The sequence below is a fragment of the Acipenser ruthenus genome, chromosome 16 (genome assembly GCF_902713425.1).
Source record: "Acipenser ruthenus chromosome 16, fAciRut3.2 maternal haplotype, whole genome shotgun sequence".
NCBI classification, from domain to species: Eukaryota; Metazoa; Chordata; class Actinopteri; order Acipenseriformes; family Acipenseridae; genus Acipenser; species Acipenser ruthenus.
In genome coordinates, this window is record NC_081204.1 from 33838036 (window position 1) to 33982214 (window position 144179).

General features: G+C 38.8%; 1 protein-coding gene across 1 annotated transcript; it reads right to left on the bottom strand.

Annotated features, from left to right (window-relative positions):
• Nucleotides 1-42352: 42352 nt before the first annotated feature.
• LOC117412344 (ephrin-B1-like) lies at nt 42353-108651 on the bottom strand. Its single transcript, XM_034020652.3, has 5 exons — nt 107394-108651; nt 74683-74960; nt 51871-51963; nt 47706-47834; nt 42353-45460 (listed from the first exon to the last, which is right to left on the bottom strand). Exons 1-5 carry the CDS (start codon nt 107510-107512, stop codon nt 45072-45074), a joined length of 1008 nt encoding a protein of 335 aa, XP_033876543.1. The 5' UTR covers nt 107513-108651; the 3' UTR covers nt 42353-45071.
• Between the last annotated feature and the right edge of the window lie 35528 nt (nt 108652-144179).

Sequence of the window (144179 nt, forward strand, 5' to 3'; positions counted from 1 at the left end):
CATTCAAGGGCTCAGGTAGCACCAGGACCTAAGGAAGTGGACTGTGTCCCCCATCGTTAGGCTTTTGTTAAGAGCATTGGAATAATACATTTCAAAATACACATTAGATAAGATCGTTCTTCAATCATAAAGGTTTTGCATGCTGGACAGGACTGGGTGGCATATACCCAATTATTACTTTAATGTGGGATTTTTCAAAAGAATCTTGGTCAGAAAGCTCTTCATGTTGGATTCTAAGTAAATAGTGGGGAATCGTGGCCGTGCAAATTCTTTTGGTAAAATATATATTAATGGTAAAGTTTAAGATACTTAGCAGTCCTCAAAAGAGATTTGAAATGAGTTGACAGCACTCTGAGATGAGCGTATTTCATAATTCATTATCCATGACTATGTTGAGTGCAAATGTTACTATTTAATGAGTCACTCTGCAGTCCTGCCGTGTGAAGCAATATTCTGTCTGAAATCTGCATAAGCATAAAGACCACGAACAAACAAGAAAGCAAATAAAGCTACTTCAAGTAGCACATCATTACCAGATGTGCCTGACTGAATGCCAATACAATTTGTCATTATACTGTTCTACACTATTATACATGTGAGGATTGGCATAATGTATTAACAGAGGGTTACAACATGGTAATGACAAAGCAGGCTCACAAATACAAAGAGAAATAGTCTCATGTTGTTAAATATATATTATATACAGGGATCGGGAAGAAATAAAATGGTAGGGCATCTAATAACCATGAAAAATAGGGACAGCATGAAGGCAGTTTCATGCCACAGCGCTATGGAGATAAATACTGATATGTATGAGCTAGGCATGGAGCACCTAGATCCCATGGTGCAATAACGACGGTTCATTATTATAAATGGCTCCATTGTGTTTCATGTGGCATGTCACCGTTCCAGCAGATCTGGTTCTAATTGCCTGTGCTGCCAACATGTTTCCTGGCAGAAACACTCTGCCACCAAGCAAATTAAAAAGACTTGCAATGAGGCTGCCACCCTCATGCTAAATCTAATTTACCTACTTATACTTCAATATAAACTGCCAAGGTAGCGTTCATAGAACCAAACAACGGTTGTGGACCCGAAAGATGCTTATATAGTGGGTTTTCAGTAAAAAAAATGTCGGCTGTAATTCTAAGTAATTTTGGATTGCTCAAAGTCTGTTCAACAGTTATTATTTTAAGGTGTCCTAGGGAGATGTTGATGGAGCTAATCCATCTGTTCCTCTCCCACTGCCACTGTTTTGTTCTCATGACAAATAGAAAACAATTGATCTGTGTCAGATATGGAAGGCTTCCCTCCCACTGCGTTGTCAAATGTACCCAAGCTTGGGGAAAGCAGATAGACCATGAATGTTCTTTGAGGTCCTCGGTTACTGGAGCTAATGATAAATAATACAGAAACTGGACATGATTCTGTAATGTGATTACAGTGTGTTTCTCTGGTAGCCTTTCAACACATACGGCACACTGAAACTTTTAGATTCATATTTTATTGGTGTGGTGAATCTGTGGCAGACCTCTGGTTGTTAAGATAGATTGGTTTGTTTGTTTTCTTTTTGTAGCATTTTCTAAAAGTCAATACTGGCATTTTCTAACATTTCCCATATTAATTGGAATTATTCATTAATTTTACTTTGAACATATATCTAGCCCATTGCCAGTTAAATTGTTTACTTGACAAGAAGCAGATTTTCAATGTGTATATTGGCAGGGATAGGGTTAAAATTGATCCCTGGCTCCCTCCAGTCCAGCCCTGTGAGAATGTGACAGGAGGAAACTGGGGCCTTTGATTGCCAATACAATTAATCAATTAAAGTTGAATCAATCCACCTGTAAAAGGCAAGTGATTATAAAAGAGCTGTAACCAGCCTAGCAGTTTGTTCAGGGAGTGAGAGCATGCTATAGATGCTAGTATGTTCAAAGACTTTGCTATTAAAGATGATGGTATTTGAAGGAGGAAAAAAGAATATGACCTTTTGTATGGCAGTTTACTGATATGTGAATAACATGATATTTACATGATTTTGTTTTGTATTCTGACCACTGATACTCCACAGAGTAAATTATACCAGCATTGCCATTGTTTCTTCACAGTCCCTCTTGCTCTGAAGTATGAAGGCATTGTGCATCCTTATTCTATAATTCACTAAGGACCCTGAAGTCGAGGTAATCACACAAGATAACAAGTAAATACATACAACTACTGTGCAACAATAATTACTGTGCATCAGTAATGTAAATATCTTGTAATATAACCCCTTTTTTCTTTTTTGTTTTTCGCATCGTTGTAATAAAAGAAAGTAATGAATGGCAAGCTATTTTCAGTTCATTGCAGCTCATTGCCCTCTCCATTGTTTCACCACACAGCTCCGGTTTCCATGGATGCTTTCAGTGAACGCTCCATCCGAAATATCATTATTTGGCTTTGATAGAAGAGAAGAAATTTGAGGACCGTGCATATATGTAAACCGTGCAGTTATTTATAAAAACAGGTACACCAGAGCCAGGGACTCCGCAAGCTAGTTCAACCATGGCCCCATCTGTGCCAAGCTAAGCTGCCTAATACTGTCGGTTTGCGTTCTGCCCACATGAAGCTGACACTGGAAACCCAGGGCTTCTATCTTCACATGTCACTGGCCAAGCATGACAGGCCTGGGAACACTTAACAATTTTTAATTTTTTTTTTTGGTTAGTAGCGTTTTAATCCTTACTGAGAAAAACTGCCTTCTAGCCACGGAAGGGTATCATTCCCCTAAAACAACAAAGCAAATTGAATTTTCTTGCAGAGACCCACAAATCAACTTGTAACAGAAAAAAACTGAAAGAAAAATTACACAGCAAATACAGCAGCCACAGAGTTTTTATTGAATAGAACACGAGAAATAATGCAGGTCTTAAAAGGGATGTTTCTTGTTTTGATTGATGTGAAAGACAGCTGTAACATATGTAATCTGTGAAGTTTAGTTTTATTAAGCCCCTCTCTATTACATTTTTATAAAGACCCTTAACATAACAAACACTGATGCCCATTTTACTTGAAGGATTACTGTAGGGCATATGGACCCCAAAGCAGCTACATGAATGCATGCAGTACTCTGACTATACATAACTGAATCAGCCCAAAGAATGGCGATGGAAGGTGCTGTAACATTGCCATAGGCAGCAACTTTAAGATTAGATTACTGGACTGAGGGAATGTCACTGAATGCAATATGCACCTAATTACTGTATGCACAATTCCTCTTGCCAACTGATCTGAGAAAGCCATTTGTATACTTAATAAAATATGTCTAATATTTCTTTAATTTGTTTAACATTATCTTACTGTGCCAGATTGCAAGGAAGTGATCAGACTTGCAATGGCAGATATTACTGTTTATTTAGTTTCTTCCATGTTTTATTATCAGCTTATTTTTCTTTTTTTTTTTTACATTAACATTTTATTCAATGTGGTTCATATGATTACTTGGATAATTAAAAATGGAGTGATCACGCTCAGTAGTAGTGTGTGAAGAGGAAAGTGGCTATCACACATGAAGAGTTTACATGACTTGGAACTGTTAATCCAGTCATACTATACTAAACATATATGTTTTAGGAAAACTGTGCTTATGTGGCTTTTGACATTGCTGTAATGTGTGTGCAGCTCTACAGAAAAGCAAAACACTGTAGTTTGTTTATCAAGTAAGGCGGATGAGAGTTTCATTGCATCTGGAATGACATAATAAATAAAAGCGGTGTACATCTGGAAGCACTTCTGGGTGAGAGGGAAAAAAAAGTTCAAATGTGAATCCTCTGTATCTAGTACATTTTCTTGTGTAGAAAAGCTATAAAGCAATCTCTGTTAGCAGGATCAGTACAGTGTATGAATACTGGGGTTTCATTGTGTGATGCATTTCCAGATCCCTTGTATTGCTTCACAATTGGTTTATGCTTCCAATATAATTTTATTGCATGATTCAAACATCATTACATGCAATAAGGTATTTTAGCGCTAAGTATGGAACCATGAAGAGGTAACAATAAAAAAGAAATGAGGTTGCATTCCAAACAGCTGTTAATCCTGTGGAGGGTCTCTTTCCCACTGAAGCTAATGAAGCACCCAGAAAGGAAAGGGTCAACAATAGCTCCTCACAATGATGCACTGAATCACTCGACTGGGATGCAGTACAGAAAAACACTCATGTGGTTATCTGTATTTCTTTTGTTCTCTGACACATTAGTATATGCAGGCAGTGTGCCCATATTGGCCAAACGAATGTGCTCATTGGAGAGTGTTGGAACACATGAATAAAATGCAAAACCTAATCGACTGGAGTTGACCCTTATAAATGTTTAACACTGTATTTTGGGGGTTTTTTTGCATGGTAGTTTTGCATTTTTCCCAGTGTGTTTCCTAATGTTTTTCCCATGGTTAGACTTTGCATTTACCATAGTTTAACATGGTTTGCCATGTTTTTGAAATGTGTTTGACCGTACCTCTCTGGGCTTTCCAAAGTTGACCTATGTTTGACCATACTTTGACTGTGCTTTATTACACTTTGATGCACTTTTATTATGGTAAACCTTTATTAGAGGTGGTTTATAGTTGAAAACTGTATTGCATAGTGCAAATATATTGGTAGATAAAAGTGAACTCACAAAAAAAGATAAAATCTTAAAAAATCCATCATGCAAGCAACCTTGTACATGGTATATTTTGCATAACATGTAATAAAATAAAATATGTAGGAGAGACAGGTACATAATTATGTAAAATAATATAGAACCACCTATCAAATGTAAGAAATAAGAAAGTAAATGAACCAATAGTTCAGCACTTTACAAGGAACAGACACATCATGGATGACCTAAAGTTTGTGGTTTTAGAAAAAAATAAAATTAGATACAGTAGATCATTACATCATTAGCTATATAGTGAATGACATCACAAAGACATTAAATTCAAAGAGAAATACATGTGTGGTTACCATGGCTTCAAAAGCCAATAAATACCTCCAGCGTTTGTTTTAAAACACACTTTCCCTTGTTAAACATACCGAAATGTTAGAAGTTGACCATTTGAGTTCAAACTATATAATTGCCCTCTGATGTGGTTTATATATATATATCCAGGAGCTTGATTCATTTCAGACAACTGACAACAGAATCAGTTCTTTGGAATCTACTGTGTAATACATTTAATCTAGCAATTACTGCTGTCATGGAGGGCGAACGTATGGAACTGCCAGCCTGGCTAAGGAAAGGGCTCCATTGGCTCACCTGGTGGAGTCCTAGCTTTGGAGACAGGAGTTTGGAAGTTCAAGTCCCAGGACAGTTCTGAAAGGTAGCAGTAGTTGAACACCTGTACAGTATGTGATTTATAAAAATATATATCATTACAGAATTTATCGTGAAATCTGCAAAGGCCAATTTCACACCTGAAACATCAATATCCCTCAACAATACACCAGGAAGATAAGGCTTAGTCTGCTTGGCTGAGCACCCCAAAGGGTTTTCAGGGCATTTCCGCTCCACCAGACCAGCTTGTGAATTAACCGGTGAAATTCGTTATGTGCAGGCTTTGCTTTGCATGTGTTGCTGGTGGCATTGCCTGGCAGGTATTCAGAGGAAAGAAACGTTTTTGTTTTAAGTTTATGTCAATTAAGCAAGGTTATTTCCCCTGAGCAATAGTTTTACTATTTAAAAAAAAGTCTTTCATCTTTTACATGCTGTGCTGGCTTTCTTTTTCATCTTCTTTTTTTACCACTTTATACATTTCGTGTATATAACTAACGTAACACGCACTTAGCTAATTTTCTCATTTTTAAAAAAAAAATGTTTATAAACTATAAACCAAATGACATTTTTATGTGTAAGTATTGTATTTTATTTTAAATTCCACTATAGTAATGCTACTTATTTGGGTAGGTTTGGTATTATTTGGAACTGTGTTACTCGTTTTAGGTAGCAAACTAAAGGCCTGTCTTTCTTCATCTACAAAGTGACATTAATATACACCGTTCCCTCGTTATTTCACAAATTTGTTTAATTCACATTTAGGCCATGTTGACTGTAAATAAGACCCATACTATAATTTACAGTCAAGGGCATGTTACTAATTTACTTTTTAAGTCTAAGTCAAATAAGTCAGATTTACATGCTCTAAAGATTTGTTTTAATGTGTGCAGTTTCTGTGTTGTGGGTTACTACAGCTTAAAGCTGTGAAATTATTTTTAGGGGTTACAGAAATAAGAACTTAAAATGGTCTCGAAAGGGCTAATAGTATCAGGTTCCCTTGATTTTTCCTTTTAGTTCTGCAGATCCTGCCTCTCCCAGCTAAGAAGAAAAGCCACAGCACAGTGGGGTTTACTGCAAGAATGCAGGCACAGCAGTACATATCCGTCACCTTGGCCTGACTTTCATTACACCAGTGTTATTGAGAGATAGATCCTTTCTGTTCCTCAGCCACCCTCCTCAAACCGGGCTAACACACTCTGACACGTGTCTTGCACTTAATTACTTCGGATTTATTCAAATAGCGTACGTTTCTAGTTTTAAAAAAGTTATCCATATATATATATATATATATATATATATATATATATATATATATATATATAGAGAGAGAGAGAGAGAGAGAGAGAGAGAGAGAGACTATGTACTGTACATCTTCATATCGCAACACTTATTCATATATATATAGCAAGTTAAAATCATCATTTATGTATTGTGTAGCCTCTCCTATTCTTTTTTTAAAGGTAATGTTTAAAGAATATTTTAGTTATCTAACTCCTGTCTACAGTACATGTCAGCATGTATCAGTAAAGCTTGTGTGCACGCTGCTAAAAATGACATTCACTGAAGAGAAAAGTAATATACCCAAGTTACTGTCAGCAAGTTAAAGCTGTGGGGTTTGATTGTCACCGATGTTGGGAAGCAGCACTAAGGTAATTACTACACAGTGGTTGTTCTTGATATTCTTGTCCTGCTACTTCAAAACTTCAATTCTAACCCACACTCAGCCATTTACCACTGTCACTCAATGCATTGTTGATTGTACACCATTCATTTGCTGTGTCCCCTTTTTAATTTTGTCAGCAGCTCAATTAAAACGTGAGACCTATATTGTATTAAATTATTTTTCATCCAAGCTGAAGACATTTTTTTCTTTTTTTAAATGACAAGTTAATTAGCAAAGTCGATTGGCGCAGTTGTTGTATATTGATTTGATTGTGGATGAGCACTGGGTTACCTTTAATAATGGCTAGGGAATGACGACATTTCCTCTCAACTATATCCATTCACAGTGTTTTCGACAAATAACCAAGCAGAGCTGTGAAGGTCAGATTATGAGCAGGACTGAGGGTTCAGATCGTCAGGAGACACAGGGCTGTTGTTTTTCTTCATGATAAAAACTCAAGTTGACCTTTTCTAATTCACATCTTGGTGAATAAGCAGATGTGAGCATCCCTGTGCGACAGCAAGAGCTGTCAGCTTTGGACTGAACTTCAAGTCACAAGAACCACAGTGTTAATCCATTTACATTCCGAAACATATCTTGTACTGTTCACAGCACTGGCAAGTTATTTATATTTACACACACACATACACACTGCAATTACACATTTTCCAATGTTAGTAAAGGTGTTTAATGTAAAAAATGTTTACAATTTTCCAAGGTAAGTAAAGTTATAGTAAATGTACTTTACTAACTGCCTGATCACACCAAGTAAATGTAAGTTTACTCTGAATTATATATATTGCCCAACCTCTACCCTGTTACACAGGTTAGGTCTACAGTATATGGTCTATGTTCTCAAAGCTTGTTTCAAATAGTAAAAACACACGTCATAAAGCTACCAAACCAGTGATGAATTAAAATTAGGCAAAAATGATACTAATGACTTTTGGGGAAATTGCTTTCAGTTTTCCACCAACAAACAAAGGTATAGGCTTACTTAGAGGTATGCTGGTGCAAGATGAGTGTCTGTTTCTGGATATTTAGCACATCCTCTAATCAAACTCTGGATATTGCAGCTTGCAGGTTAAACAGATCAGGGGAATTTCTTCCTGTGCAAATGCCACCTTTGATACATTTGAACTTGCTTTGGCTAGGTAGACAATATTCCTTAGAACACCCCAGTTAATCACTATGCACTTTCCAGCATGCTAACCCTTTATAGATGCACTGATTTGATCTTATATACAGTAGAACCAAACAATACAGCACTTTGTTTGCAAACCCTACTGGAACATTTGAGGGTGTCGAGCTAGTTACGTAGGTTTTTTAGCTGGTTATGATGGGTCAAGAAAAAGATATGGTCAATTGTAACGTAAAGTTCTGTAGCTAATTGATCATGTCTGTCTGCAGGGAAATGTACTGTCAAATGAATCCAATAGTCTTTATTTCAAACAATAAACCAGAAACAAATATGTGTTCGAATTCCTAGCTATTGCTGGTCACCAGGTGTTAGCATTTCCAACAGAGATTCAATTTAACATACATCTTTAATCATTGTCTTTCTTAGATATTGCTTCAACAGACCTCTATTTCAAACACACAAGTGACAGCTGTTTAGAGCAAAAAAAAATGGTCTGCATTCAGGATGATATGTAACAGGCTTTCGAAGTCGTCTGATTGTAGGCTTATTTGAAACTTGTCAGATCTCATCAGTTTGGTAACCACTGAAAGCAACATCCAAAGATACAAAACAGTCAAATGAGGTTCCTAAGGATTGGGTTTTCATTGAAGCCAAAATGATTTGTCCTGTGTTTTGTGTCCAAGGATCTTGACGCAGTTATACTGTGTTAGATACGAAGAATACTTCTTTCAATTTGAGTAGATTTACATAACATATCATAAAGGGCAGCCCTGTCATTTATAAAAGTGATTGGCCTTTCTTGGGTTGCTTTTCACTTTCTTAAAACGATGCCCTCTGCAATATTATTTATTTATTTTTTATTTTTAGATGAAAGACATCCAGAGGAGACCAAGAACACAATATACCGGAGACAGTAATGAAAATCTCTGTTCCTGGCCGTTGTCTAAGTTGTGGTATTTTGTATAACAAGCAGTACCTATGGAATGCTTTCATTTGCTCCACTCTGGAGTGTGTTCTGCATTTCAACACATGCTTTAAAGTTATTTTAATCTTTTAATTAGTCTGAGCTTTCAGATCGGGGTGACCCATTGTAGCCACATCACACTGAACATGTCATTGCTGAACTAATAAAGCAATAATATAGAATCGTATTACAGGCTATTTAAACTTTCGGATCTGGCACTGAATGGAATTCATGCACTGAGAGACTTTTACACTGAAGCTTGCCTAACATATTAGTTAAGAATATGGCACTTAATACATACTGTAAATTAAATATTTAGTGGTGATATGTGGTGGTGGTAGTGGGGGGCGGTATGAAGGTGTGTTTCATTACTTGTTTAATATACAGTTTGTATTGTGGGAGATGCAATGAGCATTTGAAATATTGTGGTTGGCATTTCAGTCACTATTCATTATAAAATGCCAGATGACGTAGCGGTAGTGAATCATTTCTATGCATGCACGGTCTTTAATGAGGAGCCAAGAAGATCGGCAAAGCAATAAGAAAATTGTGAGCCTTCTTTCAAGCATCCAAGCACTTGCAGATGATGAGAATGTTACAAACACAGTCATTTCCATACCATGTATGTCGTTCCTTATAAACAGCCAAACTATAAAGAGCTGGCATGAGCAACAGCGTGTCTAAATGCAGCATGATTAAGGAAGCTGCGACTCACGGGTACAAACAGCCTGGAAGACCCGCCTTCAAACTTACGATATCACTAGCCTGTGCAAGGTTAGAGATGTGTGGACAGATGAAGGGGTTCATTCGATTCTATTCTATACTTTATCCTTATAATACTTGGCAGGTTTTGAGAAATCATCACCCCAGTCACACATTGTGTTAAAAAAAAAAAATAGAACAGACACAGAAGCAGGTAATAGAAAGAAAAACAAAAACCTAAAAGTTAATCCTGGTGTTGAAAAGATCTTCATTTATAAAATAAAAAAAAAGAAAAGAAATTGCACTTTGAAAACAAAACAGTGTAAAATGTCGGCCCAGCTATTGAAAACGCGAAATGTGTTTATTCAGGCTGTCAGTGCGGCCCATATGCCTCTCTTCAGGACACATCCTGTTTGGATTCCTTTCATACCTCGCTGTGCGCTCTACATGAGAGCGAGACTCAGCCCCACAAAGCGGAGGCTACCAGGACTACAGGCCCCAGCTGGCTCTGGCAGCAGAAGGACCGGAGGTTTTGGTGGGAGAGGATGACCCTCTCAATAGAGCTACATGATCAACCTGTGTTTGTTTGAACAGCTTGGCTTGTTAAGGGCTTACATCTTGGCCAAGTCCGGGCCTAAATTACATCCTGGCAGTTCAGACGTGTTGACTGTAACCATGGTGATCGCCCTTGCCAAGGTAAAGGCCTTAACAGATGAACAAGCAATGCACGAGCTCCAGTTGGTCAGTTAGTGGAGCATAAGAAATGCTCGGGAATGGATCCAGGTTAAGATTTACTGATCTTGTGTGTGTTTTTTTTTGTTACTTTTCATGCTACATCAGCTTAAAAATAATGGCCACAGCTTAATAGTTATTCTATTATTGTAGGGCTACAATTAATTTGGACGACTTATATCGTGTCATAGAGGCACCACTAAAGTGAAAATGATTCCTATCTCTCTTTCTTTTGTGTGTGGCATCAAAAGTGTCATTTTTTAAAAAGGCTTATACTGTACAAATGGTTCAAAACTTCCTAAGGGAATTCCAATGGAACATCATCAGTATTCCAGGAATTCTAACGGAATGCAGATAGATTTGCGGCCATTATTATAAAGTGTTTATGTAAACTTTAACGAGAGCAGGGGCGATGCTATTTATGGCTGGGGATGGCTGGGGATTAAGGTTTACTATTGGGCCAACCAGCTGTCCAAAAGGCAGGTTAATCCTTCATGGTTAAAACTAAATCTCCACTGGGACTAATGTTAGCTGCTAGAGAGCTTAACACCACCACCCTGCCAGCAGTTTATCTGTATTTGTACTGGGGCATGTGTGTACAGCATAGCTTCTGAACTTGTAGAGTACAACAAGATGTTACAAAGGATGGTTTGCCATTATTAGTGAGGAAAATGTATGGCAGAGGAATACAGACTAATTTATGTGGATTGGCACCAAAAATAAACACAGTTTTGCACATCAATGGTGCAACATTGTAAAGTGACCCTTTACATTACAGGGAGCATCTCTATCATCACAATAATTACACTGTACTAACACAGTCATTACACATATGGTTGCATAGTTCCTATGTAACAGCACGTTACAAAATGGAAAAAATGTCCAGTTCTGGAATTACACAGTATTTCCACATATGGTTATATATGTACTATGTAATTACCATGTAAACAACCACACACTACTTAATGTGCAGTGTCAACGTTGATTTTATTTTGTGTGTAACTGTATCCTTCTCATTCTTCAGATCAAGGACATTCTCTGAAAGAAATCTGAAACGGGTCCGACAGGCAGGTTGATCACAAAATTATTTTTCTCTTCAAGATTGGTCTTCGATTGCTCTTCATGACAACCACATCCTCTCATTCATCAGACTATCATTCCAGGGGCTCAGGTCATCCTTCAAAGGAATTTAAACTGCCCTGACAGCTGTGCCACCATACAAATTGCCCTGGTTTCATTGAGCTTCGTTATACTGCCAGCGCAACATCTCGTCTCCCTAATCTGAATGTTCATAATGAATCATTTGCATAGAATCCACTGTATACTTAATGGTCATTATTCCGGCATGCCTTTTGCTACCGATTGTAATTGAAAACCTGAACGTCCATCTAGTTACCAGTAAATTCAAAAAGCCCATCTTCCTTCAGAACACAGAAAGGCAGCATCAGCCCTGAATGTTTCTAATTAGGTGTCAGGTTCAGTATATATATGTATCAGTTTGAAGTACGCTGTTAATGCTGTATTTCTTCAATGAGTCTGGATTTCTAATGCAACCATGTGCTGTGTATATTAAAACACAAACACAGAGAACAGTACTGTTTGAAAATGCTGCTGTTACCCACTGTACCACAGCAAAAAGTTGTGAACGTCAGTGTTGTATTTTAAGTGCTGGCAGCACACTGAGGGACGAGTAATGGATTGGTTATTATTGCTACCGGGTGGCGTCATTAGGTGCTAATATAAAGAGGAAATATTACCTATACTTTAATGATTTCCCTATCCCCCAGTGATTTCTGGGAGCTGATTTGTTCTGAGAAAGCGATGCCACTTCACGGTGGCGAGATTACCTCATTATCTGGTCCTTAGTTTTTATCACAGGAACTTGTCTTCTGCATGTTAGGAATAATAAGTTCCTTCCTTGCTTTGTTTTTGCTTTGCATAGAATGTTACAGAACACTTTATTGGTGCAACTAAATGGTTTGGTAAGCTTTTAAATGTGCTAGTATCATGCAGCAATGCTCATTTCCTCTGATGTCCAGATAGGCAGTGAGAATTCAAGGTGAGAAGATGCATGTGAGATTCTCCTGGGGGTGTTTTAAGGGAGGTGTCAAGTTTTTTCAGTGAGGACCATTACACACCAGGTGGTCTACCAAACCCCTGACCTACTCTCAACTATTTAAACCACTATATGATATTTGAATAGGGTCTGGGGCCGTTCTACAAGCATACTGTCTCGTTAAGGATAAAGTACTGTACAGTGCTTGGTTTCTGTAATTTGTGGCCCTTTAAATAGCTATCAGCATTGGTTTGGAGAATCTCCTACTGTAGCTTTGTTTCATTTTGACACAAAACTTGCTATACATACTGTTGATTTGCTGGATTTATGTTTGTGCAACACAACAACACTAACAAAACCCATTCTTCCCGTCAATGACACTGTATAGTGCAATTTCTGAAGCATAACCAGATTTATTTCCATTTCCACAACATGATGCTCCACGATTTGTGATTCATAATTCAGCAGATGTCTACAGTGGCCAGCATTTAATAATGTTAAACGTTTGGTAAAAATCATCACGTTTTACACAGGGCTGGCAACAGATAACAGTACTTCTGCCAACAGACATGATGCATGCACACATGAGCTCATCTTTTTATCCACAGTAACGAGTAGCTAAGCAAGTTATTCAAGCTTCATGATGGCACTCCCAAATAAAAATAAAATGCACATTGGTAAACATGCCCTTGTCCTAATTAGTACCAGCGCAGTGTACTGTGTAACTAATTGTTACTAACATTCATTAAGCCCACTTTAACACACAGACACTGACCAGAGGGTTGTGCTGAAGGCTAGTTAAGTGGACATGTCCGTATGCATGAGATGTGAGAAGGACGGCCTGTGGTTTCTGATGCACTGTTGCTCACACTTGAACTGCAGTGCGTGCCACATTTCACACTTTGTTTTCTCTCTTATTGCCTGGCTTCGAGGACCGGAGGGGTGTTAACAGGAGAAGGTGCAGACAGACTGGCACGAGAGGGGAAGGCAGACTGCAGGACCTGTCTCCACATCATCGTCGACGGGTGCTCTCCACCACCCTGTCCCTTCCTGTATAAACTCAAACTTCCTTTAACAAACACATCGCAGAACTAAACATCCTTTTTATAGGCCTAAACCATAGCGCATGTACTGGCCCACAAAGAAAAAAAAATGAAATTAAAGAAAAAGAAAAAAAGGGCAAATGATTTTGCTTGATGCGTGTTCCTGATTTATTATTATTTTCCATATTGTTTTGTGGCTTTGAAGCAACAGGGAAAATATATACAGAGAACCTCAACATCTTTAATTCTAATCAAGCAATATTATCTGCCACTGTGACAGGATAAGTATCTTTGTTTTGCCGTGTTTTCTTTTTTTTTGCAGAGCAGAAAAATGTTTTCAAACTAAACTGCATGTCACATGAAGTTTATGTAACAGTGAGTAATTGTAAGATTAAAAAAGAAAAACAAAAAAAGCACACTTTACATTCTGTATCTTTTCAATGTCTGCTTTTGTTTGAGCTCATCAAAAGAATATATCTCCCCTCTATTGTATATGTTTTCTGTAAGCTTAATGAAAGGGGAGCCTAACAAAACAGACTCAGTTCTGACTGTTCTATTAGCTCATTGCATCTGCAGGTCCTCTCGCAGTGCAGTAATGCGTGCAAGCAAGAGCCCACAGCCTTCTCAATTGAATTGCAGTAGTTTGTTTTTTGTGTTTGAAATTTTAATGTAAACCTACTTCATGTGACCAGCTCAACGAGCTCTTCATTTCGCAGAGATATCTTATTGAAGTTGTTATTTTGTACAGACTCCATGTAGGGCGAATGGCTGTAAAGTATATGTGCACTGTGCGTGGCAGGGAAGCATAAACCCTACTTTAATCAAGACTTCAGTAAATTATGTATCATGTGAGAAAAGCTTTACAGAGAAGATTGGAGTCCAGCTCTGTTGAGAGAAAAAAAAGTCTTTAAATAGAAAAGAAAAAAAAAATGTGTTCATTCTACCCAAGAGAGATTTAAAGCAAAACTGCCTTTTAATGTCTAAAAAAAAAAAAAAAAAATAGGCTGCATTTCTGTTCATTTCCAAACATAATGTGATTTTTAATATATACCTTTTTCATTGATCTTTTGTAAATCAGTCCCTATTGACCAAAGGAAAAAAAATCCTTAACACAGTGCTTAAAGTTTTGTGAATAGGGCCTATTTCTACGGAGAATAAAGCCACCCCACCCCCCTCAACACTGCTTTTAATAGACTGCAACGATCTCTATTGAAAGAGCCTGAGCTAATAAAAGCCCTTTGTGAGGAAGGGACACCAGATTGTGATAGTCAAAGGTGGACTTTGACAGAGGAAATAGCAATAGAAACCACGAAGGCATCAAGCAGGAGTAGGAAGAAAAGAAAAGGAAGGAATACGCTATCTTGAATCTGGAGATGAGAGGTACCTGTCAAAGAAAAGCTGGTGGTGCTGTACTATTAGCAAGTTTCACATGGGATTTAGATTATTATGCAGTAAAAGTACTGCAATGGAACTGTATACCTTTATACTGTCAGTGGTTCCAATCATTCTATTGAAAGGGGAGGGTGTGAATGAAATGTGCACTAAAGTATGTTTACCTGATGCACTATTTACCTGATTTATATGTACTGTTTATTTTTTTAAATTGAAGTCATTGTATTTACAGAAAGCAGAGGGCAGCTATTCCTAATTTAATGTCATTGTGGTGGGAGTTTGTGCTCCATGGTGATTCCCATTCCAGGTGCTGGAGAGAAAGACCCTAACCAAACATTACAGAGCTGGCCATGAAGGAGGCTATGGACTTTCATGGTATTTTAATTAATAAAAACTTTATGCTCATGGCCGTTGGCCAGGTCTAGAAAACAAAAGCCAGATAACCCACCGGTTCCCATTACAGTTTAATTATATTAACTAGAAATCTGCTTTATCATTTAATATTTCCAATCTTCCTATCCAAATGGCAGTATGTCTTCTGAACAAGGCTGCATTTCCCATTAGATGCAGCTCATGACTGGCCCCATACTGAGTACCATTGACAAGCACTTGAGTTCAGGAGAATTGTGGGGATCGATACAGAATATAGATATGTACAAGAAGATATGGGGCCAACAGTGTTTGTTACAGTCTTTGGATGTCTGAGTTGTTTATTTCTGGTTTTGTGACTTTACTGGGTGTGTTATTATTATTATTACCATTGCATCCTGGTGCAAAAGATCCTGGAATCTCATTTCTCCCCCTGTCTCCTAGCAACTGTATTTCTCCAATTCCAAGGTTGTAAATGTTTAGTGCCTGACATCTGCAGTTGGATTAAGAGATAATACAGGTCATAATTACTGCAGCTCCACTCACTGAATTGTACATTACTGTTGAAAGCAGCTTTTTAATATGTTATGCAGACAATGCTCCAGTCCTTCAATGCTTTTGATGACCTGTACCTGTAAAGCAAATGCAGATAGTTTTCACCACTCACAAACTCCCATTCACTCCACTGTAAGTAAAAGGGTTTTGTCATACCAAAACCTGATGAGTCAGGGAAACCCAGTTACTTCTAGACAGACACATGTCCCCCTACACTTTAGATCTAAGTAATTATGTATATTCTAATAAATGAATGTTTTTAAATCTTATCTAAACAAGCCTCAGAGGAAAGGTAAATATAATAATATCTATTTATTAATTAAAAATGGCTAGATGTCAATAGCGCAAACTAAAATGTTACCAATCCACTGCGGTGACAAAGTTCATAATTGACATGCTCTGATCCCACCGTTATTGTGTCAAGCAACATCTACACAAGGACATTATATCGCACAGTGAAACATGCCACCGCCAGGTAACAGGTCACAGTTCACTGGCCTCTCTGAATGAGCGCTTTGTTTTTAAAAATGACAGTGCTTTTATGCAAAGTAATCACGTGTGTTCAATGATCTGCTACCCAGGCTGGTACTCCAGTTGGAACACAATGTAGCAATGTAGAGAGGAAGCGCCATTGATCCTGAGTGCCTGAGACACGTGAATGAGTCAAATCAAAAGGTCACGGTGTCCATTTGGATCCCAGACCAGATAATAATCTACACGCTTTATTGAGTCAAGGTGTGTGCATTTCATTGAGCACTGCATATTTACCCCACAGCTGGAAAACCATTTGTCCTAACATTTTGAATTCCTCCCAGAAAGCTGGATATGATATAGAAAACAGAAACAGGGCCACCTACAGTAAAGCAGTTCAGACTCCTCCAGTGGCTCTTATCTATCTGCATAATGAACTCCGGCAGCATTATATCATTGGATATGTACTTAGTAAGTGCACCCTGCAGTTCAAGTTATTTTAAAGTTTTGCAATGGGCTTTGCTCTGGAATTGATATTGTACAGAAATAGCAGTAGTATAAAAGGTGTCGGTCCATTGTCTGTTTGGTCTATTTGTATTCACTTGTAGATATTTTTACAGGGTGAATCCACTGAGATGCAACCTCTATTTTTCCAGCATGTCCTATTCCACATGGAATACAGGTAAGGGAATTGAAAGACCTTTGAAATAAATGAGCCAGGACAGGGGGCAGGGGAACTTGTCCTGGACTCAGAGGTCAACAACACAGCTCTTCCTTCAAACAGTGCCATGGAATCTAAGAAGACAGCACCTCAGACTGCGTTAGTACCAAAATAAGCTTTCACACATTCTGTAACTGTGGAAACATTGGACTGCTCAAACTAACATAAATAATAATGCCTTAGAGGGTGTCCGTTGACCAAGGGACATTCACAAATTCCGTAAAAAAAAAAAGACAGATTGACAAGCATCTCTTTATCAACATTAAAATCTTTTGAACATTTCTAAATTGATATTATATAGAAAGTGACTGTAATTGGTGCCTTTAGGGAAGCGCTATGACATCATGCCGCTGCTGTCGCACCAGTTCAGACAAACAATTCAGAACACATGTGAGGCTCAGCGCTTGTGGGAAAAGCTAGACGACCCCCACATTCCTGGAGCCAAAGGGGGATTTCCTCCAATCCCAAACTGGTGCTCCCAGATGCGTGGGAGAGAACACAGAACACCTGCCCCCAACTGAGAGATCAGGAGAGTCACTCGGAAGACCACCAGAACAAGCACTGGAGAGGCAGCTTCCCTTTGACCAGGAGCAAAGACCCCTTCACTTTATTACAGTACTCATTTGAACAGAAAAAGAAAGATAAACTACTGCACTGGGTATTCATTCTCTTTTAATTGAATTAGAAAAGAGGATGTGGACATAGGACAGTGCTCACTTTATGTGTAGAAATATAACACCGCAATACCATCAAATGATCCTAATATAAGTTATTGCATTTTAAGTGGTCATATAACCATATGATATGTTTTAACTGTAACAAGAGATTGCTTTAATACATTGATATTGCAATTTGAATGTATCATAAGTCACATTAAAATGTGAAATCTATTTAAGAGAGACACTAAAAATAAAAAAAATAAAACATCAAACAGAAACATCAGAAGAGTGTCTGGCCCAACTCAGCCCATTTCTGCCCAAAGCTTCAAGCAGCCACACACATCCCTCCTTCCAACAGTCTAGTCCAAAGCTCCTCTCCAGGAGGTACCTGGTTCTCTCTCTATAGAGAGCTGCAAACTCAGGTACCATGCAGATAAATCCTATGTGCTTCCGGGTCACGGCCCCACCCTAAACAAACCTCTCACAAGCTTCTTCCTGTTGCAGAGCATCACTAAACAATTAAACAAGGCTCGGACACTGCAATCGGTTCCTGACTCACGGTTTATGAGGCATCACATCATTGGGCAAATCCCATTACAGTCTCCTCTGTAGAGCCATAAACTCAGTCACTATTCAGGGAACTCAAGAATAAACAGCAAAACGGACCCAATAAAAGGTTTCTATTCCCTTTGCGAGAATAGGACGACAACCAGGAAGGAAAGGAAAGGGTGTGGCATTTCACTGCGTTTAATTTATCAGTTTTACATGCAACAAGGTGTTTAGGTAAACAGGTCTTTATTATCACTGGCCTGCTAATTACCTTCCTCTATCGGAAATGTCAGCTCAGCCTCCAGACAGAGCTGTTTTAAAACTCAATGCCGCTTTCAGTGAGTTGTGATCCACAGCATTGCCTTTTCACTGAATTTCCAAGCAACAGAAACTGGTACAGCAACATGGGGAAGTCTCCCTGTATTGCGTGCCAACTCACAGAAAAATGAACGACTTTTTTAAGGACCGTTTTGTTAAAGACTCTTTTAAGCCAATTTGAATAAAATTAGGTTTGCTGTTCAAGTAGCTTTTTTCAAATGTTATTAATCTCATAACAGTTAAGTAAGCTAAAATACTATACCTGCAATGACTACTCGGAATTATAGAATCAAACAATGCTTATGGGATCCAACTCACCCAGGCATTAATGAGCAGCATCTGACTAAAAAGGGCTCACTTAGCTGTCAATGCCACTGGTAAAGTTCTACTATACAATACTGTACCCTTTTCCTTGCTTTTTCCAAAGGAAAGGCACAGGGTTTCAGCTCAGACAATTTGGCAACAGTGTAATGGACAGATGGCAGCCTGTAGAAACTGAGTGAGGTGTGCCAAACTGGATACAGAGTCCTGTGTTGAGCTGTGACCAGCTTGCTCTGTGAGGGGGAGAGGAGGGGGATACAACAGGAGTGATAACAAATAAACTAACAGAGCTATGAAGAATGGTATTGCAACGGCACACTCGGGCTGCAGAGTTGAATTAGTATCTAAACACTGCATAACATTCTAGCAAGTAATAATGCATAGAGGCACACTGTAAAGCATATCTAAGCATGATTTACTCACTGTAAACTTTTCAATGGAACTACTGCTAACAGAACAAATAATGTGACTATTGGTATATATATATATATATATATATATATATATATATATATATATATATATATATATATATATATATATACAGTATATAAATGTAATTATTTAATCAAAAAACTAATTTGAAAAAATAATTTAAAAAACACCAGCTATACCCTAAAGCAGATGAACATAAACCCTGACAGATAAGCTTCCCCCATTTTCTCTTGGACAGTCCGCCCTCACTGGACTACCAAATGCACATCCATGTCCAAAGTAAATCTTTAACATCCTAGCATTATTGAAAATGCATTTGCTTTGTGAACAGTTACAGTCTTGGGTATACTTAATACTGTGCAGCCGGTCTCGTCTCTTTGAATCCAGCTGTTTCTGGCCAGGACACCAGCAAAGCCCGGCCAAGAGTTAGAAGAACAAAGCCAAAATCCCTCCGTTCACTGTACTGTCTCTGTCCCTGCACAGCTTTAAAGACATGGAGGTAAACATTTGTTAAAAAAGAAATGATTGTATTAACTCTGACATACTGTGGGAATCCTTTTAATTCACCAGCTTTCCCAGAACAAGACCAAGTGCACTTAACTATTCATACACCGAACGAAGCACCCCATCAGTAAACTTAACACAAAACCTGAAAAAAACAAAGGCATGAGAGTGTTTATACTCATGATCCTCTATCTGTAAACCACAGGTTAATGACATAAGACAAGCACAGTGTAGTAGGAAACTTAGCCACTTCTGTGACTGGGACCAGCAGTGTCACATACCCAGTTGTAATCAAGCACATATCTGTGTACATTTTATTTCGCTGTATTGGCTGTGCTAGCGTTTCTTCAGGGGTAGGTGAATGCTAGACAAAGACCTCCATAATCCAATTCCCTTTGACTTGTCTGGATCAGAACAAGCTCTTGCATCACATCTGATCGTTATCGCCTGTCCAAAGTGTAAAGTAAAGCATTGTGCTGCGAGCTAAACCTGTTCTAGGAAGAGATAAGACTTCAGACTCAAGGACTATCAATCTGTCAAAAGTGAGCTGACAGATCGGTTTCTCTCTCCAGGTCGACCCCAGTAAAAGTGTTTTTGGTTGGTTTTTCGCTAGCTCGTTTTATATCACGTCATCCCGGTAGCTTTACAGTGAGTCATTAGGGGTTCATTGTGCCTGAATTTAGGGCCACTCAACTTGGATTGATTAAAGGGTAAGTGTTTTTTTATTGTATTTTTTTTTTTCTTTTCCATTACCTTTTTATGACATGTACAATAGTTTACATGGTTCTCTCATATCCCATTTTAAAGAAGATACATTCTTCAACGTGGTCCCTAGTAGTAGTATGAATCAGGTTGAGACAGGACAGTAGACAGTTTGCATGGTTTAGTTAAAGACAAGCAACCAAGTCAGATTCATTAGGTTCACATAATGCCATATAGACATAGAAAAACTGTTTAAATGTAATATTAAGCAATGTATTATTATTATTTATTATTATTTATTTCTTAGCAGACGCCCTTATCCAGGGCGACTTACAATTGTTACAACATATCACATTATACATTATTTCACATTATACAGATATCACATTATTTTTACATACAATTACCCATTTATACAGTTGGGTTTTTACTGGAGCAATCTAGGTAAAGCACCTTGCTCAAGGGTACAACAGCAGTGTCCCCCACTGGGGATTGAACCCACAACCCTCCGGTCAAGAGTCCAGAGCCCCTAACCACTACTCCACACTGCTGCCCTGATGTAACTGATGTTAAACATCTTATAACCCTTTCAACTTTATTGCTGTATTTTTGTAGTTTTACCATGCTTTTCCCATGGTTATACTATGCATTTACTGTAGTTTATCCTGGTTTGCTATATTTTTAAATAAACTTTACCATACCTCTCCAGACTTTACAATGTTTACCTATGCTTTACCATGCTTTCACTATGCTTTATTACACTTATTACACTTTGCTACGGTTTTACTAAGGGGAACTTTTATAAGGGAAAGTAAGGGAAAAGTAAAACAAAAAGTCTGGTAATGTGAGCAGACAGATTGTGAGATGTTTTGCACTATATAAGCAGAAATGAATGGTAAACCTCTATAATACTGTAACTGCACTCTACTCACACAAAGAAATACAGACCTTAAGGGCTAGTCCCTGATCAAACTCCTCCTTTCACTGTCTCTTTTAGTTCCTGATGTTTAGAATCAAAGTTGGTGGCATTAGTCTTAATACCTACAGACATGAAGTAGATCTGTCTGCAACCTAATTCCTTTTAGTTCTACCTGATCTCTCATACAATGCCCCGCCTTTTAATCTGGACAGCCCTACAATCTCAGGGCCCTTGTTTGTAGCGACAGCTGTAAGCACAAGTATTTTAATGACTGGGCCATTACTGAACAATACAACAAATGGTGAATTGTATAAAGTACTGCAGTAACTCTGCCTTAATCTGAACCCCACCCCCACTCCACATAGCATACAACCACATACCCCAAACCATGTTGTAAAGTTCTTATACTGGAAAACTAAATCAGAGTGGTATTAAAAAGAAAAAGAAAAAAAAAAGATTAAAAACAACTAAAAACAGGCATGCCAAGAAATTACTTCTGGCCCTTGCGGGTAAGTGGATTTAGGAAAACTATGGAAAGCACAACCTGTGATTTTGCTGTGGGCAAGCCTGACATCCAAGCTGGATTGTCAATTTATCTTTCCTGGTACATTGTGAGTGTTCCGCCATGACCTCAGTTCATCCCAGGTGAAAAATTAAATTGCTTGTTTCTCTATCCAATCTACCAGGAGGTACCCCTAGTAGACAAAGTTATTGCACTCCTGCACCCAGGGGCCCCTTCCCCACCAAAACAAAATATCTGAGCCCTTTCCTTATGCATGATTCCAGTTTCAGGCAAGTCTCCACTGGAGAACCCTCACCTCATTTATAGAGAGCCGTGCAATTAAACTTTCACATTCTCTGCCTCTGGTGCCTCTGGGGCTGACCTGGTGAAATAATTGCTTCACCAGACCACTATAGGACCATTTAATAATACCTCCAAGGCATGACTGTGAACTGAGCTGTTTCTATTCACAAATACCAACTGATTCTGGACTTTCTTCCTTTATATTCCAGGTCATAGAAGTCAACAGATACTCTCTATGGTAAAGGAGTCTTGTAAAATATCAGCTAAACTGGGACCTCGTTTTCAGCTGTGCATCTTCTGGCATTGTTCTCTGGCAGGAGTGTGGCGGATCTGCTCAGGAAATGTACAATTATTTCAATATGTTGTCATCTGTTCACTATTCTTGTAACTGTTAATGCTGTGGTCATTTTAGTAGTTTATCCAGAACTACAAAAGCATGCAATAGTGAAATACTTTTACACCAAGAAAGGCTTTTCTCCTTGAAATTTGCAGAATGTATTTTAGTATTTCTATATTTTTGTAACTCGCGTTTGTTTGCTTGCAGTACTGTAATAACATATCGAAGATGAATTACCAGGAAACAAAGCTGGTTGGGAGGTCTAAAAAAATTCACTCCAGCCTCTCCTCTTGGAAACATTTTTATAACACCTCCAGGGGTTTGGAAATATAGAGCAATATTCACAAAGATTTAGGAGCTGTTTTATGGAAATGTTTGTTTAGGAATGTTTTTTGTTTCTTTCATTTTGAATAATTAAATCAAGCTTGCAGTTCATGAAACCCTTTTAAAGTAATTGATTTATTGGTTTAATCTTATTTAACAAGCTATTGTTTAACCTACAATAATGCTTAAAAAACGCTTCAAAAAATCTTTAAAACTGTCCATAAATGTAAACCTTTTTGGTGCTTCACAGCTGCAGCACGCATTACTGCCTTTCTGTTCCTTATCCCACATGCATTTCTGACTGACCTCCTCGTCTTCAGAGTGTTTCTGTATCTGTTTTTTTCAGCAGTCAGATCTTCCCCTAGCCTTTTGTCTTCTCTTTTTCATCTAAGGATTGTGGAAACCTGTCGCTAGTTTATTAATTGCCTTGTAGTTTCCCCTAGTCTGAATTTAAAGATAATCTGGAGAATGCACACGCACACACACACACACACACACACACACACACACACACACACACACACACATATATATATATATATATATATATATATATATATATATATATATATATATATATATATATATATATACAGCAAAGCACATCTATAGTTATATTCAAGTTAACAGCTGGGTGATTGGTACCTGGCAAGGTCAATGGTCATTGTTAAGCGTGAGCAGGGTCTAGTATATGGTTACAATAACATTGCTAATTGGACACTCATTGTTTGGTCTGTAGAATCATAACCACGCCCATCTTTTTCACACTTGTGTCCCGGGTTCATTAAAGGGCAAACAATGGAATTTCTCTTTACTTGCCTACAGTGTTGACAGATAGGTATGTTTCCTTACCTTAATACAGTGTCACTGAAATGGCAATGCAATGGTAATAGAAACTGCAACGTTATGAGTCATTGGTGGAACTGCATCACAGTGGCAACATCTTTATGTTATGACATGCCAGATTGTATCAATCAATACTCACTGGTAGCCTATTCCAGAAAGTACCCTTGTGTTATACATAATATAGGATTTATACCCTCACCGTTACTATGTTTATGGGTAGGGTTTTGGTAGGATAAAGTGCTGTTATTACAATGGTATCCCAATGTTATTCTATTAGGGATAACCACAATGACTGGATTTCTGAAACTGTAAAAAACAAGAAAAAATAGCAATAAAGCACCACCCTCATTCCTTGTAAAAATCACAGTGTTTAAAAAATAGAGATGTACACCCTTAACCCTAAACTAAACCCAGCCCTTCACACACACACACGCACGCACGCACGCATGCACTCACGCACATAAAGTAAAAATAAAGTGCCAAATGAGGTGCAGTGCACATACCAAACATCTGAGTGAACACCTGCAGTTTTTAATGATCGCTTTCCCCTGGGGCCTCATTAGAAGCTTACCAAACAGGGTGTTGATTTAGCTCTTATGGCACGGCTCAAGAGGTCTAGGTTTGATTCGAAAATGACCACTCGTGCACTAGATCTATAGAGTTCACAACAAGTTTCATTATAGCAGACCTCAAGTGAAGTAACTGAGAAGCCCTTGGCTTTAATAATTTTCACAGACTTTTTAATTATTATTATTATTGCTTTATGTTCTTATCTAATATCAAAAGGCTAAATACAAGAGTTGTTTTACATCTAAAGCTAAGTTTTGGAATTTGCAAGCATAACATTTGACAGTGTTTAAAGGATCAAAAGTGTTAATTTTGGCACCACAAAGACACCTTCCCAATGTCTCGCTGCTGGGCTGTTATGAGATGTAGCTGAGGAAATTCCAGACAAATCAATCAAACTTTTTCAAGGTCTGTGATACAGCACAGGCTTGGCACTGCTGCGTTTCAAAGGATTTAGCAAACCATTTTGATAATGCATCTGACAAACTAAATCTACGTAAGGGCAATGAGCAGGCTACTACAATACAACTGCAATTTCACTCTGCAATGACTGCAATGCAGCACACGTAGATGTGTGAAGCCACAAATCAAAACGGTGTTCTGTATGCTGATTGAAAAACTGTCTGTTCAGAATTTAGAAGAACTATGCATGTTGGACAAAGCGTGCTGCATGAAGCATCGTGTATGACTGTTGCTATCATACTCAACTGGGTGTGGGTCTTCCAACCAAACCAAACAGCTCATTGGTTTACTGATGGTTTTCACAACTCTTGTGGACACAAGTTTGTATGGTTTTGGGGATCTGATCTTCATGGTTTAAGCAAAGTGCAACTAGTCTCAAAAATGTATTTAAAACAGGGATTTTAAGATTGTACTTAAATGAGCAGGGCAGCTATAGAGCACACATCTTGTTTTGTTAATCACTGGAATGTACACAAACACATATTACAGATGCATTCCTGCCATTATATATGGTAGCAAAGGCTTTGCTGGGCTTTACATAAGCTGTAATTACACCCCATTTACATTCCTGATTTTCAAAACTTTGTGGATTTTACTCTGCAGTTTGAACAATGGCACATTGAAAATAATTGTAAACCTAAAGGATAAGTTTTAGACTAAAAACAAAGTCAAAGTCTACGAGAAGAAGATACTTATTATAAAAAAGAATGTCATGTTGCTCAAACTCCATTAATTGCTGTTGTTTCTATGGGGTTTCACTTTGAACCAATCATTATGAACCATTATTATTCTATGGCCATTCATTAGAAATATGTCAAATATTTGGGTACAGAAGGTATTGTTAGAAGTGTTCTCTCTAGCACCATATTGAAGGTGAAAACTTTAAGAACACATTTTGCACTGTCCTGGTTGAAGAGGTCAGGGAGGCCGCATGGATGGACTAATAGTTCAGTATATCAAGCCAACAGTGACCTAAAACACTGTGCTAGTGTTTCAGAAGGAATTTGTTAATATTTTGCAAATATTTTTACCCTGGTTCTCGTAAGTTATTTCAGGAAAGGAGACCACAGATTTTTTGTATTTTTTTTCTGCCACTCACTTAGGCCATCACAGAGCATTTCCATCAGCAGGATTAGCTTAATCATAAATCCTGCATAAGTGGTTACTGTAGAGCCGTAGTGACATTTTAAGAGACTATCCTGCTTTATGAGATGTGAGATATTAAAATTCCAGTTCGCAATCGTCGGCTCCCCTCCCAACGCAATGACAATATGTCATAATCCATCCCTTGTCGACTACTTGTTTTGGGGGTGTCCGAAGTTGTAATTGGGGATTCTGTGCTGCTACTTTGTGCTGTCGAAAGTAAACAACTGCTGAAGCAGGACGTCTTATCATGTCGAGACATCTCTCTAGACACTTAACAAAAAAGTCAGCAACACCTCTTCAGACAACACCTGTAAAACTCAACTCTTCCCTTCTGGACAAAATAGCACTCTGTCTTCAATGCACTTTAACTTGCACTTATCTGCTCCCTATTTTACTGTATTTAATCCTGCACTGAACCCAATCTGTAGTATTTTCTATTTCACTTGCACTCATATCTAACCCTGACATAACTATCAACACTGTTATCTGCTCTTGAATTGCCCCGATATCAAATCATCCTGTGTTTTGTATTTGCTGTTATTAGGGCTGAAGTCATTGTATTTTGTATCTTGCTCTTCATTGTACTGTAATTCTTGACATGTATTTTATTTTGTATACAACTGTAAGTCACCCTGGGTAAGGGTGTCTGCTAATAAATAAATAATAATAATAACAACAACAACACCACATTGCACTTCTATAGCGTTACAAAGCCTGTCACCTCATAAAACTACCAGGTCTCAAGAAGAGTCGTGGCACAACTAATGTATCTGGGTGGTCATGGGAAATTGATCTGAAGTGAATTAGTAGTATGAAAGTATACCAGCAGATGCGCTCCATACCGTGCTTCTCCAGCCTTTTTTGAACCAGCCTTTTAAACTGACTCAGCATGCAGTTTGTGCAGAGCAAACCATCTTTATGGGATGTGGAATCTTCATAAAAACTGTGCCATCTCGCTTTTTAATAGCATGCATAAGTAAAATGGCTAAATGTAATTCTCAGTATTTTGTATATTTTACATATTGCGCATGTCCTCTGTGGTTCTTTTCAGACAGTATGGTGCTGTAGTAAACAGGTGGGTCTAATATGGGGTGGAAGTGGTCTAGTACTATATTACTGTTAGCATTTTGAACCTTTCCCTTTAAATCCAGCTCTTTGCCATCCAGTCAGGGATGCTGCAGTCACTGTGGCTTGATCTGCGGTTCCGTCGTTCCTTGTTGTTCTTGGCAGATCCTGCACCCACCAGGACTGTTTATGACTCCTACAGGACCCTCTGGATGAACCCTGGTATTACCAGCCCCCCCAACCCCCGGTTACATGCTGGTTTCTAAACACCACACCATAAAGCTGTCTGCTTTTGTAACATAGGGCTACCACCTAAAGCACAGAGTTGCTTGGCTGCAGGCCATGTTTACACAGCATAATTGCCTCTGTAGAAGGTAAGTCTACCAACTTTCCAGGAAGGCTACTTGAATACTCGCCACAGCTGTATATAAATGGAAACCTATTTTGAACCATGAATATAGACTATGAATGCAGAACATATGGGGATGTTGTGAGACTAGTGCTCTCAGGCCCCACCTAAAACCACTTATCTTGTTGTGGTCTTTGAACACTATGTTCTACAAGGCTTGTATATAAAAACAAGAACACTGGCATCTTTGTAGAACTTGGGCCCAGTCTGGGAAGATGCAGTATGCTGAGACAGTCCTTTAATTACTGGTAATTTTAGTGCTGCCAGCCTACTTCTTAAAACTGTCTGGCCTCTGGGATGAGATTTGAAATCAGCTGCCATGTGGGGTAGTACAGTAGACACTTGACGGCTGTGGTGGGGGAGTGAGATTAGACCGTTCCATCGTTCTGTTTTGCTAATAAGGAGTTGCTCATACAGCACAATGTATGGTTGCTAAAGCAAATGAAAAGAAAAAGAATATAACTGCTTCTTCATTCATCTCTGCATCTGCTTACTGCACAATATTCCATCTGGCGCATCTGTAAAGATTGGAGCTGGATGGAAATTCACAAATGCTTAGAATTCCAGGAATCAGCAGAGAGAGGTAGTGTGTTATAGGTGTGGATAACACTTGATGAGCCTTAAAGCAACAGATAAGCATCTCATCACTGTTTGCTTACTCTTGGGTAACCATTAACTACAGTTATTCAGTTCAGGAGGGCGTAGATGTGAAGAACCAGTTGTAGTCTGGCAACCCTCGGTCTTAACTATAATAATTTCAACTTCTTTCAATGGCTCTGTGTTTGTTTAAGTAACTCTTTCCACTCAACTAAAGCACTGTACACAAGAGTAGAGTGGGTCCAGGTTTTGCAGTTTCCCTTGTATTGTGTATTGGCTTTGTTTGTGCCAACTTTGCACATTAGAACTAGCTTAGACAACTTGAACTAATTTTAAAAAGTACAGTATTTTTATCTTACATCAGTACTGTTATTCCACTGCGTGCTATTCTTTAAAATGCAATCAATGTAACTGTTGTTGTTTTATTAAATAAAGCAGCTTAGGACCGCGTCAAATTAAATTGGAAGACTGCATTGTTTTTAGGTCAGAGAAATGATTTCCCAAGCATTCTTCATGTGTCCACATGTTGGTTTGTTTTTTCTTTTCTCTCAGTTAATACCCGTTTTGGCAGTTAGTATTCAAGCAAAACTGCTGTAAACAAAATCAACCCTCAGGGGATCATGAAAATTGAAAAAAGATCAAAAAAATTTAAAGAAGAAAAAAAAAACATGCAAGCATGTAAGATCCATCTGCCTACAGTACCGCATCCCAGGAAGCACAGCTATTACACTTTTTAATGAAACTGAATCCTAAATTCAAGATGTATTTGTTCACGTATATATGGAGTTTGAAGTATCATCAGAAGCAATCTGATCTTCACCAAGATCCATATGGCCATGTATTGCACATGTATGGATGTATAGCATAGTTGACACTACTTCACTTTGAGAAGTTTGATAGAACTGTATAAGATTGCCTATGTAATATTGAAATTCAAATCTAGATGTAAATGTATTTTTTCAAAACTTTACAGGAAACCCCTTTTCATTTTTGCACTTGGACTACCCAGCGGGGAATGAATCCATGTTTAGACAGTAAAATGGCAGGGGGCAGACAGGCTTATATATTGCCAACCAGATGTCTTTGCATTTACCTTTAAAGGCTAAAGCCACGGCGTTATAAGATCATGTTCAAAACAGCGGGTGACCTTTGATATATGCATTTCCATTAAAATACTGATAAAAGAAATATAAGATTCTGTTTCAAGTGAATGTCAAAGAATATTTAATGGAGTTCAGATGGTAATATGGCAAGATTTCTTAACAACAGGTCTTGTATTCTTTGGCATTTTCATACTATTGTGTTAACCAAAAACACATGGCGCACCAAAGAATTTATAAGTAACTGTAAAGTTTTATACGAAGGGCATAAGCTTCATGGAGGGCAGGGATTATTCTTATTATTGTGGTTTAGCAGTCTAATGAAGGTTCTCTTTTTCGTTTGCTTCTTTTAACTTTTCTGTCCGACCCTAAACATGGATTTATATTTTCCTAAGTGCTGAATTCAATGATGTTGCCTAGGGTCAGTACAAATTCCACAGCAGCCATACTTATAATTGTTACCATTGTCAATAGAGATTTCACAGTCTGTGCTATTTAAACCACTCTTTGGCAAACTATCATAACAGCTGTTAAATTCAAAGAGTTTCAAAGGGTATCAAGTAATGACGTCACACAACTTGTCACCACTCCTCAGAGCGACTGTACTCTTTTTCAAGCAAGGCAAAAATCCAACTCAAAAGAAATAAAGAGTTCTGAGTGACTGGAAACTCCACCATGAATTAAGATGTTTTTGTGAGTAATCAGTGAGTAATCTTTAGTATCAGGGTCAAAAGAGCTAATAAAAATGCTTAATTACCTTGTAAAATAAAATTTTGCATTGAGACTATTTTCTGGGAATGTTGTCAGGTAAGGAAATGTGTGTGTGTGTATATATATATATATATATATATATATATATACTTGCTGAACCTTTTAGGTTAGAAAGCTTTTGCCCTGAAAATAACAAATGTTTACACAAGAGCACATGATCTGTCACTCGCCAGGGAAGGCCAGGGAATAATAAAGACTAATTATGCTGTGTCAATTTATGAGTAAATGTGGCCCATGTTTGTCTAATTAATGTTCCGTACACCCACACCCTTGACACAGGATTAATTCCTTATTGACACAGGCCTGGCGCTGGGCAATATATTGCTAACATGAGTGCCGCCTTACTGGTTATGAAGACAGCAGCTGCTTTGTTGAGGCACACATCAGCTAGTGATTTAGGGTCAGATGTTTATAGGTGAAATTAGACTATAAATGGCTACCATTAGTGAAATTAGTATTATTTATGAGGGTGCCAGAGGATAACAATAACAACAATTAAAAACTCAGAGCGGGAGTATACCCACCCAAATTACAGCTGGATCAAGGAGTAGGTAATATACCTGTCTTTGTTTAGGCAGGACTGGCATTTACTGTATGTAGAAGAGTTACGTACAAGGATTTACAAAGATGCAAATGTAATAAAACTAAAAGAGTGGACATTTAGAAGCAAAGAGTAATTTATGTACAGTAGCTTACTATCCAGCAGTACTGTTTTATTTATTTTTTTCCAGAATCACTCAGCAACAGTTTTATCCCATTTGTCTTACATTAATTCGATTTTAACCATGTTATATAGTGATAATGCTTCCAAGATTACAGACAGGGATTCAGACGGTAATATCAAAAGAAGATTTAGCTGGATTGTGGTCCAATAAACAAAACTTTCACCACATTTCCAATTGGCCTGAATGACTGCCACCCAGACTTTATACTCCACATTGAGTAGACAACCACAAACGGAGGTGTGAAAATGTGTTTTTCAACAAAACATGACTGCAGAAGGAAATTTGACACAGTTTCATTTTCTAGCAAGCATCAAGGTAGGCATTCTTATATAACTGGCAGAGAGGGAGCAGCGCTAGATGTGAAATGATAAATTCAGATCACTGCAATAACATGCCAGGAGACATATTGTAGCTGTGAACCAGTGATGATCACTCAAGGTCGGTCCCTCTGGTAACTCGCTGTGACTGTTAATAAAAAAAAGACCCATCCAGCCAGCACGATGAATCATAATGCCCTACAGCTCTGTAAGAAACTGTAAATTGTACAAGGCTGCTATGCCATGAAGGGCTGCGAGATTAACCCATTTTTGAATGATTCCTAATTCATAGCACAGATCGGCTCCGAAAGTCTCCCTAATCCCCCGTCTCACAGCTCATTGATGGCTGTATTTTACTTCATTTTTATTTGCCCCTGCCTGCCTGTCTTCTTCACAAGCGCTGCGACAGGCATTTCCGTTATTTGTCCTGAGCTGAGGCTATTTGGGTTCTGTCAACTTTAAGGAAGCTTAATGAAAACTAACATCACAAAACCTCGGTCTGCTATATTCCCGTACAGACAGCCGAATGTGTACAGAAAGGATGCCTCATGACTTCCTGTGATTCTACAGAAAGGAAGAGAAACACCCGCCCACTACAAAACACAGGCAATGTATTGCAGCCATAATTCAACTGCTGTAATTTCCGATACATTGTAAAGACCTATTGATGAGATATTCCTTACTGATTCATATTCAACTCTCAGTCAAAATTAATTAATCATTAATCATAAACAGGAATATATAATAGTATGGATAGAGAAAGAGAGCTTTTAAAACTGAATTTCAAAATAAAGTTACAAAGCAAAACAACTTCAAAAATATGTTTCATAGGCATTACATCATATCTGCAGAACTGTACACAAGGTCCTAGTGTCTTTCCCGGAGAGCCTGGTGTTTATCGGGCCTGATATGTTTATAAAATGTTGCTATTTTCTGTCTACTATATAAAAAATCTCTACCTCTTCTTGACAACAAAAGTCCTTCTTGTACCTTTTGTGTTTTATTGCAGGTAGAATGGTGTCATATCGAGTCTCTACATAGACCTGCACCAGTTGCTATGGTGACCTAGTTAACCTTTAATTATGACAGCTTTACTTGAGCCACATCAGCAGCTCCCAAAGGGCAGCAGTTAGATCAGGTAAGGTTGAGTGGGCTGGAAGCCAGGATCCAGAGCCGTGCCACCATGCTGTTACAAAAGAAACTCTTCATTCTCGTTCTACTTGAGAGCCTTCGAGGCCCAAAGCTGCTTACTGTCTGCAGCAGCAATCAGACAAGCCTTTACTCAGGACTAACGGCTCCAAGCAGCTGTTCAATGACGGGTCCGATAAGTATCTATTAATCGCATATATATAGCAAAATGCATGGTAACACTTTACATGGAGTGTCTCTAATTAATGTGCATTTACACTCGTGGATCATTTTAATTAGCATTTTTTAAACTATAAATAGCCTGGCTAAACGGCGGTCGGGAGTTCAGTTCAAAGCGACAGACAAGCAAACCAAGTGCGTGAAGGAGAGTGGGTCGGGCGAGGGGAAGAGGGAATGGGCTCGCCCCAGGTTCGGCTGCCGGAGCTGGGCTGAGGCGAAGCTGAAGCATCTCGTCTCCCGGAGAAAGCTGCAGTCCTCTCGCAGCAAAAAGTAAATACATTAGGAAAGATAACCACGTAATAGGCCTAATATTTATTTAGTTATAAAACGAATGCTGAATAAGATGCATGCAGCAATTGATGAACATTAGTTTCAGTAGTTTAAGGAGACCAGTGTGCACATCAGGAACAGACGGCACCTGGAACCAGGGAACAAGGAGGTTTTCGAAGCAGATTTGTGTCATGAAAGAGGCTATGTAAATGTCTTATGTAAAAAAAGCATTGAAGATATATTTTATACCATTTTTGGAATATTTAATATCAATGCCATTACTGTAGTTATGTTCTCAGCTGTTCTCTGTTGTTGGTTATGCTTTGAAAGTTATTGACCTCATTTGCAGGATATTCCTGAAAAAGAAAACATTACCCTTTTCAACCTTTTGTATTTCTGAGGAGAGTGAGGCAGTTTTAGAAACCAGGGATTTGCTCAGTGTGTAACTGTAGTTTCTGGCCCCTCTGCGAGGAAGCAGATGGAAAATCTTTCTAGGAAATCATGTTGCTGGAATAGTTCAATAATTATCTAAGCAGAAACCAAACAATAGAGAATAACGGAAAGCACACATCATGGGATATTAAACATGTACAGAATGTAATATTAGGAAAATGTAGATCAGGCAAACCACCCCTTTAATTTATCAAGGACCACACATTATAGTCTGTCGTAATTCTAAGGTAACACTTTAAAAATAATGGCCGCAAATTCCAATGGATATCCGTTAGCTTGTATTGCTGGGGTGGTCCAGTTATTTTAAATGATCTTCAGGGCCGGGGAAATCATTATAAAATAACAATAAAACATTTGTTATTCAGATGATACACCAATGCCAGCCTATGTATGATTATTTTAAACAGCAGTGACTACACAATACATACCACATCTATTTTATTTAACGTATTTACAGTGCTTGCCATTGATTTAGAGGTACCATTTTACTTGTCATGGTTAAGAGTTTTTAATCTCTGCCACACTCAGTCATGCCCAATGTGCATAGGCACAATGACCACACAACTGACAATGCACAGTTAACAAAGCAGCGGTAACAAAATCCAGGACACATGCCACATAATTATATTATGAATGGTAGCTCTTTGCATCTGCATGTGGGTGTGCATTTCATAAATATGGAAAAAAACAACAACAAAAAAAAAAAAAGGTTTCGTCTCATTGAGGATGCATTTCCTCAACAAAGACACAAAATAAATTCACTGCAACTCATTAAAAAAGCACACATCCACATACTACAGACCCCGACTATAAACAAAGTCTGTGTGTGTGAAAACGAAAATGCAATGCTCTTTAGTATGCAGTAAGTATAGTATAGTACATGTACATACTACACACTGTGTGTCTCCAGCATATCACTTGTGTTTAAATTGAAAGGTTAGGGTAAATATCATATATAGTGTAGTGAAGCCTTTAGGCAGAAAACAAACTTGTTGCCATCACCTCAGCACTGGAATTGCTAATTCATAATAGCACGGTATAAAAATTGTGCTTCTGAGCTTCTGCCCTTTATCAAATGAAGATGTGAATGGGTTGTGTTGGGAGAATTCCTATCTGCTGTGTGATTATGTAGCATGGTATGCAGACAACCGATTTACCCAAGCTACACATGCTAGGTAACCCAGCATACCTTTCTATGCTCATCATAAACAGACAATAAAAAAAAAACTATCCGTAGCTCAGCGGGCAAAAATGAGTGACCAGCACAAGTTGGAACCTCAATCACATTTTCAACATGTGATGGTAGCGCATTATTTAGGTGGTCTCTTAAATTGCATAATGCTTTTAATTCTATTTCATGAAGTTGATTTTGGCTAGAGAGGACATTGCGTCCCGACACATGTGGAAAACATGTTTGTTTCTCTAACCTAGGGTATACCACACTCTCCCTTGTTTATCCAGGGCCGCAAGTGTTGGCTGACTCCGGAGCATGGATTTGGACCCGAGAATATAGAGAACTAATAAACCAGAGGCCTCAACATGAAAGATTTACTTTTCAAAGAGATGGTTGGGCAGGAATGCCTACTGTATTTCTGTGGGCTTCTGTGAACTCTGTGAGCAGCCCTTTGGAGTCCAACCACCAAATGACTAACATTGCACATGGCACCCAACACAGAATATGACATGTTGTAATTCACAGCAAGCCATTCTCAAGATTTTTTTTTTCACCAGCCATGTTGGATTGATCTTGTTTCTGGATATGCTGACTGCTGAACCTATCCGTCTTTAGACACTACAGCCTTGTTTCATTTGGATGAATCACATTGGAGAGTCTTTGATAATCCCCAAATTAAACCATGCAAGTCTGTTTCCATCACCATCACTTGGACAAATCAAACGCAAAGTATTGGCCAGAGATTTGCTCTTCTGAATAGCAGTACATTGTGCCATTGGTGGATGCAAATTAATCTGGGTCACTGTTCCGGGTTCAAGATGTAATCAGAGCAATGCATGCATTGACTGGCCAGCAGTACAAGGTGGGAGAGAGAAATGCATCTGTAGGTTCAGGTGCGGCAATAGACTAGTGCATGGATATGTTGGCTGTCCCACTCCATTATATTTCAAGACTTTGCTTCAAATAGGGTCTTAATTATTGGATTCATCTTTAGCAGGACCAATATTATAATGCAAGCTATTGACACAAAGCCCTGCAATGGAATTCACTGGAAGAGCTACGGTGGCCAATCCCTGAAGTGGTGGCTAGTGCAGTGAGCTTGCTTGCTAGACCAAACCTTTAGATTACTCTTTGATGTGTCCCATGTAGTGTGCATGGAATCATGAACTGTACAAATCTGGAATGATATTAGAGCTGGAAATGTAAAGACTGCTGGACACCATACCACTGAAACAATGTGATTTGAATTAGCATTGCAGTTTCATGTTACAATAACTGGATGACTCGACAGGATTTCATTTTTTTTTACAACAGTGTATTAGAAAGGCAGTGAAGTCAACTTGAATGTGACACACTTGCAAGTTCACCCCAGGAGCCCACATCAAATGAATACACTACTTAGACTAGACGCTGGTACCGCTACGTATTAAAATGATTATGTATGAATCACGAAATAATTGCAACAGCATAGTTTACTTACCTTTTTCTGTGTGGATTACTAAAAATATATCTTGAACTTTTATACGTTTATGCTAATGTTACAAATATGCAAATCCTGAGTTAAGTGCAACTGACTGAAAGAAAACTCAACGAAATTTCAACCTCTGTTTATTTAGACATGATTTAGACATGGCTAAATGGGAAAGATATCCATGTTTTAGCTTGAGCTTATGCATGCACTGCATTTGCTCCTACCACTGACAGCACAATATTAATGTAACCCTTAAAGAAACATGCTTCCTGCATATATGCTCCATTATTTATTTTAAACCTACTCGGTATGGTACATGAGTTCTGACATATAATTGATGCTGTACAGTCTGATCTGTGATTAGAATCTCACTGGGTCAAATTATAATGCCATGTTTATGAAAAATGAATAGTTCTTATTTTAACTGCCATTAAGTGTGATGTTATGAAACCAGGTATAGTACTTGTCTAAGTGCACAACAATGCTGCACTTGTCAGGGATGTTATTTGCATAGCAATTAATCAGTCATGTGAAAGCCATTAACACAAAAGTACATGCTCCATTTTGCAGAACCAAGTCGCCATAGACCTACAAGATCTAAGGCCCCTGTATACAATCAAAAATCCCCATGCTGTCAATCTGACTGCAGCCTAAAAGACAAGACAAGCCTGTTTTGCAGATAACTTTAAATTCCAAATTCTAATTCACGAGTCACAAAACATCTCACCTGGTTTCACTTTGTCTGCTGGTTGATTCCCAGTAATATCCGTCATTACTGACATGCTGCAGTCAAGCTTTCATCCACTTCATAAACGAAGCGTAAACTTCAAAGGGGTACACTTGCAACAGGTCCCTGTTGTGCATTGTCCTTTATTTGTGGACAGCCCTTTTCATGTTTATGGGACTAAACGATGCATAGAAAGAAATACAAAAGCATGAAGTTTAAAGTGTCTGTGATGTAAAACCAAAGCAAGGCTTTCAATGCAAGCCTAACACAGGTGACACACGTTATTCTAATCAAGTCCTGATGGGCTCAGTTGACGCCTGCCAAATGCATATAGTTAGAAATATTGTAGCGAGACTGTGCTGTTTCAATAAAAGAGCCGAAAAAATAACATTCCAAAACACCTGGGTAAGAAGAAATATATTACCAGTATGTTTTAGACCCTTAATGGTTACATATTATCAGTTTCCCATACTTAAAAACAAAGATATAGGAAGGTACAGATTAGCTATATTATGCCATACTAACCACAGTTTGCAATGGTCTGTTTTAAGTAAATGCTGGTTTACGATATTCGGTCATGTTCTGGTGATAGTGATTTTTTCATACTGAGGACCGTCAATGCTCTTAGAGATGGCTTGAGGGTCCATTGATATGCAACTGTGATTTTCAATAAAGCAGGAAGGCAGAGCATCAGCATGTGTTAACTGGAGCTCAGAGGACTTTAGTGTGGACCAGCATGGCAGAGAGGCGTGCTTTATAGTGTGTTCCCTTCAGAGATCGAAAGAGGAAAATGCATTAGACATACATCTTCAACTGCACAATACTAATCAGGGCTATGAAAAGGGCACTGAAGATAGCTACTAAAGATTAAGACTCAAGATTTCAAGACCTTTACTGCATTTTTAGATGATTGTAAAGTTCCACACCGCGTCATCCATGAAATGTCCATGCTCCCCCAAGCTGAAATGGGAGCACTGGTTACAGGTCAGGACTGACTCCCTGAAGATGAAAGGAAAGCTCTTGTATTGTTTAAGTAGACACTTTCAACACCATCACTTTGACTGTTGAGATATTGCGGTCTGGTGTTAATGGTGCTGACAAACGCAGATAGGCTGGGTTCACATTTTAATCCTGCATTTTAGCACGGTTTTGAGAGCAGCCACAACTTGGTTTTAAGTAGCCACTTAATTTAAACAAAGCAACAATTATATTAAATGAATTAGCATTTTGGAGAGCAATATAAAATATCATAGACTATTAACTTATGAAGCAACAGAAACATCTGGCCCAGATCCAGTTTGCATAAATCTTGGAAAGATTACACATGAAAAAAACAAAAAAAAACAACACCCATGCACCAAGGACCCATTTGAGCTAGAGATATAGAGCTGAGGATGTCTGAACCTTCAGGATAAGTTCAGGATATTAAAATCACCAAACAAAAACAAAAAATAATAAGAAGAATTCTGACTCCGTCTGGATCTTTAGTTTAGGGCAATGGAGAAAGTCCTTTACAAAATTCTTAAGCAAGCAAACTGTCAGTCTAGGCTATTGTGCTTTCCAGCCTGTTTCAAAGATCGAAACAACCCACATTCATAGCTGTAGGAAAAGCTTTGATTGAGGCAGAGGTCCATTTATATTATTATAGCAGTTCATATTGAATCAACAGCCTCTTTCCTTATAAACGCTTTCACTTTTTGTGCTTTCAAATTCACCAGAAGGCACAGTACTGGCCCTTACGAGATAATGCATTTATTTATTTAGCTCCTGAAGGAGTTCTGAAAACAAATTGATTATTCCAGGTGATCACATTCATTTAACTAAGTAAACAAGAAGATCTTTTTAGATTTCAAACCACACATCTTGGGGCATGTTTATTAAGTTTAAACAAAGTTTGCACCAGTAGTTGCTCTTATTGATGGCAAAATAAAGTCACCTTAAATAAAAGCCGCCCCTGTATTCAGAGAAACACTTCTAAGTGTTTGTTGTTTGTTTGTTTTTCCCCCCGAAGAGTTTTGTTAAAGCAGTTTCTGTAAAAGTCTTCAGCACTGGCAGTCTGGAAAGGTTTTCATTTTCTTTACATCGTGTCCTTTTTAGACCTCTTTTAGACCTCTGTCATTGAATCAGATGATGCTGTTTTGTTTTGTCAAGAAACGGACATTCTGCACCCGGAGATACAGTGTTGATTTATTCATAATCCTGGTTACTGCAACAAAATAAGAATATATTGAGACAGGTTCACTGAGCTTAAGGGCTAGTGTTCAGTCTGCAGAGGTTTTTTTTTTCTTTGTTTAATTAAATGTTTAAAACTAGACTTAGAACACATTTTCAGAAAAAATGACCCCCCCTAGGTTCTGAAATATAATCATATATATATATATATATATATATATATATATATATATATATATATATATATATATTCATATTAAAAATAAACATGGTGTAAACTTTTTACTAACCAACACTAGTGCTAATACGGATTGTTGAAACCAGATATTTATGTACTTCCAGCTCCAAACAGAATCTTGTGCAATACTGGGTAAGTCATTTCAGCTTTCCTTGGCTGCACCACTCCTTGTTTGGATTAGCCATACAATATTATATACTGTATATATTTCACAAACAAAAATGCATGCATGGTCACCCAAGAACCATTATTTTGGAACCTGTGCAGTGAACAAAGTTTTGAACGTATTACACAGAAAAATCCTTGTGCGCATGATATTTGCTCATGTAGAGAATATGCTTTGATCTTTATTTTTGCACTGAGTAATCTTTAACTAAATATGCACGTCAAATCTTTAATAATAAACCTTGTCTATATGTTCAGTATATTAGGGGCACTGTTGTGGTTTTTCAAGCTGTAAGGACCTGTTGAATGTTAACTTTGTAGGCGCCAACTGTAAGTGCCAGAAAGCAAATGTGAGTCAAAAAAACATCATTCCAATATGTTTTCTATAATGTGAGGTCAAAAGCAGTATTGCTTAGACAAAGACATCATTTACTGTGAAGGTTGGCTGCCAATTGTGGCCCAACAATTCAGAAAAAAACTCCTGGAGTGCCCTGCTCTGATGAGCCCATCCAGAGGGGGGCAGTGAGCATTCGAAAGGGAAGGGATTAATTGAGAGCCAAACAAATGATGACCAATGGACAGAAGGATACATAGAAAGACATACGGGTGAAACAATAGTTTCTAAATTCTTAAAAAGGGTTATCTTTATAGATATGCCCTATCACTGGCAAATATATTCAAATGCAAACAAACACTGTATTGCTCTCCCCTAGATTTCATATCTTATTATCAGTTCACTGATTAAGAGGTTTTCAGGAACCCACCAATTTTTCAGGAACCCCGAGAGTACCTGCTAGTGGCAAACACAGTGACACTGCCATAAGAGAACTGTCCTTCAATTAGTACTTTACTGGAATCCAACTTCTTCAAGACTCATCTACCATATGCGACAGGCTGTTGTGTACAGCAGTGGTATAATAAACGCCAAGCAATGTGTTTAAAGATGATACTTCCAGCCGTCAATGGGGATACAGTACTACAGTCTAAGCTTCACATACAATTCAGAAGGACGGACCCCAACTGAGTCTCAAAAATCTGATTCCAATTTGATCTATTGATCATTAGATGCACGTAATGTAATAATAAATCACATTAACAGGCTTTTGTTGGAGGCTATACTTTCAAACTCCTAAAAGAATCAATGCGGACCTAGACCGCTACAATGTGGAACACATGTCTATCATGGAACACTCAACTACTGAAAGCAGCTTCGTTGTGGTTTCTATAGATTTTCTCCATATGGAATAGTCTTAAATATTTGTTTTATTATATACAACATACAATATGTTTACCTGCATACATAGCAGCTCTGTGTGACATATCTGATACATATGGGACAATATTTAAACGTACTATTCCAATGTGAGAATCTGCAACTTAAAAATAAATAAATAAACAAACGCACTAGTTTACCTGTGTTGTTTCTTACTGTTTTTGTAATATTAAATGCAGGTTATTGATAATTTCTACGTGTACCATGAGAAAATGTAACTGACCTATACAGGTGGCATATAAACTTCATTGCACAAAATGCTTTCTCTGTTTTAAATGTTCAAAGCTGCAGAGTCTGTGCCAAAAAGAGCTTTAGAGTTGAAAGAACAGCTGCAGACTGCCTGTTTCAGCACTGTGTGTGAACAATTCAATTACACAGACCCTGGCCATTACTGTCACCTCTGACGCAGGTTATCCAATGGACTCTCATGTTAAAGCCTACAGTTAAGAGTTCCCATGCCCTAATTTAGCTCGGAATCAATTAACCCTTTCATGCACAAAATATTGAAAACAGCTAAAAAATATTTTTTCATAGACATTTCCCCATTGCTTTATATTGGGAAGAACAGCATCGTCATATGAAGTCATCATGCATTTGTGTCTTCCATATGTCCCCATATAAAGACTAGAAGAGAGTTTTTTTTTTTAAATCTGTTGCCATGCATGAAAGGGTTAATGATAATGCCTTTATTGTTACAGCCCCCCTACCTGTTTGACAACAGCAGTTTTAAAGAAATAAAATAAATACAAAGATCCAGACACAGATTTCCACAGGAAAAATTTATTTATCAATATGCAATATCAGGTTTTCAAACTTGGCTCATGGAACGCAGATTCCATTGTTACTGGTTATGTTGTACTGGGGTAAAAGCTGCATTGTGAAAGGCTAAAAATGAACAGACATTTATGGAGCAAATACAAAGAAACACAAATCCACTGGGTCTGTACACATGTACATTGAACATAATAATACTGTGTATTCAGTATGCACAGAAATCATATACCATACTATGGGGCGTGGCTTAGCCCAGGAGAAGTGAACAACCAGCCCAGCCCTGTATGAGAGTTGATTGTATTACTCTGTGTTTCAAAGAAATCATGGTTTTAAAAAACAAGTGTTTGCTTTGCAGCAGGCCATAGGAACACAGTGCTCAGGATTTCTATGGTGAAGTACAAAGTGCGTTCATCTATCCTAACCATCTTCACAAGGAGTGCTTGCCATTGTTCCAAACCGTCTTCATTCTAAATCTATTCCATTTGCCACCATAGGTCAGGGGGATAGGGGCAGAGCTAAATGCTCCGTGACTTTGAGGTCAGAGTCACTCACCCATTGAAGGGAACTTGTAATAACATTGTGGTAATCCAATGGGTCAGGAGACCAGCTGAATCACACCATTACAGGCATTGTGGGGTGGGTGTGTGTGCCTATACTGCAAGATAGAGCTCAGTTATTTCATAAATAAAGAAGGGTCTTTCTCATGACCTTAAGAGTCCGTCTGATAGCAGGGGCTCTGCCCTAACAACCCATTTCTCTGGTCCCATTACATAGATCACTGGACAATGAAATAACCCTTTCCCTGCTGTAACAAATAATTAATTTAGGACTACAGCTCAGCGACAGGGCATGTTATTGTCTGTCAAGGCCATGTTATTGAATGGTTCTAAAGCCGTGCTATACCTGTTGTTGCTGCATGATGACATGTGACACGGGAAGGCGGTGTACATCTTTGGGTAAATCTGAATCTGGGAATGGTTAGGTCAGTTTCACGGTATAAATTCAGTTCTTTACCCCTAACAGTCAGCTTGCGACACAAGGCAACTGGGAGTCTGTGCTGGTCAGTCACTTCACTTAAAGATTCACTACATTCTCTTCTCAGAGATGTCAAGGGGCTTCACAGGACGCATTTCTTTTTCATAAAATACAAGATGTAGAAAAACATGGAATAGGATTATTTGAATTGATTTGTTTGCCACGCTATAAAAACGCTAGTGTGCTGAACGTGTCCCGGAACTGAAATGTCAAACCGTTCTCTTGTAGTGAACCCCACAGTCACCCCACAGTTGTTGTTTTTTTTTTTTTTTTTTCATTTTCATTACTGTATCTGGCACTTCAGATGTATATAGTTGATGTTTTACACCCGTTCTAAGAGTTTTTTTTTTCTAACAAAAAGCAAACAAGAAAATAATTCAAAAGTTTATACAAAATGTCTTTTAAAAAAAAGACAAATATTTACAAAGAAAATCTGCAATGAAAAACAAAAGGAACAAAAACATCTATTTTTTTATATTTTCATAAATGGGGTGCTAATAAATTTAACTTTTAAATTTCATTTTATTTTCACATATGTACACTGTTTTTTTTTTAATTTATTTTTTTAATTTATTTTTGACTGTTTGTAAATCAAGTCATTTACAATATAGGCCAAAAAAAAAAAAAAAAATATACAAATTATATAAAACATTAAAAAAAATTAAAATTAAAATTACAACACTTAACACAAAATGTAATTTACTTAATAATATACTTTATTTTTTCATTTCATCTGTTCCTATTTGCATTTGTCTACGGAACCATAGTTTTTATGTTGTCATGTTTTGATTTTGCAATGTTGGCCTCGTTTGTTCTGTTAATTGATTTATTTCCGGTCTCCACAATTAACGTACACTCCCCCAGGCTTGGCTAGTGCTTACACCAGTCCCATGGCACTCCCTAAATACATCTATATTATAGAATTACATGAAGTTTGTCAGTTTTAATAAAGTTCACACTTCATAAAAGAGGCACTGCTTCCTTTGAATGTGGCTCTCCTATGTTTGCCTATCCCATACGGCTTTGTAATTCCTAACCATTTAAAAGGGTTTCACTGTTGCGTTTAGGGCTTAATCATCATTGTAGGTTTAGCATTGAAGTCGGCCCCTCTGCAGCCTTATAAGCACATAAACAAACACGTTTGTATACTAAAGTCAAACACTGCTTAACCAGAAAAAAAGTATGCACTTCTGTCCTAGTCTTTATCTCTGCAAGAAATATGTGCTTCCCCTGACTACAGCCTACGTCTGTTACCGGAACAAATCCCCTCCAATAGGCATTTAAGTATGTTCAGCCTATATTATCTCCGGACACTGATTCTATGATGCATCACCAAAATATTGTTATTCAAAATACATCTTTTAAAAACACTGCTGCTTGCTTGCAGCTAGGTTAAAAACAAACTGATAGACACTCTGGAGGTGGGAGGTCATTTTTCTGTTTTAGTTGCCAGCTGGTCCTAGTAAGAGCAAAATAAAAATAGCAGGTGTCTACAGAAAGCAGTTCATTAGAGCGACATATTTTAAGAGCAGATTGTGTTGTAAAAAAACAACCTGATAGTACGGAACCTCTTGCCAATGCATTACATTAACATTTTCGACCTGCCTTACATCAAGGTAAAAAAATATATACTTTCATGTCTAAAACGAGGTTGTCATGTCATGGCTGATCGAATGTATGCTTCCACTTTGGGGGCATACTTTTTTTTTTTAATGGTTTAATAACCTGTTTACGGTTAAGGAATTAGAGGCGATAATGCTTGAACAACCATCAATTTATACATGGAGGCAACCGAGTACAAAACAGCTTCCATATCTGGCTAGCTCTGTGATAAAACTGAATAATTGACATACAGAACTGCTCAACATCTAACTCACATGAGATACAATACAGTTCCCCTGCTGTCTTATTCACATTCCATCGTAATGTTTTATTTTGCCCTACATAGTACAACATAGCTGAAAAGCACTGTGTATTTTGTCCACCTTTGCTAGAAACTTAGCTTTTTCTTTCATAAGATATATGGCCACAATGCGTCCATTTAAAAAAAAGAACCACCAAGAAACCATTGCAGATTTTTCTTTTTTTTGAAAATCATGATATTTTCTGAGATTCTCCTAACACATGTTTCATATTTCCCATGACACTCCACAGCTGTCTACATACAGGATCAGGCCAGGCCTTTGGAAAGAAGGCCAAATCCACAGTCACTGTATGTCCTAGATTGCAGCTGGCTGACTGGTGGCTTAGTTTTTTTCTGAGAAAAATAAACTTAACTTTATATATTTTATACCAGAACTGAAACAAAACTAAAAGGAAAGCCTGATCAGCTTATAAATGAGAATCAGGTGGCAAAATAATAATAATAATAATAATAATATTGATGATTATAAACAAGGTAAACATCATGGTGTGAAATAAAAATGTTATGTGTACTGTTCGTCTTCCGGTCACCTGAGCGCTCTGAAAAGGCTTCAAGTCAGGTACAACGTCCTTGCACGACAGACAAACCACCGTTTTAAGTTTTTCAGGTACCCTGTTCTATCTCATATCTTTAGGAGCAAGAATAAAGGCTTCTCAGCATCAAGGCCTAGTCGTCTTATGATCCAGCCTCTTTCATTTCCGAAGGGTAAAACAGCTGAATAAAGAGGATATGTGGCTCTATACTGTATATCCAAAGGGACAGTGAGAAACAAGAGGAAGAGAAGATGAGAAAGGCCCACATAACCTGCCTTTGGCCTACAGAGGAAATTATCTTGACTACAGTCTCCATTAAGACCTTCTCCGTCATCCCTCGTTCTTTTGTTCTTGTTTTGCTTCCTTGTGTCACTGTTTTAAACACCGTATTAAAAAAAAGTCTCTATACCGACAACAGAAGGTCTAGGTAGTAAAATGTAGGCACGAATTCTCTAAAGCAAAATGTCCTAAATCCTTGTCTTCCGTTCTTTCGTCTTGCTGTTTCTCAGGCCTTCACACTTTGTAGTAGATGTTGGCAGGGCTCTGCGGTGGCATCTCCTGGACTATATAGACCGGGTGGCCGTAGTCTCCGCTGACCTTCTCATAATGTGGGCAGTAGTTATTTTCTGTAGTCCGTAAGGGGATGATAATGTCACTGGGTTCAGAGCCAGCATTGCCAGTGATCTTGGGGCTGGCCAGTGTGCTGAGGGACAGGGCCGCAGATCGCTGCTGGGTGTGCTTCCTGTGCCGTTTCTTGATCTTTATCAGGAGGATGACCAGGAAGATGATGATCAGGAGGAAGATGACACAGCCCGCTCCGATGGCAGTGAAAAGAGCTGGCCTGGAGCCAAAGATCCCATCCTCGGGAGGGGTCTTGTTTTCCCCATACTGGTTGTTTGTACCTGTGAAGAGGAAATGGATCAGAAGTTAGCACAGTACTGAGCCAGCTTTGACATGCCAGTGACTGTTGCATTATATTTCTAATGCAAATCTTGCAAGAATGGATTTGGACAGAATACTATGATAATGATATCACATCTATGGACTAGATTTCAAAGCTGTTCACTCGTTCATTAATATCAGGACTTTATCAAATATAAACAACTCAGTCATTTAATTGTGGGGCTTGCAAATAGAAGTTGTTTTTTTATACAGTTTGTCCCTGTGTGTTGACACTTTCCTCAATACTCCTATGAGCATGGAATACACGGTATGTACATTTCGTTATGTATATGTATATGATGCAGAGCTATGTATAGAGCATGGAATGAAACTGGCTTTAAATTATATTGTATGCTGGTCATGGCAAAAAGCGCTAGTCTCTCATTAGATGTAGAGACTAAAGACTGATTCCAATTAGGCTGAGAGGCCCATTTCCTGCGTGGTTCACTTTCAATTCCAGCTTTCCTTACTATTTCTATTTCACTTTATCCCCTCTCACTGTGAATGCAATGACACTGCTTCCTGACCAATGCAATCCCCCTGTAATAAGGGCTGCGAGGTCTCTGATTAATGACAAAAGGATGAGCTATAAAGCACTCCTCTGCCTGAGCAAACAGAGGACATCAACATTGGAATTAAACAGAGAACGCCAGTATATGTACAAAAATATATAAGATATGTATCTTTCTCACAACAGATTTTTTTTTGCATTGATTTCTGTAGTGTAAATTGGAATTCTTGTTGAATGCATTGAAGCCTGCCAACTCTCTGTAGAAATCTTGATTAATTTATGTTTTACTTGTAGAAACAAGCCAGCCGATTTAAAGAATGCTTTTGGAATTGCTTTGGGAAAGTGTGTTCAGGTTTCACGATGTGGTGCTTAAACACACCACTGCTGGGGTGCTTTTTAATCTCCCTGCTCCCGCTGCCTTTGAAGTGCAGGGCTCACTTTTTGGTGACTTTTACGTTAAGCTCTAAAGATTTATCACGTGATGAGTTTTAAATAAACTCTGGAGCTGTGAGATACAGTAGTGGTTTTGTTTCCAAAGAAAAGGTTACATTTCACACAGGGGTGAGTTCCGCGATGAGATGATTTAGCAACCTGCTACTGGGCCTTACAGGTGCTTACGGCACAGCACTACATTAACACAAACAAGATTATATATATATATATATAAAGGAAATAAAACAAAGGGATGAAGCATAAAGGAAATATGTTTAAAGGAAAAGACTCCATGGGAGTCTTGGCGTGGCCTCAGCCAAGGACAGAATTCACTTCTTGCACATCTGATTTTATTTTCTCCCTCAGCAGGCGACGGACTCGCAGGAAAAAATGACTTTTAAAAACTTTATAAACTCTGACACTTTTCTGCTTAACTTGACAAAAAAAAAAAAAAAAGTTCCCTGGTGGTTGAAACCTGAGCAAAATAAATACAAATGAATATACCCAATATGGTAATGCTTGAAATCCCTCTTTACCTTGCAGCCCCACTGACTGGTTTTAATAGGCTCTGACAAACATATTCACTGCGCTATCACTGTATCTCAGTTACAATTTACATTTTTCATTACCACCCTTGAGCACCACATCAATCTGCATTAGCATTTGGAATAATTAAAACCTTGACTGACACTTTGTTTTTTTACCACCACAAGTTATATATTATATATATATATATATATATATATATATATATATATATATATATATATATATATTTTTCACAACTCAATTCTGGTCATGTATAACTCTGCAGTATAACAATAAACATTTCACTGGTGTAAGAATGCTTTATTTATTTATTTCTTTATTTATTTTTTTACTACTTCTTCAAAAGCACTTTTATCTACAGTTCTATTACCTAGCTACTTTTAAAAGTGAGGCATTATTAAAATCGCTGAAAGCATACATACAAACAAACCAATTCCTACATTAGAAACTCTTTTAAAAACTACGAATTCCAGTAACAAACTCATTCCTTGTCAACAGACCTGCGATTTCCAGGGACCCAATCACAGTGGAGTAGAAACCAGCTAGTAAGAGGGATGGCAGCATCAATACACCTGGTCTTTCAATTTCAAAATTCAATTGTAAAATGAAACTGTAAAGCTGCTTCCAGTCCACAGAGCGACGCCCAAATGAATGAGCCAAGAACAAGAAGTGCTTCAGCTGCTCCTTGGCCTGTGTTCAGATAGGTTTCTTACCTGCACTGCCTTGATCTTCATCCGGCCTGTTTTTCCTGGCTGGGCTTGTGGTGATAGCCTTTATCGAGTTGTCAATCTCTTTGATGGGCTTTACTGTTACTGGCGGTTCTGGTACCACTGTGTTTGGATCTGGAAAGTTAGAACAAAACAAAAAAACAGGTTTAATCTCGATTCTGCTCTGCTGTCTCAACGAAAACGTTAATTATCATCAGAAAACGTTAAACGAAATGTTGGTAGCAACCACGTTTCTGGAGCAAAAACTGGCAGCAGCACTTGTCTCTTAATAGCAGTTTAAGGTTTTAAAGGGATAAACCGAATCTCAAGAAGAATGTGTGAAATGGGTGTTTAAATACTATGATCTTGTGTGAGGAGTTTTAACCACACACTATATTGTACTTTAAGTCTCTTCATTCATACATAACCCTCTGGAGGTACACTTTACTTAATACAGTTGATATAAGAACAGTTTTAGCAAGTATAGGCATATTATAAGTTCAATAGATGTTTGCATTGCGATCTTAAATGCTTTCTTCACACAATGGTATAAACAAACGCAATGCAATACAGACAGTAATACATGCAAGGTGGAGAATTGCTCTTCACCTCGCTTTGTTCCTACCTGTCACATTATTCAAATCTGTTATGATAAGACACACTGAGGTATTGTAGTCAGGTTTTGAAGGAGCCATTTATGACATCAGAAAAGAAATGCAATAAAATCATGCATAGTTAACGTAGGCATATTTTACTGTTCTATTTCTCTGGAGGACCTTCTAAGTCAATGTTCAAGGCTTTATTGGGTTTGTGTGCTATACAAAAGGAAGTGAATCTTGAATATAATGTGCTGAGTATGGATTTCCCTGTACACTCCATTCCGTGCATGACATTTAAGAGCACATACTGCAGGATATTCTTTAATTGAATGCCTTGTTGTCTTACTAATGTCAAGAATTTCGCTGCACCAAGGGATTTTCATCTCAAAGCACCACAGTAGCAATGTATTCAAACACATGAAGGACTGTGTGCTAGGGACAGCAACACATACTGCACCCATGCGCACCAGCATGGCTGTTTTTTCTTTATAATTTTGTTTTCGGAGAGCTGAAATAAAGTTTGCTCCTGAATAAAACAATGTAATTTTTGTTTTCTTAGGTTTGTTCTCTGATAATGACTGGAAATGGAAGGCCAAAAATGCTACATAATGAGTTGGAAACATTAAAAGGATATAAGTATTTGAACTTGGCTGAATAAGTGCTGCCACAAACATATCTTCTCCAGTCTGACTGCACGAATCCACAAAGCAGAGTACTCATTGTGCAAGGCACAGCATGTACTGTCTGCAACGGGAAAAGGCCTGAACTTCTAAAGAAACTTAAGTGTAAAACTATACAAACTGATGTTAAGCTTTTCACAGAGCAATGGTTACAGCCAAGTCTCAATCAGGTTCTGATAACGGTGTGTAATTACAGCAAATATAATATCTATATATATCGCAATGGGAGAACACACGGCACATTCCAAAACGATATACACATTTTCCATGCAGGTTTGTCTCTATATATAAGAGATATGCTTTCTCCAATGAAGGTACTTGAAAGTAAAGACCAGAAAGTTCTCATTAAAGAGGGGGCAATATCTATCTATCTATCTATCTATCTATCTATCTATCTATCTATCTATCTATATATATATATATATATATATATATAAGAATGCCTACCTTGATGCTTGCTAGAAAGTGAAACTGTGTCAAATTTCCTTCTGCAGTTATGTTTTGTTGAAAAACACATTTTCACACCTCCATTTGTGGTTGTATATATATATATATATATATATATATATATATATATATATATATATATATATATATATATGTCCTGGGTATTAACTGTTTTAGGCATATTTACAAAGTTAATTTGAAAGTCCAATAGTAAGAGGCTAATACAGCAATGATCAGTTTTGTATTTCTGATATTAGTTTACACAGGAGAGCTACCTCACAGACTGTTTGAGTGAAAGACACAATTCTTTAGTCCAGTGTCCCTGAACATCTGCAGGGCTACAAGGCTCAATGTTATTTTGAAAGCTTTGGAACAAAAAAAACTTTAAAAGCTAACCAAACAACCATGTGTTAGTAAATGTGGCGCTTTTGTTAACAAAACAGTTGTTTTGCTTGACATACTGAAGTAATCAGCCTTTTGCAGTGTTTTTATTTATGTTATAAATAACCTAATTTTACTACTGGTTCAATCTGCTTGTTTTAATTTTGAGGGTCATTTTTTTTTTTTTTTTTTTTTTTTTGCGGGATGGTTGCTAAACAAGAAATGCGACTGCTGTGGTAACCAATATAAAAACAAAACTTTACTGTTGGTTTAATCAATCAGCAGCCTGTGCCATCAAACGCTGGCATTTCTAATCACTGTGCAGCACCCGAAACATAACATTTTAAAATATCTATGAAGGTTTTCCATATCAGCAGATTTGCTGTTTGTCATTCATCTCCTTCCATAACAAAGCAGCGACATCTAAAAGCATCAACTGGCAATCTCACTTGGTCTTTAAAGGACTAAGGTCAGCATTGTTTTTGACCTGGTTGGAGATCAAGAGGAGATATGGAACCTTTATCAGTTTGCCACGACACTGCCTGCATGTTACGTCATATTCCCAGCACAAAGAAATACTCTGAGAATTATTTTTAAAACAAACATTTTGTCACTCACTTATATTTACACTCGCTGGAGCGTTATTTTTAAAACAAACATTTTGTCACTCACTTATATTTACACTCGTTGGAGCAGGACAGACAACCCGGGCTAATAATTACCCTGCTCTCATATCTGAATAAATGAAGAAGTCCAGGGTTATCAGCCCCTTTCAGATAACTGACAATGTTATCTGCTGTTCTGCTCTCCGGTCAGACCAGGTGTGCAATTTAAAGCCTTTTGGTTTCTGTTTGGGCCATCCTTGAGAATGCGTGTGCGCAGCTAGATTGTGAAGGCAGGATGCTACCGACTCCTCTCCGGGATTAGGGAGGGCCGTCTGTTAGGATGAGTCTGATTCCCAGCACTTCTGGCAGTCGATGGAATCATTATATTCCCACATACAGTCCGATATCGCAACCCCTCCATATCTCATCCACACAACATACACAAATGTGTCAGCCTGGCTCTGGGGTCTGTTCTGAACAGTTCTAAATAGATAGAAGTTTTACAACTGAAGCTTTTGTTTCTTTGCGATCAGAGACCGCACATTATATCAGCCTCCTGAGTGCCGTTTCCATATCATTTATTTCCTACCGGACGACAATGATGAGGGATATAGTCAAGGATTAGCACACAAACACCCCCTCCTCTCTCCGCCCTACAGATTTCTATTGACTTCAATAGCAGCTCTTGGTAATATCCTCTGCTTCCAAGCACCACTACAGGCCTGCTTGGCAATCAGAGATGAGAGAATGCTGAATGAGGGGTTGTGTAATTTAAAGTGAAGCCTGGACCTGCTCTGTCTCCCAACACTCCAGCATGAAGAGTGTGTGTGTGAGGTAACGGCGCTGGGGGGTCTGCTCTGTTAACAGAAGTGCTGTCTATTTCTGTTTCTTTTTTTGTAATATGAAACAGACGGGTCCCATCTGTCTGGTGAATCATAAAAAAAAAACACAGAAACTTAAATAAAATGTTGGATCCCTACCTTTACCTTGAAAGACACTTCCCTACTCATATGAATACAATTAAAAAATGAAATCCAAAGCTTTTACTGTGGGTGCTTATAAATAGAATACAAAGTAATGTCTGAAATATTTTATGAGCTATGATGTCATCCAGTGGGCCATTTTTCATATCCTACTATTGGCTGCCGAGTATCCACTATAAATCCCATGGCCAGGAGCAATTTAGATTATGAACAATCGGTTCAAGTGAAGCCACGGCTGTCCCACTTATCTGCAACACTTCCAGCCCCAGTCAGCGGCTTTTAAATATTGCAAGCACCTGCAGTAATGGAAAGCTTTTACCATGTAGCTGTATATGTCTGTTCACAGGTATTACTTTATGAAAAAGAGATATGGCTACCATAAAATTGGATTTTTTTTTTTTTTTACTATACAAGCAACAAAAACAATCCAACCCCAGAGGTTTGTCTATTATTACTATAGAAATAGAGTGGCTTACCTTGCCCAACTTTCATGATAATCTTCATTGAGCGAGTGTTGCAGACTCCGCCTTCTCTGTTCTCCAGTCCTTCTGCTGTCCCATTGGATGTAGCTGTAATGAAATAGTGTTCCCGTGTTAGTAAACTGAAATATCAAGAGCACAGATCGATATTGTGACAGCGGTGGGGTTTGATACTGATAGTTTTAAAAGAGCACAAGCTCTTTTCAAACATTCAGTATCCCCCCCCCCCCCAAACCCCACTGCTTTCCCAGTCTCTATCTGAACCATGCACACAGTCTTATTAACTTATCCAGCCCCCTCCCCCCATTAAGTTGTTGCAGCTGAGTTCTCATTTAGGAAAGTGGTCACCTAATTAGATCGTACTCCATGTGAATCAAAGCTCTCTCTTTAAGCCAAGCCACTGCACAAAGGCTGGGAGCCATGAGAATAAAACTCTCCGTGCACATCCAGGGATAACGCAAGTGCCTTGAGTAGAATTGTTTGCTTGTTAACCCAACTTTACTCTTTCTGTGCAACCCCCCCACCCCCCAATCCCCACTCCCCAAGTATTCTTTAATCAGACTAGTTCATTTATTGCCATTTTCAAGGGCATTATCACTGAAATTGGTCTTTGAAGAAAAAAAGCATGTTTTACAAAAGACAAGAAGAGACATGGGAATTTCGATCCACAAGCAATTATTCTTGATTTTCAGGTTTATTAAGGCCGCTAGCTTAAAAAGAAAAAACAAAAAAAAACAAAAAAAAAACACTTCAAGCATATCCCTGAAGCTCTTGCCTTTTTCCTTGACATGTTTAATTATGGGACATTGCATTGTGGCATGCTATTTCATCTAACAACAATGTTCTGTATCCTGTTTATATCACCCTAGGAAGATCAGATACAGCATAACACTGGCACCCAATGTTATCCACTATCTGCAAACCATGGCAATCCCAGATAGGCATCCTTATCCACCCTCCCATCACAAAGAACAGAAAGTTTAGTAAAGCTCCACCTGAAGTTGATTAAGTGAAGCAGATTTGTACTGTATGCGGATGAAATTTTGTCAAACAGCAGACGCTATGTCTGCCACATGGACTGCTAACCAAAACATTTTTTCTGGTGTGGTTTCTATTCAAATGAGTTACTTTGGATTCGGATCAAACTGTCGTTTCCACGCTCGCTCGCACTGCATCGTGAAAGATGTCTGCTGTGTTTTGGAAACAGGAAGCTCCTGGAACAGGCACTTCCTCCGCTTACGTCAGGGAGTAAAATAAACATCGGGGATGAGGGGGAAAGTTGGTATCCTCCTTGGAAAAGCATGTTATTAGTCACCTAACGACGCCTCGTATGATAATGAAACTGTCCGACTGCAATACCAAGAGCCTAGCAGCCAGAGCTGAGAAGGTACCAGGTGCAAAACACATGGTGTAGGTTGCAACACATCAGCACTAAACAAACACCTTGCAAAGATCTCATCCTTCATAGCAGGACTGACCTGGAAGGACAGGTTCTGTGGGGCTCCCCACTCACATGCTTAATGAACCAGTAAAGTGACATGCATGGTTAAGAATGCACACGTTTTACCACGCAATCAACTCACAAGGTGGATTCACTTGTTGGACTCCTATTTTAGGGTTACACTTCCTTGCACAGACCAAAGTGGCTGCCTTTTATCCCCAAGTTATTTAATTCCAAGAAACAAAACAACTACCTGCAGTACCCAAATGCAGGGTGAAAGTAAAAGAGACAGATTCTCCTTCGCTGGTTTGACGAAGCAATAAAAGCTAAATATGTAATACAGTGGTCATGTGCTGCCTCCCCAATATATATCGCATTTCTTTTTATTTCTTTGTAATTTTAAACCCTGTATACTGTATTATTGCCACTTCTTCTTGCAAAGCTACCTAGGGGAAGAAACATGAATAAAAGCAAATCGTTTTCAATCACTATGGCGGCAGCTGCAGAAGGAAAAAGTAAAAATCAATAGCCAAGAGCAATTACCCGAAGAACAAATCATGTTTTAGTTTGTCGAACGGACCCTTACGGTCTATTAGCAGGGAGGCGGGTGTTGAGTGGGAGTGGGTCTGCTGCCTGGGTGATGTCACCACTATTAAGATGCATCGTTCTGGGAAAGGTGCCAATCTTCGGCCGAGCTGCCATGCAAACAGTGAATGTGGCACGGTACTAGAAAGCAGCAGGACGATTCAAGATGACTCTATTGAATCAGACCTCTGTGGGCACAAAGGAGACTGAGGAGCCTTGTGTTGCATTGCTTTCATTTATTAGACATCATTGACTCTGCCAGTGCAGTCTGTTAATAAGAAATACAAAATAAATTCACAAATCTATCACGTCGTGCCTCCTCGCATTGCCACGTTACAAATCGGCCTCATTTCACATCTCATTTGGAAGTCTGCTTTTCAGGCGTTTGGGATCCCACTTGAAAATAAAAAAACAGTAATGGAGGCTTGCCAACCCCAAACTCTCAAATAGCCCCCTCTACCTCAGCACATTATTTTTGTTTGTTTTTGGCACTGGACATACTTGAAACGGCAATCCTTTCTTTATTTTTATCTTCAAGGGTAAAATAAATTAAATTATATTACATTGAAGTCAACCTGTCAAACTGGTCATCATCTGCACAGTTCTGTCAAGTGGAGAATTCTTGTCCCATCCACCCCCACCCTCACCATGCCCCTAAAGGCTAAGACATTCCTGTGAAGACCCACAAAGGCCAGCTTTGAACCAGCAGTCGTCTTTGACACGGGATATGAAGAAAGTCCAAGGGAGAAGTCAGCAGCATCCCATCTCTCCACACCTGCTGTCACCGGCCGTGCACAAAATATAAATAAGATCCTGTGTCAAAAACAACAAGAGCAGAGGCTCCGAGATACCCGGTCTGCTGTGAGCCTGAGCCTGAGCAACACTGAGCTCCTTTTTTCACCTGGAAAAACAGCAGGACTCCGGGATCCCTCGTCATAAGGACAGGCTGTTAAGGGTCTTGATATTGCTCTTGTGACAAGGGGGACTCCACTGCTAGCGCATATGAATACCAATGGCCTAAATACGAAAATAACTTATTAACCTTTTACGCCCCTCTTGTCCCGCCGGCGGAACACGGAACTGCACGTAAATATTATATTTCATAACTCATTTTTAATATTATTACAAAAGCAAAAGAGAAAAAAGCTGACTCGATATCAAAATCGTTGTTTTCCTACCGTCAAACAGCGAAGGAATTTTTCGAATCCGTCATTTCACCGCTGAGATATCCCATTCACAATGTGTCTAGTACCCCCATGCATTCAAAACAAAAGCAATCGACTAGCTTGCATTTTGCTGCTGTGGTCTTACAACCTTCATGACGATGAAATCTCCCTGATCACGTGGTAGGGGAGGTCACAAGCGTTCCATTCATGCCTTTACTGTGTTTGTAACCCAATACATCACAGAGTAATTGATGTGCAAACAAACACACCCACCTCTTGAATGAGATAAGGGAAAAAAAAAAAAAAAAAAAAAAAAAAAAACCTTTCAAAGGCAAATGCTTGTGGCAATGGCTAGCCTGTGAGGTGCCAGAAGATAACATCCCTTTTAGAACTTAGTATATCAATTGACATAAAGATTTACACAATGTTTATTTTTGGAGAGGTTTGGGGACCCTTGGGCTTAGCTTTGTAAAAACTCCTGTAGAATTTGATCCCTTTGTTCAAACAGTTCCAAATTTTTACCCAGTATATTAGACATGTTGGTGAAGCACTGGAAAAAAATCTGGCTCTTTTCATATGCTACAAGTTGAAAAAATGACTATAGAACATAAAAAAATGAAAAGCGTTTGTTGTTTTTTTATGTGTTTTTTCTGGATATCTCCTTCCAGTGTGGTACTGAGTAAGACTTTTATCACACCTGAGGTTTTAGTCTTGATGCCCAAGGGGTTACCTTGAATTCAAGCCCTGAACCATGCCTGTGCTGTCTATACTTTGGAAGATATTGTGATTTATTTAAGGGCACAGCCCCCCAGGCGGAAATTGTCTGTGAGGGGCTGGGGTTTTAACAGGTTAAATCGCTTTTTCTGAACTTGTTAATTTAATTTAACAGCTTGCAAGTATTCTTAACATTGTACGACACTTCTTTGTCTTCCAATTGCATATATCTGTATGTTATAAAATGCACACACAACTTGAGTGTGATTCCAGCAGCTTTTCGCTTATCCCCTGGGGTGCGTAAAACATCTTCTTTGTTGTTTGATAAAGAATACTTCCAAGGGGATTGTTTTATGTCCTAGCATTTCATCCCCATCTGCTGTTGGTTGGCCTGTTAATTCTCCCCTTTGACCCAAACCACTGCAAAGTGGCCTCAGGGCCCAGAGCACTGTGTGGAAGGGCTGTTTGTACAACTCAGGCGGCATTATCAGGTGTCAAAAAATCAAATAAGCTTGGCTTTCAACTCTTTTCTGTTAATGATGGCTTTTGGCTAAGTACAGTAGCATCCCTTAAGGCAAACTACCCCCTTTATCACTCTCTGTAATTACCTATAACACAGCCCACAATGGAAGGCATGTGGAAGCTTAGTATTCTTGGTTCCATTTCGATCTGGTGGACCCTCAAGCTCTTTTCCACCGTGGCCCGCTTCACCCCACCACTTTAAATCCTCTTGTATTACCCCTGGCACGCTGCTACATTGAAGGAAATGTGGAGCTCTTGTAAAAGTTCAGACACTCACTTAACAGCTTGTTAGGCCTCAAACTACTGAAAATGACGCCCTGCAAAAGCCTTTGCCGACCTCAACAAGCAAGTATAGCTACCCAATATAATGCAGAGTCTGTAAATGCGCGTAAAGTAGCGTGCGCTTCCACCCTAGCCCTTTTATAAATGCACGTATATCCAGGCAGATCGTTGTTATTACCATGTCTTGAATTACAATTTGTGGCTTGTCCCTTTTCGCATAATGCATTAATTTTTTTTAATATATGACAGTAAGTCAAACAAATATATGACAATAAGTCAAACAATTCATTTTCCCCAAATGCTTTAAATACATGCATTTACAGAGCAGTTAATCTGAATCTACAATGAAGTGCAAACATGTTGACTCCAGGCCGTGGGTTTGTTTTCCATTCAGTGGACCCACCCTGCGTGAAGCTGCACATACTTAGATAATGACACCACGATTTGGTCTTCTTGGCTATTGAAAAAAAAAAAAATATTAAAATAAACGTAAAACTATCTGCTGACATAATTTCCTGTGTTTTTTTCTAATTTGTATGCTTAATGGAAATATGAATCTCTCAAATACCCAAATGAATGTATTGATTTCAGATCAAGTTCGTCTCATTCTGTTTACATCTAGCAAGCAGAGAAAAATAAAAGGCATCTCTGTGAATATGATATGAATTATGGATAGAGTATTTTTTTTTCTACTGTATGTAAGACACACCGTTTTCACCTTTGAAACAGAAGTGTCTCGAGACAGGCATGTCTTTTTTTATTGCAGTTTTTCTGTGAAATTTGGAGACACATCTTTAAATGTCAAAGTCAGCTTTGAAAGGAAAGGGTTTCCTGCAAGGTGAATTCTGTTCTCCCTCTGTACCGCTCTGCACTTCAAACCCAGGACATCGCTAATCCTCCTCAGGTGATCAGCAGTGAATTCTTAAATACTGTGAATGCTGGGGACCGCATGGAAAGCAGGTGAAAAACATAAACCGCAAACCGCAAAGACCAGCAGCTTTTATCACTTGCACTGATGTACTTTGTGATAAATATGTGCTTCACGTTAAGCTCTGCAGATATTAACTTAAATTCCACACTTAAAGAGGTAATTGACGGCCACAATCACATTGGTTTTCACAGCTTTGCTGATTATGTTTATTTTTCCCCTATCACCGTAACTCCTGTTTTCATCGATTTGGCCAGCAAAAGTCAATAATGCAGTTTTGAAGTTTATTATCCTACCAATAAAACAAATGTGAACGTGTTGGGAAGATGCTGAAATTACATTGATAGGGTAATATGTGAGTGTGAGTGTGTGAAAAACAAGAAACAGTGTTATCTATACATAGGGCTTCTGATTCTCTGTGTGTCCAGTGCACAGCATAGATGTGGATTTTTGCATGTAACTTTCTGTTCTACAGCAGGTATCAAAATAATTTGAAATATTAGAAACATTCTTGTTTGAAATGTAGTCTAACATAATGAATAGCTCCATTGACCTAAGAGAAACACAGCATAATAGCGCAATTCTGAGAGTTTGAAAACACGTTCCATAACACTCATCCAATGTGTTGCATTTTCCTGTTTAATTAAGTTGAATCCATTGGTGACCAACCATTTATTTTAAATAAAGATCATTAGTATAAAGGGCTTGGCAAACTCCTGTGAACAAGTTGCATAGGCACACAACAGCGAGCTAGCTATCAAATCCTTTTTGAAATTTCAATTTATCTGATAATAAAAAGTCTCAAAGCCAATGTGTACTTTTACAGATTTCCCGACTTCAAACTTCTGCAATTATCCTCAGCCATTGATGTCGGACATCAAAAAATGTAACCCCCATGTCTAAGCTAACACTTAAAACCCAACACTGATGTGTTTTTGATAGTATGCTTTTGAAATTCCAGAATACACTTTTTTTTTTCCCCCAGAGTGCTTTGATGTGAAAAAAAAAAAGTAATCCACAGAGCGCTGCAGTACGGCTGGGCCACTTCTGTCAAAGAACATTCATTGTCAAACTGTCTGAACATAAACATAGCATTCCAGTTTAGTGGCAACAAGTCCTTTTGTGACCTATCCACCTGAACGGCCAGGCAAACAGTTTTGACAGCTACAAAGCAAACACCATTAAACAAATGCTGTGCGAAGTACCTGAGGTGCTGAGAGACAAGGCTATGCTGGCTGAGTGGGAGTTCTGTCCTCTGGGCCAAACTTTCGGAGAAGCCCCGACAACAGGTACAGGCCAAACGCAGGAGGCTTTTTCTTTTTCAACAATTACACAATTGCATATTTTCAAATGGTTTGCATTCACTAATTCGTAATCATGTAACAGATCGTTGTTCTACTAATTTGTTGTTTGTATTTGTGTCTCTCTGAATCGCATGTTCTCCATTCGCTCCTGATGTTGTTTCTGTGCCACTTGCAAAAGCCAGGCAATTTAACTAAATATAGCGACTGACACCCACTGGGGTCACTGTGTGTGGAAAGTGCACAAAGCACCCATAAAAAGGTACTCTGGTGGGCCAAACAAAATCTTTGGACCCATTCGTTATTAGTATTTTGTCTAGACGGGACTCAAGCTGTAAATCCATCCCACAGGAATGCAACTTGCAAAAACAAAAAAGATGGCCACTTGCTAAACTCAAAATTAAAATAAATACATAAATAAATAAATGAAATGAAAAAGATGTGGGATGCAAAGACACAGTGGATCAAATTAACAAGCTTTTCAGCTGCATATAAAAGGCCTGCCAAACGCTTTTCTTTTTTCTTTCCGCACACATTAAAACCTTGGCATCAAAATACTCCATAAACACTCGGATGAAAATCATTACAGTAGGGGAATAATCGAACGTAGAATGTATCGTACAGCGCAGCTTATGGTGATAGATTCTATTTTTTTTTTTTTTGTTGATCAGTGCCCAGTGCAGCAGCTAAAACTGATATGTCACAATAAAGACCCACAGTACATACAGAGCTCTCCTAAGCCCATCCATCTGCAAATACTGTTTCCCTGCCTTGTTTGCAGGAAGAATATGTTATTCTGATAGAGCGGTGGCCTGCAGACGTGAGGTTCAGGAGGGGATTTTCCATTCCGTGGCTGCCCCATCAGATCAGAAACAGTTGTCCAATCTGCTGCCAAATTAAGCTGAGGGGTTAGTGCAGGGATTTTAGAGCTGCAGGAGATTAGGGCCGACTTCAGCTCCAACAATGATATTAAGGGCAACCTTTAAATCCTGAGAGCCAGCTGCACCATGGGAGCTGGGTGACTTAAACCGATGGGAGGGCGTATTAAAGTCCAATTCCATCCCCAATACGGAAGCAGAAAAAAGCCTTTGTACGATTATTACAGTGCCCTTTGACAAAGGTGTTCTTCAATATCCTGTAGAGGCTTTAGCTACAGTAACAGGCATATGGTAAAAAGAAGTATTGAAATAGATTTCAGTTCTTTAAGAGAAGAAAAAAACAGTATGCAAATGTTAAATAAAACCTTTTGTTCTTAACAGTTCTGTTGGAACAAAACTCCCAGAAAAAGCCTTAGAGGGGTGCTGGTGTCCACCCCCGGCACAAAAGAAAACTGACACCAAAACCATTCCACCCAGGAGGGACAGTGGAGATGCCACTCCTTCCAAATGAACCTCTGCTGGCATCTCCATACCAACAGGGAGTATTTGATTTCCTTTTGCGGCACAGCGAGAATGTAAAGAAAGAACCCAGAGGGGCTGCTGGGACTGTTGACAGACTGCATTCTGGGAACAGACATTTGTTACAGCCCCATTACTGTTTTTAATGATTTGTTTCCCAAGGTTACGGGTTCCAGTTTTGATACGTAAAGCCAGAGGCATTGCCAAAAAAGCTAAAACTTCTGAAGCTAAAAGTATTTTTATATTACCAAACTTTTTTTAAGCTTTTCCTGGTCCAGTGTCCAATACACCACAGGGACAGATCATTCAAGATTGAGTGTTTGGAATAAATCATTTAAATAACACAAATCTGTTTTTGACACCAGATATATTAGTGCATCAATCTGTTAGTGTGTCAGACAGATGCTTGCACATGTATGTAATTGTTAAAGTAGTTTGCTGATCTAATTCAATAACTAAAGTAAAATCATTAGTAGATAGATATTCAATCACATAAATGTAATTTTCTTCCAACACTTAGATCAATCCAGTAAGAGTTAATATAGGTCAACCATTAAAACTTGTTGTTTTGAAGCCTACCAGGGAAACCCATATATGATTTTAAAACAGATAACCTTTCCAGAACCCAGCAAGATAACCTTGTACATATATGTACACATAAACAACAAACCAAAACAAACAGAAAACACCAGAATCATCAACCATCACACCAGAAACAGTGCAACAGTCACACACGGATCCTAAATACTGTACTTCCTTGGCTCCTGTCAAAGAAATGGCTTTCTAAAGTATTGCTGGTAAAAAGATTACACAAGAATATTCTTAACCCCTGGGACAGTACATCTGGCAATGTGTAAAATATGACATTAAATTGAGGCCTTTCAGGATATGGTGGTTCCAATGAGGTTTATAAATTGCTTTTCTGTCTCTTAGTAGAATAATGTTTTTTTTTGTTTGTTTTTTTTCTCAAACGGTATGAACAGTATTATTATGTTTTTTCTGGAATGAATGCAAAAAGGTTGCACACAAAAGGGCTGTTTTACACAAAACCCATTATTCACTTTAGAGTGTGCATACAGTATGACATTCCCTTTAGTCAAACTTCAAAGTCCAGAGGAATTTTGTTTCTTATTCCCCAACTAAATACTCTCTCTTCAAAATCCGCCCAACCCCTCCCCCCCAAATTGGTTATCGAAAAATGCAGCAAAATTAAGATTTAAAAGTAATGCTGCTTTACACATGTAATGCCATCCTTTGTATAATATATTGCCTGGAAAGCTTGTAAGTTGCTAAGGTTACCTATGAACAGGGGTAGTAAATCATTAATTATGATGTTTGCTTATCTAAACAATGCTTCCAAGAGTTTGCTTGTGCACATATTATATTTACAGTGTCTAATCAGCTTTTACACTTTAAACGTTCATGAATGGATTTGAAATTGCTGAAATTAACTTGCGGTTCCAGAAGGTTAATGGCATTTGCACCCCTGCTAGCAAATCGAAATTACACTTTTTTTTCTTTTTTGCTCTGCTTGTACTTTCTTTCCCCTGCATTCTCAACAGCATGCTGCTCACAACAAAGGAGACAGACCGGTGGTCACGCACACACACACACAAACACACGCAAGCGCACACACGTGCGCACCTGATTTACTCTTTACACAGGTTACTTTCTTTACCGTTTTAAAGATTTCTCCATGTGATTAAACACTGTTATGCTGCTCTTGTTGTTACTTGGTGTGCTTGATTGTTTTCATGTCCACAGCTTATATGTTTGGCTCCTATAGAGCATGAGCTCTTCTGAGAATCCCAGGTTTGTTCCACGTCCATTACATTTTATAAACGCCTTGCTGAATATCTTTGTGTTTGTTTCTGTGCATGCTTTCTAACGTATCAATGCACCAGTTTTTGTCCCCCAACATAGGGAATGAGATGTTGTGCTCAGCTGTTTTTTCAAGTGTTGCATGAAGACATCAGTCTGCATAAAACAGGATCATGAAATTCAGTACGTCGCATCACCACGCTGCTCAAAAAGATAAATGACAACTTGCCGTGTGCAACCGGTGCTAAAATTGAGATAATCAATCCCCCAGTCCACATTACTCTGATTCTCTGAACCCTTACAGCAAGTACATACAAAAGTTAGCAGGACAAGATTGCAAGTTAGTGCCAGATAGGAGACATTTCATCTACAAACGCCAGTGCTGTCTATAACTGCATGTGAAGCATTAAAAAGCACATTATTATATCTTAGCTGCACCCATTTCCTGCTTAGTTATTGAATTATGGACCATGTTTGTTAAAAGTATAGTGTGATGCTTTATTTTAAGTACTTTTCACGTAATCAATGTTTATATTACATTTTAAACCATACAAAACATAAACATCGTTGCTTGTTTAAGATCTGTGATACTGTGCTGACAATGTGGGATTTGACATTTAAATTGGGACAAAGTGGTTTTGATGGCTAACACAATCAATGCCTTGATCCCAGGGGGGAGCCCATTGAATAAATTGACTTTGCTGATTTCCAAAGACAAATCGCAGGCACCTGGACTCAGACTATAACACTTATATTTTATTTATGTGAAAGTGATGGATACTGAACTGTGAAAAACTGTGTTTTAACTCGCGCTGTTTTAAAGTGACACCATCAATGTTGCATGAGAGTGACAGCAAACTGGACCAAACAAAAGAAATCCAATAGATGCCACTGGAATTTATAGATGGGCTCTGGCAGCTGAAATAGATTTCTGCAAAACAGTAATTGTGAACTAGTGATGGCATCTCCTCTGTGAATAAAGAAAGAAAGAAAGAAAGAAAGAAAGAAAGAAAGAAAGAAAGAAATCGCGATTCAGTTTGATAGATGCATAGTATTACCGCACAATCTGAGATTTGTTTCCACGTCTAAAAGAGATTACCGTACAGCATATAATATGGTATTAGATGTGTCCTCATTTCAGATTTTCTGTTCAATTCACGCTCTGTATAACGCTGTTAAAACCTGTCAAAATTGACGCAATCTATGCAAATGATAAGTAAACTGTAACATGGACCGCATGACGCAAATAGCTCAGGTACTGATAAGCTTTGAGATCACACCATTTAACAGACTATAATCCCTACTGGCAGGTATACTATAGATTCAACAACCCCAAGCATTATAACATTACATTTAGATTAACGTTGCTTATTTTTAAAAAACGCTTCTATTTATTTATTTATGTATTTATTTATTTATGTATTTATTTATTTTTAAGATTGTTTGTCACGTAACACGATTATAAGTATTATATGATTATGCCTTGGGTTTTTCAAAAGCTTTCTTATTCAGGCAAACTGGAATCAATCCAAGTAATTAATCATACCTGTTACACTCAAATAGCCTTTTTTTATATCAAAGAAACAGGCATTTGTGATTTGTGTATGAGTTGTAATTATTTATTTGTACCTAATTTTGGAAGCTTAATCCCCCCCCCCCCCCCCCCATGTTCTGCAATCTGTAACAGGAACTGACACGTGTAGCTCATATTTTTGTAAAAGGAACCAGGATGTGGAATTTTATGGACTTTTATAATGCTAACTAATAAATCCACCAAGAATTTGACAGGCATTCACTCAGAATTCCCCACCTTAAAGCAGATACACTCAGCCAGTCTAAACAGACAACAGAAAAGAAAGAAGTTATCAGATCGTTGCAGTTTGCAGCCTGCCGAGAGGAACCCACTGAAACTGTTTACTGCATTCAGTACATTTTCCATTTGTAAAGGATTGTAAGCACAGCACACACTGGCCTAAGAAAGGCTGGAGTCCCACTGCTGTTTGCTCAGTCACTTAGTATGCTGTTTTGTGACCCCCTCAGAGTACCTTCTGAAAATGCATAAATACATAAATGATACATCTTGATAAACGGCAGCATTCCCGTTGAGGGAAGTGTTATTGCACTCCAGTGCGATTCAGAAGCTGGAGTAGTGAATGCGATCCCCAATAAACCTCGCTAAGACCTGTGAAGTCCCATTCTACATAAACCATTCCCTGTCATTTTAATGTAAGATATAACCTAAAAGGTCAGTCTTTTCCTGAAAGCTCAGCAGAAGAAGTAGCATATTAAAGCTTAAATGAATCATTATCTTTCTGTTATTCCCATCCTTGCGATTTTGAGGTCAGTAGAATAAACTTATTTAACACTCTTCCTCTGCAAGTGTGGTTTCCAGCTCTACAGGGAAATGACATCATACTCAGGGTTACCGTACAGGAAGTCCTCATGTTGGACCAGATTAACACAGCATGTGGACTAATTAACGCTCTGGTTTCTTCTCTTGTTGCTTGAGCAGACAGCAACGCAGTGCAATCCCCTTCGTCACTGAGAGCTACTGCTCCAGCACTGTGTTTTATTGCAGACCCTTCAGTATTAAAAACCCATCAAGGCTTGCTTTTCTTTTTTTTTATTCCATTACCACCCCTGGTTTCAAATGTTTAAATGATTTTATCACCTAAAAGCCCTGTTAATCCCATTAACACGGCAAACTCCAGGGAGAAATAAAATAGTAAAAAGCGTTCCAGGCCAGAGCGTGTGCGCAGAAGGTCCAAGACGTTTTCGATCCCGTTAGCTTTTATTTCACTTTACTTCACTTTTATTTCCCCCACAAGCAAGGCAACACTGTACACACAGGGGTCTGCTGAAACACTCTCAAAATCCCACTGGGAAAACTACTGTTTGCAAGCAGACAAGATGTGATTGGGGTTTTAAAATAACTATTACGACACAGAGCGCTTCCTCCATCAACACCCTATACAGTGGGGATCTGCTAGCATCTGCAGTGACTTTTTGATGCAAGCCTCCTGTTTTTAGCTCCATTGATTCAAGTAGATTTTAAGTTAACAAAACTAGTCTGTTGGTGAGTTATGAAAGCTGCTGCCATAAAATGCATTTTCATCACAAAGCCACTTTGTGCTGAAAGACGTGCACAAAAAAGAATAATTTGAAATGTGGTGCTGCTAGTTCTCGGTGTGATAGTACCTGTCTAGTAATTTGTTAAGCAGCATTTAGACTATAGTGTAAAACTCTCTGGAGCACTGCTGTGTGAAATGCCATTGTAGTGCATTGTATCCCACTTCAGGGCTTACTGATTCATTTGTTTTCTTCCCTAAACTGCAAGCATCCGGTTGAACTAATGTACTTGGCCATTTTAAATGCTTCAGTCACCCAGATACAGTACTGTGCCACTGTGCCAAATCACAGCTTGGTCTTGAATGTCCTCTGGGGATAGAATGTGTTCACAGGACCGGAGGCAGTCTGCTGTAATTGGGACTCAATTAGACCCGTTTGTACCAGCACTCTGGAAAGAAACTAGATCAAAGACCAGGCTCATTACACTGCATCTAAGAAAATGATCATTACATTTGAACATGCTTCACAGGACGTGTTGCAGCCCTTCTCCCAGGGGAGAGGGACATTCTCAGCAGGATTTCAAAGAGGAGCTCACCCCTTCTGGGGCTTTAAATTACATCTCTGTACTAATATAGTTATAAGAAGTCTTTTTTTTATGGTTTTTTTTTTTCTCTCATTTTTTAGTATTCATTTAAAAGTGACACAAAAATATTTCTTAACACCCCCCCCCCCCCCCACACCCCCTTTTCCATCAGCACTGGTCTCCTCTCGCACCTCCTGGAACAGAGACAGTCTGCCTCCAACTGCATCAACAAAAAAAAAGACCCCTAATCCAAAATGAAGAAGATCTACCAATTTGCTGCATTCCCATCAAAAATGCTAGAGTTTAAATCAGGGCCAGCTCTGAGAACAGTGACAGGCCAAGGCTTAGTGCCGTGGAGTATTAAGCTGCCACCGTCACGCCTGCACTCTCGATGCATGAAGAGCATCCTTGGGGAGATGCCTTCAAACTTGTTTACATGCTCGAGGTACAGAAGAGGCTGACTGATACTCTTAGGGGAGCCCTGTCGTGACACAGCACAAAACAAAAACTCAAGGGTGCCATATGGGAAAGCCCCAGAAGATTACAGAACAGAGTTACAAACTGAGGCTTCAGTCATCGTAAGTCTTCATAATAAAAAACAAGTCAACAAACTGTAAAAAAGTGAGAGTCGTATTCGTTTTCGTTGGCATCACAAAGGGTTAAATCTTTAGAAGTAAAATAAGTGAAACCTAGTTATCAAGGAAAGCCGTCTCAGAAGCAGGGCAATTCGACTGTTGCATGAAAGCTGAACGGATTAACAGACCTGGCCTGGCTGCCGCTGTCACATTTTACATAGCTTACACACATGCAGTGGGGTGAGCTCTGCATTATTCTCTTATCTTCTGAAGGAAACGTCCATGCTTTAATAAATGGAGACAGCAGGTTTTGCAGGATTTCTGCCCTTCATTCAATTCCACCGTGCCCCTGCTGTGCTCCCTGCGATCTGAATGGATGAACGTTGATGGTTTTTCTCCCCGCTGGAGGGAAGGGGACAGGAGAGGGATGCAAAGTCTGAACTTCTCCTTATCCTGTCTTTTATCTCCCTTAAGAGCTGCATTACAAGCGTGAAATGTCAAAACATTTTTGCTGACTAGGCCCTTGCTAAGACCCCTGAGCTATGAAAGAGGTCAGTGTTAGATACAGATAAAAGAATCTGAGGCAGGGCAAACAAATGCAGGGCAAAACTTTTTTTTTTTTTTTTCTTGCAAATACCTCTGGCACAAATGCTTCATGAAATTGATGTTTACAATTAAAAGTAAAAATCAAAAGTGTATGCTCGTCAGTCTCAATACGCCCAAATTAAAACTGTTGTTTCATAAACATACAGTAAAAATGCTTCTTAGTACACCCAAAACAGAGCCGTTACAGAATAAAGTATACTGCATTGGGAGAGAAGAATGAAAGAGGAAATACTTCGAACTTTTGGCTACAAGTGGATCTTGAAGCCCCCAGATTTCCCAATTGTTACACTTCACTTCATAAACATCCATCCCTCATCAAGCTGCCTCCTGTAACCAGCTGAATCACTACTAACGGGAATATAGACTGACCTCAGAGTGTTGCTGGTGTACTATGAAGTACTACAGTACATATTTATAAGCACAGATTTACCAATATTTCACTGTGTCTGGGTTTGCAGACACTATAACAGCAAAGGACGGAACCATAACTTGAGGCGCAACCACAGTCTGCCATCTGCTACGAACACTAATAAAACTGGCTTTGAAATGTGCTGAAATGTGTGTGGGACTTCTGGTAAATGAGTTTACAAATGCACCAACCTGTTTCACAGAAATGCAACTAGAATCAAAGTCTACTGTCCTGGTCTTCATTATAAACCAACAAACCTTGTAACCCTTTGACTCTTTCAGCAGTCTTTCCTGACACTGTTTGTCCCTAATGTTTTTTTTTTTTTTTCCAGTGGAAGACCACAATAAATCTTTTGCTTCTGAACAAGTGACACTGAATGCAATTAAATGGTTGATGTATATATTCAATTACATTGTTAAAATGTAGGAATTTCTCTGCGTCGAGGAATATGTGTCTAGACTTCCCAGTACTGTATCTTGTCTTAAGAACTATATTCACATTTGTATGCACGTTTTTCAGCAGAACCCACCAATTAGCATGTGTCATCACATTCCCACCCCACCCCTGTCTGTTTGTTTAATTGTGTTAAGCACGCAGGAGGAATATTAATCCAGCTTCTGACTGTTTTACAGAATCACAAAAATAAAACTTGTGCGGTTGTAAAGACATGTGCAGAAACACACAGAAGCACAGGCACACGCAGAATTCTTGCACTGTCACCATGCATACTTCGCTGCACATTGTAACAATCTTATACAAGCTGTGGCAGCTACTGCACTTTGTTTTTCTGGCTTAGCAACTATATTGGAAGTCTTATTTTATTATGTGTTCAAATCTATATAATCTGCCATAAAAACAGTATGGGTAGGTTTTTTTTTTTATCAAACTGGGATGAGATGATACCAAGCTTTTCTTTTTTTTTCTTCGCTGTCATTTAGGGGAGCAATGCGGGCAACACTATCTAACATGCCAAGCCTCAAGATACACTCCCAATGAAATCATGTATTCATTTCAATGGATTTTAAACCCTTGCATCTGGGCGCTCTGTTGGATGAATCACTGCCACATCATTATTCTTATGAGAAAGCTGTCTCCAAGTGTCTCCATGTGGCTGAAATCAATTACTTTCAGTACATTCTATACTTTATGTAGGGGTGCATTTGCATCTCTTTATAGTAGAAGTGCCTATCCGATACTTAGTATGACACACTATAGTCCTCTTCCCTTTCTTCTATTGTATTTATTTTTTGCTACAAAAGCTGTACTGTCCCTTTAACTTGGCCGCTGTTTTTAATTTACTGTAAACATGCATATTCCCATAAATACGACACAGCATTTTTTTGCCACAACATCCTCTTCTGAGAAAATCTGGCAACTACAAACTGCTTTAACAGTGATTCCATTCACGGAACTGTCAGTTTGGGATTACCAATTACAAGACAGACAAGACGAACACTGTAATCTTCTGGGCTCATTGGAAACACCAGTGCTGAATCAATTTCTCATTTCTGATCAGTAATCAATTCTTAAACGGGCAGAACAACAATATGCCTTTACCCATGGGACACACTTCGGTATGTTGCAGTGATTATACACAACCGCTACTGCTGAACTACACTTTATCATTACAGAATATTTGCAATTGGAGGACCATCCCAGGTAACAGCAGCACCCCCTTCCTATTCTCACAAATCACTGGGAGAACATGGATCAATTTACCATTTCAAGCAGCTACAGTTGGGTCATCTGCACCATCCATTCATTTCACAGGGAACTAGAGCAACATAAGATTTTGTGCTTGCCAGACACAATGGTAAACATAATTGCTAGCTAGCTGCATGCAACTTTTTGGAAAATATGAGTTTTTTGGTTTAAGTGTTTTTTTTTTTTTTAAGGATAAAAGAAATGAAAGTAAGTGATATGTGTTCATGGAGATTGCTGTTAATGGTCTAGTTGAAAGTACATGGACCATTAAAAACTCAAACTGATGCCACGGAATCTGATTCCACAGTCAACAGAAGAATATCTAGACTCGTATTTATTTGCAGAACCACAATTGTTTCCATCTTTGGCTCATGATTCATGAAGCCTCATTTTTAATTTATTGATTTATTGATTTTTATTTTGGCAAGCGTTCTCGCTCGCTGTAGTCGGGAGTTGCTGTCTAAAAAGTTAAATGTCCCCATAAAGCATTAAACAATCCCAGCTGACATCTCTGGTATCTCTTGCTGCTAGCCAGAGGGGGCGGAGGACCCAGTGTGCTCTCCAACTTGACGACCGAAGATGAAAAAATAACCCGACAGTTTTCATTCCTCCTTCGCGGTGGCAGTGTATGAGAAAGGTCCAAATGTTGTGGCTTGAGCTGCTGTGCTTCAAAGCCTGTGTTACATGGTCTAGATTGAAATCAGATGTTTTTGTTTTAATTTGACTGGCTCTTCAACTCCCACGTGCCACATAAGCCGCTGTGGAGGGGATGGAGGGAGGCCCGGCCCTGCACTCCCTCTCTCCAGACGGAGCAGTCCAATAACTGCACTTCCTACACACCTGAGATGGCCGTCACAGGACATTATTTGATTATCATTAATGAAACAAAAACCCTCCCATGATCAAGTACTATTTTTTTTTTCATAATTTTCCACTACATGCCTTTCCACTACATACCGTACAGTAGAATCCTGACATGCTATATGGGGGGGGAGTGGGGGGGCTTCAGTTGTCGATGATGAATGACATAATTCTATGGCTGCATTATGCCTAAGATTAGAGTCAGCTGTTTGAAGATCTCCACACTACACAGTATCTCCACTTAGGTTTGCATTCCTGAGACTGCCTTGTATGCCGGCCAATTAAAGTGATGTGGCATTCATGGACGTGACAGAACCAGACATCTCACTCGACCCAAAAAACAATGATCGACTTCAACCAGGGTGTGCAATGTGTTGTTTGAATACGTTCCACAGACCCATGTTTGTGGATAACATATTGCATGGCTTTTTAGACTTCCTACTGCTATTAATTATTTATGATCTTAAAAGGGCTGCTAAGCTGTTAACCAGAATCTGAAGCAACTGATTGAGGTAAAAGTTTGGGTTTAAAGGAATTTAAAGGGAGGAGGCACTTTAAGGTACAGAACAGTTTTGAAAGGAGGGTGTCTTCAAAGTTTTAAAGTAACAAAACCTTAAAAAAATCAAATGGAAACTACTTAGGGCTTTGACCTGTGTGCTCATTACAAGCTTAGCCAGTGATACAAAGCATCTGCAAATGTGTCCTGTTATAGAGGGGTGGGGGGTGGAGCGGAGTGCCAACAAAAGCATGAGGAGTGCTTGGTGTCGCCGCGGTCCAGTGGCCCAGCCTCAGCATCTGGCTTGCCGACATTGTTCAGGGCTTTCGGCTGTCCTCTCCGGGTCACAGTTGCACCTCCGATGTTATGCTGGATGGCGCTCAACCAGTGAAACATTAGAGTCCATTGTAATTCAAATGCAGTGAGGTAGGAAAGAATAGCGTGTGTGGTCCTAAGGAACTATTACACTGCTTCTTAGCTACTCTTTTTAGTTATTAACTGCACAGGCAATATGTTGCTGGAATGATTTAGCAAACAAACTCCCTGAATGAGAGTCTGTTATAATAATGCACGTGGGTCCCTGTGTACGTATTTCTTATAAAAGACTGAACAAGCAGCAGTAAAATGATGTTTTCTTTCAGCACAGCAGCTATTTAAAATAGTGCTTGTACGTGGAATACTTAATGCTAAGTGATGTCACATGTGTGGTGAGCTCAGAGAAATATACATTAGGAGTAAGTAATATTTGTGCTGAACAATGCACAATCTGATAAGCATTTTGTTGTAATGGACCTCTATTCCCTGGACTGGATTAAGATTGAATTAACCTTTACTGATATACTGTTATGCGACATTGAATGTATACAGTAGGAGGAACAAAGCCAGTTGGTTAGATTAACAATTTAGATTAATTCTTTGGCATTGCATGCATCTTTTAAAAATATGTTTTTATTATTTTTCAGTAATTACTGGAGGCAAGCTTTTAAAAAAATATTTGCAAAGCAGCCAAGAAAAAACAGCACATTTTACTATGCAAATCCCTGTAATTTGATCTTGGCTGTCGGTCAGTGTAATCTTCTTACACCTACACTAACAAGACACTATAACTATAAAACAATCTTTACGCTGCTGTTGGTACATTTTAATCTTCAGTGCTAGCTTGCACAATGCATGCACATTTAAAATGAAAACTTTTTTTGTTGCTTCTGTTCCATTACAGAGCGTTGGCGGGCTATCAATTCAAGGTCTATTGATGTATCAAGCTTATTAGTTTTTGAGCTGTGAGCCCTTTATTTTATTTTGTCTTTGTTATGCTGACAGGCAAGCAGTCTTCAGATCATAATTAGGTTGCTGGAACCGAAAGATAGATGGGTAGATGTTTTGGTGAGATGGATTACTAAGATTAGAATATAATAATAATAGCAACATCTAATTAGTCCTTCATTCATCAGCTTTAACAGCAATCTCTTGTGAGTGTGATTCTGACAGCATGTTCAATGATGAATCTCTGACCTGGAAATCGTGCAACTTCCGTATCCCACTCCCAAACCTTAGCAGTAAACTTCCGTACCCCACTCCCAAACCTCAGCAGTAAACTTCCGTACCCCACTCCCAAACCTCAGCAGTAAACTCCCATATCCCACTCCCAAACCTCAACAGTAAAATTCTGTACCCCACTCCCAAACCTCAACAGTAAAATTCTGTACCCCACTCCCAAACTTCAGCAGTAAACTCCCATACCCCACTCCCAAACCTCAGCAGTAAACTCCCATATCCCACTCCCAAACCTCAGCAGTAAACTCCCAGAGCAATACAGTTGCCTCAGAATGAAAAAAATCAATTGGATTCCGCCACCATGACTGGCAGCTGTCACCAGGCACCATCATTATCCCTGGCAGCCTTACAGGAAATCAACAGGGAAAAATCCAAAAGCAGATACGTGACTCACAGAGTAAGTAAAAAAGTCTGTGTCGGACAAGCCAACGCGTTAAACTAACTAACAAACAAAACAGCCACTACTTTAAAATATAGGGCAGCAGAACCAGTACAAAGTGATGCATTCCAACAAGACAAGCTTCCTGAACATGAAATGCAGGTTCTGGTTTGTATTTGCTTACGCGTGGTGGTCTCTCACTAAACAGTGCAGCGGCTAGTATTTCGACTGGACGGTCATCAGTTCAATCTCCAGTCGAGGTTCACTGATCCTTGGAGCCAGTCTGAGATGAGCACACAGTGGGGGAGGGAGGGGGCAGGTATTTTCGGTGCAGGTATATGCTTTTTTTAATGGAGTACCGCAACAGTTTGCCATAGAATTCTGTGGAGCAACTTTGTAGAGCGGCACAATATCAGACTGCAGTCTCTTTTAAGTGTTATATTTTCCCATTTGTAATGCTAGGAGCAGCGCCGACAGTTAATGCACTCCTCAGTGGGACGCCTATCATTTTTGATCACATTTTGTAGACCTACTTGCGGTTGCATTCAGAGTGCTGCTGGTGGGAGTTTGAAGAAACATATAACATGTGGCACCTACTCTGCATCCAGATAATAAAGTCAGATCCAAAGAGCAGCCTCGGGGCAACTCGTTTCATTTGAACTTGATCAAAACAGTGCCTTAAGACAAGGAAACAATACTCTGTGCAAACATTACAGCCTAAACCTGACCCCCTAACTTCAGCTTTCAACAATATCAAGTGACGGCACATTTGTCATCATATTTTTACAATGCCCAAAATGAAACAATGCATGCCGATTTATGCAAACCCAAATGCTTAAAATCCAAATTGGCATGAAAAAAGTGACCAACTTATTAATAATTTAGACTGTACAAAACACTGACATTTGAAGAAAATAAAAAAAAAACACCCCTACCGAACAGCCCCAGAAAACGATAGACAAAAGCAGCTTCATTTCTTTGCATGACAGCCATACTACAGCAGATGCAAAGCAGTGGAGCTCTCACACTTACGTCCTCAAAGAATGTAGTGCCCTGAAAAGCCCTTTTAAAACCAGATAGGTCTTTAGGTCTGCTGTGACAAAGCAGTGGGCTAATGTTCTAAATGAATGATCCTGGCTTTGATTTCCAGAATACCTGAATTAGCAGAGTGATTTGCAACTCAAATTGAGGCACACAGCTAATCAGTCTCGAGGGACCTGAGACTCTCGTTCGTTCTCATTAAGTTGGTGGCACAGCATTAGCGGACCTTTTCCCCTTAAAATTCAATGGGCATATCATACCTTCTGCGATTCATTTGCACATGCTGTAATTAAGGGACCTTTGTTGTGGCAAGGACTGGGCAGATCGCTTATGAAAGCAGCATTCAGAGAATAAGCGCTTGCTGCTCTGGACAACTGCTAGAGAAGCGTCTGCATTTTGGACGGTTCAAGTAGTGCGGAAAACAATCCCATCAATAGAGATAAATATTTCAGTATCCCATAAGAGACAGGCTGAGGCTGCACTCCAAACAGTGTAACAAAAAAGCTCTGGAGACACGCAAATCATATTACACTGTACTGATCACGATGACACACTTCAGATCTAAAGCTGGTGGACATGGTTAAAAGGGTAGACATTACCTCTGGCCCCCAGCTTTATATTCTTGAAAACAACTGGCTGTATGCAGGTGACACAGCCAATGGAGGGGACTCGGTGATGTGCAACATAACAAATGAAGCCTGCTTGACTTGTGCTGACTTCTCTGCTGGTACTGTATGGTATTATTGCAGCTGACCGACCCTGACAGAAACGATTTCTCTAAGAAGAAAGAAGCAGCAGTCTTTAAAGCAATGACTCCCTTTATGGGAGCGGGGCAGGGGGGTTACGGTTAGGAGCAGTACGCATTCAGGACTTCTGCACTGAGGGACACACGCTGCAAGCTATACACACCTGCTCTCTTTTAAAGCAAGGTGCCCAAAGCATAATGCATTCTGCACAACAGATTCCATTAATTCAACATTTCATCCATGAAATAATGAAGCGTGGCAGCCATTGTATCCACTGCCGTTTCAATGCCCAAACCTCTAGCTCACATTCAAACTGTCCTAATTTATAATTATCAGCTGACACATTTTAGAGAGAATATACTTGAACTTATCCTTATATTTAAATTTATCCTATGTGTGTTTTCCTCTAGATATCCAATAGGGGATGCTCTGCACACCACAGCCTTTAGGGGAAATATAATATTGCAACTGTATTACATTAAAATGAAATGTATTTCAGTTTTATTATGAAATTCTTAGAAAGCTTTAGCAGAAATTGGAGCAGGTGTTGTCATTAGTTTAGCAGCAGGTGAACCAGCCTCGGGCAGCAACACTAGCCTCCAGCGTGAATAAAGAAACAAACAACTTACACGTGATGTAATAGTTTATATTCCTCTGGAACTCCAGGCCCATGTAGTTGGGGCTGAACTCCTGGAACTTGATGGTGAATTTGATGTCTTGCTCGGGTTTGTTGCACGTAACCAGCACATTGGGGTCCATGACTGTGCTGCAGGACTCTGCCTGCTCCTTCTTCACCAGGTACAGCTTGTAAAACTCATACGGCCGCCCCGCATCAGCCTTCGGGCAGATAATGTCTAGCTTGTCCCCAATCTCAGGGTAAATGACCAGGCCCTTTCCAGGCTGGAACCTGCAAGATACAAAGAGGGGTGAAGGTTTAGTCTGACGTTTGCTACAGGAACAGAAACAGTATTTTATATAAAAATAAAATAACAAATACAAAATGTCCTTCTGTCTATTGGACTAGTCACACGCAACCTGCTGTTTCTTACCCATCATTCCTGTACACTACCAGACGTCTTCTCTTACCCTGAAAACCAGTCTATCACTCATGATGCTGTACTGTATCTAGGGTTATGCGTAAAACACAAAGGCTGTTCATCATTTTGATCCTCATATATTCAAGTGTGAACAGAGAATATCTAAAAAATGTGTTGTGTTTAGTTACTAGGCCTCCCGCTGCCTAGGAAATTGCACATTTCAGAAGACTGCCTGATACCAGCAAGGCGCTATTACGATTCCCTCCACATAACTTGCTGAGTGTGCATAATTTACTAGACCCTTAATTGCTTCAAATTTAACTTAAATGCATGTCCTTCTCTTCAGAGTATCTGGTTCCAAGATGTAACGCGATACACGCCTGCCAGCATAAACCGACACAGGATACTGGTGTTTTGGTAGTCAAACTTTGATTGATGAACGAAATTAAGAAAGACAGTTTACCCAACGACTTAAACTAGGGATTAATTTGCGGTTTATGAAGCATGGGGCCCTTGAAGTTCACTTCAAGAGAAAGAATCTTCAATTATGAAATGAACATAGCAATGGGCAAAGGCATTAGGGCAGCAATAAAACATCTAGACTCTTTAGCTCGTTGCAAATGTACCTCATTTTTCTTACTGGTGACATTTGCAAACAAATGTGCCAATTAAGGTACTTTTTTGGTAAATTAAACTAAATGAATATTATTTTTCCAACTCGAGTTTACAGCAGACTCTTTTCTTTTAAAAATGTTTTGCTTCTGGAATTTCCAGGTCACGAGAGCTCAGGCTCCTTGGCTAAACAGTTATGTTACCGGCATGACTGATTTTTTTTTTTTATCACATTGATGACCATTCATTATACAGCATGAATAACATTTTAGTTTGACATGAAAAACAAAAAGTGTTGTTACATCTCACTATTAGATGAAGAAAATAATACCCGGCCAGATGTTATTGGGAAATCAGATCTTTTTCATGCAAACCCTGCTTTCCTCCTGATTACCCTTAATTGCTGTGTTTTCAGGAGATACCGATAATGAAAAGATTGCCCTACAAATCAGATGGAAACCCATGCTTCACCTTTTTGGTGCATTTCTCTCAAATTCACGATAGCATGCTCTAGTGCATTTTATTTAATGATTTAAAATAGCTGTTTACCATTTGTACTTTATAATAAGTCTAGTTTTTGTAGGATAATACTTTGGCATTGTTTGAGTTCAGGTGATTCAAGTTGTCTCTGTATAATAACGATGTTTAAACAATCATCTGGGAAACAGGAGCATCTTTAATAATGGTGTGTTAGCAAGCTTGTGTGACCTGTGCCTCTAGGGATGTGGCTATTCTATACAAGACCCCGAAACACCTTCCATTTAAAGGGCTTCTAAAATGCCATTAATCACATCTGACGCCCGGTTACTGCTGCCAGGTCCGTCAAAGCAAGGCTTCATTTAAACGAAATCCTTCAATGTAAAAAAAACAGACTGCAATAATACATTTAAAAGGAGGATTTCAAATCTGTTTCCTATTTTCAGAAGTGTCAGACATAAGATTTACGAGGCCCCAGTGACGTATTTATTTGACGCTCCATCCTTGTGTTGATCTGTCTGCTACAGAATCAAGGAAACCACCTGACTGTAACTTTCCTCAGTGTTTGTGATTCTCACGATCCTGTCCAGTGAGTTTAACATTACCAGTTGACACCACGGGACCTCATCATCCACTTTCCTAGATAATCTAAACTCAAAACTAATACTGTTGTAACATCATCAGCAGCAAAGTCTTTGCCAAGATCGCTAGCGCGTGTATCACTAATGAAAATAACTTTCTCTTCGCCCTGATTCACACACCTATTGCTGACAGGCACCAGTCTCCCACATCTAAAACAAAACGGGGCCGCCACTGGATAGCAATAAATACCTTATAATGCTTTCAGTATTGCCAAATGGATTTTTACAATCTGGCTCCCACTGACTTCGGGGGCGTACCGGTCTCAGAAAAAAAGCCACATCAGTGAGTGCCTGCAAGAACTCCTGTGCTGCAGACTGGCCCGCTAAATCTTTGGAGCCGCACTCCAAGCTAAAGAAATTGATCCAGCGTTTGCCCTTATCCGTGATTACATCTTTGTAGGCTTGAGACCAAAGTTTTTCATTTGATCTCCTGCTAAGCGGTCTAACTTCACTAGAAACCTTGATGTTTAAAAAACATCTTTCACTTAAAAGGTTAGCAATGAAAACCTGCTGCGATCCCCGATTGTATATTTTATCCTGCACAGCGGAAACCAAACGAGTGTAAAGATGGATAAATAAAAATGGGATCTGAACAGCAAGGTATACAATAAACATGCATGCATTCAAAATAAATGGTGCTCCATGCTGTATTCTGTACTGTGTATCATTTTAGTTCATTCTTTAATGCAATCTGCTCAGTCCAATGAGAAAAATCTTGGTCAAAAGACTTCTTCATAATCCCTCTTCCCACAAGACCTGCCACTGCTGCACATTCAATTGGATCTCCCTAAAGCAGAGTTTTCCTGCAAAACAACACCAACAACCAAAACTCAGAACTCAAATTGCTGTCATCTGCATTTCTGACTATCAAGTCAGAATTTTATTCTGGAAGGTGGCTTCGCTACAAAAAATAACACCTGTATATATATATATATATATATATATATATATATATATATATATATATATATACCTGGACTATTTCAAACTGTCGACATTCAAAGACAGCAGTTTAAAAAAAGGGGATTATTGTAAATACTATGCCATTTAACTAGACTGAGGTTATTATAAGCCATATTAAAGCATCCTGACGTAGACAAGCGAATCATTTCTGATCCTAACATTTCCGAACTGTGCAGACTGGTGTGTCTGGCTGACATGCACCTTTAAACAGCTTAACGAACGCTCCATCAGAGATGCTAAGAGGGCTTAACCAGTTCACCCAGTGTAAAGATGGACTCCTCTGTGTATATCTGGATAAAGTCTGGAGGCTGGGATGACAGAGATGTGTCTTTCAGCACTTTTCACTCAAACACTTTTTTTCATCCTATAAGGTGACAGCTTCTTACCTTCAGTTCATGTTTATTTACAACTCCTGGTAGCATCTAAAAAAATACCAAACGTCAAAGGGCTTTGAGTCAACATGCACCAGTTCAGTGTTGGTTTTGTGCAGAATTTTACAGTTAATAAATGTATGTATGTTACCAGATTTTTTTGTCAAACGTCCCAACCAGTTCCTAACTATTTTTGTTTTAGAAACTTTAGATGCCCCTGGGAGCCAGTCGCAATGACAGCTTTTGAGTATTTAGTAGAAACCCAGCATTTAGAATGTCTGACGCCACCACTTAGCAGCCCAGAAAGATTCTATCTGACAGATTTTTGTTGGTACAACTCATTAGTATATATGACTTCTCTTACTACGGCAGAAGTTTGAACAGGGTATTGAGGATTCAAAAATCACACATTTCAGCTTTGTGTACTCCGGTTTTAAAAACCTGGTACGAGCGCATGGATAATGCCAAGTCATAAGCAACAATATTTCAGTTGTGACAACAGCCGTTAAATATTTAGAACTTTGTCAGGGCAGCATTACGTTTAAAAGAGTTTTGGCATAGATTGATGTTTTTAGTTTTTTTTTATATAAATTAACCACTGTTACTGAAATAAACTGAATTCTTAATCATATAGTCTTTAAAGTAAGATCTACAGTTGGTGCCCCACACAAAGTGCTTTCTCCGATAATAACGGAAGTTGTTGTTGAAAAGTGTCAACAGTTTTTGTTTTTTTTCCTCCCTGCTCTGGTTTCTCCTGATTGTAAGAGTGCTTCAGGAATGAAAGGTATTTTGGGTCTCAATGCACAGGATTTGCACAGGACGAGGGGTTAGTTAAGAGAGAAAGACTAGGATTACACGGGACAAATTTAATTGAAAACAACAAGCAGCATTACCTGCCAGAGAGAAAACTGCATTGCGCAAGATATATTTCTATCTCTTTAAAATTCCTCTCTTTGTGTTCCCTTTCATGGAAAAATGATAAATGTTCCGTAAAGCAAACAAAGGCTGTGATTAAATCAAAACAATGGCAAAAGTTGTGAAGAGTGAAAGCTTGAGACATCATTAGGAAATGGGGAGGTTCCTAGGAGGGTGTGCTGATACTGTATTAACCTGCAAAAAAACAAAACTTTACTTAATAATGGCTTTCTGTGATAATCTTTCGAATGCAGGTATACTCTCTCTGGAACGAGGGAGGGGGGGACAGACGTGCAGTGCTGGTGAAACAAAAACCAGCCCCAGGATTAATCTCTTCTCCGGCCCGCCATGGAGAACACAGAGCCCTCTGTGTGTCCCCAAACCTGTTCGCATTGAAAAGCCCTGATCCTAGGGTTTCTTAGCAGGGATATCGGGTGACAGTGGAGTTTGCTTCTTGTTTCGTGAGGTGTTTCTGATGGGAAAGGTGAAGAGGGGAGAGACAGTCTTGAAAACCGATTCCTCAAAGTTGTGCAAATACTACGGCTGTGTTGTCAAACTCTCTGGAACCACAAGTTTACCACATAACATAATACTGCCAGAGGTTTATATTGTTAAACTGCGGTACCACTGCCTTTCAGGCTTGCAATTAAAAAAAAAAAAAAAAACATGATTTTATTTTAGATTTCTGCTTCCATACAATACAAAATAATTATATTCATAAAACATAACGGATCTCCTTGCAGGCAGCTGCAACTCAAAAGGTAAACTGAATGTGCCAGCTTCCTTCAGCATCAGCAGTGCCTGCTAGTCATTTTTGCATGCATTATGAAACAGAAAACAGCCCAAAACTGTTTGAAAGGTTTAACATCTTGCTGAATGCTGACGCCACAAGCCCTTCCCAACCACTGTACACAGCTTACATCCGGTTCAGGGCACCTGAGAGGCTTCCAGAAGGAGTTTTAAACAAACACTGTGATATGAAATGAAGTTGGAGATGAAGACTGACCACACCTCCCATTGCTCAGTCTGTGTGCTGGATAGCACAGTCAGTGCATCATTGTTTATGCTCGCTGGCTCCCTCTAGTGTAATCATGCGAGACTTGTACTTCATGTTGTAATGTGTGTGGTTTTGGGAGTTGCATGGGGGGGGCATGGGGGGGGGGGATGTTGTTGTTACGAGAGGAACAGAGAACTCATTTATCAACTCTTTTTACTTCATGTTTTATGAGGCCTCATTATTTTGCAGAAAAGAAAATCAGTATTTAAAGCTAAGCTAATACAACAGACATATCCTTGTGTGTGCAATTATTCAGTGCAGGCAATTCCTTATGTAGCATTGAGTAAAAAAAAAAAAAAAAAAACATGCAGGCAACCTTACTGCAGCTTGCCCGTCGTTTTTATAGAATACTAAATATTATGAAACTACCAAGGCATGGGTAAATTATTCTGTTTAAGTTGAGAAGAGAATTCACAGCCTCATTTTACCAGCACAGATACATAACTCAATTAGTCAGTGTGTTGATGAATATCAATAGAAATGTTATTTATTTATTTTTTTTATAAAAGAAAACCGGCTGAAACGGCAGGGTATTATGTGAGTTTTGGAAAGTGATGCATATTAATGAGGCTAATTAACATATTAATCTGCCATGTGCTTCTGCTGAGCTCTCATTCTCCGAGTCATCTAACACAAACTTTCATGTCCTTCAATTGCACTTTCTATTCAGCGGATGAAGGAGGAGAGGTGGCATAGAGGGGGCTTTCTGCAAAAGACATTCTAGTGCTGCTCTCAAAGTACATTCATCGTAAATACATATTAGTTACAGTAAGACAAATCTCACCACTGGGGACACAAAATAAAATGCAGCTTATAATCATATATGCAATGTATTCCCTTAGCAGATATCCACTGTGCTTGGAAAACCACCAGCTACAAGGCTGGGTTGATTTGGGCTCTTAAGAGAAATGCATGTATATTTCAGAGCCCTTCCTTTAAGAAAATACATACGTGACTCAAATCGCATGGCCTTGGTATTGACCTATTAAAAAGACCCCCTCCAAAACTGCTGACATGCCCCCATGCAGTTTAGATTATGATTGGGGGGGGGGGGGGGTCCCACACTTCCCTGTACAATCAGAATATAGCCCTTTAAGTCACTGGGGAGCCCATGGTCAGGGATGCAGAACTGTTCTGATAGGGATCACTAGCACAGATGAAGCAGGTTACAATAAGGGCACATTCTCTTTTCTAAAGTCATAATTCATTTACAAGGGTTTAGAATGACGTATAAAGAATAGCACACAGTGTTACAGGACGTTCAGGCAAACAAGATACTTACAGCTCATTCTTGGTTTAAAAAAATACCACCCGTTTCTTTATTTCATATATAAAAGTAAAAAATGTAACTATTTAATTTAGCTTCAAATCACACATTCATAAATTTACAGCATGCCTGTATATTTTCATACTGCCAGTGGAATAAGCTCAAAACTAGCATTGCCCAACAGGACATTTTGTCTAATCAAAGCACTGCACCACATCTGCACCGTGCATACAAGTGAATAATCTCAGTGGTCTGGGCAGATCTCTTCAATCTGGGTGGCATATGGTGATTGTAACCTTCAACCTGAGCCTCATCTCCTTAAAGTTCAATAATCTGCAGTCATTACAAGCAAGAGGAATCACAGCACTTTGAGTTAATGATTTTCACATTACACCAACCGGCATTAAAACTGGGCTTGTTCTTTAAACCGATGAGGTGATCACTAAGCTTTAATAAATGCAAGATAATAACATTTTAATGCCCACCAACTTGACTTGAAGGCAACAGGACACTGAAATAAATACAAAGAAATAAAACAAATAATACATTATAATGCGGCACATAATGCTGACAATAATGTGTCAGAAATATTAAGTTATAAAGGGACTGCACAATAGCATTGTTTAGTTGAGCATTAAATAGCATTTAAAATGGTGTGAAATAAGTGTTGTTGATGTATTTTTTTAACATATTCCAAATTGTTTAACTCTAAAGTGTAGGCATTTTGACACATTCATTTTTCACTGAAGCATGTGGCATTAGTAAGCAGTGAGCATAATTAGTAGAAGATTTTTCTTTTTTTACTTTTGTTCTGAATGCTGAATCCCTGCTGAACTAAAACTGTGTTAGTACAAGTGTGAAGATATAATCTAATAAAATGCAAATGCAAAAAACTTTCCCACTGTGAGGAAAAGGTCTTTAATTAAATTATGTAAAATTTGCCAGGTGCTGGAACCGGACTGAAGCGATATGGGTGAAGGCCTCGTCCTTCTGAGCAAGCCCACCTCAATTGTCTGGGGTTAAGGGGCCCCATTAATAAACTCGGAGAGATAAGAAGAAACTCGGGGTCTTTTGTTCCCACCTCTTCACTTATTTAGGCCTCCAACACACTTTAAGCCTGGTTTTTCACTTTCAGGCCCATTCAGGTCTCAGAGAAGATAAGGCTTCATTCGCTCTCCAATTGGATTTACAAGATGCACCAGTGAGGCATAAACAGGTTGCCATGGAAACACTGGGCTTGTTCGCCTGTTTTTGCCTGAGACAACAAAACAGATTTTAATGTAGTCGGTTTAATTTTACCTTTCTAAAGGTTTCAGTTTAACCCTAGGCCTATGCACCTGGAATATCTGGCCTTCTGGAAATAAATGTAAAAAAAAAAAAATCCATTTAATAAAATATATATAAATAATTTTAAAAAAGCATAACATTTAAATAGTGAGCAAACTTCAAGCACCAAGGTAAGCTTAATAACAAGGGAGCAAATATATTATTTTAGTCATTTATGTATTTTTTAGACACACATAGTGAATTTATTAGTCTGGTTTCCCAAACCTTTTGTAATGTGTTTTGCAATAATGAGTTTTTGGCTCCAAGTACTATGACAGATGTGAGCTGTACCAAAGCAAAGCAATAGGGAAGCAATTAGCGTTCACCCCCTTATAAAATCCACCAGGCAGGCAACTGTATCTCTGTGACACAATCCAAAGTACGATACCCAAGATGAACTTTCCTACTGGGAGTGTGCCGCTGTACTCCCAGTTGTCTCTGTGCTGTGCTAACAGCTGCAGTTAATTGTACAGTGGATCATGCTCTCGATGTTTCGGTCCTGTAAGCCGATTCACCCCCAAACAGTTCCCTGGTACACTGACACACTGAAGACTGAGGCTGACGAGGGAATTCTGGTTTGAAGTGTTACTGTCGTATTAGTTTGATTCAATACCACATGCGCATACAGTAGCAGGCCTCCTCCTTTCATTTCATTCTTTGAATTAATTAAACGTGTTTCTTTAGTTTTACCCATTGCATTGTTCAGCATCTGTGCTGAATGATTCAAAACAATGACTGACAAAGAGAAAAAAAAAAAACTCACTTCGAAGCTGCATCCAACTTAACAAACCAAGAAAAAAAAAACTGTTTAAACAGAACAGTTAACAATTAAGTTTGCAAGTGTACCAGTGAGTCATGTTAAAAAGCTACTGGCACCGTCTTGAAGACCAGGAATGTCTGATCAGTGAATCTAACCGCCTTTAGCCTGAGTAGGTGCCAGAGAAGCTGATTTGAAAAGCCAATGCCTCGAGGAAGCAGTGAAGAACATGTTCAAAACTGTCAGGGTGTGTGAGCTGCTGTTCCGTATCAGTATCAGGTTGCTTTGACAAATAAGGAGAGCAGAGGAGCAGAGAAGAAGGCTGTCCTGCTATTTTCTCAAGCTCAGATTAAAAGTGTGTGACTGCCACACTACAAAGACCTGTGACTAGAAGAACACAACCATGTCTTTATCATCATTACGTTGACTTTGCAGCCTGTTTCAACACCAGCGCTGATAAACTCTACTGTGCATCCCTCAGTTCAACACCACCACACTGCAAAACAGGAGACGGGTTACTAATCTACACCCCGTCTCCTCCATTCTTCCTGGATTCGGATCAACTGGAATAAAAGCAATTACAGACAGTATGTACTCATTATTTAGCCCAGTGCAAATGCAGTTCATTCATTTATTTCAAAAAATATGCTTGGAGGTTGTTTTTTTTTCTGAGGAATAAAAAAAGAAAGAAATGCTCACGAAGGGCGTCCCCTCCCCTACAGCATTCCTAGAAACAATATAAGCCTGTGATTTGGCATTGCCCCTGAACTAGGGGGATGAGACAATAGAACTGCAGGGTGTACTGGCAGGCTCGGCAAGCTTGGGCCCCTCATCTGTCACCATTCATACCTCTCTCAATGAGCCCCATGCTGGCGATGAGGTAAGGAAATATTCAAATCGGTTTTGTAAGCCGAGAGACATCCTCTGACAAGCACACTGCTACAACTGAATAAACAAAAAACCCATATGGGGCGAGTTGTAATAAATGTATTTTTGCGTTGAGAAAACAGCGTGAACAGGTCCTATCTCAATTAAAATGAATAACGTCTTTCCTATAGACAAGCTAATTTAGCCCCACTGGATTGAAGTCTGTGGGCTGTGCCGGTTGGCGAGTGTTGGAATTTCTTTTCATTTTTGGTAATAATAATGAACTGGAAAAAATACTCTTGGAGAGTTCATGTCATGTGAACTCAGACTTTATTATTATTATTATTAATTTCTTAGCAGATGCCCTTATCCAGGGCGACTTACAATTGTTACAAGATATCACATTATACATTATTTCACATTATACAGATATCACATTATTTATTTATATTTTTTTATACAATTACCCATTTATACAGTTGGGTTTTTACTGGAGCAATCTAGGTAAAGTACCTTGCTCAAGGGTACAACAGCAGTGTCCCCCACTGGGGATTGAACCCACAACCCTCCGGTCAAGAGTCCAGAGCCCTAACCACTACTCCACACTGCTCCCCAGACAAATATTTAAAGCAAAAATGTGTGTGTAACACAGAATACATTGTACTTACAGCACAGAGCAGCCAGTCAAACAAAACAATCTGCTCTGGTTACTGCTAGGGTCTTTATCCTAATGTTATACACTGGGGAATGACCACAATAAAGCTGTAATCAAATACATTGTGGTTTGTATACCAGGAAAATAAAAGTAGCATTTATTTATTTATTTATTTAGTTATTTCTTTATTTATTTAACTTTATTGTTTTGTTTTGTTTTGTTTTTGGGGGTGGTGGTGGTGGGGGGGGGGGGGGGTAATTCGTTTTTCACAATGAAAAGATGGGTCTTCCGAGAACAGACTGCATCACATGTCCTCTAGCCAGTTTCTAAAGAGAAGCTGTGATCCTCGTTCAGGACAAGAAAACCAGGTTAGTAAACCTGTCATCAAGCCCAATAGCAAGCTGGCAGAGCAGTGCAAGTTTCAGGCTTCAGCTGCTGAACCCCGTTTCCTCTGCAGTGCCTCGTTTGCCACCCCCCTCTCCAGGGCACCGAGACAGGTTATTAGGATACTGTAGTTGTAACAGGGCTCTGACTCTTCAGATCAAGGACCTTGTTTTAAGTACCAGCTCTGGCAGTCGAGATTGGAGCCAAGGACTGGCTTTGTGAATTACCTAATGATCCCAATTGTCTTTGTAAATTCTGGAGATTCTTGAAAAGGCTGGGAGCTCGGACAAGTGGCTGGAATTCTGTCTGTGCTCCTCGGTGACCAGCTCAGTAAAAGCAAATTCCCAACGGCTAATTGAGACAGAACTACAATGCAATGCTCAGTGGAGAAGACATAATGGAAATCCAGGGAAGGAGGCCAAAACAGAAATGATGCCTTCTGTATCCTGTGAATTAAGATTGTAAAACAAAATGGTCCACACAAAAGTTTAATCATGCTGTCATTAAGATGAAAAATTCCTTTGGCTTTTGCAATTTTTCACATTCTTCTCGAGCCCTCTGATTACTGTTTGGTCTTACCAGGCGTGTCATCATTATAAGCCATGCCTTAAGACAAGGGATCCCACTGCATGCCCAAACTTCTAACAGTGTACAAGTGGGACTTACACACGCAAGCATACATAGTATAGTTGTATAACATTCCTTCACACTCAGTACCTACACGCAAGCACACACACTGGTTGGACAATGAAAAGGCAGAAAGCCAGACAGGCGAACAGACACAGTTTAAACAGACAACCCACATTGCTTCATTGCCATTTTCTTACAGGAACAAAAAATAATAGTAAAAGAATAAAACTAAATACCTGACCACAATTTTCACGACACTAATCTGAGGTTTGGGGTTTTAATGGGACAGTGATCACTGTAGCACAAAGCAGAGATGCAGTTAGAAGCACAGCTGGCTCCCTAGGCTGGAAGGACACTGGAGTCCATTCTTCTCAAGTACTGACCGCTGCAAACCAACCCGTCTCCCTTCAGATACTCAAACAAACAGAAACGCAGATGGGCTCTTCTTGGCCTGCTGAAAATCCAGACCCTGCACGTTCCCCTGATGGCCTGGCAGTCGGTGCTGAAAAGCTGCTGCATGCCAGCACACCCCCCGAGACTCGGTTTCCTCTGGCTGTGGCTGCCGACGACAATATATACTCCTAATGAGGATATTTTAGTGCAACCGGCAAGAGATAATGATGTGATGAAAAACGCTACGTTTTAACTGTGGAAGGAAGGGCCTTTGTAGTAGCTTTAGTTAAACGTGAATGGGCTGTCGATTGGGGGAAACGTGAACGTTGAGTAAATGAAGATTGTTTCTTTTAAGCTTTAAAGTCTTCATTTAACCTCAGACAAGCATAGACACAGTACTGTACTTCACATTGTTCTGTGCTAATTCCAAATGAAATATAAAAGTCTAATTATAATTCAGTCCGCCCTCGTTCGATCCATGTCGGAATGAGAAATATAATAATTGGTTACCTTGAAGAAGATAATGAGAGCCGAGCTGCATTAATATCTATGTTGTATGTGGCTGATGGATTTGTCCCAGAGGTCAGAGGCATGGACAGTGAGCCCCTAACAATTCTTTGTTCCTTCAAGGAGGGAGTTTGCAGTCTCTGTGTTAGCTGCCCCTGCACACATGATTAGGGTTTCTCTTTGCAGGTACATTCTTAGTCATCTTTAATCCTGGGGAAAGTTTCTGAAAACAAGATTCTGAAGTTTTAATTTCCTGTTTCTCAGACAAACTTAACTGAGAAGAATGTGTAATTCAGTATTAAGACCAATTTCATTTAAAGAGTCGTCTACCTTTTCTTTTAATCACTATGTAGTGTTTTTGTTCACATAGAGAAGGGATTAAAGTCAGAATTGAGTTCTTCAGACTAGACTTTTAAAGTCTGGATAAGACTGCAGTGGCAAATGTAAGTATGCGTTTTGAATTTGGGAAGAGATTGTATAGAAACCTTTTATCCGATTATTTAAGGACCACTAACATGCACATAAGGAGCTCCTTTTTGTATTAATCCTTAACAGCCAATCATTCATTAAAACACAACGTAGGCCAAAAACAAAAATGAAACATGAGATATTCAATGTTCAAAAGCAGTATTTCATATTTTGACAGTTCAAATTAAATCTGCTGGTGTATAAGTGGAAAGGATAGCGGGCCCCCACGTTCTAAACACTTTCATTATTAATGTGTCACAAAGTGAGAGGAGAAAGCTGGGAGGAGCTAGAAGGAATGTACAGCCCAATATTTATCTTGTATCACTTCGCCAGCTGCCACACTGGTTCCTAGCTACACTGACTCTTCCCATTGTCTCGGGCTGCCTGTGATTGATGGCGCTAGGTGCTCAGCAGTACTACCCTGCCTTGGAGGAGACTTGGTAGGCATCCCCCTGCCATCCCCTCACTCTTAAACAGAATAAGCCAGTTTTATGTTGTTTCCACGTATTTACTTTTGTTACACTTAACCTAGTAACCTCCTACTTTCCCTTGGAGAAAATGTTTAAGGACAGCAACTAGACACCATTCTTAAAACATATGCAGTATGCTTTTGGGACTGGCTCCAACATTCTGTAAGCTGAAATATTATTGCTCCCGCTACAACTTTGGACATTACTGGGTTCAGCCCTTGTCGACAGCTACTGCCATCGCTAGGTAGCGACCCACAATGACAGCTATTAACAACCGATCAATCAACCTACAGCCACAAGATCTGGCTATGCTGCAAAGCAAACCGCGAAGCAAGCTTCCGAGGGCTTTATGTCTTTCACAAACACACAAACAGCTGGCCCTTTCTGAGGGCGCTTGGCAAGAGGGGCTTTGTGTTTGTGAACACAGGTTTACAGTAGTAGTAACCACTGGCGCGTAATGAAAAGTGCTTGTTCGGCTCCCTGTTGCATCTCATTAATGCTGAGTGATCGACGGGCTGTGCAAGCTCTCTGCAATTAATCAACGCCACTGCTACAGCAGACTGATGAGTCTATCATCTAAACAAATGTAGTTTTGAGTATGGGGGAAGGGGGGGAAGGCAGGCTTATCTTTTTATCCCATCACTTGTGTTTCTAGTGGGAGGAGGGGCTGATTGCTGTGTCACCCTCTCCAGCCTCGAACGGATTTAAAACGCCTCTGAATTAAACTGCATGGAACCCGAAAAAATAATGATAAACGGAATGAACTGGATTTATCTTCTTTGCATGTTAATGAATCTGGTTGTCATGCAGAATGCTAATGCAGAATTGGGTAATGGAAGGCAAGCATGAAATCTGCACAGAGAAGGGATGCTTGCATACAGTACATACGGTTATCAGTACAAATAAGAACCAGAGGGAATTGCTTTAGCCTGTCGTTTTCTGTTTCCCATTCAGACAGACAGGACTTTAGTCACAGTGGGCTGAGCGTGCTGAAGCTACCACCTACCCAGCATGCCAAGGGACACTGCAGACATGGAGTAACTCACCACATGTGCCCTCAGCACATGTTTAATTCCATTTCACTTTCTACGTGGCTACATATAGCTAAATCTGGTAAGCAAAATAACAAATGAACTGCTGGCTCAAGCTGAGCACACCAAGGCACTCAGGATGTTAGCTGCACAAAAATGATTTTACTCTCTCCAGCAACACATTTTTAGCATCTGCTCAAAATGCTTGGACGCAGATTAGTTTAATTCTAAATTAATACACAAGCAAAAATAAGCCAAGCTTTTATAATGTGACAGCACTTGCCAAAATTCTGGAAGCATTAGCTACTGAGTTAAAAGGCAAGCTTTTTTGCTCAGATTACTGTCTGAATGCAGTTGAGGAAATAAAACACCCTTATATAATTAGAAAGAGAAAGAAACGGCAGCTGAGGTTTAGTCCAGCAAGCTATACTGATTACATTTCTTACATCAACAGGTACAAGGACTGAATGCATTTCTGTCCACTGCCTCGGAAATGTAATACAAATCTCCATGACTACCACTTCCTGATTTTTTTCACAAAACAACCCCTCATCATCGCTCCCCTGCTACTCCTTTTCTATCTCTCTGTTGTGCTGTTTAGTTCGGTGCAGTAATCAGATGGTTCAAACCCTAGAAGGCACGACCATTTATCTTTCTCACGCCTGCAAACCACGAGAATGCCTTAGCTGGTAATAACTCTCAAGAACACATAGGACTTTAGGACGATTCCCATAACAAAAAGGCAAAGCATCGTAGATATGAAAGAAACAGTCCGGATCATAAATCTTGCCATTTTCATCAGTCACCCACTGAACAAATGAAAGGGGAAAAAATAACAAGTGTGGTGTTCAATATTTATCTTGGTTTGGTATTATATGTGCTGTCACACATCACATTGTTCTTTTCTGCACTGCTACATTCAACACTAGCATTCCTCTATCTCTGTCCTGAGTTACACAGCCTTCCTCCCTGCCTGTGTGGAGGACAGCACAGGGAAAAGTCAACACTAAAAGAGAACGAGAAACCAATTCCACAATCAACCTTTAAAGGGGGCAAACAGCTGCTAACCTGCTATACAGAACATTCAAATGAGCTCCTATAAAACCAGGAGGGCATCCGGACCGCGAGGACCCAAACTGTGCACCCCTGCAGGGCCTGTTTGCATTAAGAAATACACATTTGGAACCTCGAACAACAACCGTCATTTCTATGGAGGGATTCGCTTTTTAGATATACCGCTGCCTGTAATTCATCCAAGTGGCACTGGTTATTATAACCAGCATGCTGATGTATGCCGTCTGTTTGGACGCTATTGCAATTAGCTTCAACAACTGCATCTAAGATAAAACTAATCCGCTTTAGAGCAGCATAAACTAAGCCGCACATCTAAGCTGGTATAATAAAATAAAGATCCCTTTAATGAGCTGCTAAATGGGCAGCAGCGGCTCAAATTGGGTTACATTGAAACAAGTTTTAAAAAGTAGAAAGTTGGTTGCGTTTGGTGCTGTTCCTGACGGGGTATAAATCGATTCGAAATGGTGCCCGGTATTCATGCACAGATTATTCAAGTTGCCTAGCAACATTCACTCAAACCTTCATTAATGAATGAATATGCAAGATGCCATGTTGCTGCTGCATTGGAAAACAGCATTCAGTGCATTGTCCCAATCTTCCTCTACAGTACCTTTCCAAGAATTTGAATAAACAGAAAGGGGGAAGGACCGATTCTATAATGCCTAAGTAAAACATTAATCATTGCTATTCTTCCCTGTAACCAAATGAAAAGCCTGTTTATTTTATTAAACTGGACTGCAACCCTATACTACTCTAAATTCTAACAGTGTATTATTCCCAATGGGCAGTGCTTGTGGCACACAAGTATAACGCTGCTTCTTTGCTAGCACAGGTTGTGCTTGAATGGCTGGTGGCATCTAGTACTTCGCACCCAGGGAGGGAGGCTGACAGGGGGTAGAGCATTTTAACTGTGGCACAGACACTACAAAAGAGCTGGAGACAGCTTAGTCTTAAACAGCTTAGCATCCATAATCTCCGTTTGATGAAGAATGCTACCTGTCCCAACACGACACGGGAATCCCTCGGAGACTGGAAACACACAAGTCTGGGATATGATTTCACTGATGAGCACGGAAAAACAAAAGCTAATGAAAGAGTTGTCATGGGTACCCACTGCAGAGTGAGAAAGGGCTATTATTTAATAATCATGAAAGATACGTTTAATTAGCCCCCAAGACACTTTCTGGAGCCTCATGTTGGTTCCTGCTTCAATGACACAGCTCCTGTTCTGTGATGTGAATAGGGGAGAGCATGGTGTCAATACAGGCTGATGAAACACCTGGCTGAAGAAGATGTCAGCAACATGGGTTCTGTACCAGGAGCTCTTCCAGAACCCCGTAGGCTGATCACATGCAAGCAAACTAAACTCACCAAGACTTCAAAAAGACAGTGAGAACCCCTAAAGGCCAAAAGATGCGTGCTGAACTAAACAAAAGGGCTTCTTATTTCAAAAACTTTAAAACGCTTATTTTCTCAGAACACAATATCCTTGGTTTACATGATATGGCGCTTTGATGACAATGCCAACGTTTATGGATATAAGAGCCCAAACTGTATTTGAATGTTGGTAAATGTCAGTGCAATAAAAAGGTTATTGAGTGCTCAGGGTGACTGCTGATATTTCACTTGCTTAGGACCCAGGCTCTAGGAGCAGATAGCTGGTAATGAAAAAGGTCTGACCTTCTAATGTTGTTTTCATAGGCTAGCTCTTCTTTCAATTTAATGAAACCAGTTCCGTCCAGTTCTGACAAAATCAGCACCTTGTCATCACGTCCCTTACACTGAGTTTTTTTTTTTTTTTTTTTTACATTTCGAACGTAGTAAAGCATGAAAAGTTGGCAATAGAAAGATATGTACTCGACTCCATGAAAGCCTGTCAGTATGAAAGACAACTCAGTCTCCTCATAGTTTACTTCACGTAACAATAAAAGAAGATTGTGGCTTGGGCCCAAGTTCTTAATAACTTGATGCTCATGAAGGGGTGGGGGGGGGGGGGGGAGGGGGATAGGTTTGAGGAAGGATGTTCATTATCTTTTCAAAAACCATGCTGTTTTCAAGTGCTGAGACCCGGCCACAGAAACAATCCTTTTACCCTTTGTTCTGGTTAACAAGAGGTTTGGGCCCAGCCCCCTCTATCTAAATGCTAATGCAGTACCCACCCTCTACAGAAACAGCCCATTTGGCCAGGAAGTGCCAGGCAATAAAAACTACCAGCACACTTTGACCTTCTTAACAGTTTTTCTTGTTCCTGGGTCTGGTTTTAGAATAAGGGATTCAAGTCGAACTAAAGCTTCAAAACAGAGAGAATAGAAGGGGAGGTATTTGGGTGTCGCCATTCAGTTTCTGTATTCTAAAGGTGCTGGATACCCCCATGGGCTTAAAACAGGTCCAGACAGAGAAATATACCCTTTTTTTTAATTGGCACAGCTTTATAGGTATTAATAAAGATAGGCCCTGGAGTAATCAAATTTTTTAAATGATAATTAGCATTTTTATAACGCTTCGAATCATGTAGCGAGTTAATACTAGCAGAGTCTCCCTCGAATACAGCAGACCAGTCATTCACCTTTAAAAAGTCCAGGCAGCAATACAGAACTGAAACGTAATAGCTTTAAAGTATACAAACAACTCCATGTGTCATTAATATTTATGTCTTCCAGCCTCTGTATGTACGTCTTGCTTTAACTGCTAGAAAGGATTTTCATTTAAATATTTACTGTTGAAATATGCACCTGCTAAATACCAGATCCGAGATTAAATTGAAACTAATTACATTGCTCCTTGCTATTGCTGCTCTTAAACTAAACATAATAACTAAACATAGCGCAGCAACTACAGCACCACTTCAGGTGACGCACATAGTAGCCTTAACAATATATATATATATATATACACTGTACAACTTTCTACAACAGATGGTGAAACGCTTTGGAACCAAGGCACAGCAATGTCATTAGTAAATCTATATTTTCACTATTAACACCAACTGTAAGTGATCTTTCCCCTTCATCTGCACGGACCTTCTTAACGCTGACACCTGAGCTCCTGCACACAGCCAGCGCTGCCCTTTGTGGTAACAGCTGCGCTCCTGCTCTGAAATGTGACTTGGGACACCGATCATTCCTGAGCGCTTGACCATAACACAAGAGGCCTGATACCTCGTTGTGAGGACACAGCCGCTACATTGTTTTGAAGTTCAGAAGCTGCCGCAAACGCACATATACAGACCCGATCTTAAAAGCTAAGGCGTTCTGGGCTTTGTATTAACAGAAGACGCTGCAGTACTGGGCTCTAAAGCAAAGTCAAATCCAATTATTTTCTCCACCTTTTGTCAGGAAGCAGTACTGTTTCAGGGGTTCTTAATCTCGGGGTCTGTGCTGCACTTTGAAGAGCGATCCATTTCACACTTCCACCATTCTCCTCCTAATGGAATATCAAAGGGAAGCCAATACCCAGCCCAAAGCTGCAGGGGTGCTCTTGAATTTTAAAGAGGAACACTGCCTTTTACTGGTGGCTTTGGAGCCCCAACAAAAAGTCACATTTACATCGGAATACCTTTCCAGCCACGGTCATTTCTAATCTGCACAAAGGGCTTTGCTGTAGGAAGCCTTATTGAACAAGTTCTTCCATCTTTAGAGCCCTAAAGGTAGCAGTTACACAGCCAGGGTTGTACACACAAAGAGATGTAGAGGGAATCACTTTCTTTCTTAAATCAGCGTTTTACCGCTTTGTACGGCAGAAGGAATATATTAAACCCTAGCTGTCTTCTATAACTATACACCAGGCAAATAAAACAAATAATAATATTTATTCATATATTTGAAAAAAAAACAAAAAACAACAATACTGCTTCTGGCTTTGCTGGCACTTAGCTTTGTGCAAATGCATTGTTACCAGAATATTCCTAAAATGATTAAACCCAAGCCCTGCTTACAAAGTAAAAAAAATAAATAAATAAAAATAAAAACACATCCGTGTGTTCCAGAATATCTTAATGCGTTCTTCAGTCGACTGTGTCACTTGCACATCATAGAAATTGACTGCAGCCAGTCTGCCGATCACATGACACGGTATATCCCTAACCAAGAGCCAAATGTGCTGCCAGGCGGCTAAGCCTGCAGTGCTTGAAACTTTGCACACAATCACATGATTCTCCTCGCCCCCTGGTTTAGTATTCATAGCCGATCCCCATCTTCATCGGGGATCATCTGAGACTGTAAAGCTCATCCCACCTGTGACCCCCTGCTCCATATGAAAGTATGCCTCCAGAGGTAAAGGAGCAGGGCTAAAAGCACAGTACTGTACAGTGCAGATGTTCTTGTTATTTTCATTTTTAATGGCCGTTGTTTTTTCATATACAGCACATGCACTACCCACCATCAAATGTTGATGTGTGATTATATGTATGTATGTATGTATCCATCCAAGCATAGTGCACATTTGTAACATATCAAGTAAACGTAAAAGAGCATTGCACCTTTAATATTGTGTTCTCTCTATTCCTTTTCCTTTCAAGATGAATTTCAGACTCGATTCAATTTGCAGTGGTGACATTTCGAAATAACTACCAGTGTACAAGCCAGACACAAAGCATGGGGCAGATTTTTCAAACAGAACTTTGTAATGGAAAAATGTCGACATATAATAAGACGACTGTGGGGCAGCTGGCAACCCGAACACTGATATCCAGCATTGAATGATTTCTGTTTTGAAATGGTTTTATCTCCCACGTAAACCACGCATTTATGAGCACTTATAGATGACGTGAATTGAACCCATTTTTCAAGACTGAAGAAAGGCTTTACCTCATGGAAACAATGTCTTCCAGCTTTTCAGGGGTAACTCATGCACACTGCCAAACCTTCCCAAGGAGCGACAGGATTGCTGCTGTACGGTTTGATGCTAATTACAGTACTATCTCAATGATATTAGGCTACAAAGGTAAAGCAAAAATCAAACCAGATGCCTATTTTCTGCTTCAAAAGAGGCCTAATTCCTTCTTACTGTACTACGACCAATTATTTTTTGTCATTAAATTACTGCCATTTTGTTCTTACCCACCATTTCCATTACAACTATAAAATGCTTCAATTAATGTGTTTTATTTTTATTTTCTATATCCTGAAACAACTGGGTTGTGATTTGCAATGTAGGTCACCGCTTCTTCCTCTTGCCCCTGCATTTTTCTGCGAGCAGTAATTTGTTAGTTCAGAGCACTTTGTGTTCTCAGCTGGTTAACAGTCACATACCGTAATGCTATCAGATACTTCAGACTGCCTGCTACCTACTCCATTAAAGACCCAATATTAAGCATCGTCACCCCGGGGTTGAAATGTTGGCCCTCAAGTCTACAGTGAAACCGTATTATTTCAAAACTATGAAAAGGAAAGAAAAGTGGAACTGAAGACCTGCTACCAGTATGATATTGTTTCGGACTGCCGTAGGAAAGTATGAAAATGTGATCTTATATTCAACAGGCCCGAAGCCGCTGTTGCGTTTTCTCAATTTGATGAAAACTGAATGCCTATGCAAAGATCTTTACAGGAAGAAATGGTCTAAAGAATTATTAGGACCCTAGGTAATTATTTAAATATCTTTAGAATGCCGTCAGTGAAAATCAAGACTCAACAAACATTGTCAAGGGTATGTATGGGGTCTAGGCCCATATCACTCAGCCTGGTACCACCTGTGAAAACTCAGCCCATTGAAGCATTCAAGGCCATGGGTAAGGTCTCACTGTGAGTCCCAGGTCAGGGAGGTGTCCTGTAGTGTACCCCCTTGGGAACCAAAAACCAGGTCTGATTTCATCAATTCAGCAGCTGAATTGTGAGATAATGAGGACAGGCAGAAAAGACTTGTCCCCTAAGGGAGGTGGTCTCTCCTTTCTGTGGTCTAATTGATGTTTCAAATTTAACTGGAATCTAGCTAAACAACACAAATTCATCAACTATATCACATGTTCTGCTGTGGAATGATGTATTAAAACAGAGTGCTATTGTGTCTTGCCCATTAGATTTTTGAAACTCATATCTGGTTTTAGGGCAGAGGGGTTGATTTTTAAGGTACAGTAAATCAAACAAAAACCGTTGCCATAAGTCATGGGCAGTGCGTGTTTGATTAAAATAGCTTAGTGTTGAGCAGTTCTTTGTAAATAATTGTTAGGTGCAGTAATGTGATCTGAATGGTCAGCTAAAAGTCTGTTCGCTTCACTGCATTCCAGTCAAGACCTTTAAAACAATTATTTCTTTGTAGAATTTTTTTTTTTTAAATACATCCAAGTTCTTTACTAAGGGCTGTAGCAAGCCAGCGCAATTTCTAATCCCTGTCAAATTGTGTGGTCTCTCCTTGTCCACAATTAGCCACATCCCACAGCAGCCCAGGATTCTATCTTTGTATCCCACAGAAGTAGCACCTTCTGTGGTTTTATAGTAGAAACTTAAAGAACATACCGCTGCACTGCAAGTTCCTGCATGCCTATCGTTTCCATGGAACTTCAAACCCTATTTTCAGTGTGACCAGATTTAAATTCACACATTACTCGATGGGACTGGGAGATTTGCAGTGCAGCTGAACTGTGTCACAGTAATGGCAATTATAAGCACACATTTCTGGGAAGCAGAGCTGTAAAATGTGTGCCTCTGGAATGCAAGAGTTATAAAACTGGGATGGTTTGGGAAGGTCGGCAGCAAAATAAAGGATTCCAGTCTAGTTTGTTGGCCTAGAGATCCTCTTTTCAATGCTGATTTAATGTAATGCAATGGGGGATGAGTGACAGCATGACTTGTTTCTAGTTATAATTTTGTGAACTGTTAGGAACGTTCTGCCTTATCATTTTATTGGTACAGATTAAAGGTTCTTTTTTTTTACAACAAAATAAAAAATAAACTAGTTAATGATTAATACTGTTAGTGTTTTGGCGTTCATTTTCTTAGTGCCTAGCATAACTAGTCAATGCACTTTCAAGTTCAGGAAATAATACTAACCTACACAATCAGCCCGATACATCAACAGAGAATTTGTGACACTTCTGCTGTGACCTTTGTACGTCAGAGCCTGGGCTGGTAATCTACAGGTCCCCGTGGGGATAATGTTTCTTCAAGGTATGTCATTTCAACTAAAACAGAATAGACTGAAAGGAAATTCAACATGGCTTTGGCAGTACCTGACTGTAAACTGTTTCCTGAAACTTTAACCCAGTTGCTCGCAGCTTTTTCAAAAACAAAACCCTTTGTTTCCAGACCTAATCTCTGATTGCTTTTACAGCCCTTTTGTCTTTCGATTGTCTAAAAACGCCTGGATCGGAGCAAAGAATAACAGAGAGACAAAAAAAAAGGAATCTGTGAACATCTGACTCCATCACTCATCCAGGCTATCAAAATAATTCAATTACGGGACACCCAAACCGCTGGCTTTCTTCCAGAGCACATCTGCCTTGTGACTAACTCAATTGAGAGACAAACTGAAGTATCACCAAGTATAACAATAACATTAACGACTGCAATTTCCTCTCATTGCACTCCAGTTAAATTGCACTTAGCGTATTGGACTGGACAGGGAACAAAGTATCTGGATCGGCACAACAAAACTATTCTTAATTAATGCATTATTATTATTATTATTATTATTATTATTATTATTATTATTATTATTATTATTATTATTATTATTAATAATAATAATAATAATAATAATAATAATAATAATAATAATAATAAAGTCTTAATCAACAGTTATACGTACTCCTTTCACTTTTCCTTGAGCTGTGCATTGTGTTTTCTTCATTCAATTCAGTTAAAGAAAACGTGCGGCTCAGTTTCAGCACTCCTGGTGTGCCACTATTGAGCTCTCCTTCACAGCTGCCACAACTGTCAGGGGTTTGAGCTGAGAGATCCTCAGGAGTCGGGCTAGAACGCTAACAGCGTGACTTTTAATCCAGGCTTTTCGTCGCCCATCGCTACGGGTTTTAGCCCATTTTTATATGTATTTGCATAGCAATGGCCAAACGCGCCCATCAAACCTGCTGGAGGGGGCAGCAAAAGAAACTCAGAGCCTTCAAGAATCGCAGCAAACTGCCTTTTGTTATTTCTGGTGTGCAGACTTTATAATGGAGCCAGGGTAAGTTATGGGAAACGGGACACACTATTCTTGCAGACCATGCCAATCTATTAACTCCCACCTGACACATACAGTAGATGATTTAATAAAAAAAATCAGACCAGTAGTGAGTACATTAACGAGAAGTGAGTAACCATTTTTACAGATGACAGTGTTTGGCTATACAAGTCTGGCTGTTTTGCACTGAGACAGTAGTTCATACAGCACCTGTGAGATTTTGATGCTACACACTTTTTTAAAATTAATAATAGGGATTGATAGGGACAGCCCATCTGTCTCTGTGACACACTTTCAGCAAAGTCCACCCAGCGGGAAAGTGCATCACTGATTCATTTCAAATGTTCATAGAAATGGGTTCTAATGGGTTTTGAAATGGCTGTCAGCTTCATCCGTTCCAGAGCACACCCTACGAACAGCTTTTGTCTCCTTCATTTAGATCATCAAAATGCATCTTTTTTTTTCTCCATAACTTTTAAATATTGTACAGATTCTAATCCCAGCCAGGGTGATGTAATGCACACACAGCATAGTCTACTTCTGTTCTGGTCTCACCCCTGCTCCCTTCATTGTGTCAGGCTTTCAAACTAGATTTTCACTCCACTCAACATCGCTGGTTATACCGCAATATAAGAGATCCGAACAGCTACTTAAACCACAGTAGTACAAAAAATTTAAATAAAAAGAAGAAAGGTTCTGGGCACAATGTACTGTCTCCGGGAGTTCCATTTCAAGCATGCTGCAGATTAGTCCTGTAACTGTCAGGCCCCATTAAAATTATCTGTGTTCTGTTTCTGGGTCTACTACTTTGGGCATCGCTTTTTAAACTAAAATGACATGCCGACTCATTTATTTATCAAACAACTACCACTTGCTTAGAACTGTCAAAAATATGAACGACTTAACAGTCCTGTCTATCTGGTAAGCTGAATAGATGTGGATAAATCCTGCAGTCTATTTAAAAAAAACACAAGTCGCTCAAAAATGTGCGGCCGTGCTGCTGGTTGAAGAAAAGCATGTTGGAATCTGACCTTTTGTTAGAAACTCCACTATAAGAGCATCTGCCATTTCTTGCAATCACAAGCATTTGTAATCTGTGATCCTTCACCAAGGCTGACTTAAAAGAAGGGTGAAAGTTACTGCCGTGGGAGCATGACAGACACAATTTATTGTGTGGCTGAAACGGCTATAATACTGTGAATTGATTTCTAAAATAAACTGGATGAGCTGTTACTCGAGGGCACAGGTCTTAACCACTGTCAGTGCATTACTATTATCCCGGTTATTCTGTCCTGTTAAAAACACTGCTGAACCCAGTCGGAACGCCGCCTGCAATGTGTACAAAAGCATCTTTACTTGCACGTCTCACTGGCAATGAGATCAGTCTCTGTCTTTGCACACCAAGACATACTCCCAGCGATATCAGCAGTAAAGTCATTTTAAACCATCCGCATTGCACACGTCTGACCAAACCTTTGTAGCTCTGATTACAAGAAACATCTTTCTTTTAAAAATAAAACATAAGACAAAAGCAACATTTCCTATTATTCCTAAATGAGAGCAAAATGTGCTCTAAATGCATTACAAACCATTTAGTGTTGTTTAATTGTCACTCGTCTGGATTGTCTCAGTACCGGTGGATCTCACGAGTAGCAAATTAGTGTTCATTTTACTCACTCTGTAATAATAATTTGAGCGTCTTCTGGTTTACAATAAATTCCTGGGTTTAGCTGCCATTAGTTAAAGCCCCCTGATGTGAAATAATTACAGATTTTAGCTCAGCGCACAGTAAATCGGGTGCTAAGCATTTATCCTTACAAAATATCTCTTTTTTCTTTAGATTATAGCGAGAACAGGCACTTTTTTGGAATGGCATAAAAAATAAAATGTCTGTTAGAAGGAGGGATAGGTAGTTGTTTGATAATGAATTGCAGGAAGGTCTCAACCTACCCTTTAACAGGGTTAGTGAAATGTTCTCTCGTAATGTTCTGTTCACCCAAGCTTCAATAAACCTCAATCGATGAACTTTACAGCCTCAATGATGACTTTCTTGTCTTGTTTGGAACGATTTTTAAAACTGCTTGTGGGGAAAATGTTGGATTTAACCTTCTACTCAGCTCCCTTACTATTAAACACTGTCTACCTATCCATTAAAAACACCACGACGTCACTTTCTGGATCAACATTCTTTATTCTATGACAATACTTCAGGTTCCTAGAAATGTGAAAGGAGGAATGGAACTTTGAGTGGTCTTAATGGGACGTGTTCCGTTTGCGGAATGTTGGGAGGTGCAAGGCTGAAAAGCAAAGTGTGTGTGAGTAGGTGGCTGCTCCCTGTTGCACAGACTATTCTTTGACCGTACATAGCCAGGTCTGTTTGCTCACAGCTGGTGGAAGGTAATCAATGTCATAATCGGGAAAGGAGTCAGACCAGTAATGGCTTTACATCTAGAAGTAGCTTTTCCTAATTGCTGCTGAACAAGTTAGCGGCTGTAGCCATTTATTTCTTCTCTCCAGTCAATGAATGCTCTCTCACAGACAAGCAGCGCACCTAACCTTTCCAGCACTGCTTTCTTATCTCCTGCTGCTGCAGCGATACAGTACATGACTGCACTGTAAACAAGTTTGTATGCACCTTATCATCCAGTCAACTCAACTAAACTATAAACCGAAGGTACAAGCACTGCTTGGCAGTCAAAAGCAAACGAAAGCTTTGAGAGAATGAAGGACTTTGTCTTTGCAACAGATCCAAATGATCCTGATTGAAAATCATTTTTTAAACTGGGATTGTGGTTCCTCTCAGCCTATTAAAGCAGAGAGAGACAGACATTTACAAACATGTTCTTGAAACATGTTCCTTTTTTTGCGTCTTTCACAGTTTCTATTACGTGTTTGATTATCCTTAACTTTAACAGATAGATAATAATACACACAGTTACAGAAAAGAAAAGCAAATAGCAAAATACTAAACATACGTTCAGAGACTTTGGTTCTAAGCCCTGGTGGACAGATGTCCACACCACATACACTAGCTCAGAATGCTTGAAACAGCCCTTGACCCGACAAGCATTCATGCAGATAAACCAGTTGCTCCCCAGTGGCAGGATAGCAGCGGGTTTAAGCCAAGAGGCCTGCTTCTTTCTGTTCCTTCGGTTCCTGGAAAAGACATTCAGATGTGCTTTTAAGCTCCGGTGTGTGTGATAAAATGTGTGAAACGTGATCAGAACCTGTATAATGAAAGTGGGCAGGAGGGCGACTGCAGGACAAAAGCACCATTCTGCCTCTTCTTGAGGGAGCCCCTTGCGGAGAGTAAACCATGATAACCCTTGTGCTCTGAGAAGGGTTATTAAAGAGCTGAAGGTTGACGTTACCTATTTAAACTGTGACAAAGTCAATCCCAGAACTGTCAGTTTGAATCACAGAACATTGAACATTGGTCTCCCTCTCTTTCTCTCCCTCCCTCGCCAGCTCGCTTTATTACAATAAACTCTGCAACGTATTATACATGATGTGAGATCCGAACTGAGGCAGTCCATTTAATAAGAACGCCTAAGAGCTATGAATCCCATAGTGCTGTTACAGACAATTCAAAACAAACCCAATGCTCTAAACTACCCTCCCTTGGTTTCCCTTATTACTGTGAGATAGAGTATACAATAGCAGTCGCACACTCCGATATGGAGCCCCTGTTATTATTAATACGTTGATTAATAATGATTATTAATCAGTTTGGTTTGCGCAACTGAAGCCAACCATGGCCTCTCATCACTTTATTTTCCCCAGGAGAGAAATTCCATTGGCCATTTTATTTTGGATTTATGTTTGGGAGATAAAAACAAATGTTCCCGGTTGTTGCTATGGCAGCTAATGGGAAAAAATATATACGATTTAACTTGAACAATTATCCCAAATAGAGAATTACCACCATTAGCGTTGCCATTTGCTGCTTCAAATTGGGGGATCAGTAATCAGCCTCATGTGATCTACCTAACCATTTACATTACCTACTTAGCATAATTACTGTACTCGCTAATCAACTCTAAAAATGTCATCCAATTATTTTTCCTATTTTGTTTTAAAGAAAACTATATGGATCAGCACTGATAATAATTCCATGCTAATATTTATTTTCTTCTTCGTCTTTTTTTCTTAATTGAAATGAAACCCTGCTTCTCTTTTCATTCCATTATATCTCCTGCTCCTTTTCATATTTAATATCAGGCCTCCAGCATATGAAGAGCTTAATTTGAAAGCAATAGTTTCAAATCAATCAAGTGTTTTTTTTTTTTTTTTCTCTCTTTCTTTCTTTCTTTGTTCTGGTGGATAAAAAGCATTTTTCATACTTCATACTTCATTAAACCTTAATATTTTGTTTAATGGGCGAAAAGTAAATATGCTAAATGTCTGAAAAGGAACATTTGGAGCACTGAGGCTCACAGCACCGGCTCGGCACCTCGCACGGAGTTTGAACAGTTTGGTAAGGATTGGATTGTTTATTGGCTTTTGTTCCCAGGAGGGAGAGATGGCAGCAAAAAAACAAAAAAAAAACACCATCCAGTAAATCTCCATGACAGACTGATACATTTTTTTTGGCTTAGGGTCCGGTGCCACTTGCGATACAGCATAGCAATAGATGACTGTCAATCCCCTCAAAAGTTATATAAAAAAATGTTATTCAAGATAGAGAGAGTTGTCATAAGGAAATACCCCACCCCTTCTATCTATTTAATTATAAAAAGTGTCTATTTACTTATCGCAAACCACTGTACAGTAAAATAAAAAAATAAACCAACACACGCCATTTGTAAATGTATTGCAACAGGAGCACTACATTTGCAATAACACTTGGCCTCGTTCTATTACACCCTGCAATTTTGTGGATGTGCAGAATGGCAGGCGGATTTGGGTGTTCTCTCTGCTGAATTTCCATTTCAAGTCCTTTAGCCAAGTTTGTCATGCCCAGAGACATGCTGTGCAGAATTTTTGTTTGCTTTAGATGGAAATTCCTTTCCATGGCCCAACCCAAGCCTTGGGCTCACTAGTCTGGAGGCGTGAAGTTTCACTAGCACAGCTTTGAGAACCTGATCAGGGTTGAGGCTGTATAACCTTGACACGGAGTAAGAAACACAACTCCGCACACGGACTGGAGCAGCATGTTACAGAGCTGCATACTCTACACGTTGGGCTCATTGACTTGCAAGCACATAAAGAGCAGCAGAGCAGAATCGCACAGGCTGTACAATATAAATAAATGCACGTACCTGCTCACTCAGATCAATGCTGTTAAACTACGGCTGCTAAATGGCCCAAATAACTTGGCCTATTGAAAGTGCGGGTTTATCACTGGCCCGCTACACATTTGGCATGCATAACATGTTCAAACCCATGGCTGAAGAGTTCAACAGTAAAGAAAAACATTTGGGCTCTTAAACCTTGAACCCGCACAGCAAGGCATCAAGCGAATGAGAAAATCACAGGCTAAATCTGCCACAAAAATAAATTTACATTTTACAGCCACCCGGGGAAAGTGCTTTTTATAGTAGCCAAATAAAAACCCCATAAACTCCCCGGCCAGACCGAAAGACAAAATGTGTCTTTAGAAGACGTGATGGGCTGATGTGCAAGGCATTAGGCTGAAAGCCTATTTAGAGAGTGATTTAGCAGCCCTGGACCTGGGCTAGTGTTTTTCCATGTGTCTGTTCAGAGACACAGATCGACACAGTGGCGGCTGGCGCGTCGACCCACACACCTCCAAAGGCCCATTAGTATATGTGAAACCCACCATTATCTTTGCTTAGCTTCCCCAAGAACAACTTCAGTTCACACCCCGATTTCAGGTACTCAGCTTCAGAACTATGAAGTGGGCTGCCTCTGCACTGCCTTTGACACCTACATAAATACACTGAGGCTTTCAGAGTTTAAACAAGCTCCACAAAACAGCTCTGCTGCACAACTGCAAACAGGCCAAATCACAGCTTTAATACCAATGCTGCTTTAATAACCAAAGTTTGTTTTTCTCCTGTGATGCTTAGGAGGAAGAAGAAGAAGAAGAAGAAGAAGAAGAAGAAGAAGAAGAAGAAGAAGAAGAAGAAGAAGAAGAAGAAGAAGAAGGCAGGAAGCTTCATTTTGAAAATATAGTAACAGACGTACTAGATACAGTCAATGATGGGTGTGTTTATATATAGATATAGACAAACAGACAGACATATACCAAGCTTCTGAATTTAGTTTGTTGAAGATATTATTAACAGGAGCACAATGGCCAATCTCCGAGCTGTACACAAGTTTCTGATCAAACTGATTGATTCTAAATCAGATTGGAAAGGACGCAGTGCATGGGATCTCATCAGAGACCTGTAATCTGCTTCACAGTAATTAAGGACCTACCCGGAGGCCTGCAATCTATTAGAGATCATTTGGGAGTGGAGACGTGGTAGAGCACAGCACTGGGTGGGATAAATAAACAGAATGCTGGTCTACTTGAAACAACAAGCAGCAACTGCTGTATAACAGCAGCAGCCGGGATCCTTACACCTGTTATTGTGCCTTATTCTACAGAGAGTCGCCGTCAAGCTCGTCAAGGCTTATGACACACACTTTTCAAGATGTGTTGGATATACACAGACTTCACTGGCGTATACACACTGCATGCATGGTACATATCGTCCCTTACAGCAGGCCTTTAGTCTTACAAAAAGGGGGGGGGGGGGGGGGGGGGGGGGGTTATTTTATAGAATAATCCTTGCTCTTTTTAAGAAATATGAGTCTGTTAAAAGTCAAGTTAAATATCACATTTGTGTATGTATTAATTAATTATTGTGTGTGTGTGTTTGTGTATATATATATATATATATATATATATATATATATATGTGTGTGTGTGTGTGGGTGGGTGTAGGTGTGTGTGTGTGTGGGTGTAGGTGTGTGTGTGTGTGTGGGTGTGTGTGTGTGTGGGTGCAAGAATATATGTCACAAGGTATGTATTTAACAGCTAGCCCTATAAAAATCTATTACAACTACTGTGAAATGCATTTCATTTAATGAGGTGTGTTAACATATTTACACAACGTCTTTCTTTCTTTCTTTCTTTCTTTCTTTCTTTCTTTCTTTCTTTCTTCGTATATGTTTACATTACTAAAGTAATTTTTTGAGAGATATCTGAATAGCATGGTCATTTCATTGAAAAGAACTGTCGTTCTAGGTGGCGGATCAGGAATAGTATTTATTATTATTTTTTATTTCTTAGCAGACGCCCTTATCCAGGGCGACTTACAATTGTTACAAGATATCACATTAATAATAACGATTGTGCTGAGCTGGCTTACACAGTTATAAACTGATTGTAACACACTAAAAACAACGGGATGAGCAAAAACTATAATAAGAGAAAAACGGCAGTCATCTGAGAAATGTTAGAATAATTATTGAGGACTGACGTATACATTACCAAAAAAACTACATTTATGGGTGACTTTTTTTTTTGGTTAACATTATAAGGAACACATTCTTTATTATTATTATTATTATTATTATTATTATTATTATTATTAATAATAATAATAATAATAATAATAATAATAATAATAATAATAATAATAATAATAATAATAATAATAATAATAATATCATGGAATTAATAATTGGCGCTATATATATAGACATGTGTGCAAGAATATATGTCATATTAATTTATTAGCTAGCCCTATAAAAAAAAATCCAATTAGAAACAAAACTATTTTGTAGGTTAACAACTTTTTCTCTTTCTTTCTTTCTTTCTTTCTTTCTTTCTTTCTTTCTTTCTTTCTTTCTTTCTTTGCTATATTATGAGTGCTTCGTAAATTACAATAAGTACACAAAATATTTTTAGATCATTTATATATATATATATATATATATATATATATATATATATATATATATATATATATATATATTTATATATATATATATATATATATATATATATTTATATATATATATATATATATATATATATATATATATATATATATATATATATATATATATATATATATATATATATATATATTTATATATATATATATATATATATATATATATATATATATATATATATATATAAATGATCTAAAAATATATTCTTGTCTATAATATATTTTATTTTGCAAATCCACAACTTGCTAACTTTCCTGCCCGCATCTAGAGTAGGAGAATATCTGTATATGAAAAATGACAGGTCTATGGGAAATGGATAACGAATATTTTAAAATCTTCTAAAAGACTTACCAACTAAACGACATCTCAAGCACATTATTCGCTCAGTTCTTAAGAGGCTCCGTTGCGCTTTGAGACGCGTTATAACAAAATATTCTAGCGTTGAAATAATTAATACGTTACTCATTAATAATATATTACATATTTCATATTATAGCGAACGCAGAAATTAGATTAATTTATACATGAGCAAAGTTAAATTAATAATTGGTGTGGGTGTGTGTGTGTGTGTGTGTGTGTGTGTGGTTTGCTAGTGAAGAAGATTCAATTTGACAACTACACTAATGGGATGCAGAACTCATTTATTTATGTATTTATTCGTGTACGTATTTAATTATTCTCCAGTTATTCTGTTTATTTTAAGTTTTAAACAACAAACACACCACAGCTTTCTATATACCTCGACATGATATGGTAAGCTTGTTCACCATCACTAAGGCAGCGGGCTACATACAGGCTACGTTTTCGGTTTATCTGCATTAGAGTCACATTATTGTGCTAAGAAGCATACGCAATGGAACGCGTAGTGCGCTGTAGCGCAACCGTCACGTACCGGTCCTGTGTGTTAAAGCGCTGGCGAGAGCCTTCAAAATGGTCCTGCGGGTACACCTGGCAGATCTTCATTAGCGCGGATTGCTGCTCGCTCGCTGCGACACTAGGTTTGCACTTACCTGCAACGAATGAGGGTTTGTCTTGCCGTGACACAACAGCCGATGTGGAGTGCGCTAATTTAACAACGCACGCTGACAGCTTTAGTTTCTAAAACTTCAACAATTAACACTGAAGACAATTAACACTGAATACAACAGCAATGTCACGATAATACAACATTTCTCTTTCGTATATTTCAAATATGAATCCACCACGCTTAAGGTGAACGTCAATGCCATACATTTGAACATATGACCCCTAGGCGTGCAATATTATAACTGGACATAATAGAAATTTCTACTCTGTATTAGATGTTTTGGGGCTTTCCTTTGCATCGTTGGGGTACCGAAAGTGTTACAAAAAATGTATTATACGTGGGTTGTAAAGATTTTTTGTAAAACAAGGTGCCTGCTACTTACTTGTGGTTTTGCGAGCTCCAGGACACGGAATCCAAGGTTTTTGCTAAAGGCATGGGCACCCTGCACAGTGTAATGAAAAGCCCCAGATAATACCTCCAGAGACACTTCGTATCGGCCATTCTCACTGCGGTGTGTTTCCTAATGGACTGCGATTCGACGAATGGATACACAAAGTTATATCGCGTTAATCCCGCTGTTTGTTTCGGTTAAATCTCCAGCTGGGTCGAAGCCGAAATCACAAATGGATGTCGATCTCCTCGAATAATGCTCGTAAATCTCCAAGCGTCCTTGTTTTGCGTGTGTGTACTTTCCTGACAGTTAATCGCTCATCTCAGTGTTCAAACTACGGGGCATAGCTAATGCCATCAGATTGAGGTATGGAAAGCAGAAGCGATCTTTCACCACCATGCAATTACATACAGGTCTTCCAAACGCCTTTATTTTCTCTTCGATCTGTCATTGAAAGAAACAACTGTCCGGTTGACTAGTGTATTGCCAAAACACAAACAAGTCAATGTACCTGATGATGCGTTCTTTGTAAGTCCCTTTTCTGCGGTCGAGCGCCCAGGTAATGTAATCTATCTAGGCGCTTAGTGCTGTTAATTTTAGTTGTGGTGTTTTCGACCACAAAACAACTTTCTCGCTTTCAGCTTTCTTATTCTTTTCTTTAGAAACGCGTCTTTATTCCGTGGGCGCTACCAGTAGCAGTATTGGTTCCTTTTAAACTGGTAAACATCCAGTGCGCTGTGTCAAGCACGGGACACACACACAAATGCACAAGTCAAGAAAAGTCCATGTACTCTGTTTCCTAAAAGTCCAAAGTCCTTCAACGAGGTATTCTCCTGAATTATTCTGCTTATCCAGAACAGCCCCGATGCTTTTCAACAGAACGCTTTCCTTGCAGATCCCCGTGTAATTAAACTCCTATGGTTGGATTTTGTCTCAAAAAATACCTCCGTCTTGTTTTGTGCATTATTCGTGTGTGAAATCTTGTAAATTCATCATTCCAAGTGACATTGTTGGAGTTTCGTTTTCTTTTTTTTCCAGTTTAAGAGGGTTGCCGGTGAGTTGTTGTATGTTGTATCAGTCTGATGTGCAATACAGTCGGATTACAGACTCGTTTCGGTGAGTGCTCGCTCTCCTGTGCCTTGAATATGATACACTCACTGCATACTTTCCAGCATCTCTCAAACTGTGCCCCTCCTCGCTTAAGCGGCTAGTGTAATGTGATTCTCAGGCAAGAAAAGGACAGCCTCAGCCTCCCGACCAATCAAAAAATAGCTCTCAGGGTCCTAATCCCAGAGCCAGCATTACAAATCCAAAGCTACATTGAGTAGTGCATGCGATCCCGGTAGAGAAGAGCCTATTTATTCTGCGAGGTATTATTTTTAAACCAGGGTCTGTAAATGTGTTTCTATACCGCTAATTAGCAGCATATGATTCTAATTTTAGGGTTGGCACTTTCTGCCAGATTTGCAGGAGTAAGGTATCTTTGTAAATCGGTAGCCCGCCACCTATCACACGTAACTTATTTAAGTTTAAAACAGTTTTGTTTTGTTTTTTTTCTCTCTCAGTTGTCATTCATAATGTGATATATTTTTACCTGACTGCCCTTAAAAACAGACATGTTGTGTTATTCCCTTTTCCAGTTATAGTCTACTGTTTTACTCAAAACTCACTTCGCTTAAAGTTCCCAGTTATACTGCAATCACACAGAAATCGAATGGACCATATACCAAACCAATGATGCAGTATGTTATTTTATAATAATAATAATAATAATAATAATAATAATAATAGTGAAAGATTTAAGACCAAGCCCGTTATATCATGTCAAAAGTTTTGTGAAAAAAAATGATTATAAGAAATAGATTGTGTAGAGATCTAAATATAATGTATTGATTTAAATGTTATTTTATTTACACTAACAGGCGCTTGTGTGTGCGTGTGTGTTTTCCTTTACGTAAATACATTTTCCACATAGAAAAACATATTTTAACAGCAGCTTGTCCAGGAACGTTTTCATAACCTCCGAAACCCGTCTTTATCGCTTGCGTTTTTAATGCAGTAATTAAATAATAACGTGTTAGAGAAATATAGGCGTGAATCTGCATGCAGTAGCTACATGTGACTACTATATTAATAAAGGACTAGCTGTATTGAAGCCACGTTATTTATTGAAGTGTTTGTGTGTTAGGTGAAATGCATAAAAGCGCAAGTTCTGTATACTGATAATGGCAATATGGCAATACAGTTCAAATGGGACGGGTTTAAGAATGGAATGTCTTTTTAAAACCCACGGCAGAATCTCTTGGATGTGGGTGAAATCGTTTTGATCTGGAATTGAAATGTAACTCCTGTTGAAAAAAGGAACACAAACTCGCTTTGTTTTCAGCGAATCACCCCGATTAAACCTGTTAAATAACACTTCAAATGCGTTATGAGTATGACCAGACTACGCTGCGTCTCTAAACACCGGGAACATCAATCCAGGCATCCTTTTAAACGAATGTAGTATTTTGGTAATACTTTTTTTGTTGTTTTTTATTTTTTTCCCAGGTACCTAGAATGCAGGTATCATACATTCTAAGGGCACCTGTGGCGGATAAGAGCATTGGTGTTGAACTACATGTCTTAACCAACCACACTGTGTATATTTCAACACAACTTGTTCTATAGTGTCCAACAACAACAGTACTGACACATGTATCGGCCTATACAATAATCCACAATCCTGTTTACTGTGTGTATATATACATATATATAGGCTACCATAAACAATATGGTTATATGTATTTTTGTTTTACCTATAATATTCTTATATTCTTCCATAAGCAACATTAAGGAACATTAAAACTGTAAATGTATCTAAGCTATACATTTAAAAGCATACCTCACGTTTTTCTCTTGTCTCACTCACACAAACTTAGAGAAGTGAATCTGTGAAAGTTGTTTTTTTTTTTTTAGTGTGAATCACTATCGCCATCTACTGGCAGTCTCAAGGCTGAAACTCGGAGTTGTTATTATTTTGGAATCTTGGAAATACAACACTGTGACATAAGTCTTCTGTTTGTTTGTTTGTTTGATTATCAACCTAAGCATTCGTTTTAAAATAAAAAGGGTAACAAAGAGACACAAAAGTAAAGAGCAAAACATTTAGTTAAATCAAATCATGTATTGATGGAAGATGGTAGATGGGAACATGGAAGATTACATACAGTTTGGGCCTTTTACTATAAAAATATAAAACCTCATGCGTTTATAAAACTCGTAATTAGCTTACTGGAACCATATCAAATTCAAAATGTGCCATTAACATCCAGTTCATGAGGCTGTGTCCCAACTCGAGAGCATGATATTCCCATGGTTTGGTCTTCTGTCCAAGTGGTTTTATGGATAAATCATCTTCTCCGCGTCTCGCTTGACTCTGTGTCAGCTCAGCCACAGTAAAGCGCATACAGAACAATTTAAAATAATCACAAGGTCCCCACTTTTCCTCGATTTAGTTAACAGTTCGCAGACTGTCGCCGTTGGTACTGTAGCATTCATCACTGTGGGAATCGAATGTACTTATGTTATCGCAAGAGCTCCAAGTTATACAAAAAGCCGTCTTTATAAAACCTGGCAGATTCCTTACTTAAACTAAATCGCCAACACAGAAGACTGCTAGTATTGCTTCCATAACCAGTAAACACACGACATCAGTACAACGTTTTCGGGATGTCAGACGTATTGTTATTTATACCAGCAATATTGCACACATTGAAAGGGCAAGTAACCTGATGGTAATCGAGTATTGTTTCTAGATTCTCTTGGGTGCTCGTTCTCTTTTCAATAGACGGTCGTGCGATAGCTGTGCTCTCATTTTTTAATTAAAATCACTATAGCGCTGTTCCACCTCGTCCCGTTCTTACAAACTTTCCAATTAAAAGCGACTGCACGGCTAAATACACTCAGTGGTTAATTATATTGTGTTCAGAGGATCGGAACTGCAAAGCGTCTTTTCAAGCGGAACGTTTGCAATGTCGCAGAATTGTTTTTAAACCAAACCTATGTTCATTCAAGTTTCTTTTTTTTTGTGAATCATTTTGTTTTTCTTTTTTTTCTTTTTTTCTTTTTTTTTTTTTTTTTACTTTTTTGTAACATTTGCATTGTTTTGCAAAAGTTTAGGAAATGTCGTCCCAAGTGAAACAGAATTGAAATGCACTTTATTTATGTACTTATTTACTTATTTTAATACACACAATAGTATAGCTGGTTTAGTAGTATTCTCAATGGTTATTATTATTATTATTATTATTATTATTATTATTAGTAGTAGTAGTAGTAGTAGTAGTAGTAGTAGTAGTATTTTGTTCTGAGCTATATATTGCACATTGTTATATGATTTGAATGTTTTCCCGGCTTTAATAATTGTGATGCGCTTATAATATGTTGTGGGGATCCCCTCCGTTTATTTTACATTTCCTGCTGAATGTGTTATCTAAAATCTGTTTTTAATGGTTCCGTATATCTAGATTTGTCGGTACAGGAATGTATTTAATAAGATGCAACTGTTATGCAGTATTTATTGTTGCCTAAGGCTATTAATAAAACGAGGACAAACATGTTGTAGTTGATTTGTTGTTTTTTGGAAGTGAAGACATGTGAGTAAGTGTTATATATTTAATACTGTTTGGGCTATAATGTAATTACAGAACAGCTTCAGTTTAATCACATCAGTAATACAACTGTATAAAGAGAGAGGTAACTCAACTACAATGTGCGTGTCAGAACAGACATTATCTAAGATATGTATCTTATGGGAACAGAAAATAAGAGACGTATAGAATTAAAAGAGCAATCTGCAGTGAAACGTCCCGGGTTTGTTTCCACAGAAGCAGCTGGTTTGCTTTATTTTTATTTTATTATTATTATTTTTTTAACTTGACTTCGTTACTACAACAATTTTACAGGATGGAAAAAAAAAACATTGAATAAAGGGACCATTTAGTTCAAATTACACCAATTCAAACACTAACCTGTTATTTAACCCTTTCATGCATGAAATATAAAAAATAGATGACAAGCAACTGAAGTCGTTTTGGACACATAATAAATATATGTTATTATATAAACATATGAGGCTACCATGCATTTGTGTCTTCTGTATGTCCCCACATGAATTCACCATGCATGTAAGGGTTTTTTTTAAAAAAAATCCCTCAATAATGGACATTCTGTGCTGGAAAAAGTGATTAATAAAAATACAATAAACTTCGACAGGATCATGCAGCAGCTTCTTGTTAGATATCCTATCTTTTTTTCCTTATGAAAGCTTTGCACTGACAAAACACTTCATCTATCTCTGTGTGTGTGTCTTATGATAACAGACAGTATCTCTTTGTCAGATAGTTCTGTAGTACAAGATCGTCACGCATACGGACTTCACTCTGATAACACTCTAACTGAAATCCTAAACGCTTTGTAAGAGTGTTGGTCTCTGCTAATCTCTGAGCCACAGTTTCTAATATGTGATGTCAATCCACTTGTTTTAGTAGCTAGGCTCTACCCTAATGAGGTTTGAGAAGATGAAAGCGTAAAACGGTTTAGAGAATATTAAACACAAAAGATCAGTACCATTACAACTTTAGCAATTACCTGCATAACAAGAATCCTGGAAGAATAACACCAAGAAAGGGGCATTTACAAAAACAAAGCCTGTAGTTATTTAGTTTCGTCTGTAAATATAGAAAGTTCAGGTTTAGCCATTATTTAAAAAAAAAACAAAAAAAAAAAAAAACAATACCTTTACATAGACTAAATAACTCAGATAAATCTTATTGTAATCTCTAGTATCTATTATTTTATGTTAAAATAACCAATCAAAACATTTCCACAATCTAACAACAACTGGCATTGTTGCTATTATTTCCCACCGCAGAAGCAAAGGTTTTAATCATTCATATGTTTAACTGTAGTCCCTGGTAATCATGACCACATAGCAGGTGAACTGGATGCAAACACTGTGAGATGTTGCCATAATGGGAATAAAACCACACTTCCTGATTAATTTCACAGCTGTGATCAAACTTGTTGACAAACAGGCTGCAGGGTGAATGGGCCAAAGGCAGCTTAGATTTCCGATAAGCATTGCGATGATCGCGTCTATATGCTTCCATACGCAGGCTATAGACGGCTTTTACAGCCATTGCTATTTTTGTCCCGTCCCGTCCCCCAGCAGCAGTCCAGGTTAAGGGTTAGGGTTAAGGTTAGGGTTAGGGTTAGGATACAGTATCTTCAACGGTGCACAACTTCCAGGCTACAGTTAATGCCAGGATGAAAATGTTGCATGTTGCTGAAGTTTCTTTAAATGCGTTTTAGGAAGATTTCTACCTCAATGCATACAGTGTATAGAGAGGTGACAACAAAGCTTTAACTGTAAAAAAATACAGCATCATAACTGAATAAGGTAGGAGAACTAGTTATTGAATCACATGTGTTTTTTCTCAGCTTTGTGTGGTGCAGCTGTGCATTGTGCTGAACAGCCATACTGTGTTCACTGAGTGAGGCATGCAGTTCTCCTGCAGGCACACAGGTCTCAGCAACATCTTTAAAAAGAGCATCTGTTCGGTTATCAGACGAGGGGGTGTGCTGAGTTTTCCAATTGAATTTACACAGAAAGCCTTATGATGAGACTACACTGGTAATATTCGATGCATTTGGATTGGTTTCTCAAAAAAATGCAAATACTTTACTGCCCAATTATTTTGAGGGGTGGGTATTTTCCAGTGACTTCTTTTTAATAGAATATCACTTTCCCTACTAGACTGAAAAGGGGTTGCTGTGTGTTCTTGTTAGATGTGCACACTCCCAATCAATGCTGATTACAAGCAAGCAAGACTTGCTTGCACACTTGCCGTTTGCGGTAATGGCAGGTCTGGGACGTGTGCGGTTCTTCAAAGTGACTCCCTCTGTGCTAATGCAGTCCAGGTTTGACATCAAAAGCACAGCAGGGCTCCCCCACTGCTTTCCTATGCAACCTTCACCTAGCCTGGAAGACCTCCCTCTGTAGAATTAGGGGGCAGAGTTGAGGCTGGTTCATCCTTGTGATTTAAGAAGCTCTCTGTGGACTGACCCATGACCACTAGTTACTTCTCTTGTCATTAAACCAGGGTGGTTGTTTTCCCAGTCTCGTCCCATCAGCAATGGTCACCTGTAGAATGAATCTGTTAACTTGTGGAGTGGTAACAGACAGCAGTGGTATGTAAGTCCTACTGCAGTGCTAATACAGAACAGTATATTATGTTTGTATTGAGTTTTTGATTTGGAGCTTGTCTGATGAGCCATAACAGCATGTCTTTTCATGTTTACTTTAAAACTGCTGAATTGCTGGCTTTACAGGCGTCTCAGTAAATGCTGAGGGCTGTTTTTTTATTTTTTTTATTTTCATTGCCAGAAAAATAATGATACCCTTTGCATACTGATACTGCAGAATAGACAACAATGCACATTTAAATTAACATTAGCTAAGAAGCTTACTGGAGAAATTTAACAACAGAAAACATCAATGGATTCCCATAGTATAAACAGGAACAAACCACAAGGTGTGACACACTCACTGCTGCTTAGACTCCCCGATCAAATGTACAGCACACAAAAAGCTTAATCACATAGCTTTAGATTCTCTAGATTTAACATGTTGAGATTGTTTTACACCCTTGTCGTGCAATCTGCATGTCTGATGTGAAAGTTATCAGCAGTTTTTAAGCCTTTCATGATATTGGGCTTTGATGACTGCATGACTGCTTGTGTGTTCTATTGCAACACTCTGAGGATCCACACTAGATACAAACAAGCAGGCTGCTAACAAAACCATTGGAGCCCGTTCTGCGATTGCTGGTAATGCTGTGATTCCGCACCATACCTGTAAATAATTAGCAGCTATCCGTCTCTGAGTTACAGCCACCGCGGTGAAGCTCAATGTGATTTCTTATAACAAAGCTGCTCTCTAAAGGTTAGTAAAAATAACTGATTTTTAAAAACACACAAAGTAAAAAAAATGGCATGCTTTGCTCTTTATTTGCATTTAGTAGAGCACTCTCTGATTTCTCTCCTTGTAACTTTCTCCATAGACATACTGTCAATCGTTTGCTGTTCAGCCTTTTGCTGTGATGATTGTTTTCAGTACCTTTCCAGGCGCAAAGCTTTCTGTTGGTTTTAGCCACAGGATGTTGTTGGTGGTCTTCATGGTTTGGATACCAGGTTGTGATGTGCATCATAAAACTAACATTGAACTCAGGGCCAGACATAACAGGAATGAAAATGTTTTAACTGCGGTAGAATTAGAACTCCCCAGTAATGTTGTGAAGCTGACACCCTGGGATCCTTCAAGAAGCTGCTTGATGAGATTCTGGGATCAATAAGCTACTAACAACCAAACGAGCAAGATGGGCTGAATGGCCTCCTCTCGTTTGTAAACTTTCTTATGTTCTTATGTTCTACACTTTGATTGCATGTGTGGTTGCATAGGAATCAAATTGTAAAAAACACAAGTACACATGTAAATACAGTGTAAAAATAAGACACTAACTCTCAACTTTTTTTTCATTTGGTTAATAAACATGTGTAATTACTTAATTATCACAGTGTAATTATAATGTAGTGAGAACATCTTCATGTAATGTAGCACCTAAAATTCCATTACATATAACTTAAATAGTAATTTTTAGAACTTTTTTTTTAGAAGTATGTTTCTACTGATACAAACTGCATATATATCCCTGCACCTTCTCCAAAAACACTGGAGCATTGTTTCCTTTCATTTAGTAAACTTTCTCTGAGGTCAGAGAGCATTGAAACCCAAGAATAAAACGAAACCACCTTAGAAACAACGAGGGATGGTTTCATGAAGACCAACCCTGATTTATGTCAACAAATCTGTCTTTAAACACACAAACAGGCTTTTCAGTTGTTTTGTAAACAGGGCCCTGCATTCAGCATTGTTCCCCTTCCTGGATTAGTAACAGCGCGCAGCAAATGAAAGACAAAAAGCCAAGGTAGAGGGTGAGGATGAGGAAGCTACACATGACATGACAAGGCTTCACACAAAACCATTACAAGGGTGCTGTTCACACACAGGTCTGATTCCTGATTTTACATTTTTTGTTTCATTTTGGATTCTTTATTTTTCTTACATTGTGAGGGTATTTTTTTCTAGCTTAGAAGCACTTCTGAAAAGGATAACTGCCTTTATCACAATTTCTATCCTGTGGCTATGAACTGTAGGGCATAATTCCCAAAGGTTATTGTCATCATTGTTAATCTGGCTAAATGCATTCATGGATTTCACTAAGAGTTTTTCAGAAGAAAAAAAAAAAGAAATATTGATGTAGAAAACTTTACTGGAGCAATGTACTGGTATAAGATGATAGTTAACTAAGTTCATTTAATATATAATTTCAATTTTATTTCAATGTATTCCAATTTATATACCATAGTGCCTTTCATACCACAGTATCTCAAAGCGCTTTTCATGTCAGTTGAAACAGAAAGAAGTATGAAATGTCAAGAACAAACATATAAAAGCGAATAATTTAATAATAAATACACGAATCACCACTTTGTGTTACACCTCTTCAGAGAGAATGGTCTATTTAAACCTAATGTATTTCTCTGCAAGAGAAAAATGCAGAACTTCCTCTAGCAACCCTACCTGTCAGAAAATAATCAATAGCTGACACACATTAACAGGCCAAATTACACCAAACTATTTTATTAGTGCTGTTGTAAAAAAAATACTGAAATACATTATCTAGGGCAGTTTACTAAGAAAGTTGATGTTTAACTAAATGGCATGCATTATCTCATGCCAGAGCTTCGTCAAATCAATACATTTAATAAATGTAACATTTTAAAACTAATATAAGCCCTTACTCTCTGAACCATTAAAAAGCAATACACAAGTCTTTACAGTACATCTTTTTACAATCCTTGCTAGGCTTTAGGAAGCACACCCCAAATGCATGTAAATGGTGTCAAAAACCCCACTCTTTGTTCTCACTCTATTATTGTTCCACTGTGCCTGTATAGGGGAGGGGTATCACTTTACCCAGACAGGCTTTGGACTGGAATCCCACTCCATGTGAGAAGTGTCGGAGTCGGAGTTCAGAATCTGAACTTTGAAAGCGTCCTCGCTTTGCAGAATTGTAAAACACTGCTCAGGGGTAGCCCCTGAGCTCTTCAGCATTGTTAGACCTAATTCTTGCATGACATACTGGTGTAGGGAAAGGTATTGGAAATGGAAGCGGAAAATACTGCCTGTTGAATTGTATCCAGAATAATGTGTGAGGGATTTATATGACTTTGCTTTGGGCAATCAAACACATTGCAAGTGGAAAGACTTGTTACTTGAGATATTGAGAAATACATTTTTTTTTGTGCACAGCAATATGAAAATGTGAATGATTTATCCTGGTCGTTTAGCAGAATAATGTTGCACTTTTGCAAGACTGCAGCAGGCTTTCATTCTGCATCATTACAAGGTTTTTGATAACACACAGCTACACTTTCACCATGCTTGTATTGTGATATGCTACACTATGCTAGGCTTCACACCTGGGTGACACAGTATAAATGTCCCAGGCGACTCGATCCATGTGTTATCCGTTTCATCAGTGGGGAAGTGTCAAGGGTGCTGAACCTGGCACCTGGGTCCCATTGCTATACTATTAGCAGCATGCAAAGCTGAATCCAGGTTCATTTCTATGTGAGTCACTTATGGGAAGCAAAACAAAAAACATAGAGGATTCAATGAAAACCATGGCGCTGCCAAAGCTATAAACTTTGACGGAATTAGAGCAGGGGATCATCTTTTATTTTTGCATTACTGTATACTGATCATCACATTTTATCAGCACTTGATAGATGATATTTTCATGACGGACTTATACGTTTACAGGTGTGCACACAACTATATTCCAAACTGCGTGGTGCCCTGCAACCTGCCTAATCGCAATGCCATGCGGAGAGCTGAAGGACTGGCAGCTGCAGTTCTCCCTCACTGTCATGGTCTGTCAGGACCTAGTCCCGGGTCAGCAGTATCTGACAGTGTCAGCAGTGGGTCAATGACTTCAGCGGGTCACTAGGAACCCTATATCCATTTAAGAGTCTGTATACACTTTGTGTAATCCACTGCCTAAGACGTGATCATCCACACTCATTTTAAAACCTGACTAACAGAGTCTACTTTTCCACCACATTCGTAGTGTTAGCTGTTGATACGAAAGAGATGGAGAATTTCACATTCATTATTAAAGTTGCATAAAGGTTAGATGTATACCATTATATGTATGAATATCAACATATATATGTTTTCAGCTAACATTCATAAATATGAATTTGGTATTAGTGCTGTACTCAATAGGATGGCAGTGTTTGGGTCACTGCACTAACGCTACAGAACCTGCAATCAATATTTAATAAAGCCTGTGTTGCCATGTCAACATTGCACAATTATAGATACCCCAGCCCCATTATTTTAAACCATGGAAAAGGTTCAAATGGTAGATTTCCAAAAATATTTCTGCAACACTGTTCTCTCTGTTATAAGTGTAAGTGCCCAGAAATAAAACTGCCATCATTATTTTTAATTGAAAGGATTCAGACCATGACTTCTATCAACAGAGATCATCTGATATTTATTATTAAAACCAAACCCTGATAAGATCACACATTAGAAAAATGAAATTGTAGTGACCTTAAACATACAGATCGTAGACTGAAAATATTACGTGGACAAACAGGAAAGATATTTTTTGGTCTGGTTTTTATTTTTTTCTTAAACACCAAATTTTAAAACAAACCAAATAACTAATTGATATTATTCCTTGATGACTGTAGTTGATTATAAGTAATTTAAGCACTCTCAAGTTGTTAACAGGAATTGTATCCCTTTATGTGAAGTTTGCATTTTTACGAGGAAAATAAATCTGTTTATGGTACAAAACTGGTTTAAAAAACATCCACGTTTAAAACACATTTTGGATTATTCATTTCTCCATTCAAATTTTCCAGTAATAAACATTATTGAAACTTTGTAGAGGACTGCTTATTGGAAAAAACTAATACAAAGCATTCAATAAAAGCTCATGTAGTCCTGATAAACTGCAGAGATAGCGGCAATAAAACAGGCAGATTATTCATCCTCACATGACTGGGTGAAACTGACCTTGAGTGAAATAAGCTTCACTTACACGTTTTCAGCAGAACTCAAAATGTTTGGCTTACAAACAACAAAAGAGAGATTTCCTCTGAGAATGCAGGTTTCATTGCAGGGTGATTCTGTAACGGGCTGGGGTGGTGGGTTATGTTCTGTGATTAATTACTCGCTGGTCATGTCATTCAGGTTATAACAGCACAGCTCATTGTCATGCGCGTTTGTGTAGTCCCGGTCAGCTGTGGTATGACTTCCATCTGACCTAGACAGGTTTCTTTCATGGGGTGAACATGAAAGTATACAAACTTCACAACTTTGGAATGAATAGGGCAAGGGACTTGCAAAACATATATATGTGTTAAATAACTCAAAATGCAGTGGAATAAAGAAGAAAAAAAAAACTTGTGCTTAATATCTGATTTAAATTTCGTGAAATATCTGTAAAAACCACTTATTTTCCTTAAATTAAACATAAAGTACTATCTCTAATTGAACACTAACTAATTACTTGATGTCTTACATTCTTTCATATAAGCAGTCTGATATTTTCAACATTGGCATAGTAACTTTCTTAAAATATAAAATCTATTTTAAAAGCCTTTGTAAACATGTTTTATCATAATATCATAAAGCCTTCCTGTTTGTATAACCACCACCAATTTAAAATGATGAGCTTGCATTAACATATGCCAATCAAGCTATTACACACATATATTGATCTTTAACCAAATAACTATAATTTTCAGATATGCAGCAAAGACAGCTGAATGAACCTCCTTTATTACAGTATTTGCCTTTATGCCCGGTGCTTATATAATTAAAGGGCAGAAGATATTTTGTAAATCCTTTCAAACAGAATTGCAAAGGAAGGACTGAGCCCTTGCTTTAGCTGCCCGCTATGTAATGTGCAGCATGAAAGGAAGCCATTGTAGGCATCTAGTGTTGGTCCTCCCGAAAAGTTGAAACAACACCGTGACAGCAGCGTAATAGAATCCATTTTATAATAGGATATTTTTTTAATGGGATTTGATGCAACCACGTGCAGTATTCCCAAAGCTATTGTGTGCATCAGAGACAATTCTACACAAGCGCCTGTCCTGTTTTGAGGGAGGACTTTATCACTCATTACCAAATACCCAGAAGGAGCAAGATAGGATTTCATTTGGTTTAATGAAGCAAAATAATGCTCTGAATGGGGAACTATTGTAATGCTGATGAAAGAAGTGAAGCCAGTGTGTGTGTGTGTGTGTGTGTGTGTGTGTGTGTGTGTGTGTGTGTGTGTGTGTGTGTCTATCTATCTATCTATCTATCTATCTATCTATCTATCTATCTATCTATCTATCTATCTGTATCTGTCTATCTATCTGTCTGTCTGTCTGTCTGTCTCTATCTGTCTATCTATCTATCTGTCTATCTGTCTATACAATCCCATTGTTGTTTTGCTTATTTGTCATCTTGAGTGAAATGGATTGGAATCAATTTCAAACATTTACAAAGTAAAAAACACAGTACAAACAGAATAAAGACAAGAAAAACAAGAGGTTTAGAACAAGCAAAAGATTCTCTCTTTTGAAACACTCATTGCAACAATGTCAATATAGAAGAAATCCTGGGCTGACAATTCAGCCGTTGCTCTATAAAAGCTCTAGCTGTAAAGCTCAGAAGCAGATAGGTCCTCCCATTTGTCCACGTCTGCACTGGTACTGTTTTCCTTTGTTTAAGTTTGGTTCCTTAGATTACAGTAATTATGGCTGTAAGGGGTACACCTCTCAGTCTCGCTGACTATCAGTCAAGTCAATTGCTCTCTGGACTTGCAGTAATGTGTGCTTTATCTAGCCTCAGGTTTATAACCCTAGGATTAGTCCACTTAATATCTGAGGATGAGATACAGAGTAATATCAAATTACAACAGCATGGGAAAAATGTACTGCCTTTTAAGAAGCTGGTGCAGGGAAAATGTTAAGAAAATTAACTTAAAACACAACCAAAAAACTGAACACATAGTTCCTATAACCTGTATTGTTGCAGGTTATCGATTTGTCTGGTACCAGTAACATACACGCTCTGAATAACAATTGTCATAATGAGAATAACTTTTCAGTCGTCCCACAGGTGGATTTAATAGCAATTCTGCATTGTGAGTCAATACTGACTATAAGATTAGGATTAAGATTAAGGTTTGGGGTAAAATTGTCATTTAAAGATAGTTTGATGGTAGCATTGGGTTTCCTCTTCCCCATCCACATCCTGTGTCACAGGTAGCCTGCTTCACCCCTCACCATTTCTTATTTGCATTATACAATGTAAGTGTCCTAAAACCTCACAGGAACTAGATTTATAGTGGTATGTGTTTCACTGCTCTGCTGTGAAAGTCCACTGCAGTACTTACAAAATTGTAAGTATATTCTTGACCACAATGGATATTCAGTCTCATCAGTGTTCTTATTTCAATACTTTAATTAGCGGCTTTATGCTTTGATACTGCCCCAACGAGCCACACCAAGGACTTATCTTTTCCCTGTAAAGAGTTAGTCAGCATGAAATCAGAACTGTAAGTGGTATTACAGTACAAGGAAGTCCTTGATTGTTTATCTTACTTTTCCAAGTCCCAGTAATACTTCCACACCCTCTGTCTTTTTATAATTGCAAATACTTATAACTCCCTACTCCGGAGTGCGTGCCACTAACAATGCGCTGCCCTCCAGCCTTTAGCTGACTGATACTATTGGGTTTGGTTGGGTTCCAAGTTCATAAAGTTATCCAACAATAGACCATCTGGAATAGCAACATGTGGGAAACTACAGCAGGAACCAGGAAGACAACTTGAGTCATTTCTTTCTTTTAGTTTCTCATTTCAAAGATATGACTTGATTAGCGGTGTGCCTCACCACCCCCTTGGGATCGTTCTATCCTTCCCTGCTATTGAGCAATTCTTTAAGAAGTGAGCAAAGCGGCCATGTTTTCTGTCTGCAGTTTAAATCACAAGGGCTATGCCTGGCCTCAGCTATAGATTTGCTATAGATTTGCATGCATGCTTTTACTATACTGTACTACATTTTACTGTCATTTTACAATTGGATATGTTGGCCATGTCAATATCCCGCTATACGTGCATCGCATTTCTGTTCTAATATTAACCTAACAAAGGGTGCTTTGCTGCTGGTATATGTAGTATGTCTAAGAGACTCTCTTTGCTGAGAGTGCACAGCTTAGCCACCAACACCCATTAGGACTTTATAAAGGGATCCGTATGCTGTGAATTACAATGTATACAAAACATTAATGCAGCATATAAAGAGCCTCTGATGGATTTACTGCTCTCTTTCAATGATCTTGCAAGTGCATCCCTTTGGCAAGTCTTCACAGGAGAATGCAGCCCTTTGCAGAATTGTTTCAGCCCCTGCTCTGTGCTGCAGAGCTGCAGAGCTGCAGAACACCATTCAGGTTGATGGTGTCACCTCCACCAGGGCTGTCATAGCCGCATGTCTTACAGGAACTCGACCCGCGAATCAAAGTTTCGGATTTCCTAAAAGACCAATTTATCTCTGTCACACCGAACGAGAAACCCTGAACTCCCAGAAAAGCTGAATCAGTTCCGCAAGATCATCAATCATGTCTATTAGCAGTCACACCGTTGCACAGTTTGTGTTTCATATCATTCCTGTCATGTGTTCTAGGAGGACTATCCCCTGCATACAGTCGCTTCAGGCAGGGCTGTATGGCTTTGCCACATGTGGCTGGTACAAATGAAGAGCAAATCAGCCCATTGTACAGTGAAAACAGTTCTTGAGTCACTGGCATGAAGGCATGAAATTGCAGAGCTCTGTGACAGATCAATTATTCTCCATAGGGAATAATAATTGGCAACCGCAGAGATGGCATGAGATAGTTTAAAGCCTTTGTCCTTTTTCTCATAGGATAGAGCTCATTTTGAATCCACAACTGCCTCCTAATTTATTATCATAAAGCATAGATGAAAATCCTACAATTGTATGCTATAAAAAAATGTGCCATATTCACAAAGAATTTAACACCAGTTTCTTTCTTTCTATTTTTTCTTTGATATATATATATATATATATATATATATATATATATATATATATATATATATATATATATATATAAGCAAACTGGCCTTAATATAAGAGATTTCATTTTACAAAAGAACTGCAAAGCAAATGTTTACAAAGCTTAACATACCTAGCAGTTCTCAAATCAGAATAGACACAATACGCAAAGGGTTGTGTTGATTAATGTTTGTGGCACTTCATTGCAGCATTTGCTTTCCCTGAGAAATGATTCAGTGCTACAATTCAGACTGTGTTTTCCTTGGTATAGAATAGAGGCTGATGCAGTGTCTAAAAGTACACACATTTGCTCTCTAATTTAAGAACGGATACAAAAACTCCCACTTCCCCCCAAAAAAATAAGATTGAAATCACCAATCGTCAGTCTTGCCACCAAACATCCTGGAATACATACTATAATTGTGTGCTTTAAAATAAAACTATTTTACCTCTAATCAAGTATTTCACAAACGTAGTGTGATGAGTGAATATTCCTATTTGTGTTTCTGTGTTTCCTGCCATATCAGCTATCCTTTTAGTACTGTAACTGCAAAAATAAACTGCTCATAATTGTATCTCATGAAAAGTTCATTACCATGGAGACTGCTCATTCAAAAAACAAATACATTAACTTTTCATGATACAATTATGAACAGTTTATTTTTGCAGTTACAGTACTAAATTATAGCTATTCGGGGCGGGGGGCGGGGTAGCTCTGTATTTCGAACAAACATCTCACTAAGTAAAAGTAGGGTATAACCACAACTAAACTAAAAAAGTAGAGTACAACACGTCTTTTTCTCCCGCTGTGCACCCCAGAAAGGATCATCATATACACACAAAGCATTCCATAAAACAGTCATTAAAGTTGCATAGGGCCCTCCTCTGTCTCTGAGAGTAGAATGCTAGCAGTCTGGTTTACATGCACAGGAGTGAAAGCTTAAGAAATACCTCAGATGTTTGCTCACAGCTTTGGGATGGCATGGCTCCAGGGCAATAAGAAAACCTTCATTTCCTTTGCTATCCCATCACGCTTAACATGAGGGAATGATATCATTAGAGCAGCTCACAGCAATCAAAAAATAAGTGTAACCTCCTGGACCAGACACGTTGGTGTAATGAAACGTTCAAAACTGCTGATCACCAATGGCTTCAATATGGCCTGGCACATTTCATTGAGAAATTGAAGGAATGCCACTCCACTGAAAAGTGTATGGTTGATTGATGAAAGCGCCTCATTGAATTCAGTTAAAAATCAATACACGCTGGGTATTTCTTTTATGCTGTTGGACATATATATATATATATATAGCTGAAGTACTCGGCTTTGACCGGGGAAATTCAATATTTCAATATTTCATGCATGACAAATTGGGGAACGGTAGTCTTATGGTTTCCTGTAAGTTACCGATCTTGGGTGTAGCACAATGCGCTCGGACCCCTTTCCCTTTTTTTAACTTTTTTTTTTTTTTTGGTTTTGTGGGTTTCTTTAATTTGAGACACGTGGCTACTGTAGTGATCCAACAACAGGGTTACTAAATAAAGTACCCCTGGGGTCAAAATTTTGTATTCAAACACAATCCTTGACCTTCCCCTGGATGAAAGAGGAGGCCATGCAAAGTTTGGTTGCACTTGCTCCTGCGGAGTCTGAATGCATAAAGGAACAGACAGACAGACAAACTTTCTTCTTTATATACAGTGTATATATATATATATATATATATATATATATATATATATATATATATATATATATATATGTATATGTATATATATATATATATATATATATATATGTATATGTATATATATATACACACAGTGCAAGGAATCAGTCTCCAACACCAATGTAAGGGGAACCCCAGAAAATCCTTTAAAAAGGTCCATTGTGATTTGTCGAACAGCAAGTCATGTCAAATACTGATTTTTATTCAGAGTGCAATTGGTTTGCAGTTCAAACAGATGTCTGTTTTTAAATATGGCTGGAAAACATATCCACACAAGCCTACGCTTTGTATTCGTTATGATTTGGTCCTATCTTGCAGCATTTTCATTTTATTTCTGGCTGCTCATATAACCGTCTGATTACGTGTCACGCATCCGGACTCTGTGTAAAATATTTCATTAGCATAAGGGCTCTAATTCAACTGTTAATATAGATAGTGTGGGACGGATGGATGGAAACAAAAAAAACAATAATAAATGTATCTGTGAATTACAAACCCTTGAGCTGAATTGTTATGGATGTTAACCTGTTCACCACTGCTTACTCGCGTGTCGATAACAGTCATCCCTGCCCCCTGATATTACCCTTTCCAGTACTGGGCTGGTATTAATGGATGTTCAGTAAAGCCAAGCCATATTAAATGTCTAGCTGGTATGCAAGCATGTCAGAACTACAGTGTATCAAGTTCAGAATTTCCCCCTATGAGTGTCAGGAGATCACCTGGCAGAGGCTTGCCTAGCTTCAAGCTAGCTGGAGGTGGTGGTTCATGTTTTACACTGTGGATGCAAAACACCACTGGGCTATGCTTTAATGATCTTAACAGTGGTGGACCACTGCCCTAAAGTAAAACCTTATTTCACTATTGTTTTGTATTGTATGCAGTATTGTTAAGTGGCTCAGTGAATCATTCTATTAGATCCATTTGGTTTGCATTCTGCAAAGTGGCGTTTTTATTTTAAACCGTGCAGTGCTCAACACATTAAGACAGCAAAACTATTTCTTTATTTTTTTATTTAAAGCTGCAGCATAACAAAAAACAACACAAAGATTCCCCTTGAAATAAGTTGAACTCTACCCGAAGTTAACCATTCAACTGTGTACATAAACTGCCAGCAATCTGCAGGGAAAGGAATCTTCTTGCTGCTGTACTGTGGCAACACTGCCCTGCTCACTCACCACGGTATTGTGTTACAGAAACTTCCCAGTAATTGGGCACCACTTGGTTCCAGCAGGGAGATAAACAGACTCTTAACAAATTAAAAGCATGTGCACCTTACTAATCTAATTTTCTTGATCCATTAGGTACCACAAGTAAACCAGTAGCTGTATAGCATGGTTACAGTCTGTGCGCACTCCAGACATACTTATCTCATTTGTATAACACTAGTGAAGGGGGCAAGACCTGACACCCTGGGTCCCAAGGCCAGTTTATTAACCAGGATTAAAATGTTTGTACTGAGCAAATTAATCTGGATTTCCTTTAATCCTGGATTTGAAGCAGGAAACCAATGGAAGACAGGCTTTCCTAATTGTTCTGGTCGGCTGAGGTATCAGGACTGTCCCTCAGTTTGAGGCAGAGCTAGAGTAGGTAAAAGGAAAAGGAAATGAAGGATTTAGCAATCGTCAGCCACGCTAATGCTGCCTGCATTGAAGATACTGCGGAGGGATGCGTTCCCTTCTGAAGTTTATATATGCAAATGCATTTTCCCATTTATTTGCACTGGTTGGAGATTGAAAGCTGTCGGGATCACATAGCTTTGTGTAAACACCCGCCTGCTGAAACCTGACCTGGGGAGACAGAGAGAGAGAGAGAAACAGCTTCTACTTCTTGAGCCTGTGGTAATTTGATCTCCATGGCTTTGCAGTTTGTACTTCCCTCCTCAATAAAAGACACCGCCCAACTAAATAGTTTTGTGAATGACAAGGACATGGGATTTATTGCACTTGACCCTAATGCACCTTTATTATGCGTGCATATTATATATATATATATATATATATATATATATATATATATATATATATATATATATATATATATATATATATATATATATAGCACCCTGTGCTACACAGTGGCAAGTCGTCCCTCCACAGATGGTCATGTCTGGACGGTATAATATGATGTTATGGGGGTCTGTTGTTATTACCTAAACAACATCAGCAGATCTAAATGCTGCAAAAGGGGCCCTATATTATATTTATACTGACTGTATTTCCACAGTATTTTTGTGTTGCTTCAGGGTAGCAGAACTCATTGGCCACTGGTTAGGCCATTAAAAACACTACCAAGTACGGGGGAATATACAGATAACTGATGAATGAAAAGCAGACAGTTGTTTCTGAGATGGTACACTTCAGTGCCACCCACGTCTGGAGACCAGTGGCAGAGGCCTGGCCCTCTGCCCATTATTGAGCACACACTGCTGTCCTCAGAACAAAAATGATTACTGTTGGCTCAGACAGCAAGGGCAACTTAGGAAGTGCATTCTGCTGTTCCCATCGGCAGAGGAGCATTCAATAAATCCTACAGTATCTCTTTAGGGAATTACTTTTAAAGCTCCTTAAAACAACATCTTGGGCTAGTAAGGGGCAGGGGAATATTGTCAGTCACAGGCAGAAGCTTGTCAGCTGAACACGCCATAGGGACATAACCCTTTGTATCTAAATCATCTTCATGATGTTTTGCTTAAGTGGCTATGCAGATAGGACAGACTAGCCCCTGCACGGTGCCTCTGGTTACCCGTTTGAACAGCAGGTGTGATACAGCCCCTGCCTCATCCCCTATAAATAAGTTGAGAGTGCCCTCGAAAGTGATGAATCATTCAGAGAGGAATGGGTTGACAATGGGAGGAGGGCCTGCCTGTGTCTCTGATTGTATGACATTTACTAGGACATGGTGACCTCGTGCCACTGATAAAGATGTGCCCTCGTTGTTCTTGTTTCGGTCAGTCTGTAGAATTACAGTGTCTGGTGTGTGTGTGTATGTGTCCACTTCACTCTGCTCCACTCCTCATTAACACTGAATGGCTTCAACCTGGGGCTGACAATGAGAATGGCAGCAATTCTCTGTATCAGAATATTTAGTAACGTTATATTTTCGGTAGACATTTTTCTCCCCCCTCGAAGGATATTTTATCTTCCTTGTTCAAGCCTGAAAACACAAGTAGTTGACAGAGAGTGGTTATTCTGGCGTTTGACACATTTACCAGATTATTTTGGTATTGTGAAGCACAATGCATGTTCTAGAGACTATACATTCTGCATCAAACAGTAACCTTCCTTCCATGCAAGGTCTCTAACATGGCTTCTTGAGGGTTACTCTGACATAAACTACAAGAATCAAGTTGACAAACAGCTGATGTTATAAACAATGAAATAGAAGGTAGAATTTCATTGGTATGCATCCTCAAGGAGAGCTCCAGGTGCATCCTTATAATAGAGAATAGGGATGTATATTTTTCACAACTTTATTATTTTCACATTGAAATCAGCTACCTATCACATTTTTTGCAACCTGTAGGGTTTTATGTTTTTATTTTATCATTTGTCATGTGAAGGAGTGGAACTTTACATAAAGGTCAATCCCAGGGTGACCCCTGGACGTGGTATTAACATCCTCAATCTGCTGTTCCACCATCGCTCCCACGTGCCCTATTAATCCATTGTATTAAACAACACCGCTCTGAAACATGTTTGTGGATGTGTCTATGAAATCCCGGAGGAGAAACATGTTGGCAAGGATGAGAATTATTCATGAAGGATGGATCCTATCCTCCTCCCTGCTTGACCTCCATTGACATTCCTTAAATACATGTGTTTGCAATCTTTTTTCCATTCAAGAAAATAATCAAAAGAAAATATACATCTTATACAGTAGCCGCAGATCTCAGATCATACACAGTGCTTGGATCTCAGCTGTCAGTTGGAGGGGAGTACAGTACAAGAGGGGTATTTAATGAAGGACATGACTGAATAAATAAACCTGCTTTGCAAGTTTGTCTTCTGCCACCATTTACACCAGCTCTCCAAACATATTAGCCCCTTTTTCAGACCAAACCGACCTTTATTGAATTTGCAGCATTGATTTGTCTCAAAATAGATCTGATTTCAAACCCCTGATCTTCTGAGGAGGTCCAACATCAAAGAGGGCAGATGGGGGCTACGTGATCTGGACAGCACTGTGCTTTAGGTTGGTAAACAGATAAGCACTGGTGTCTCCTTAAGTTTAAAAGCATTACCCCGGGATTGATTTGTGCAACTTTCACAACTGCAGTCTGGTGTTTTACAATTGGTGTGATACCGGATGAAAGAGATACTAGGGGTAGAAGGAGGGTTTTTAGTCAGATTCAGGGAAGCATGCATGCAACACAGGGGTGGGAACTTAAGTTTATCTCAGACCTTCCGGACTGCAACTTAATGAGATGCACTTAGTTTGGAGCGGGACATTTCTGGGGTTGCGGCTTTGAAACATTTCCAGTACGACTATTGTTGACACAAGTAGATGCCGTGTATTCTTACGACAGCCACCGCCCAGCTTTCTGACTTTTACTTGCTTAGTCATTTTTCATATCCCCCTCTGATGGTTTATTGTTTTTACTTTAATACCATATAAAGAAGAAAATACAGCTAGACCCAAACCTAAGACTTCCAGGCAACATCCAGCTGGAGCAGTCATGCAAACCCAGTAAACTCCTATGTATGGCTCAGACGATGCACGTCAATGCATCTTAATCAAATTGCTGTAGAATCACTCTTGTTGGCACCAGCAATGCTGTACTCTATTCCTCTCTCTCTGTGTCAGACTGGCAGGCAGCACCATTTGATTTGCATTTAACGATTGCTAATCACCACGCCGGGTCCAAAGAGCATCGAGTGGGCACTGAGAGAATGACACACACGTACACATTTAAATTTTCATGTATTTTAAAGGTCTAAATCCTATTGCTGTACACCCCCCCCACACCTCCAGTTTTAAGATGAACACAGAGCTTGGTGCAGTGACATTTCAATATTTACCAGCACAGGACACAGTGTTCAAGATGTGGACACAAAGCAGTGAGCATAGCCCCGACTTCGCTCTGGAGTCAAGTATCAATAGGGGATGTCAAATACTGTTAGGGCTTAGGAGCAGTTATTCAGGTGCTGCTTATCCCCAAGCTCAAAAGACGGTTTTAGACTTGTTTCTTACTTTCAAATAATAATCTCTCATATTGCTACTGCAGACAGAAGTCCACCCTTTTCCCTGTATGATAAGTTTCAGTGTTGCTGATGTTCAGCAACTACACCTCTCTAGGGAGGAATTAAGGGCTTTATAATTATTAAGCCTGATTTACTTTATTTTATTCTGCTGGGAGCACTATAATTCCGCCAACATGCATATATTATCTGTGGCTTATTAAAAGAGACCCCCAAGAAGAGTGTCCATTTAGCGTCAACAGCAGTGACATTTCCCCAGATCAGAATAACTTTAACATACTGATGTGAACTGCAACATAACTGATCGAGAAGCTAAATGTTTCGAATCCCATTGCAGATGCTGTGAGAGACAATACGTGCCTGCATATTCTTTATGTGGCATTGTTTTTTATGCAAATGATGCATTCATCACTCATCTCTTAAAACTGCTGTCACATTGCTTTTCAGTTGATGATTGTAATCAGATCAAGTATACAGAGCATCGGATCACATTAGCTCAGTCTGTCAGTCTGATTCCCAAAAAGCACCATTTGGACAACATCTGTAGAGGCAGGCATTATCATTAGGTAATGGCTGCACTTGGGAAGCTTAATGTGTTGAGCTTAATCTGAAGGTACTTAACCCAGCAGACCCAATAAGATCATTACCTATCGATAATGCCCAGATCTGTAGACATTACTGCTGCAAATACAAAGCCTGTAATACAGAATGATACATCACAGCTTGTTGTAGGTTTTGTAAAGGTCCCATGTGTATATATATATATATATATATATATATATATATATATATAAAGGGACAAGCAAATTTCATTCGTGGTAATAGAGGCTTAACACATAGGGCTAGATTTTCACAGTTATTTACTCGCCAATAACACCATTCCTTTCTGAATGGACGAAACACAGATTAAACATCTAAAACTAATAAGAAACAACTTCATACTTCATTCACGCCCCTGAATTAAAAGTCTAAGTGGTTCGGTAACATTATTGGGTGCATATCTCCTTTCTGACATTTTATTTTGCTAATGACAAATTAGAGTAAATAGCCCATAGTCTACATATAGTCTACCTACCTGAAGGGAATTAGACACAGAATTAACTGGAACTGGATATAATGTAGACACGGTTAATGATGCTGGACTTTTAAAGAAAAGTTTATAAATCAGTAAAAGTCATTTCAATTAACTCAGATACAAAAATAAAACAGTCACTGAATTGCAGCTAAATGAGAAAAGAGAAAAGCCAATGCTAGTTATTGATTCTGATTCTTCTATAGGACTATCTTCTTGGGAGCTTTCTAAGTGGTCTGTGAATTTGCAAAACACTTATTAGCCAATATTCCTTTCATCACCAGCCCCTTCTAATTATTTAATAATACCATAAAAGACTGCAAAAACATAAAACAAGCTACAAACATTGGCACAGCCAAATGTAAGTAATGTACAGGTACCTTAATCCTCATCCTTGAAATTCAGATAATCAGTCTCTGATTAAATACTGCGTATCTATGTATAACTGTCTGTACAGTAGCTTACTGTACTTACTGCAGTATTTGCGAAAGGTAAATCCTTGAATAAATACACTCTATAGATGAGAATACCTATTAACAGGGAGTGTGTGTTTGTGTGTGTCTGGAGGGGGGTGAGGGCTATGGGAGGAGATTTTGTAAATAATAGAATTACAAGTTTCTTTTAGGCGAATCTTTTCTTTTCGGGCCACACAACTTGTCTGTCAAGCATTCGGTCAAACATTTCATTCAAATCTAGAAAAAACTGGGTAATTGTCTAGGATGTAGTAACCAACCGTCCCTTTCACCGGAGAGAAAGAATGCTCATGAAGGGGGATTAGGGACAAACAAGAGAATGGTGCTTAATCCAGTTTAATTAAAGCTACATTCATTTCAGATGTGATTGACAGTCCCAGCACAAGCGACCCCGTTTTCATTGAGCCTGCGACTCTGCCTGTGAATGCTAATGAAACTCCCACTCTGGGATAAGGGGCCGCCCCAGTGCAACATAATGCCAGACGAGTAGCAGAGAGCGGACTTCTTCACTACTGGAGATGTCTGGAAGTGAAGTGTGCAAGAAAGATATAATGAATCAAACTTTCAAAGCAACGCTGCCGTGACATTTCGTGAGAAAAGCTATTTTGTTTGTGTGTTTTCTTTGTTCTAATAATCTTACAGCAGATAGACATGTCAGCATCTGCCATACATGCTCTCAGATGCTACTGTAATATGGTGTGCAATAAAAAGCTTAAGAGAAACAGGCTTAGAGGAAAATGCATTTGCAAATGCCAACGTTATACCTCTTTAAAGGCTAGGCATGGTTCTGTATACTGAGGCAATGGTAGAATAAGGGTAGCTGCAATGGTATAAACCAGTGGTAATATTTATTTTTTTATTGTGACAAACTGGTACAAATGGTAACAACTAAGAAAACCAGCTGCAATCCAATGTGTTGCCTTATCCCAGTACTATATGCATAACGTATAGGAATACAGCTGTCATTTCAGGAAAGGAAGTGGTCTTTGCTAAGGTTTTTTCAAATGATAAGACGGTACTTTTCTGTAAGGAACGACTGATTTTGATTATATACCTAGTGGTTTTTAGTGGCTATGTATGCGATGTCTGTGAAAGATTTTGATACAATTTATCTCTGGGAGGTCACAGTGTTGATGCTGGTATTTGATAAAAGGCTTGTTTATTTTAAACATATCTTGTGTTTGTATAAACTGAAGCACTGTAAAGGAATGTGTAACGCCACGTAAATAATGTTTGACAGAGAGCTTGGGATAGGAGAGGGCTGTCACTTGGCCAGAACTCCATTAAATGGGAAGATAGTCATCTCAATGGGATCTTACTTGGAAACCTTCCTAATAGCAAGGCAGTTGGATTTCTGAACCCAATGAACTCAATTTGCCTGCAAAATAAAAGGGAACTTTTGCGGATGATTGTAGCATTTTCTGCTTCATCCGTGAAAGTCAAGGCTTGTGGTTCTCTTAGAGTCCTCGATATGGATGAGGGGGTGCAGGACGTGAACAGTTGCGCACATTGAGTGCTATTCATATTCTTACTTCAGGTTCTTCATTTAGGCATTATCATTATTTCCAGGTACTTTCTCAGCAGTAGGATTTATAGTGAAGATATTCTCTAATCATGTTAAGAAATCTTATTTTATTCTTTAAATACATATCTCCTTACAATCAGATACTTTTTTCTGTCAAGTGCAAAACATGGGACTTCAGAACATAAATCAGGTAATACAGATTACTCCCTTCTCATCAGGCTCTTCTTGTGTAACTTCAGGGTCACACTTACCCTTCTTCACTCTGGCAGGATGACCTCCACAAATACAAACGCCTTCTCCCATGCAGGACGGAAGTAGATACTGTATATACCTGTACCTAGACAGGGTCAAGTCTTGTGATCTTCCACAAAGCCATGATCAAGTGCCTCCCAATGCTGCACATTGACAGTTTCATTTCACCCCGCCAGTCAGACACTGATTTATATGCAAGCATGACGGTGTCTTCAATGTTAACATCACTTTTACAGTCAAAACAATGGTCATTTCCAGGTGCTTGGGGATAGCTAGGCATGTTTCTTTCCGTATCCTTATAGAAGTGTACTGTACCATGGTAAATCTGCAGTGTCCTGTTAAGGACTAATGAACATCTGAAGAACTCTACAAATGAAAGAGTTACACATACAGTAATTATAATACTGGTATAAACTGTGGCTAATAATGAAGCTGGTGATGGACACCCAGTAGGGGACTGTACTTTAACAGCAGTTTGACCATTTTATTCTTCTTATTCTTATTCTTACTGATATGATCATAATGGTAAACCATATACAAAAAAGCTAAATGATCAAATAATCACACGTTGTCATTATCCTCACTGTAATAAATGCATGTGTTCTATGTGCATGTAGAAAATGCAGTGTCCCTACGTGTAGTCTGTGTCCAACAAGACACTCTCTTCTTCCTTATTGGTAGAGCAGCAGGGAATTACAACATTGCTTTTTACACAGGGGCTACCTGATTGCCTAATAATGCTGCACCCCCCCCCATGGTTATTCTCAGCTGTCTTCAGTTCTTATCGCTGGCAACATGACAATCAGGATGCCTTTAATCAAAAGGTGGAAGGAGTGATTCAGGACAGGATGGGAGCTCTTCAGCTTCCTGTACACAGATGCAATTTCCAATAAAGTGTGGGGATTCCTGCTGAATAGGTTGAAGAGCCCTAGCCAACCCGGTAATGTCTTTGCCAGAACATCATTGTGTCTGGCCTGAGTTTTAATCATGTCTGCCGAGTAGTGGTTAGGGCTCTGGACTCTTGGTTGGAGGGTTGTGGGTTCAATCCCCAGTGGGGGACACTGCTGTTGTACCCTTGAGCAAGGTACTTTACCTAGATTGCTCCAGTAAAAACCCAACTGTATAAATGGGTAATTGTATGTAAAAATAATGTGAAATAATGTATAATGTGATATCTGTATAATGTGAAATAATGTATAATGTGATATCTTGTAACAATTGTAAGTCGCCCTGGATAAGGGCGTCTGCTAAGAAATAAATAATAATAATAATAATAATGAAGACCAACTTGGTAAAAGTTTTAAAGAAAAAATATGGTATATCAATTGTGAGATCTCTGTATGGTATTTAGAGAATTGCTGTAACAGAAGTTTTTTCCTATGGATTTAAAATAATTGCTGTATGGATGAGAAGTTTGTGGTTGATATTCTCTTTTTTGTTATGTTTTTGCCTTTACACCCTCTTCTGTGATTTTTTTTTCTTCTAAAAGTATTAAAGCAGAACATTGTTAGAAAGGTTGTCCAATTCTAAATGAATTGGTCGCTCTCAAACCCATACAGGATCAGCCTGGTCTGGGCATTCTTGAGACAGTCTCAGGAGCCGTTGATACCTTTACTATCCTCCAGCCTGGAGCGCAAGGGAAGCTAATGGAATTCAGTGAACGCACACTATCACATCTCTCCCAAAAATACACATTTCAATGCAGTAAATGAAGAACGGAGGGTTCACTTGTAATCATATCCATGGATATGTCGCTGTCATTTATTATGTGAAAGTAATCAAAGCCATATCCTCTGTGCTAGGTAATTCACAGCTGATTTCTTTTAATTGAGCTTTTTCAGGATGTGTTTTGCAAGTTTCAAATCAGTTTGACTGACAGAGAATATTAGCTGCTTGGAGCTTGCTTTGCCTGAGTTTCTTTTTTTTTCTAATGCCAGTATTTAAAAAAATTACACTTACTTTAATAAGAAAGTACACACAACTGTCTGAGTCAGGTGACATTTATACTCTCCTGATTTATTTTTTATTTCAGGCTTTTGACATGCAGTAAAGTAATATAAAGCTTGCAAAGTTTTCAGGCAGGAAATCTGTAGTACAAGTGCCTGGTACATTCATTGGTTAATCTACAAGCCTAGTACCAGCAAGTTCCAATTAACCTATAGGTATATAAACCTATTTTGCACACTCAGCCACCACCACCTCACTCCCAGCCTCGTCCTGAGGGAGGGAGTATACGATGCTCCTCTGCCTAATATTTTTTGTTCTCATGTTGCATAGATTTATTATTTTATTGTTTGTTCCAAGGGATGAGGCTGTGCTCCAACTATTTTTATTTTTATTTTCTTCACCCATTGTTTTTGGAAATCTGTAAGATTTTGTATTATAATAGAGGTGTTTATTTAACGCAACGTTGTCCTGACTGAAATCACTTAATCCTGATGGTTCTCTTCTATCCCCTAGTTTAGCCTCCTGACCCATCACAGTACTAGAGCTTCTGGGTCAGTTGAAAATGCAGACTCAAATCCTATTATTTAGACAGCATCTTAAACTGAACGCCTGTGCATGGAAGGGAGCTTCTGTGTGTGTTTGTGCGCAAGCGTGATCCTGTGTGCCTCCTGAATTAGCTAAAAGCTATTTTTAAAACCATTATGGCAGGAAATTCACTTTATTTGTTAAGACAATATTAACTGGCATTAGTCCTGCTGGTGTGCTCTCCCGAGGGTGATCCCGGGGGTAATGTTTTAGTAATACGATCATGGTTAAGACCACTATGCACAAATTCAATGTTTATGAGTTTATTATGTATGTTAAGGTACTGCTGTTAAGATATGTCACTGTTTATGTGATTGAAATCAGTTCTACTAACTGCTGTTTGATTACTACCTTGTGGAACTACAGAATCGTTTTTTCTTTACATAAGTCATGTGGTGGATTTCTAAAGAGACACATAAACATTAATTTCACTTGTGACTGAAGCCAGATTTTAATTCTGCCTCCCAACAGTGAAAGCCAGTCCATTAAACAACTACACTACATGGCTATAGAAAAAAAACAAACAAAAAAAATCTCTCAGGTTGAATTCTGCACAAACAAAACCATAACCCAATCCCCAGTGTGTCCTTGGGCTTGTTCATTATAAAAAGAAAACAAAGCATAAAACTGAATATTGCAATGCATAAATAGAGTCATTAAAAAAGCTTTGCTTCGTGTACTTTGAGTTTTCAGTACTTTGACTGTTCAATAGCAGTGTGTAAGACAAATCCATTCTGCATTTGCATTGGCTTTTATACTGTTATTTATACCAGGACACAGAGACAATAGCACTTGAGAGTAATGAGCAGTGCTGGCTCATGGCGTGTTTTCATATTGAAAGGATGTGCTATAAATAGGAAGAATACACAGAGCTGCTCTTAAATACACCCAGGCTCTGGTAGCAGCACGACAGACGACTGTATTATTCAGATGCTCAATGCAACTCATTACATAGAGCATGTGAATAAAATGTACTATTTAGCTGAAGCTGCTCTGGATAATAGATGAGGCCTGCATTTGTGTATTCCAATTTATAACAACAACATAGATGCATGCTGTATATATTGCTTTTAAAAGCTTTTTACTGGTACTTTAAAAAAGAAAAACACTAATTAAAGTTACATAACTTAAGAACACTGCAAGCAACTCAGATGAAACACAGTATCAATGAATTCTTATGTTGCTTCTTACCGATTATATAGATTTATTCTTGCAAGATCTTTTCAATGCTACGTTTGTAATTGCTGCTATTTATTAACAAATATATATTAACCTTTAAAATGTCCCTAAGCTAATAACAAATTGTGATGGCAAGTGTATATATTTTAATGGCAGTAGATTTGTTGATGGTTATTAATAATACATATGTATTTATATATTATAATTATATAAATATATATATAATTAATATATGTATATTTTGTACTGAATTCCCTGGCATGTAACTTACACATTCAGCTTATTGTTAAATTTTTAAAAACATTTTACAAATTTCTTACCACAAAACCATACCACTGTGTTCAGGTATGGTCACAAACCCAGCCTGTCCCCTCCAATGCTATGTTGTGTTAAAATGTGTGATGCTTTGATCTACTGCATTACAAAGGATTCCAGCTGCATCGCCACCACAGGGAGAGGCATGGCTCGACTGTTTCGCTCAGCAATCCCATTTCCTCGGTTGTGAAACCAGTAGCATTCCGTGGCATCTCCTTCACAGGAGGCAGGAGCCTGACATCTCAACCTGTCCTTGTCTTTTTAGAATAATGAAGCCACACTGGGTGGTAGGAATGCCCTACCCTGCTGTGATAATAGCAGTACTCAATGACTAGACGGGTACTCCATTTACACAGCAGCTGTTCGTTTCCACACGGGTCATTGCATTGAGGGTTAGACCCGAACTGGCCTCATTAACCGTCAGTACGGTACAGTACAGTTCAGTTCGGCTTTTCATGGATCTAAAATAAAATGGGAAAAAGTTGCAATGTGCTGTAGTGTCTGCTTCGTGTCTACAGAGGCCCTAACTGGCCTGGAACCTGGTGACCTCAGGCTGACACCTGCAGACCCGGCCCTGGTGCTCCAGGGGTGCTTTCTTGCTGATATCTACTGCAGAACTCCTACTCTAGATGTTAAGTTGCGGTTGGCTTGGTCATGGGTTTATAGGACGCCCACTGACCTTCAGTTCTCCTAAGCTGTTGTGGGAAGTTGCTTCAGTGAGAGAACATATCCTGACATTCCAAACTGGGTAGAAAAACGAGGGTAAAATAATTGAAGGCTATAAATGTATTGTAAAGGACAAACCTCAGACAGAGAGACAGAAATGTGAGAATGTGCGAGGTTGAAGGAGGAGAGGTTACAACACAATAGCTCAGGGTCACTAAAAAACTGCTTTATATCTGACCTGCAAATGTATTTTCATCTTTCCACTGCTGTCATCCTACACCTTAACAAACACTAATGAGCCTAAAAAATTACCTGTTTATGTGACCTTCTGCTCTGCAGCAATGATTCAGGCTGCAGGTACAAGTCTAATGTTATCCTCCGTCTGGAACATTGTCAGGTTTGTTTTTGAGTAAGTAAAATCTGATCTAGTGCTTTTAAAAAATAATAAAATTACCCCAAATCAGATCTGAAGAGTAAGAAGCATGATACATAGATTTTAATAGTTTTGTAACAGCGTTGTAACCTTTCTGAGGCCTATCATTCCCCAGAAAAGGAAATTAAATGGTGGAGTTTACAGAAGAGGTGTGACTTATATGCCCTGAAAACATGGGAAATAAAGAGAAAAGAAGATCATGAAAAGAAAGAGAAAACCAAAAAAAACATGCATATTCTGACAAAAAGGTAACAAGCACTATAATTATTATTTATTTCTTTTATTATTATTATTTATTTCTTAGCAGACGCCCTTATCCAGGACGACTTACAATTGTTACAAGATATCACTTTATTTTTTTACATACAATTACCCATTTATACAGTTGGGTTTTTACTGGAGCAATCTAGGTAAAGTACCTTGCTCAAGGGTACAGCAGCAGTGTCCCCACCTGGAACTGAACCCACGACCATCTGGTTAAGAGTCTAGAGCCCTAACCAATACTCCACACTGCTGCCCTAAGATGCTATAATATGATGCTACAGTAGTCTCTGTGTATAGGAATACTCCCAAAGAGAACACATTGGCTAAGGGAACACCCTTGTGGTGAAACAGATTTTTCCCATTTTAAATGCTCCGTCTAAAGGAACAGGAATTTTGATTAAAAGAACACCTTTTTGGCACCAGTAACGATTCATTCACAACTGATGCAGTACTGTTTTGCAACCTGATAACTCATCATCATCAAACTTAAATTCAAATGGTTTATTACATTTTTCCAAATGTGACTTGTCATGGCAAGAGTTTTGAGGCACACTGATTGGCTTGTTCAATCTTTCTAGCACCACCATCATTTAATATTGCCTCGTGTTGTATTCTGATCATATTCTGCCTCGTTTTGCACCTCATCATTACAAAATGGCATGTAAACAAACAAAGAAATGCGCTGCTGTTTCTCTTGCTACAAACATTTGGAGATTGTTCGAGCCCTGGAGTTGTTTCACCATTTTGTTAAATAATTGTGTGCGTGTCTTGAATATTGCTCCTGTACATGTATTCATAATTAATCTAGAGCTGCTGCTGCATTTATTAACGTGTGTGGAGCTGCTGTGTTAATTTAGTTTGACAGTTAGTTGATTAACGTTGGTTTGTCTGTTACTTTATTATTATAGTTTATTAACATACACTTGCCTATTGCTTTTCTCTTACTTGTTCTGTTCATTTGATATGCTGAGGCACGTGCATCATAACAAGTAATACATATTTATTGATTGATTGATTCATATTGTGTCCGGTGGTCAGCTCTGTCTTAGAGAACACTTCGGCTAAGAGAACACTTTGCTTTCCAGGCATTCTCATTTTAACGTGTATATCTGATAATTACATATGATATCTAAACTTAATTAACTCTGAAATAACAAATGCGAAAATTTGAGAACAAAATCTCTAGTTATTAAAAAAAAAAAAAGTAACTCACAGTGCTATCTACATGTTGCTGGTAAACAGTCTCTGCAGTTTAATGCACTTTCTCTCTATTTTTATGAGCTCCATATTCTCCACTGCCTAGCCAGGTGGTCAAGTTGTTTGTGTTACTAATACTGTGTAGACGTATTTGTACAAACAAACCCCACTGGCATTCTGCTCCTTATTTACTGTGCTGTCTAGTTTCAGTTTATCCCAGGAACTCACTGGAATTCTAAAGAAAAATGTGCAGTTATTATTATTATTATTATTATTATTATTATTATTATTATTATTATTATTATTATTATTATTATATACATGCTACTGGGTAAAGTCAGCATGCATTTCAAAAAGGGAAAAACAAATATTATGCAACAAATTATTTCAATAGAAGTTACAGTTCAAAAAAGGGGCCTATGGTGTTAATTAACAACATGTACCTTTTGACCATCAATATAATATTTTGAATAAACTAATGATTCAATTCTAATCTAAACACTAATCATGCTCAGTGTGATCCATTGTTCAGTGTGCAGTCAAATACATTGCTATCTCTCATAAAAGAACATTTCACCAAAATAAAAACACCCTGCCATAAACATTCTGAAAAACCCAAACTTATGAACCCCTGATTCTAACAACTGCAAGAATTAAAGACTAAAGGTTGACAGATAAATGAGACTGGCTGGAATAATGTGTGTCTCGACTGTGCTGGTAGGAATGTGGACCCCTACTGTCGCAAAGCAGCCCATCAATGATGGCCTCACTGGACTGGCACTTCATCGACAAAGCAGCTGTTACCACAAGGGTCACTGCCTCTGTTTCCACTTCCTGTTACCCACTTGACGAGGGCTGGACTCTTCCCAAAGTCCTTGGAGCTCGCTTTCTCTGCCCTTGTCCATTTTTCATCCTTTCTTCAATTCATGCTGGCTAAAAGGTTCCCTTCTGTCTTTGTTTAAGACCACTGATGACCTGTCTGGGATCCAGACCACCTGCTACTACACATGCTCAGATTTCCTAAAATAACAACAGATCGGCACAAAGGGGGAGAGAGCGGGGCCGAGGATGAACTTGTCCCGTCAAGCTTCCCCTCATCGATCACTGTCAAGAGGGAATTCATGAACTTCTCCCTTTGAACTTTTCAATCCTGCCTTCTCTGAAAGCTTGTGCAAACAAATACAATATATTGGTAGCTATTCGTTGGGTAGTTTGTTTGTGTAGAATGTGTTTACCAGTAAAAGAAAGAGTTGAACAAACCATGTTCTTCAAAGCAATATTATTCCAGGGATATTATTCCACAATGTTACCGGTAAAAATATCATTCATATGTATTAATTCCACTACACTAACTTCTATCTTCAGTGTATTAATAATGTTTACGTCATGTGAATTCAACATGAATAAAATAACTTTTTAAAATCACGTGTTAGTTACTCCTAAATGTCCTAGTCATCCAATGGAAGAAATTCCTGAGCAGAATATTTTAAACGAGTGTCTTCATAAATGTAAGAACGTGTTGACAGGTCTTAGGGCATTCTGAAAGTAACAGCCTCATGCCAAAGCACCTTTGGCACACCCTGCTGGCTTAATCCACCCTTGGGAGTAGGCATTCAATATCTGACCAAGTTAGGATATGTGTTTACCTTTGGTGGAATTTGATTATAAACGAGGTAAAATAACTGAATCCTAAATCACATCCCCCCTAGTAGTTAGCGTGTAAGAGAAGAACTACGACATGACTATTCAAATCTGAAGTGCTTCCGAGGAGTCTTGATGGGCGAACGGCCTCCTGTCGTTCCACAACATTTCTTTTGTTAGTCTGCTGCTGCAGTCAAGCCTGCTTATAAAACAGCGTGTCTTTGGAATGGGGTCCTTTATTAATTGAGCTGGCTTGTTGTGTTTTATTATTGGGTTAAAAAATTCTAAAGGAAAGAGCTTGAATTATTTTACTCAGGGTCACTCTGTAACTCATTGTCTGCGATAGGTATTCAAAACCAGGATCTAGCATACTTGGCACTCAGCTTAAACCAATTCACAGCACACCCATTGCTCTGCTATGGAAATCCAGAGCAAGGGACAATTTAAATTTATAAAGTGTGCCTCTTCCTTATAAACTTTATAAAATGTATTTATGTACCTTTTTTTTATTTCTGAACCAAATGAAATGGGCCAAAGCAATCCAGTTCCTCATTTCTGTGAGAAACATCTGGACCTGCATCTGGTTCATATCACAGGTAGTAATGTTCCTCTCCAGATTTTAATTTAAAGTCTCTATAAATCAGCCAAGTCATCCTAACCTTTTCTTGTAAACCAAACAGCCAACAGCCAAGAACCAGATACAATGGATAGATTTATGATCATGCGGTGTGGGGTACAGGCTCTTTGTGAGTAACAAATGTTCACTATGAAGAATGGACCCTCAACATGGGCCAGTGCGCATTACTCAAGCAAGCTAACCATTTCAGACCCCTGCCGATAAGGCTTCCTTCCATTTGGATAGCTAGCTTTTTTTTTATTTTGGCAATGACATTCCACATCACTGTGCTGTTAGAACTTATCCCCTGACATTAAACAATTTGTATCCATCTCTCGCTAGAACAGATCCACATTTACTCATTTACAATTCATTACTGTTTTATAGGCTCCTTTAGCGTTGATATCTGAATGTTCCCAATTCAAATAGAAAATGCCCAAATCTTGAACAGACAGGGGTGTCAGGGATAATGTAGCTTGTCCTTTTAAATAACAAAATATTTTATTTGAACACCTTGCTAACTACTCCTTCAAAGAGCAACGTTATTTTACTGAGAAAACAGGACCATACAGATTTTTATTTGAATCCATGAAAATTAAAATGAGTTAATTTCCATTAAGATAGTAAAACTCTCAGATCAGCTTTTGAAAAGCAGGTCCTAGGTTATGTAACTCACACCCTATTAGTCCAGTCCTGCATATTCTCCGTCCATGAACCACTGTCATGTGTTTAACTGGGTGCCCTGGACACTCCCCTGTCACGCCAGTTTCTCTGAATCATTTCCGCTCCACATCTGTAGAGCCATGGCGTCCTTATCCATTTGCTGCGGCACCCACTTATTCTTTCAGAACTCGCTGCAGGAAACCAAGGAGATCTGCCAGAGTTCAAAGACTTCATTAGACATGCTGTCTACTGCCTTAAGTGTCTGCAAATCCCAGTACCTGAAGTCACCTTAACATCCTCCATCGCAGTCCTCTACACAAACATGAAGGCTCTCGTGAATTAGCATAAAATCCTAGCTCCTATATCACTATTGCTACAAAGATCTAATTAACAGTTTACACAAGGGGAAATCTAATCACACTGTAATTATATTGTTTTGATAGTCATTTCACATATGCTGTGTAGTCATATTGCTTGCGTCTTTTGTATTTACTCTGTATGCACACATTCGTCTGTGTATGTACAATGTAACTACTATCTAACCACATTTACCTATGTTAATGCAATTGCATTGTAATTGGAGATGCTTAAATATTTTAATTTAGTGTGCATTTTTAATTGGTTTAATTTGCTTATGTGCATGGAACGATGGATATATCATATCACATCCTCAGAGCCACACTGTCATGTACTTTACATGTTGCTCCCCCAGACTAGACAAAACAAAACATAGAGATGCATCCAGTAGTGTGGTTCTGGAGGAGTGA

Excerpts from the sequence above, each read along its gene's own strand:
- LOC117412344 (XM_034020652.3), bottom strand. The coding sequence starts at position 107,512 with ATGGCCGATACGAAGTGTCTCTGGAGGTATTATCTGGGGCTTTTCATT. Across the intron at positions 51,964-74,682 it reads TATAAACTATTACATCACGT|CTACATCCAATGGGACAGCA; the intron begins GTAAGTTGTTTG and ends ATTTCATTACAG. Across the intron at positions 47,835-51,870 it reads TATCATGAAAGTTGGGCAAG|ATCCAAACACAGTGGTACCA; the intron begins GTAAGCCACTCT and ends CTAACTTTCCAG.